This window comes from Salvelinus namaycush, chromosome 4 (assembly GCF_016432855.1).
Source record: "Salvelinus namaycush isolate Seneca chromosome 4, SaNama_1.0, whole genome shotgun sequence".
Lineage (NCBI taxonomy): Eukaryota > Metazoa > Chordata > Actinopteri > Salmoniformes > Salmonidae > Salvelinus > Salvelinus namaycush.
The window spans coordinates 64,829,122-64,961,231 of NC_052310.1; the positions used below are offsets into that span (position 1 = coordinate 64,829,122).

The 132,110-nt window shown below is 45.5% G+C and overlaps 1 protein-coding gene across 1 annotated transcript; it reads left to right on the forward strand.

Moving 5' to 3' along the window:
- Positions 1-42,834: 42,834 nt before the first annotated feature.
- Positions 42,835-119,968, forward strand: LOC120045961 (disks large homolog 5-like). Its single transcript, XM_038990883.1, has 38 exons — positions 42,835-42,883; positions 44,148-44,216; positions 45,617-45,791; positions 46,535-47,887; positions 48,270-48,413; positions 51,038-51,104; positions 51,220-51,336; positions 59,832-59,932; positions 60,135-60,290; positions 64,732-64,930; positions 65,116-65,229; positions 68,831-69,061; positions 79,891-80,075; positions 80,349-80,474; positions 80,775-80,907; positions 81,114-81,241; positions 81,376-81,551; positions 83,399-83,502; positions 84,126-84,218; positions 86,741-87,184; positions 89,421-90,233; positions 90,486-90,606; positions 90,903-91,050; positions 91,245-91,372; positions 91,813-91,899; positions 92,194-92,371; positions 94,934-95,096; positions 107,826-107,959; positions 108,181-108,345; positions 108,629-108,818; positions 109,085-109,233; positions 112,415-112,585; positions 113,149-113,342; positions 114,109-114,252; positions 114,443-114,570; positions 115,227-115,336; positions 117,955-118,064; positions 118,433-119,968. The coding sequence occupies exons 1-38, from the start codon at positions 42,835-42,837 to the stop codon at positions 118,534-118,536; spliced, it is 7,401 nt and encodes a 2,466-aa protein (XP_038846811.1). The 3' UTR covers positions 118,537-119,968.
- Positions 119,969-132,110: the final 12,142 nt, after the last annotated feature.

Sequence of the window (132,110 nt, forward strand, 5' to 3'; positions counted from 1 at the left end):
CCATGTGCATTTCAAGTTTAAATTAATTCTAATTGACAGTAGAAGACTACTATAGCATTCAATAGCAACCCTCACACCCCTTATGTAGGTACTGTATGTTCTGTGACAGTTATGTTCGAGGAATTTACATATTTTCACAAAATTCCAATCAGCTCTGTATGGATTTTCCACGTAAAAAGCTGAAGTAGCTGACTGATTTAGAATAATCAGTAGTATTGTTTTCAAGCTGTTTAAAACGCCACAGGGTCAGTCTATAGGCAGTGTGTACAGTGTGTACAGTGTGTACAGAATTAAGCTCACTCACAGTAGGGCCAGCTCAACGGTGGTCGTCTGTGTATGGTTTACTGCAATGAATGGCATTGTTTGCATCCCAAATGGCACCCTATGCCCTATATAGGGCACTACTTTTGAACAGGGCCCATATATGTTACCAGGGGCGCAACTTTGGATTTACCAAACCATATATATACATATTATTTTATCCAGTCGGATTATCACTCCAAACAGCCTACCCGACTGCTCGGAGGTGTCCGCATGGTCCTAAAGCACACCGTGGCCTCGTTTTGTATCACATTCCAATGATAAAGCTGGGGGGGGGGGGGGGGGGAATGCAATTTCAGAATGTGGGGAGGACATGTCCCACCATCCCCAGTGAAAGTTGGGTGTTACCCATAATAAAGTGTTCGCAAAGGTATTCTGTTATAACCTACATAAAACCTACACTGCATGGCATCATATTTCTATGTCTTATAGCTTAGCATTAGAGGCTATGTTTTATAGTGTTGGGTTAGAAATAGGCCATAGATGTCAGGGTTAGAGGCTGTGTGTTATAGCTTAGTTAGGCCATTGACCCCATCTCTCCTCATCTCGTCTACCTCACTCAATCTCGTTTGTCTCTCAAGACCTTCTCATCTGCATGGCAGATGTGACTTCTGCCTCCAGTTACTGAATCCTTCTTTTAGATGATGTGAGAAGGATTCGACTATGTAGAGCAGAAGCAAAATTATAGTGCAGATGTGTCAACCAGTGGACAATCCAGATAGGAATACGTCCTAAATGGAACCCTATTCCGTATATAGTGCATTAGGGGCTCTGGTCAAAATTATGCATTATACAGGAAATAGTGTGCCTTTTGGGACACAAAGAGGAATACATCTCGTTCAGTATAAACAGAATATTGTAATATTTTATACAAACTGATAGCCTAATAATCGACAGAGTGTTGTGGTTTAGATATAGGTATAAAATACATCAGAGGAAAATGTACCATAAAATACATCAGAGGAAAATGTACCATGAGAAATTATATAATGCAACAGACCTACTGAATATTTTTCACTACAAAGATCCTCCATTCAGCAGAAAATGACAGAAAATAACGGGGATAATTCAATATTGCTATTATTGTATGGGTCTATTTTATCCCAAGTGGTGTCCCTACCAATTCACAGTAATATTTTTCTACCTTTCAATGTAAAGTTTTAAACCAGGTGCGTCTGTGGAAAGCCCCGCCCACTTGGCCATTGCACTAAAATATGATTGGCAGGGGAACTACAGCTGCTGCGCTCGAGTCATGGTGGAGGTTGCGGTTCTGGGCAAAGGCTCTTAAAGAGTTGTACTACTTTTCAGCATGTCGGTCGAACTCGACTTAGAAAGACCGGATTTAATGGGTATACGATGCGGACCACTTCAGACGTAGCCTAATAGTCACGAAAACGGAGGAAAAGTTGGATCTTGAACGCTGTGGTAAAATGTAACCCTTTTTCTTAGCGCACCAGTCAACAGCCCTGGGCAACAAATATGGCTACTTGGGTCTACTCTTCTTTCTATTTGGGATGAAAAGCGACACAATTTGGCTATGCACTACAATCGCGGGACTACGACTCAACTCTTCCAAGAAGTGACCTATCCAGAAAGGGTTACGGCTGAACTGTATAGAGATCTTAAAGTGGTCAGTTGATAAAACGTAGGCAACGCGGTAGTCGTGCAAATAGCAGCGAGTTGAGAGAGATGGAGTCTAAGCACAAAGAGTTGTTAGATAAATGCTACCAGAACTTACTGGAGTCAATAACACATGCAGATCGGGTCGTGGAGGTGTTGTCTCAAACTGGTACCCTCACCCAATCGGAACGTTATGAACTGGGTCACAACTGCTCGTCCAACTCGGAGAAAGTGGTCCTTCTCCTGAAAATCTTGATAAGTAAAGAGAGAGACCATTTCAAAGACCTTTGCGCTGCCCTAGAAAAGACGCACCCTCACCTGAATTCTGCACTTTTAATGAACGGCGTTGGAGACGTAGATCATTCATCTGGTGAGAAATTACAATCCTCAAATCAAATGTCAAAGAATGTCATTATATTCGCATATTGTGAATAGCCTAAATATGGGTCAGAAATCTGTCAAATGCAGTCGTTGAGATGATCAAGACGATCACAAGTTGATGTAAACAACTTGACGTCACTCTGCCCCATGTGTGGTCTCAGTCTTACGTTCATTATGGACATCTGCCATCCACTTTAAGATTTGATCTAGTGTGTGTGTGTGTGTGTGTGTGTGTGTGTGTGTGTGTGTGTGTGTGTGTGTGTGTGTGTGTGTGTGTGTGTGTGTGTGTGTGTGTGTGTGTGTGTGTGTGTTCTCCATTCCAACCTAATTCACTTCTCCAGCTTTGATGATAATAACAATATGACAACATAAAGGATAGCAGGACAAAGAGTGTGGAGGGACTTTGGGTTTCTTTGGGTCAAATTCTATTTTTAGAGAGACGGAGAGAGAGAGACAGACAGTGATTTTACACTCACACATTAACAGCTTTCATAGTAGCATTTTGAGCATACAGTATTCAATAAGAAACCTATAGTCAGAGTCTGAGACCTCAGTCTAATACTGGTAGGTGTAGATGATACCCCAAAATATAGTTATTCCACCCCTTTCTTTAACCTGGGTACCAGTCAGTTTTTGCTCTCTTGTTAAATCCTTATGGCATTGTCATGTTTGACTTGTCAATGAGTATGGTTACATGCACACAATAATGCAATTATTGTCGGTAGTCAGATAGTATAATAATTTGATTCAAACATTTACATGCTTTGCAAGAACAATTTCTCTAATAATCCTGTTTTCATGGATACATGAGGGCACTGATGAATGCAGAAACTTTCCAATCAAAACATTCTACCACAGCGACCATGTTATTTTTGGTAAGCATATTTAATTCTGAGTTTGGACATACTGTATAAAGTTTGTATGTGAAAACTACTTCTTCAGTTGTTAAGAGCTCACTTCACTCTCGGTAAAGAGGGAGGCTCACTTCACTCTCGGTAAAGAGGGAGGCTCACTTCACTCTCGGTAAAGAGGGAGGCTCACTTCACTCTCGGTAAAGAGGGAGGCTCACTTCACTCTCGGTAAAGAGGGAGGCTCACTTCACTCTCGGTAAAGAGGGAGGCTCACTTCACTCTCGGTAAAGAGGGAGGCTCACTTCACTCTCGGTAAAGAGGGAGGCTCACTTCACTCTCGGTAAAGAGGGAGGCTCACTTCACTCTCGGTAAAGAGGGAGGCTCACTCGGCTGGTGCTAGCACATGCGCAGGTCAAATACAATGCTGGAAGGTCGTTTAAGGTGTTTACGTGTCCTAATAATTCTAAAGATTGCTCAGAAAACAGGTGTTTTAATTAGAGGTCGACCGATTATGATTTTTCAATACCGATACCGATTATTGGAGGACCAAAAAAAGCCGATACCGAATAATCGGACGATTTTTATATAATATATATATATATATTTGTAATAATGACAATTACAACAATACTGAATGAACAATGAACACTTATTTTAACTTAATATAATACATAAATAAAATCTATTTAGTCTCAAATAAATAATGAAACATGCTTAATTTGGTTTAAATAATGGAAAAACACAGTGTTGGAGAACAAAGTAAAAGTGTAATATGTGCCATGTAAAAAAGCGTTTAAGTTCCTTGCTCAGAACATGAGAACATATGAAAGCTGGTGGTTCAATATTCCCAGTTCTTCAATATTCCCAGTTAAGAAGTTTTAGGTTGTAGTTATTATAGGAATTATGACACGTTGACTATTTCTCTCTATATCATTTGTATTTCAAATACCTTTGACTATTGGATGTTCTAATAGGCACTAGTATTGCCAGCCTAATCTCAGGAGTTGATAGGCTTGAAGTCATGAACAGCGTGTGAATCAAGCAGTGCTAAGAGCTGCTGGCAAACGCAGTAAAGTTTGAATGAATGCTTACGAGCCTGCTGCCACCTACCACTGCTCAGTCAGACTGCTCTATCAAATATGAAATCATAGACTTAATTATATTATAATAAACACATAAATACGAGCCTTTGGTCATTAATAAGATGAAATCCAGAAACTATAATTTTGAAAACAAAAAGTTTTTTCTTTCAGTGAAATACGGAACCATTCCGTATTTTATCAAACGGGTGGCAACCCTAAGTCTAAATATTTCTGTTACATTGCACAACCTTCAAGGTTATGTCATAATTACGTAAAATTCTGGCAAATGAGTTCGCAACGAGCCAGGCGGCCCAAACTGTTGCATATACCCTGACTCTGCGTGCAATGAACGCAAGAGAAGTGACACAATTTCCCTAGTTAATATTGCTTGCTAACATTATTTTATTTTAACTAAATATGCAGGTTTACATTTTTTACTTCTGTGTATTGATTTTAAGAAAGGCATTGATGTTTATGGTTAGGTACATTCGTGCAACGATTGTGCTTTTTTCGCGAATGCACTTTTATTAAATCATCCCCCGTTTGGCGAAATAGGCTGTGATTCGGGCACCGCATTGATTGTATGCAACGCAGGACAAGCTAGTTAACCTAGTAATATCATCAACCATGTGTAGTTAACTAGTGATTATGTGAAGATTGATTGTTTTTTAATAAGATAAGTTTAATGCTAGCTAGCAATTTACCTTGGCACCTTGCTGCACTCGTGTAACAGGTGGGCAGCCTGACACGCAGTTTCCTCATGGAATGCAATGTAATCGGCCATAATCGGCTCCCAAAAATGCCAATTACCGATTGTTATGAAAACTTGAAATCGGTACTGATTAATCGGCCATGCCGACCTCTGTCGGTGTATGCTTACTTCGATTTTGACCTTACGCCGATTTAAGATATCAAAGTAAGGCTTTTACATGGCCTCCCGAGAGGCGCAGCTGTCTAAGTGCTAGAGGTGTCACTACAGACTCTGGTTCGTTCCCAGGCTGTGTCACAACCGGGAGTCCCATAGGGCGGCGCACTATTGGCCCTTCACTGTCTGGGTTGGGGGAGGGTTTGGCCGGGGGGAGGGGGGGGGGGGGCGTCATTGTAAATAAGAATTTGTTCTTAACTAACTTGCCTAGTTAAATAAAGTTTAAATAACAAAAATATAATCTGCCTACTGCCATAATGAGTTTAATATCAAATTATTACTGTGCATGTAAACATACTCAATGATAGCAATGGGGTTGACAAGAAGACAAACAGATCTGGGACCAGGTTACTACTGCTCCTTATCCACATATTTAATGTGTGCTGCTAAACCGTATCGCTTCCTCCACTGTCTCTGTCCCATACCGAACTCCGAACTAGTGATCCTCTGCTCGCAAACACACGTGACCACCCTCCTGGACAACGTACCAATCGATTGAGCTATACAAAATGATCCAATTGGATAGCTCCATTGGCGACATTTCAAACTAGCTGCGGAGTGAGTTTACTGCACATTCCTAACACTGTTATACCTGCACTATTACTGCACATTCCTAACACTGTTATACCTGTATGATCACTAGGTCTATATATTTACTCTAAAAGAACCACCTACTCTATAACTTTAATCTGCCAATGTTCTTATTGCTTTTGACAGAGTCCAGTGTTTAGTAGCTGTAAGGTTAAGCGGAGAAGATGTTTGTTAGCAGCATATCACCTCACAGCCTCCTGTGCAGCTGCTCTCTTTGTCTATTCTATGACTTATTTACCCCTAACTCACATTCAGAATATGTTTGGGGTAATTTTCGCCCTTTGTGTTCCTGAAAGCATCTGCCCCGTGCCATCATTTCCTTTCAACCTCACATGAAATTAGGCTTTTTCCCCCCACTGCAAAATCCAGAAGCTGGGGAAATTATGTTTGGCATATTTGAGCTGTTATGGTTAATATGCTAATGTTTGCGTCATTAGCAGTCAATGTAGTTCAATCTGCTTCAGCTCAATATTATGATAATTGGGCATCATTTCAAAAGGTGTCAATATAACCTGCCTCTCGAGTAGTTTATTAAAGACGTATAGGCTGCGTTTTACACAGGCAGCCCAATTATTGGCAAAAGTGCTGATGTGATTGGTCAAAAGACCAATTAGTGGAAAAGTATCAGAATTGGGTTGCCTGTGTAAATGTAGCCATATTCATAGCGTTTAACTGCTGCATTTGAAAATACACATTTTTGTGAGGTTGCGGCCTAGCTATCTGTAGTTAATGTGTTATTACACTTCAATGGTGCAAGTCTGTTGTTAAGCGTTGACAGGCTCCATTGAGTTGACCGAAACTCAAGTTTGACTTATTGACTACACCAGCCATGCGCGTGCCTCGTGTTGATTTTGTCCATCCATATCAGACACGATCATGACACGCAGGTGAAAAAATGCAGAAACTATATTAATTTGGGGGCATGTCAAACACACATGAAACATTCATGAACATTTAGCTAGTTCTGTCCTGGGAGATGAACATTGGGTTGTTATTTTACCTGAAACGCATATGATCCTTTGTAGAATTTTGACCATCATACAAAATCATGTTTTTCTCTACTCCAAATATTAACACTAGAAAAGCTGGGCATCTAACAATCCCGTTATGAGCCATTGCATTCTAACAGTCTTAATAAAAACATTTAATATATACACTACCGTTCAAAAGTTTGGGGTCACTTAGAAATGTTCTTGTTTTTGAAAGAAAATCCCAAAAAAATGGTCCATTTAAAATAACAAATTGTCTATAAATGGAGAAAGTTCAGCACTGTTGCTACTCTCCCTAGGAGTGGCCGTCCTGCAAAGATGACTGCATGAGCACAGCGCAGAATGCTCAATGAGGTTAAGAAGAATCTAGAGTGTCAGCTAAAGACTTACATAAATCTCTGGAACATGCTAATATCTCTGTTGACGCGTATATACGATACGTAAAGACTAAACAAGAATGGTGTTTATGGGAGGACACCACGGAAGAAACCACTGCTGTCCAAAAAAACCATTGCTGCACGTCTGAAGTTTGCAAAAGTGCACCTGGATGTTCGACAGCGCTACTGGCAAAATATTCAGCTCTACTGGAAAAATATTCAGCTCTACTGGCAAAATATTCAGCTCTACTGGCAAAATATTCAGCTCTACTGGCAAAATATTCAGCTCTACTGGCAAAATATTCTGTGGACAGATTTTCATCTGTCCACAGAATACAGTGGACTACTACAGTAGAGTTGTTTGGAAGGAACACACAACACTGTGTGGAGAAAAGGCACAGTACGCCAACATCAAAACCTCATCCCAACTGTAAAGTATGGCGGAGGGAGCATCATGGTTTGGGGCTGCTTTGCTGCCTCAGGGCCTGGACAGCTTGCTATCTTTGACGGGAAAATGAATACCCAAGTTTATCAAGACATTTTGCAGGAGAATGTAAGGGTCTCTGTCTGCCAATTGAAGCTCAACGAAAGTTGGGTAATGCAACAGGACAACGACCTAACACACAGAAGTAGATCAACAACAGCATGGCTTCAACAGAAGAAAATACGCCTTCTGGAGTGGCCCAGTCAGAGTCCTGACCTCAACCCGTTTGAGATGCTGTGGCATGACCTCGAAAGCAGTTCACACCAGACATCCCAAGAATATTGCTGAACTGAAACAGTTTTGTAAAGAGGAATGGTCCAAAATTCGTCCTGACCGTTGTGCAGGTCTGATCCGAGACTACACAAAACATTTGGTTGAGGTTATTGCTGCCAAAGGAGGGTCAACCAGCTATTTAATCCAAGGGTTCCCATACTTTTCCCACCCTGCACTGTGAATGTTTATACGCTGTGTTCAATAAAGACATGAAAACGTAGAATTGTTTGTGTGTTATTAGTTTAAGTAGACTGTGTTTGTTTATTGTTGTGACCTAGATGAAGATCAGATAACATTTTATGACCAATTTATGCAGAAATCCAGGTATTTCCAAATGATTAGCTAACACAACGTACCATTGGAACACAGGAGTGATGGTTGCTGATAATGGGCCGTTTCCAGCAACAATAGTCATTTACAACATTAATAATGTCTACACTGTATTTCTGATCAATTTGATGTTATTTTAATGGACAAAAAAGTATTGTTATTTTAAAAACCAAATTCAAAGACATTCTAAGTGACCCCAAACTTTTGAATGGTAGTGTACTATTGCAAAAAGTATAATTTCAAATCAAATCAAAGTTTATTTGTCACGTGCACCGAATACAACAGGTGTAGACCTTAGAGTGAAATGCTTACTTACAGGCTCTAACCAATAGTGCAAAAAAGGTATTAGGTGAACAATAGGTAGGTAAAGAAATAAAACAACAGTAAAAAGAAGGGCTATATACGGTAGCGAGGCTATATACAGACACTGGTTAGTCAGGCTGATTGAGGTAGTATGTACATGTAGATATGGTTAAAGTGACCATGCATATATGATGAACAGAGAGTAGCAGTAGCGTAAAAGAGGGGGTTGGCGGGTGGTGGGTGGGACACAATGCAGATAGCCCGGTTAGCCAATGTGCGGGAGCAGTGGTTGGTCTGCCCAATTGAGGTAGTATGTACATGAATGTATAGTTAAAGTGACTATGCATATATGATTTGGTTCTGTTTATGAAGGTTTTAGGTAGGCCTACCATTAGAATACCAAACCCACCCAAACATTTTCAGTAGTTTGTTACTGTAGGCCAGGGGTCCACAATTACATTCAGCCATGGGCCGATTTCTCCTTAAGCGGATGGTCGGGGGGCCAGAACATAGTTATATAGTGCCTTCAGAAAGTATTCACATCCATTGACTTTTTCCACATTTTGTTATGATCCTGCCTGAAATGGATTCAATTGAGATTTTTTCCCCTGGCCTACACACAATATCCCATAATGTCAAAGTTACAAATTAATAAAAATTAAAAACCTGAAATGTCTTGAGTCTATAAGTATCCAACCCCTTTATGACAAGCCTAAATAAGTTCAGGAGTAACACTTTTCGTAACAGGTCACATAATAAGTTGCATGGACTCACTCTGTATGCAATAATGGTGTTTAACATGATTTTTGAATGACTAACTAATATCTGTACCCCACACACAATTATCTGAAAGGTCCCTTAGTTGAGCAGTGAATTTCAAACACAGATTCAACCACAAAGACCAGGGAAGGAAGTCAATGGTGAGGCCAATGGTGACTTTAAAACAGTTGCCGAGTTTAATTGCTGTGATAGCAGAAAACAACAATACTAACCTAATTGACAGAGTGATAAGAAGGAAGCCTGTACAGAAAAAATATTCCAAAACATGCATCCAGTTTGCAACAAGGCACTAAAGTAATACTGTAAAAAATGTGGCAGAGCGATTTTTCCTGAATACAAAGTGTTTAATACAACACATTACTGAGTACCACTCTTCATATTTTTAAGCATAGTGGTGGCTGCATCATGTTATGGGTATGCTTGTAATCATTAAGGACTGGGGAGTTTTTCAGGAATAAAAATAAATGTAATAAACTAAAAAAATCTGGTTCAGTCTGCTTTCCACTAGACACATGGAGATTAAATCAACTTTCAGCAGGTCAATAACCTAAAACACAAGGCCAAATCTACACTGGTGTTGCTTACCAAGAAGACCGTGGATGTTCCTGAGTGGCCGAGTTAATTTTGACTTAAATCTACCTCTGTGACGATACCTGAAAAATGGTTGTCTAGCAATGATCAACTACCAATTTGACAGAGCTTGAAGAAGTTTGAAAATAATAATCGGCAAATGTTGCCCAGAAAGACTCACAGCTGTAATCGCTGCCAAAGGTGCTTCTACAAAGTATTGACTCAGGTGTGAATGCTAATGTGAATTAGATATTTCTATATTTCTTTTTCAATACATTTGCAAAAATTTCTAAAACATGTTTTCACTTTGTCATTATAGGGTATAGTGTGTAGATGGGTGAGAATCTATCCATTTTGAATTCAGGCTGTAACAAAACAAAATGTGTAATAAGTCAAGGGGTGTGAATACTTTCTGAATGCACTGTAAATAATTTGTACACTGCAAATTGACAGCAAGAACCCAAAACAGATATAGTATTTGAGAAAAACAAAATGATTTCAAACCTTGATTACATTGGGATACGATCGCATATGCCTCTCTATTTATGTGTGGAAATACTTGGGAACAGATTTCCAAAATCCAAATTACTGAGCTAATTTCCTGGTGGTTTTACAGTCTTTTATGTCCAAGAACAACAATTCTAAAAGAAATATACACATTTTGTTTTGCTCAGAAAACTCTGCAAATTTGGCCCGCGGCGCCGCCTATTTGGGAACTCTGCTGCAGGCTATATGTAAAAATTAAAAACCACAAAACGCCACAATGCAAGTGTTATACAACATCGCAAAGAAATTCATTATTTCGTTAAGGCAGGTCTTTAGAAACATTAAAAACACGAATAAATGATATTTCAAACAACATCATATTTTATGTTCTGTTACTAGTCTGTGCTTAGTAGCCCTTGGCTATGCTGCCATAAGTGCTCACATGTAGAACTCATGGTATGTAGCTGCTGTAATATTTGACAAAAAAGTGATATTTTGAAATGGAAACCATGCCTTAATTTTAAGCTGTTTGGAAAATGTATTATCAGGTTTGAAGGTAAGACCCAGATGCAGACTGTGTCGAAGTAACAATGTTTATTACAGCAACAGGGGCAGGCAAACAACAGTTCATGGCAGGCAGGGGTCGATAATCCAGAGTAGTGGGGCAAAGGTACAGGACGGCAGGCAGGCTCAGGGTCAGGTCAGGCAGAGGTCGGTAATCCAGAGGTGGGGCAAAGGTATAGGACGGCAGGCTCAGAGTCAGGACAGGCAAGGGTCAAAACCAGGTAGGCGAGAAAAAAAGAGAGACTGGGGAAAAGCAGGAGCTGAGACAAAACGCTGGTTGACTTGACAAACAAGACAAACTGGCAACAGACAAATAGAGAACACAGGTATAAATACACAGGGGATAATGGGGAAGATGGGTGACACCTGGAGGGGGGTGGAGACAATCACAAAGACCGGTGAAACAGATCAGGGTGTGACATGTATGTGTTTTAGAAACCTTAGAACCTGCTCTTTCCGATAGGTTATGAAGGTTTTTTGTAAGCTCCATTCCCTTCTTTTTCAATTACCCACGGTGCACTGCAGTCTCTTCACAAGTCAATTGATAATATTGTCAAATGAATGTCGTTTTTAGGCTACATCTATTATTGTATGCCTATGTGTGAAATTAGTTTTGATATAGTTTAGGTGTAGTTTCGAAGGGCCAGTGTCAGATGGCAGCCAACTGGTGAAGGAAGGGTTATAAATGCTTATAACAGAAATTCTGTGATATCGAAATTCAGTGTGTTGAAAATATTTATTTAGGAAAAGTCAAGGACGGGAGGACATGACTTTGAAAATGGCAGAGTAATTAATGTTAAATTCATATGACCTCAAAATTATGCACTCAGAGTTTTTGGTTAGTTATTTATCATTAATCTCTTCTCGTTCATCTTTCAAATACCCACGTGGGGTTGTATGCTCCTGAAAACCAATGAGTAGATGGGGAGGCGGGACTTGCAGCGTGTCAAGCGTCTCTAATAGAACCAAGTTCTGTTTTAGCGCCTGACTACACAGACGCTTGTTCACGTGCACAAGCGCTGTGGGTGAAATTATTGAATAACATGTACAGTGCACATTTTGTTACATTACAGCCTTATTCTAAAAAGGATTACATTTATTTCCCCCCCTCATCAATTTACACACCATACCCCATAATGACAAAGCAAAAACAGGTTTTTAGACATTTTTGCAAATGTATATAATATTTTTTAAATCACATTTACATAAGTATTCAGACAGTTTGCTCAATACTTTGTTGTAGTACCTTTGGCAGCGATTACAGCTTTGAGTCTTCTCGGTTATGATGCTACAAGCTTGGCACGTGTATTTGGGGAGTTTCTCCCATTCTTCTCTGCAGATCCTCTCAAGCTCTGTCAGGTTGAATGGGAAGCGTGGCTGCACGGCTATTTTCAGGTCTCACCAGGGATGTTTGATCTGGTTCAAGTCGGAGCTCTGGCTGGGCCACTCCAGGACATTCAAAGACTTAACCCAGGAGTAGCTTTCGGACATCTTGGCTGTGTGCTTAGGTTTGTTGTCCTGTTGGAAGGTGAACCTTTGCCCCAGTCTGAGGTCCTGAGTGCGCTGGAGTAGGTTTTCATCAAGGATCTCTCTGTACTTTGCTTCGTTCATCTTTCCATCCTTTCATCCTGACTAGTCTTCCAGTCCCTGCCGCTGAAAAACATCCCCACAGCATGATGCTGCCACCACCATGCTTCATCGTAGGGATGGTACCACGTGTCCTCCAGACGTGACACTTGGCATTCAGGCCAAATAGTTCAATCTTGGTTTTAATCAGACCAGAGAATCTTGTTTCTCATGCTCTGTTAGTCCAAGCGGGCTGTCGTGTCTTTTACTGAGGAGTGGATTCCGTTTGGCCACCCTACCATAAAGGCTTGATTGGTGGAGTGCTGCAGAGATGGTTGTCCTTCTGGAAAGTTCTCCCATCTCCACAGAGGAACTCTGGAGCTCTGTCAGGGTGACCATTGGGTTCTCAGTCACCTCACTGACCAAGGACATTCTCCTCCGAATGCTCAGTTTAGCTTGGCGGCCAGCCCAAGGAAGCGTCTTGGTGGTTCCAAGACGAGGCCACTGTGTTGTTGGGGACCTTCAATGCTGCAGAAATGTTTTGGTACCCTTGTAACGTAACAAAATGTGGAAAAAGGGAAGGGGTCTGAATACTTTCTGAATGCACTGTATGTGTACATTTATTTTGCAACACTTGGCACACGCAACTTGGCTGGTGTGGTGAGTTGAACCGAACTCAAGTTCTTCAAACATTATGTAGTTGCGGCTAGTGTTAATTAATTCGTTGGCACTTGTCTTTTGTTGAGCATCTGCAAAGGCTCTTTGCATTTCAAATAATAATTTACATTGCATGTTTCTCCTCCACACAGCCATAGTAGCATGCCATAGTTTCCAGTGATTCCTCCTGGTAAGATATCAATCTTATGATATCAATTATGAATTGATATTATGAATTATGAACTGCAAATTTAGTGCAGACATTGTCACTGAATTGTAACAGTATGCCTATGGCTGTTAAAATTGTCTTCTCCTGAGTGGCGCAGCAGTCTAAGGCACTGCATCGCAGTGCTAGAGGTGTCTCTACAGACCCGGGTTCGATCCCAGGCTGAGTCGCAGCCGGCCGCGACCGGGAGACCCATGAGACGGCGCACAATTGGCCCAGCGTCGTCTGAGTTAGGGGAGGGTTTGGCCGGCTGGGATGTTCTTGTCCCATCGCGCTCAAGCGACTCCTTGTGACAGGCCTGGCGCATGCACGCTGACTCGTGTTGACAGTTGTACGTTTTTTTTCGTCCGACACATTGGTGCGGCTGGATTCCGGGCACTGTGTCAAGAAGCAGTGCGGCTCGACCTTCGCCTCTCCCAAGTCCAGGAGTCCGAGTCCAGTACAGGAGTTGCAGCGATGGGACAGGACTGTAAGTACCAATTGGATATCACAAAAATGGGGGTAAAAAGTACCAAAAAAATACAATGACATTGTATTATAACAGTAGGCCTATGGCTGTTAAAATGACATTGTCTCTGAATTGTAACAGTAGGCCAATGGCTGTTGAAATGGCTACTATAAAGTATCTCATCCTCTGCTATGCCGCTGTCTGTCTGAAGCCTTATATTTCATCCATGCACCCATAGGAGCCCATGAGAAACCACACTCAGTGCGTACCAAATGGCACCCCATTTCCTATATAGTGCACTACTTTCGACTACAGTACTATGGGTCCTGGTCGAAATGAGTGCACTGTATAGGGAATAGGGTGCCATTTAGGATGCATTCTCTGTAATCCTACACCACCAGGCTGATGAGCAGTTCACACAGGTCACAATGGGCAGAGGCAGAGAATTAGAGGTAGAGAGGGGGGAGAGCAAGAGAGAGGGGGGAGTAGAGCGAGGGGGAGATTGAGAGAGAGAACGTGTGAGAGACAGAGAGAGCTGGTGTTACAGTGGGTTCTTCCCCACACTACTGGGCAGACAGGTTCCTCCACTCAGTCACTCCTCCACAGGCCTTTCCCGGGACCTGTGCATTACGTGCCAAACGGAACAAAAACAGACTGAAACAGGGAGGGTACACCTGGGTTCCATTGAAAAACATTGAAAAACATTGTGTCCTAATGACCAGGACCCTGTCCTGGCAGTCTTAGTCTAATTTTTGTCATTTGATTAATGAATTAGTCTAGTGATTGTCAAAATGCCGAAAACAGTGGACCATTTTAGTCAACTAAATGCCCTTTTCATTTTGGTCACATTTTAGTCACAGCACATTTTTATTACCTCATTAACCTATCGTAAACATACTGTAAATCACTGACTTTCATGTGCACAAACATACATTCAGTGCCTTCAGAAATGGAAGATGGCGCCATACTAGATGGCTGCGTTTTGCAAGCTCCGACCCAGCTTTGCTATTTTGTGATTCTTTTGTCGTTTACTTTTACCTTATTTTCTCAATGTATCCTCAACCATTTCTTACAACCAACAATAACTTTTGACCATCAGATCGGCAGTTACTTACCTCAATTCCGGCTTCAACTTCGACTTCAACTCATTGGCCCTGGCCTCTTTCTGTAATTCCGACCCAATTTTTGGGCTACCCAAGAGGAAACGCTGACGTTTCCTGGCGACCTCTTCTCTTCACTTTACTGGCCAATGTTCAGTCACTTGATAATAAGATAGATGACCTCCGATCACAGATTTGCTAATAACGGGACTCTCAAAACTGCAATATTCTCTGCTTTTCTGAAACATGGCTCTCGGACAAGATACCCCCATGGCTATCCAACTCGATGGATTCTCCATTCACCGTGCAGACAGGAAAGCGGAGTCGGGAGAAATCCAGGGGGGGGATTTGCCTCTTCATCAACAACAACTGGTGTGCTGACTCGAGCACGGTGGAAGTATTGAACCATTGTTCATTCATCTTAGAATACCTGATGGTCAAATGCCTACCCTTGTGCGGAGGTACAGATTAGTTGAGGTAATTGAGGTAATATGTACAGTACCAGTCAAAAGTTTGGACATCTACTCATTCAAGGGTTTTTCTTTATTTTTTGACTATTTTCTACATTGTAGAATAATAGTGAAGACATCAACACTATGAAATAACACATATGGATTCATGTAGTAACCCAAAAAGTGTGAAACAAATCAAAATATATTTTATTTTTGAGATTCTTCAAAGGAGCCCCCCTTTGCCTTAATGACAGCTTTGCAATTCTCTTGCAACTCTTGCAATTCTCTCAACCAGCTTCGCCTGGAACGCTTTTCCAACAGTCTTGAAGGAGTTCCCACATATGCTGAGCACTTGTTGGCTGCTTTTCCTTCACTCGGCGGTCCAACTCATCCCAAACCATCTCAATTGGGTTGAGATCAGGTGATTGTGGAGGCCAGGTCATCTGATGCAGCACTCCATCACTCTCCGTCTTGGTCAAATAGCCCTTACACAGCCTGGAGGTGTGTTGGGACATTGTCCTGTTGAAAAACAAATGATAGTCCCACTAAGTGCAAACCAGATGCTGGGGTAGCCATGCTGGTTAAGTGTGTCTTGAATTCTAAATAAATCACCAACAGTGTCACCAGTAAATCACCATCACACCTCCTCCTCCATGCTTCACGGTGGGAACCACACATGCGGAGATCATCCATTCACCTACTCTGCGTCTCACAAAGACACGGCAGACCAAAGGACAGATTTCCAATGGTCTAATATCCATTGCTCGTGTTTCTTGGCCCAAGCAAGTCTCTTCTTCTTATTGGTGTCCTTTAGTAGTGGTTTCTTTGCAGCAATTCGACCATGAAAGCCTGATTCACCCAGTCTCCTCTGAACAGTGGATGTTGAGATGTGTCTGTTACTTGAATTTTGTGAAGCATTTATTTGGGCTGCAATTCCTGAGGCTGGTAACTCTAATGAACTTATCCTATGAAGCAGAGGTAACTCTGGGTCTTCCTTTCCTGTGGCGGTCCTGATGAGAGCCAATTTCATAATAGCGCTTGATGGTTTTTGTGACTGGACTTGAAGAAACTTTTTCAAAGTTCTTGACATTTTCCATATTTAATGACTTTCATGTCTTAAAGTAATGATGCACTGTCGTTTCTCTTTGGTTATTTGAGCTGTTCTTGCCATAATATGGACTTGGTATTTTACCAAACAGGGCTATCTTCTGAATACCACCCCTACCTTGAGAGAATGCCAAGAGTGCAAAGCTGTCGTCAAGGCAAAGGGTGGCTACTTTGAAGAATCTCAAATGGCCATGCAGTCGTGGGTGAACAGGGAGTACAGGAGGGGACTAAACATGCACCCCTGAGGGGCCCCCGTTTTGAGGATCAGTGTGGCAGATGTGTTGTTGCCTACCCTTACCACCTGGGGTTGGCCCGTCAGGAAGTCCAGGATCCAGTGGCAGAGGAGGTGTTTAGTCCCAGGGTCCTTTGCCTAGTGATGAGCTTTGAGGGCACTATGGTGTTGAACGCTGAGCTGTAGTCAATGAATAATATTCTCACATAGGTGTTCCTTTTGTCCAGGTGGGAAGGCAGTGTGGAGTGCAATAGAGATTGCATCATCTGTGGATCTTTTGGGGTGGAATGCAAATTGTAGTGGGTATAGGGTTTTTGAGATGATGGTGTTGATATGAGCCATGACCAGCCTTTCAAAGCACTTCATGGCTACAGATGTGAGTGCTATGGGGTGGTAGTCATTTAGTCAGGTTATCTTGGCTTTCTTGGGCACTGTGACTATGGTGGTCTGTATGAAACATGGAGATATTACAGACTCGGTCAGGGAGAGGTTGAAAATGTCAGTGAAGACACTTGCTAGTTGGTCAGCGCATTCTCTGAGTATGTGTCCTGGTAATCCATCTGCCCCTGCGGCCTTGTTATTGTTGACCTGTTTAAAGGTCTTACTCACATCGGCTACGGAGAGTGTGATCACGCAGTCGTCCGGAACAGCTGGTGCTCTCATGTATTGTTCAGTGTTGCCTGCCTCGAAGCGAGCATAAAAGGCATTTAGCTCATCTGGTAGGCTCGCATCACTGGGCAGCTCGAGGCTGGGTTTCTCTTTGTAATCGGTAATGGTTTGCAAGTCCGGCCACATCCGACGGGCGTCAGAGCCGGTGTAGATTCAATCTTAGTCTGTATGGACGCTTGTTTGATGGTTCGTCAGAGGGCATAGCGGGATTTCTTATAATCGTCCGGATTAGTGTCCCGCTCCTAGAAAGCGACAGCTCTAGCATTTTGCTCAGTGCGGATGTTGCCTAACCTATGGCTTCTGGTTGGGATATGTACGTGCAGTCCCTGTGGAGATGACGTTGTCGATGCACTTATTGATGAAGCTGGTGACTGATGTGGTATACTTCTCAATGTCATCGGCTGAATCCCGGAACATATTCCAGTCTGTGCTAGCAAAACACTCCTGTAGCTTAGCATCCACATCATCTGACCACTTCCGTATTGAGCAAGCCACTGGTACTTCATGCGTGATTTAAAAAATATGATATTTTTTATTTTATTTCACCTTTATTTAACCAGGTAGGCTAATTGAATTCATGTGACATGCTGGTAGAAATTTGGTAAAACAGATGTATGTTTTTTCCTACAAAATCCCTGTCCACTAGGAACACCGCTTCTGGGTGAGCATTCTCTTGTTTGCTTATGGCCTTATACAGCTCGTTGATTGCGTGATGATATACGGAAAACCCAGTCAACTGTATATAATCCATGTCCTCTTTCAGCCATGACTCGGAAAAACACAAGATATTATAGTTTTTAATGTCCCGTTGGTAAGATAATATCGAAGGGAGCTCATCCAGTTTATTCTCCAGTGATTGCACATTCGCCAGTAGGAGAGATGGTAAAAGCGGATTATCCACTTGCTGACAAATTCCCACTAAGCACCCAGATCTGCAGCCCCTGTAATGGCGTCTCCTCTTCATGCGCATGACAGCAATTTTGGCCTGGTCCGGGAGGAGTCGTAAATCTTTTGCCTCCGATTCATTAAATAAAAAATATTTGTCCAGTCCGAGGTGAGTAATTGCTGTTCTGATGTCCAGAAGCTGTTTTAGGTCATAAGAGACGGTGGGAGAAACATTATGTACAACAAAAGTTACCAAGAACGCAAAAAAACACACCGAATAGCACAATTGGTTAGGAGCCCGTAAAACGGCAGCCATCCCCTCCGGCGCCATTATCACTCTAAGAAGCGGTAGATCTGTTATATGTGTGTTATTTCTGTTTCCCGTTTAGATTTTTTTTTTGTGCGTCTTTTACTTTAGGTTTTGTACACCAGCTTTAAACAGCTGAATATACAATATTTGTGGTTATGGGAAATATATTTCACAGCGTTTTAGATGGTACAATGATTCTCTACACAATGACTGCTTCGTTTCTTTTCACTTGAACTTAAATTAGGCGAACTATTAGAATTTTTTCGACCAGGAAATGGTGGAGCGATTTCTGCATAGTGCATCTTTAACTGTACAAGGCTATAACCAAGCAGGAAAACATATATCCAGTGGCTGCTTTCCTGGTTGCCAGCGATTTTAATTCTGCGTCTTTAAGGACGTGATGCCCAACTTCCAGCAACACTTCTCCCTCCACTAGGGGCGATCAATTCCTAGACCATTGTTATTCTACCCACAAACAAGCATACTAGGCCGTCCCTCGTCCGCCATTCTGCGAATCAGATCATGACTCCGAAGCTCAAACAGGAATTACCCATGACTCGCTCCGTTATAAATGGTCTCCAGAATCAGAGATTATACTACAGGACTGATATGCTAGCGCTGATTGGAATATCTTTCGGGACTTCGCCGATATCGTCGAAGAGTTAACCACCTCTGTCATTGACTCAAACGAGCAAAAGGACAATATAGGAATAAGGTGGAATCATATTACACAGGCTCTGACGCCCGCCACATGTGGCAGGGGCCACATTTCATTATGGATTACAATGGAAGACCCAGCCGTTGATTGCCCAACCATGCCAATCTACCAGACAAACTCAATGCATTTCATGCTCGCTTTGACAGTAGCAACATCGTGCCAGGTGTGAAGTCCTCCACCGACCCAGAAGATTGGGTGATCTCGCTCTCTGAGCCCGACGTGAATAAATTCTTTAATCAGGTCAATACCCGCAAGGCTATATATTGCCGGTAATTTTCAACCTCTCCTTGTCCCAGTCTGTAATCCTGTAATTTTAAGATGACCACCATCATTCCTGTTCCCAAGAACTCTAAGGATTCATGCCACAATGACTGCCACCCTGTAGCACTCACATCTGTAATCCTTAAGTACTTTGAGAGGCTGGTTAAGGCACACATCAACTACATCATCCCACATCAACTCCAACATTCCAGACACCCTAAACACACTACCATTTTCATACTGCCCCAACAGATCCATAGACGACGCAAACTCAATTGCACTCCACACTGCCCTCACTCACCTAGATAAGAGGAATACCTATGTGAGAATGCTGTGCATTGACTACAGCTCAGCGTTCAACAGCATTGTCCCCTCCAAGCTCATCACCATGCTTAGGACCCTGGGACTGAACACCTCCCTCTTCATCTGGATGCTGGACTTCCTGACGGGCCCGACCCCAGGTGTTGCGGGCCACGCCACGCTGACCCTCAACACGGAGGCCCCACAGGGGTGTGTCCCCACCTTTACTCGCTGTTCACCCATGACAGCGTGGCCACGCACGATTCCAACGCCATCATCATCATCACCTGGCAGTGTGGGGCCGGAACAACAACCTCTCCCTCAACATCAGTAAGACCAAGGAGCTGATTGTGAACTACAGGAAACGGGTGGGGGGAGCACACCCCATCCAGATCGAAGGGGCTGCAGTGGAGCGGGTCGAAGTCGGTGTCCAAATCACTAAGAACTTAAAATGGTCCACAGACACGCTCACAGTCGTGAAGAAGGCAAGCAGTACCTGTGCATCAAGTCTGACACCAACAGGCTCCTGAACAGTTTCTATCCCCATGCCATAACACTTCAAAATAGCTAACAAAATGGCTACACGGACTATCTGAGTTTACCTTATTTTTTGCACACGACGCACACTGTCACTCCAACACACATGCAAAGACTCAGATGAGAGGCAGACCCATAACATGATGCAGCCATCACCATGCTTGAAAATATACAGAGTTGTACTCAGTGATGGGTTGTTGGATTTGCCCCAAACATAACGTTATTTATTTAGTTAATTTATTTGCCAAATATTTTGCAGTTTTACTTTAGTGCCTTATTGCAAACAGGATGCATGTTTTGTAATATTTGTATTCTGTACAGGCTTCTTTCTTTTCACTCTGTCAATTAGGTTAGTATTGTGGAGTAACTACAATGTTGTTAATCTATCCTCAGATTTCTCCCAACACAGCCATTAAACTCTGTACCTGTTTTAAAGTCACCATTGGCCTCATGGTAAAATCAGTGAGCAGTTTCCTTTCTCTCCGGCAACTGAGTTAGGAAGGAGGCCTGTATCGTTGTAGTGACTGGGTGTATTGATACACCATCCAAAGTGTAATAATAACTTCACCATGCTAAAAGGGATATTCAATGTTAGCTTTTTTTTTTTTACCAATCTACCAAATAGGTGCCCTTTGCAAGGCATTGAAAAACCTCCCTTGTCTTTGTGGTTGAATCTGTGTTTGAAATTCACTGCTCAACTGAGGGACCTAACAGATAATAGTGTGTGTTGGGTACAGAGATAAATAGTAATTTAAAAAATAATGTTCAACACTATTATTGCACACAGAGTGAGTCCATGCAACTTATTATGTGACTTGTTAAGCAAATGTTTACTCCAGAACTTATTTAGGCTTTCCATAACTAAGGGGTTGAATACTTATTGACTCAATACATTTCAGCTTTTCATTTTTTTTCTTCAAATTTTTTATTAATTTGTAAAAAAAAAAAAAAAAGATAAACATCATTCCAATTTGGGGTATTGTGTGTAGGCCAGTGACCACAAAATTAAATTTAATCCATTTTAAATTCAATCTGTAACACAACAAAATGTAGAAAAAGTAAAGGTTTGTGAGGACTTTCTGAAGGCCTTGTCCTGCCAACATATCTTTCAGCATAACATCCTATCGCATGATTCTCTTCCCTGCAGCCAAATTGGCAGAAGAACACATTACTCTGCAGCAGATTAAAAATCACACCCCTTGACAATTCTCCAGACTGGTGCCACTAACTTTTTCAGTTGGTGACACAAGCCCATGATTTGGTCACACCAATCTTTCTGCAGTGTCACACAATAGAAAATGATTGTAATCACCTTATGAAGTCATTCACAGTGCTTCAGACTGTGTAATAGACTACTGAGATGGTAGGCTATTCAATAAATACGTTGTTTCATCTAACATGTCTAAGAAGGAATGCATGATTCAATATATTTTGATGTGCAACCTAATCCAGTGATTGTCATCAATTGTGAGTTGACAATGTTATTGTTGTTCTATTATACTGTTAAAATAGGGCTCCATAATTTACTAAATGTTGTTGTTGTTCAATAGAGATTAATTGTCCTACATCTTTATGAGAACTAATATCATAGACACATTTAATTGGAGCTAATTCACCACATGAGGAAGTGAACACTAAATAATAAAACCCACTGCTACTAGTCATGTATTAATCTAACAGGAAATGTAATGTTGTCACGACTTCCGCAGAAGTCGGGTCCTCTCCTTGTTTCTTTGTTCGGGCGGCGCTCGGTGAGCGGCGGCGCCGGTCTTCTAGCCATCGTCGATCCACTTTTCATTTTCCATTTGTTTTGTCTTGTTTTTCCACACACATGGTTTCAATTTCCTCATTTACTTGTTGTGTATTTAACCCTCTGTTCCCCCCATGTCTTTGTGTGGGATTGTTTATTGTAGTGCTTGTGCATGTTCCCCATGAGCGCACAACGGATTATTTTGTGCCCATTTATCTTGTTGTTTTGGATGCCGTTGGTTTTGCTTAATAAATCTCCGGTTATTACCCAGTTCTGCTCTCCTGTGCCTGACTTCTCTGCCGCCAATTACGCACCCCGGTACAAATGTCCTATAAAACACGTTGCAATGGACAATTTCACACGTCATATCTTAAAGCCATATCAAATATCTTGGTTGTAAAATAGTTGCAATTTAGCTTAATATTAATAAAAATATATACCCACAGAAAGCTGAGAACAACAGTAGTTGCTTCCAAAGCTATGTATTTCCCGCATTTTGATTTTGAAATGTTATGCAAGTCTATCATCTACGCATAGTCACTTTAACCATACATTTACTTACATATTACCTCAATTATCCCTACTAACCGGTGCCCCCGTACATTGGCTCCCCGGACTATTTGCGTTGTGTCCCTCAACCCCCCCACCCGCCAACCCCCTCTTTTACACTGCTGCTACTCTCTGTTTATCATCTATGCATAGTCACTTTAACTATACCTACATGTACATATTAATTAGCCCGACTAACCGGTGCCCCCGCACATTGACTCTGCACATTGACTCTGTACCGGTACCACCTGTATATAGCCTCGCTACTGTTATTTTCACTGTCATTTTACTGTTTTCTTTTGTATTTCTTTACTTATCTATTACTTACCTAATACCTATTTTCTGACTCAAAAATTGCACTGTTGGTTAGGGCTTGTAAGTAAGCATTTCGCTGTAATACCTGTTGTATTCGGCGCACGTGACAAGTAAACCTTTTTCTCTCTCTCGGAGCGCACATCAAGTGGCTCCCTCATCACAGCAGCAGGCCCCAGGGAAACAGGCCCAGGGGCTGGGCAGACACTTTCTTTACAGGAATCATGAGGCTAATGCATTTTACTGTTTGACCAATTCATGATTTTAGTAGGCAAAAGATAGGACGTTTTTTGAAACTTTTGAGTGAGGTGATCATGTTCAGCTCACACTGATGCAACCAATTAAAATGTACCTCGCACAGCCAAGTCAAAGGGTCTCGGTCTGGAGCATACTGTAGCTATATTGTAATCAAAGTTGTGTCAGAAGTAGCGGTCTGATAGGTTGCAGCAAACTAACTAGCTAGCATTATCAATCTGTTATTATCAGAACGATGCACTATCAGATGTCTCTTGAGGTTGGTAGTATTTTTCCCTGTCAATTTGTGGGTGCAAACGCTGTCTTCTCCCATAGAAGCGTTGCATTCGCCATGATAAGTAAAGTGGCTCCAAACGTCATGTCGCCCCATTTTCTACCGGGGGCTTGTTCCACTGGGAGAGTAGCCTGGCGAAATAGGTGATGAAATTAACACTGTATAGCCAGGCAAGCAGACAGGCTTTCAATACTGCACTGTCAACACAGCAGCCTTACTGCTCTGTTATGTTGTTTCTATAGACTGAAGTCATGCTGCATCCCACAGGGTGTGAGCTAGATAACCTCATGTTGATCAACACAGGCCGAGAGAGAGAAGGGGGGACAGATTAGAAAATAGACAGAGAGAGAAGGGGGGACAGAGTAGGAAATAGACAGAGAGAAGGGGGGACAGAGTAGGAAATAGACAGAGAGAAGGGGGGACAGAGTAGGAAATAGACAGAGAGAGAAGGGGGGACAGAGTAGGAAATAGACAGAGAGAGAAGGGGGGACAGAGTAGGAAATAGACAGAGAGAGAAGGGGGGACAGAGTAGGAAATAGACAGAGAGAAGGGGGGACAGAGTAGGAAATAGACAGAGAGAAGGGGGGACAGAGTAGGAAATAGACAGAGAGAAGGGGGGACAGAGTAGGAAATAGACAGATAGAGAAGGGGGGACAGAGTAGGAAATAGACAGAGAGAAGGGGGGACAGAGTAGGAAATAGACAGAGAGAAGGGGGGACAGAGTAGGAAATAGACAGAGAGAGAAGGGGGGACAGAGTAGGAAATAGACAGAGAGAGAAGGGGGGACAGAGTAGGAAATAGACAGAGAGAGAAGGGGGGACAGAGTAGGAAATAGACAGAGAGAAGGGGGGACAGAGTAGGAAATAGACAGAGAGAAGGGGGGACAGAGTAGGAAATAGACAGATAGAGAAGGGGGGACAGAGTAGGAAATAGACAGAGAGAAGGGGGGACAGAGTAGGAAATAGACAGAGAGAAGGGGGGGCAGAGTAGGAAATAGACAGAGAGAGAAGGGGGGACAGAGTAGGAAATAGACAGAGAGAAGGGGGGACAGAGTAGGAAATAGACAGAGAGAGAAGGGGGGACAGAGTAGGAAATAGACAGAGAGAGAAGGGGGGACAGAGTAGGAAATAGACAGAGAGAGAAGGGGGGACAGAGTAGGAAATAGACAGAGAGAGAAGGGGGAACCGAGAGAAGAACCACTCTGGATGGATAGCACTTGAGCTGTTAATGTTACCTAAGGGAATATCACAGATTGGGTTGAAAGGCTTAGCAAATAAACTGAAGTCAACAATAGTGATGGCAGTTATGGTAACATGCCTTTGACGGGTGAGAGACGATATGAACTGAGACAACATTAATAAGTATGTTAGACTTGCTACCAGTACTTCATAGATTGAGTTAGCAGCTCTTATCTGTTTGGGGGTTTCGTTCAAGAGCCCGAGGTTGTTTTCTTGTTAATTAACGAGACATGCCATACCTTTTTTTATATGACGGTAGCTGCAGGGCATGGTGCTGGCAGATGCAACCTTTTGTCTGTGCTGAACGCTGTGTCTCTGGTGGATCTCTAAATGACTTTGCTGCAGGATATTAGAGATTGGGGTGTGTGATGTCTTTTTTTCACGTCTGCTTGTATTGTGTGTGTGTGTGTGTGTGTGTGTGTGTGTATGTGTATGGCTTGTCTTCCCTGTGTTCTGTTTCACTTGCTCCAAACACCAGCGAGCAGTGGTGTATTTTCATTTTTCCAGTTGTGCTCACTTTCTTCTACAAGGCAGAATGGAGCAGTGTTTGCTAGGAGAGAATAATGTCTCAGTGACTGTGTGTGTCCCTAATGGCAGCTTATTCCCAATAACTATCACACTAAATAGGGAATAGGTTGCCATTTGGGATGTTGCCAGCTGTCTCTGTCCTTATGCCCTGCATTTCGTCTTACACTCCTTCTTTTATCTTTTCATCTCCTCCATGCCTCCTTCACTCTATCCCAGATCTACCCCTTTAGTGTTAAAATACAAACATTCATTACCAAGTCAACTCTCAGGGGACATCTTGTTCAAATGTTTTGTTATTATTACAAGACTATATTTAGGCTTTTCAAATGAGGGGATAGTGGGCCATTATTTCACATATCCCAAGAGGGCTTTCTATTTTTTGTTGACTTTTATTACTGTAGGATAATGGGTTATTATTAACACATTACATATGGTGGACATATTCAATCTGTCTATATCCCAGTCGTTGTTAAATCTGTCTATATCCCATCCCCTGTTGTCCCCACTTGATCCAAGATGTCAGCCATTTCTTGTCAGCCAAGAAAGGGACAGTCATTTAGTTCAGTTACCATCGCCCCCGTAGCACTCACTTCTGTCATCATGAAGTGCTTTGAGAGGCTAGTTAAGGACCACATCACCTCCACCTAACCCGACAACCTAGATCCACTATACTTTGCATACCGCCCCAACAGATCCATGGAGGACGCAATCTCCATTGCTCTGCACACTGCCCTATCCCAACTGGACAAGATAAATACCTAAGTAAGAATTCTGTTCATCAACTACAGCTCAGCCTTCAACACCAAAGTGGCCTACAAGCTCATCATAAAGCTCAGGGCCCTGGGTCTGAACCCCGCCCTGTGCAACTGGGTCCTGGACATCCTGATGGGCCGACCCAAGTGTTGAAGGTAGGCATCAACACCTCCGCCATGCTGATCCTCAACACGGGGGCCCAACAGGGGTGCGTGCTCAGCCCCCCCCCCCCCGTAGTCTCACGCATGTCTCCAACTCATTCATCAAGTTTGCTGACGACACAACAGTGATAGGCCTGGTTACCAACAATGACAAGACAGCCTACAGGAAGGAGGTGAGAGCTCTGGTGGAGTGGTGCCAGGAAAATAACCTCTCCCTCAAAGTCAACAAAACGAAGGAGCTGATTGTGGATTACAGGAGACGGTAGAGAGAGCCCATCCACATCGACGGGGCCACAGTGGAGAGGGTCAAAAGCCTCAAGTTCCTCGGCATGCACATCACTGAAGACCTGAAATGGTCACTTCACACAGACAGCATGGTGAAGAAGGCACAACAGCACCTCTTCAACCTCAGGAGGCTGAAGAAATTGGGCTTAGCCCCCCTCACAAACTTCCAAAGAGCCCCATTGAGAGCATCCTGTTGGGCTGTTTCACTGCCTGGTACGGCAATTGCACCATTCTCAACTGCAGGGTGAGGGTGGTGTGGTCAGCCCAACGCATCATCGGGGGCCCACTGCCTGCCCTCCAAGATATCTACAGCACCCGGTGTTACAGAAAGGCCAAGAAGATCATCAAAAACCTCAGCCACCCGAGCCACTGCCTGATCACCCCACTACCATCTAGAAGGAGACAGTACCTGTGCATCAAAGTTGGGACTGAGAGACTGGGAAAACAGCTTCTATCTCCAGGCCATCAGACTGTTAAACAGTCACCACTAGCGGGCCTCCATCCAGTACCCTGCCCTGAACTTTAGTCACTGTTACTAGTGCGCTACCACCCGGTACTCTACCCTGCACCTTAGAGACTGCTGCCCTAAGTACACTGCCTTCAGATAGTATTCATACCCTTTCATTTATTCCTGATTTTGTTGTGCTACAGCCTGAAGTCAACATGGATTAAATTGTTTTTTCCCCAAGTGAAAACATGTTTTTAGAATTTGTTTCGCAAATGTATTGAAAATGAAATAGAGAAATATTTCATTTACATAAATATTCACACCCCTGAGTGAATACTTTGTAGAAGCACCTATGACAGAGATTACAGCTGTAAATCTATCTGACAGAGATTACAGCTGTAAATCTATCTGTTAAATAAAGGTAAAAACAAAAAACTAAAAGTCTCGAGCTTTCCACACATGGATTGTACAATATTTGCCCATTATTCTTTTAAAAATGCTTCAAGCTCTGTCAAATTGGTTGTTGATCATTGCTAGACAACCATTTTCATGTCTTGCCATAGATTTTCAAGGAGATTTAAGTCAAAAATGTAACTTGGCCACTTAGGAACATTCACTGTCTTCTTGGTAAACAACTCCAGTGTAGATTTGGCCTTGTGTTTTAGGTTATTGCCTTGCTGAAAGGTTAATTAATCTCCCAGTGTCTGGTGGAAAGCAGACTGAACCAGGTTTTCCTCTAGGATTTTTCCTGTGCTTAGCTCCATCTGTTTCATTTGTATCCTGAAAAACTCCCCAGTCCTTAACGATTACAAGCATACCCATAACATGACACAGCCTCCACTATGCTTGAAAATATGGATCGTGGTACTCAGTTATGTGTTGTATTGGATTTGCCCCAAACATAACACTTTGTATTCAGGACCTAAAGTTAATTGCGTTGCCACAGTTTTTGCAGTATTACTTTAGTGCCTTGTTGCAAACAGGATGTATGTTTTGGAATATTTGTATTCTGTACAGGCTTCCTTGTTTTCACTATATTATTTAGATATATTTTGTGGAGTAACAATGTTGTTGATCCGTCCTCAGTTTTTTCCTATCACAGCCATTAAACTCTGTAACTGTTTTAAAGTCACCGTTGGCCTCATGGTGTGGTTTTCTTCATCTCCGGCAACTGAGTTAGGAAGGACGCCTGTATCTTTGTAGTGACTGGGTGTATTGAAACACCATCCAAAGTGTAATAATAGCTTCACCATGCTAAAAGGGATATTCAATGTCTGCTTTTTAAAAATGTTACCCATCAATCAATAGGTGCCCTTCTTTGCGAGGCATTGGAAAACCTCCCTGGTTTTTGTGGTTGAATCTGTGTATGAAATGTACTGCTCGGCTGAGGGACCTTACATAATTGTATGTGTTGGGTACAGACTTGAGATATTAATTGAAAAATCATGTTCAACACTATTATTGCACACAGAGTCCATGCAGCTTATTATGTGTATTTTTACTCCTGAACTTTAGGCTTGCCACAACAAAGGTGTTGAATAGTTATTGACTCAAGACATTTCAGCTTTTCATTTATTAATTTGTAAACATTTCGAAAAACATAATTCCACTTTGACATGATGGTGTATTGTGTGTAGGCCAGTGACAAAAATCTAGTTTGAATCCATTTTAAATTCAGGCTGTAACACAACAAAATGTGGAAATAATAAAGGGGTGTGAATACTTTCTGAAGGCACTGTACATAGAGTAATTGGTCACTGGTCACTTTAATGAGGTTTACATACTGTTTTACCCACTTTATATGTATATTTTGTATTCTAGTCATGGCTCGTCCTATAAAACTACTGTTGTACACACATTTTCTATTCATATACTGACCATGTCTATACACACCATCATACTCTCTATTGTGTATATATATTTATATTCCGGACTCTGATATTGCTCGTTTTGATATTTCTTAATTTTTTTGTTTTTACTTTTTGGATAATGTGCGTATTGTTTTGTATAGCTAGGTATTATTACTGCACTGTTGGAGTTAGAAACACAAGCATTTGGCTACATCTGTGATAACATCTGCAAATCTGTGCACGCGACCAGCAAACGTTGATTTTATTTAGTACTGCTTTATTAAATTCAGTACAGAAACTTATATTCTTTTGGTTGGGGCGTTTTATCTTAACAATGTTTCTAGTAAATCCTATTTGTCACGTTCTGTCCACCTGAACCAGTGGAGACTCCTCAGAGGAGGAAGGGGAGTACCATGCTACTCAGTGAATTTCAGCAAAATAAAAATAGTGAAACATTAGAAAAGGTCATCCTGGCCTCCCGGGTGGCGCAGTGGTCTAGAGCACTGCATCGCAGTGCTAGCTGCGCCACCAGAGTCTCTGGGTTCGCGTCCAGGCTCTGTCGCAGCCGGCCGCGACCGGGAGGTCCGTGGGGCGACGCACAATTGGCTTAGCGTCGTCCGGGTTAGGGAGGGTTTGGCCGGTAGGGATATCCTTGTCTCATCGCGCTCCAGCGACTCCTGTGGCGGGCCGGGCGCAGTGCGCGCTAACCGAGGGGGGCGGGTGCACGGTGTTTCCTCCGACACATTGGTGCGGCTGGCTTCCGGGTTGGAGGCGCGCTGTGTTAAGAAGCAGTGCGGCTTGGTTGGGTTGTGCTTCGGAGGACGCATGGCTTTCGACCTTCGTCTCTCCCGAGCCCGTACGGGAGTTGTAGCGATGAGACAAGATAGTAATTACTAGCGATTGGATACCACGAAAATTGGGGAGAAAAGGGGATTAAAAAAAAATAATAATAATAATAAATAAATAAAGAAAAGGTCATCCTTTATAGATAAAACTATACTAAATATATTCACTTCACCAAATAATTTATTAAAACACACTGTTTTGCAATGAAGGTCTACAGCAACCTCAGCAGCACTCAGTAGGGTAGCACCATGGGGTGCTAGAATATTTCCGTCCTCCTCTGGTTACATTGACTTCAGTACAAAACCTAGGAGGCTCATGGTTCTCATCCGCCTTCCATAGACTTACACAGTAATTATGACGACTTCCGGAGGATGTCCTCAGCATGAACTGACATCTTGTCCACCCAATCAAAGGATCAGAGATTGAATCTAGTACTGAAAGCATAAGCTACAGCTAGCTAGCACTGCAGTGCATAAAATGTGGTGAGTACTTCACTCAAAGAGAGAGAAAGTCAGTAGTTGAACAGTTTTTAACAAATTCATTTATTCAAAAATTAAGGAGAAGAAGCAGAGAGAGCGAGCTAGCTATATTTAATTGTATTTGTTTTTCACTTTCACTGACTTAGCTAGCTAATGTAGCTAGCTAATTTAGCCTACTCAAACTCCCGGCTCAAACAGAGAGGAATGCTATTTATGTTAGCTAGTTGGCTAAGGCTATCCAACACTGGAACTCTTCCAATTCAAGGTAAGCTTTCAGGTAAGCTTTCGGTTGTATTAATGTATTGCCACCAGGCGAAGGTAAGGCCAGACCGGAAACAGATGAGAAACCGTTTGCTGCCCTAGATCCAGAGGTTTCGGCGCCTTTTTCCCGGGGGGCTTCCGATTCAAGTTTGGAAACGGAGGTACCTGCGCCTTCTGTCTCCCTCTCTGGTGGCTTCTACCTCGGGTTCAGATCCTCAGAACTCCCCCCTCATCGGACCATGAGCCTGTCTAAGTCTCCAGCCCATTCATCAAGCATGATAGATACTACAGCTGGCTCGGGTCCATCGGGCCCCACCGCCCTTCGGTCCTTTAGGGATTTGTGAAACCACTCGAGGCGAAATAATGGCTGGACCTCCTCGGCCATTACACAAGCTGTTGTCATCAGCAGCTCTATGGTGAGAAACATCTCGTTTCCCAGGGCAAAACCCCTGTGCTACCCAGGAGCACGAGTACAGGACATTACAAGGCTGCTTCCGACTGTTCTGAGACAGCTGCCGGGAGCTGACGCTGTCGTAGTCCATGTGGGCTTAAACGACATTAGGAGGACTAGCTTGGAACTGCTGAAAATGTATTTTAAAGAACTGATTCCAAAAAGCGGCCAATTATTTCAGGTCCTGTACCATTGTTGGGCCGTGGGTGTAAAAGATTCAGCAGGCTAGTGACATTACACTCCTGGCCAAAAGATTACTAGCTCTGTTGGAATAACTTTTATAGATAACTTTGACACCTTCTGGAAACAGAAGATAATGGAGTCCATCCAAATCATCGTGGCTCCTGGACTCTGTCCACACATTTCAAGGCGGAGTTGAGACAATGATTTATCAATGATACAAGCCCAGCTCAGATAATCCCTACCACTGTGTCGCTGAATTGTAGTAATGCTGCAGTAAATGTACATCATCCCAGGAGCATTGGAAGTCACAATGTAAGTGACCTAATTTATGTCCTTCTAACTCCCTGAATGCATCTGTCGACCCTACAGCCATTGTATACAGCAATCATGTGCCTATGAACCACAGTATTACTGTTAACACTGGGGCGGTGTGCCCTAGTTGGAAGCACTATCAGCTCAAACATAAATAACATTGTCATGTCTACTTCTGATAAGCCTCCCAGTAAAGCAATAAAAACAATCAAGCATCCCAGAAAAGTGCAAAAAATTGCCCACATTAACATATGTAGCCTAAGAAACAAGGTTCAAGAAATCAATAACTTGCTAGTAACAAATTACATTCATATTCTGACTATCTCTGAAACTGACTTAGATAATACCTTTGATGATACACTGGTAGCAATACATGGATATAACATCTACAGAAAAGACAGAAATGGCAATGGGGGCGGTGTTGCTGCCTATTTCCTGTAAAGCTTAAAGAGGATCTCATGTTAAATACTGTTGAAGTAATATGGCTACAGGTTCACCTGTCTCACCTAAAGCCCATTCTTGTGGGAAGCTGCTACAGACCACCAAGTGGTACCAGTCAGTATCTAGATAATATATGTGAAATGCTTGATATCAACAGAGAGGTATATTTTCTGTGTGACCTTAATATTGACTGGCTTTCATTAAGCTGCCCACTCAAGAAAAAGCTTCAAACTGTGACCAGTGCATGCAACCTGGTTCAGGTAATCAGTTAACTTACCAGGGTATTTACAAACAGCAAAGGAATGAAATCATCAACATGTATTGATCACATCTTTACTAATGCTGCAGAAATCTGCTCTAAAGCAGTATCCAAATCCATTGGATGTAGCGATCACAATATAGTAGCCATATCTAGGAAAACCAAAGTTCCAAAGGCTGTGCCTAATATAGTGTATAATAGGTCATACAATACGTTTTGTAGTGATTCATATGTTGATGATGTAAAGACTATTTTCTGGTCTGTGGTGTGTTATGAGGAGCAACCAGATGCTGCACTTGACACATTTATGAAATTGCTTATTCCAGTTACTAATACACACGCACCCATTAAGAAAATTACAGTCAAAATTGTTAAATCCCAGATGATTGATGAGGAGATGAAAAATGTTATGGTTGAGGCAAAAGGAATGAGGCGAAAGGAATGGCAAATAAGTCTGTCTGCATGACCGATTGGCAAACGTACTGCAAATTGAGAAATCATGTGACAAAACTTTAAAAATATATATAAAATATTCTATGAAATTAAGATAAATTATATAAAGTATGAAAGTAAAAAGCTTTGGAGCACCTTAAATTAAATTTAGGGAAAAAAGGCAAACTCAGCTCCATCGTTCATTGAAACAGATTCATCACAAAACCCACTGATATTGCCTACTTTAATGATTTTTTTAATCGGCAAGATTAGCAATCTTAGGTATGACATGCCAGCAGCAAATGCCGACACTACACATCCAAATATAACTGACCAAATTATAAAAGACAAGCATTGTCATTTTTATTTCTGAAAAGTGAGTGTGGAAGAGGTGAAAAAATTGACAAGTAACCTGGGTCTGACAACCTGGATGCAAAATTACTGAGGATAATAGTGGACGTTATTGTCACTCCTATTTGCCATATCTTCAATTTAAGCCTAGAAGAAAGTGTGTGCCCTCAGACCTGGAGGGAAGCAAAAGTCATTCCGCTACAGAAGAATTCTTTTACTGGCTGAAATAGCCGACCAATCAGCTTGTTACCAACCCTTTGTAAACATTTGGAAAGTGGTGTTTGACCAGATACAATGATATTTTAAAACAAACAAATTGACAACAGACTTCCAGCACGCTTATAGGGAAGGACATTCATCATGCACGACACTTACATCAATGGTCAGATGACGCGGATGCTATGGTACATGACTGTTTTGCTAGCACAGACTGGAATATGTTCCAGGATTCATCCAATGGCATTGAGGAGTATACCACCTCAGTCACCGGCTTCATCAATAAGTACAGTCACTGTCATCCCCACAGTGAACGTACGTACATATCCCAACCAGAAGCCATGGATTACAGGCAACACCCGCATTGAGCTAAAAGCTAGAGCTGCTGATTTCGTGGAGCGGGACACTAATCCAAATCCACTACGCCCTCAGACGAACCATCAAATAGGCAAAGCGTCAATACAGGATTAAGATTGAATCCTACTACACCGGCTCTGACGCTCGTTGGATGTGGCAGTGTTTGAAAACTATTACGGACTACAAAGGGAAACCCAGCTGTGAGCTGCCTAGTGACGCAAGCCTACCAGACGAGTTAAATGCCTTTTATGCTCACTTCGAGGCAAGCAACACTGAAGCATGCATGAGCATCAGCTGTTCCGGATGACTGTGTGATCATGCTCTCCGTAGCCGATGTGAGCCAGACCTTTAAACATGTCAACATTCACAAACCCGCAGGGCCAGACCGATTTAACAGGACGTATACTCAAAGCATGTGAGGACCAATTGGCATGTGTCTTCACAGACATTTTCAACCTCTCCCTGTCCGAGTCTGTAATACATGTTTCAAACATACCACCGTAGTCCCTGTGCCTAAGAAAGCGAAGGTAACATGCCTAAATTACCACGTTGGTTGCCATGCAATGCTTTGAAAGGCTGGTCATGGCTCACATCAACACCATCATCCCGGAAACCCTAGACCCACTCCAATTTGCATACTGCCCCAACAGATCCACAGACGACTCAATCTCAATCGCACCCCACACTGCCCTTTCCCACCTGGACAAAAGGAACACTGTGAGAATGCTGTTCATTGACTACAGCTCAGCGTTCAACACCATAGTACCCAGAAAGCTCATCACTGAGCTAAGGACCCTGGGACTAAACACCTCCCTCTGCAACTGGATCCTGGACTTCCTGACGGGCCGCTCCCAGGTGGTAAGGGTAGGCCGCAACACATCTGCCACGCTGATCCTCAACACTGGGGCCCCTCAGGGGTGCGTGCTTAGTCCCCTCTTGTACGACACAACAGTGGTAGGCCTGATCACGACAACGATGAGACAGCCTATAGGGAGGAGGTCAGAGACCTGGCAGTGTGGTGCCAGGACAACAACCTCTCCCTCAATGTGAGAAAGCCAAAGGAGCTGATTGTGGAGTACAGGAAAAAGCGGGCCGTCAGACCCCAAATAACATCGCCCGGGCTGTAGTGGAGCGGGTTAAGAGGTTCAAGTTCCTTGGTGTCCACATCACCAATGAACTATCATGGTCCAAACACACCGAGACAGTCCTGAAGAGGGCATGACAACACCCTTTCCCCCTCCAGAAGACTGAAAATATTTGGCATGGGGCCCCAGCTGCACCATCGAGAGCATCCTGACCGGTTGCATCACTGCCTGGTATGGCAACTGCTTGGCTACAGAGGGTAGTGCATACGGCCCAGTACATCACCGGGGCCAAGCTTCCTGCCATCCAGGACATATACACTAGGCGGTGTCAGAGGAAGGCCCAAAAAATTGTCAAAGACTCCAGTCACCCAAGTCATAGACTGTTCTCTCTGCTACCGCACGGCAAGCAGTACCAGAGCGCCATGTCTAGGACCCAAAGGCTCCTTAACAGCATCTACCCCCAAGCCATAAGACTGCTGAACAATTAATCAAATGGCCACCAGGACTATTTACATTGACACCCCACCCCTTCCATTTGTTTTTACACTGCTGCTACGCGCTGTCTATTATCTATGCATAGTCACTTTACTCATACCTACATGTACAAATTATCTCGACTAACCTGTACCCTCACACATTGACTCGGTACTGGTACCCCCTGTATATAGCCTCGTTATTGTTATTTTATTGTGTTACTTTTTATAATTTTTTACTTTGGTTTATTTTGTAAATATTTGATTAAGGGCTTGTAAGTAAGCATTTCATGGTAAGGTCTACCTAAACTACTAGCACACAGCTTGGACACCCATGCATACCCACAAGATATGCCACTAGAGAGCTCTTCACAATCAAATCAAATTTCAGACATGGAATGCAACACAATGTGCTTCACAGGAAAAAACAAATAAAAACGAAACTTCTAAAAAGCACCCTAAGGAAAAGTAAAAATATCTGTTTTAAAAATGTCATCAGTTTCGACCCCCTCAGGTTTTTTGGCATCTATTCCAGAGGCTGGGGGCATAGAGGCTTCTTCTCCATGCCTCTTGGTCCTAGGCTTTGGGATAGTTAAAAGGACAGTGCCAGAGGACCTGAGGGACCTACTGGGTACATAACTTAAAAGCATGTCTGACATGTATTGGGGTGCACAATCATGGATTGATTTAAAAACCAATAGAAGAATCTTAAAATGTATTCTAAAAGTAACAGGTAGCCAGTGCAGAGACCGGTGTAATGTGTGCTCTCCGTCTGCTCTTGATCAGTTCCCGTGCAGCATCATTCTGTATGTTTTGCAGTTGACCAATGGCTTTCTTGGTTAGACCAGACAGGAGAGAATTTGTATTTTGTATTTATTATGGATCCCCACTCTTCCTGGGGTCCAGCAAAATTAAGGCAGTTTATACAATTTTAAAACATTACAATATATTCACAGGTTTATGATTTACACACTGTATGCCCTCAGGCACCTACTCCAAGACTACCACATATCTACAGTACAAAATCTGTGTGTGTGTGTGTGTGTGTGTGTGTGTGTGTGTGTGTGTGTGTGTGTGTGTATATATATATATATGTGTCTGTGCCTATGTTTGTGTTGCTTCACAGTCCCTGCTGTTCTATAAAGGTTTTTTTATCTGTTTTTAAAAAATCTAATTTTACTGCTTGCATCAGTTACTTGATGTGGAATAGAGTTCCTTGTAGTCATGGCTCTCTGTAGTACTTTGCGCCTCCCATAGTCTGTTCTGGACTTGGGGACTGTGAAGAGCTCTCTGTGTACATCCAAGGGCCATCCGTGCTGCCCTGTTCTGAGCCAAGTCCTTTTTTTGTGGCTCCTGACCACACGACTGAACAGTAGTCAAGGTGCGACAAATCTAGGGCTTGTAGGACCTGCCTTGTTGATAGTGTTGTTAAAAAGGTAGAGCAGCGCGTTATTATGGACATACTTCTCCCCATCTTAACTACTGTTGTATCAAATATATAGTATTGAGTCATCCGCATACATAGACACTGGCTTTACTCAAAACCAGTGGCATATCATTAGTAAAGATAGAAAAAAGTAATGGGCCTAGACAGCTGCCCAGGGGAATTCCTGATTCTACCTGGATTATGTTGGAGAGGCTTCCATTAAAAAACACCCTCTGTGTTCTGTTAGACAGGTAACTCTTTATCAACAATATAGCAGGGGGTGTAAAGCCATAACACATGCGTTTTTCCAGCAGCAGACTATGATCGATAATGTCAAAAGTATTTGGGCCAGTAAAGGGGTCTTTACAGTAGTCAAGCCTGCTTGTAATAAAAACATGGATGAATCTCTGTATCAGCCTGGGAGAGAAATGGCCGCACCATGGCAATGATGCTACGAGTAGTAAAAAGTTATTTTGGTCATATTCCTAATGTGCGATTCGAAATTGAGTTCAGAATCTAAACTATCACCTAGGTTTTTTACCTGGTGTTTTATCTTTATTGCCTGTGACTTAAAATGTGCGGCCAGATTCTCTCTCTGTGCTTTGGCTCTAACAATAAGTACCTCGGTCTTATCTTGATTTAAGCTGGAGGAAGTTGTGAGCCATCCAAGTATTTAAATCACTAATACAGTCTAATAATTTATCCGTGGAGCTAAAATCCTCTGGTGACACAGAAATATACAGTTGTGTATCGCCTGTGTAGCAGTGAAAATCAATGCTGTGCTTTCTGATAACGCTGCCAAGGGGTAACATACATTCAAAAGTTTGGACACACCTACTCATTCCAGGGTTTTTCTTTATTTTTACTATTTTCTACATTTTAGAATAATAGTGAAGACCTCAAAACTATGAAATAATATGAATGGAATCATGTAGTAACCAAAAAAGTGTTAAACAAATCAAAATATGTTTTATATTTGAGATTCTTCAAAGTAGCCACCCTTTGCCTTGATGATAGCTTTGCACACTCTTCTCATTCTCTGGAGCACTACCAGACACTGTCTCTCAGTCTCTAAAACAGTTTGATGTTGTTGGGACTGGAGCACTACCAGACACTGTCTCTCAGTCTCTAAAACAGTTTGATGTTGTTGGGACTGGAGCACTACCAGACACTGTCTCTCAGTCTCTAAAACAGTTTGATGTTGTTGGGACTGGAGCACTACCAGACACTGTCTCTCAGTCTCTAAAACAGTTTGATGTTGTTGGGACTGGAGCACTACCAGACACTGTCTCTCAGTCTCTAAAACAGTTTGATGTTGTTGGGACTGGAGCACTACCAGACACTGTCTCTCAGTCTCTAAAACAGTTTGATGTTGTTGGGACTGGAGCACTACCAGACACTGTCTCTCAGTCTCTAAAACAGTTTGATGTTGTTGGGACTGGAGCACTACCAGACACTGTCTCTCAGTCTCTAAAACAGTTTGATGTTGTTGGGACTGGAGCACTACCAGACACTGTCTCTCAGTCTCTAAAACAGTTTGATGTTGTTGGGACTGGAGCACTACCAGACACTGTCTCTAAAACAGTTTGATGTTGTTGGGACTGGAGAAAGTTGATGTCATTTTCAAAACAGACTATGGGAGGTGCTCAGTACTACATAGGGTCATGGCTACATGGAACTCTATTCCATATCAGGTAACTGATGCAAGTAGCAGAATCAGATAAAAAAAACGGATAAAAATACACCTTATGGAACTGCGGGGACTGTGAAGACACACACACACACACACACACACACACACACACACACACACACACACACACACAGGCAAAGACACACACTTACACATACACATGATAAGACACGCACTCTACCGTACACATGGATTTTGTATTTTAGGTATGTGGTAGTAGAGTAATGGCCTGAGCGAACACACTTAATGTGTTGTGAAAAGTATTTTGAAATGTAATGTCATGTAATATTGTATATAACTGCCTTAATGTTGCTGGACCCCATGAAGAGTAGCTGCTGCCTTGACAAAATACCAGGGCCAGCCAGTGTAACTGTTAAACTGCTTGCTGTACACTGTACGGTGTGATTGTAGCAGGTTTACTAACACCTTAGTTCTATTAGCTATGTTGACTATGACATTAATATGGTGACAACGATGTAAGCTATGTAGCGGTTATGGTATAAAGGTTTGGCGTGGAAAGTATATATTTTTTTGCCTCGTCACAGACAGCTGTTTTGTGGTGGACTGAAGTCCACACGCGAAGGGAGAAGGTGAGAGGAGGAGAGGGTGTAGATCCGAGAAGGAATTATACAACGAGGAAAGTGATGATGCTGTTTGTATGTGGCTGCTATGAAAATAAACTGTGTGTGCAGGTGAAAAACTTTTCTTGAATGGAAGCAAACAGAATGAAGTGTGGATAAGCCTACCTGAATTTGTTCAATAGAAAATCTCGTTTGCAACTGTTTGGACTAATGATTACACCCTAGATCAGTGAGATGCCGGCAGGATTATGCAAGGCGGTATTGAATGTGTCACTGTTTGTCACCTTGATTACTCCAATTTGTCTCTCTACCTGTGCACCTAGGTTATAAACTTACATTCGTAGACTAGTAGCAACCTCATGATGGGTATAGGGAAAATTCAAGTATCATATAGTAGCCTAAACCTATCGATGTTACATTGAACTGGGTGAATGGAATATGAATGAGTTGTCCAAAATGCTGTAATAGAAATAAGGCCATGCTCATAAATGTTTTAAATAAATCGTCCTCCCTAATCTTAAACAGCACAGACTGCCACTGATCTGAACATTCTATCGCCCGGTTCAGGGAAGAGCACAGCTGCTCTGCTGTGGCAAAGTAATCAACACAAATGAGTTACAAACGAGGTAGGACAGGCGCACACGCACACTCACACACACACAAACTCACACACTCACACTAGCTATCCCAGCTACTGCAGCAGTAAAGTTCCAGATAATGTCACATGGTTTCCAAGAAGCCAGAAAGTGAGTGAGGCGTGGACCTTGCCCATTGTGACACTCTCAGTCTGCGTCTGAAATGGCACCCTATTCCCTATGTAGTGCATTCTTTTGAACAGGGCCTCATGGGCCCTCATGGGCTTTAGCCAAAAGCAGTGTGCACTATAGGGAGTATGGTGCCATTTGGGACGTAGCCTCAGTCTCTGCCCAAACAGACTGATGGGAAACTCAAGCTGTAGAGAACAAAGCGGACTTGATCCATGGGGATGGATGTCTCTGTTCTGTTCTGTTCTGGTCCTCAGGCACATCCCTCTTTTCTTTCACTCTTCTGCTGGCTGGGGGAAAAGGAAGGGGGTGAGACTCCGTACTGTAAGCCTGGGATCTCTCTCTCTCTGTCTCTCTCTGGACTCTCTTTTCGTCTCTCTGTCTCTGTCTCTCTCTCTCTCTCTCTCTCTCTCTCTCTCTCTCTCTCTCTCTCTCTCTCTCTCTCTCTCTCTCTCTCTCTGCTTAGTTTTAATCAAACCACAGTCTCCTATAGCTAGTGGGAATGTTGCCATAGAGGGATTGATATAGTGCTCTTGCTGGGATGTGGGTAAATAGAACCGTTTGTCACCCTGGCTGGCTCTTTTTGACTTGAGTAGTAGGTAGGCCTTACATCATGGCCAGAAGTTCCTAAAAAAAAACTGTTCTATCAGCTGTTCTCTTCCATCCTGGAGCCAAGTAGAAGTTAATGAATGTGCTAAGGCTTTGTGTTGTGCTGGGTGACAGGCCAGGGGGTTATGGATGTTTGTGGCTTTAAAGGGGCAATCTGCAATTGGTATATAATTTTTTTAACTTAAATGAATGATATGAAGTTCTATTATTATTATTATTATTCAACAAAAAAATGTAGGGGGTAGATCAGCTTTAATATTGCAGATTGTGGCTTCTATAAATGTAATTGTCTGCATCAAGTATTCAGACCCCTTGACCTTTTCCACATTTTGTTACGTTACAGCATTCTAAAATTGAATAAATTGTTTTTTCCCTTATCAATCTACACACAATACCCCATAATGACAAAGCAAAAACAGGTTTGTAGAAATGCTTGCAAATGTATAAATATTTAAAAACTGAAATGTCACATTAGCATAAGTATTCAGACCCTTTACTCAGTACTTTGTTGATGCACCTTTGGCAGCGATTACAGCATAGAGTCTGTGTAGAGGCTGTGTGCTTAGTGTCATTGTCCTGTTGGAAGGTGAACCTTCGCCCCAGTCTGAGGTCCTAACCTGCTCCAGAGCGCTTTTCATCAAGAATCTCTCTGTACTTTGCTCCATTCATCTTTCCCTTGATCCTGACTAGTCTCCCAGTCCCTCCTGCTGAAAAACATCCCCACATGTTGGGATGATGCCAGGTTGCCTCCAGACGTGACACTTGGTATTCAGGCCAAAGAGTTCAATCTTGGTTTCATCAGACCAGAGAATCTTGTTTCTCATGGTCTGAGAGTCTTTAGGTGCCTTTTGGCAAACTCCAAGCGGGCTGTCATGTGTCTTTTACCAAGGACGGGCTTCCGTCTGGCCACTCTACCATGAAGGCCTGCTTTGGTGGAGTGCTGCAGAGATGGTTGTCCTTCTGGAAGGTTCTCCCATCTTCAGAGAGGAACTCTGGTGCTCTGTCAGAGTGACCATCGGGTTCTTGGTCACCTCCGTAACCAAGGCCCTTCTCCCCCGATTGCTCAGTTTGGCCGGGCGGCCAGCTCTAGGAAGAGTCTTGGTGGTTCCAAACTTCTTCCGTTTAAGAATGATGGAGACCACTGTGGTCTTGCTGCAGACATTGTTTTGGTACACTTCCCCAGATCTGTGCCTCGACACAATCCTGTCTCGACCTCATGGCTTGGTTTTTGCTCTGACATGCACTGTCAACTGGACCTTATATAGATAGACAAGTATGTGCCTTTCCAAGTCATGTCAAATTAATAGAATTTACCACAGGTGGACTCCAATCAAGTTGTAGAAACATCTCATGGATGATCAATGGAAACAGGATGCACCTGAGCTCAATTTCGAGTCTCATAGTAAAGGGTCTGAATACTTATGTAAATAAAGTATTTCTGTTTTTTACAATGGGGTATTTTGTGTAGATTGCTGAGTAACATTTTTTATTTAATCAATTTTAGAATAAGGCTGTAATGTAACAAAATGTGGGAAAAGTCAAGGGGTCTGAACACTTTCCGACTCCTTGACTTTTTTTGTAAATATATTTATTTTTTAAAGGGGCAATATGTAACTTTTTGGTGACCAAATTCACATAGAAATGGGAGTTAAGGATCTGTCATTTTCATTGAAAGCAAGTTTAAGAAGTGGTATAGCTATTTTATGTGCGCTATCTCTGCTTCCCGTTCTTAAGGTTCGTTTTTGGTCTTTTACTTTTGGTTTTGTACACTAGCTTTAAACAGCTGAAAATACAATATTTCGCTTATGGAGAATATATTTCACAGCAGTTTAGATAGTATAGTGTAGAGAATCATTGTACCATCTTATTTTGTCACATAAACTGAAATTAGGCAAACTATTTGAGTTTCAGAAACCAGGAAATAGCGGAGCGGTTTCTGCATTCCTTCTTTATAATTGGAGTAAACTAAATGGACAACAATACTTCTACTTCCAGCCTATACATAGTATTTACATTCTATGGACACAGTATATTTTACATTGTTTATCTTGTTTTTGTTATTTTTAGTCTAACCCTTCAGATACTCTCAACCCCTCCCATCCATCTCTGAACACCATCCATGCCATATATTTTTCAACCGTGCTGTGATGTTTCACAAAACCTTTGAACCTTTCTATTCTCATAGCTTCTACAGATTTTGCTAAGAGTATTATTCTATTATTGATCGATTGACTTTGACTTTTCAAATCACCCAGCAGTGCTATTTGCAGAGTTAACTCCAGATAAATGTTGCAATTCTTCAGCCATTCCTGAACCTGTGACCAAAAACAAGCAGTACCAAAACAAGTGATCTAATGATTCTGTCTCTTCAATTTTTATTAGTCATATACACATGATGTATGTGGAGTACATAATGCAACGAAATGCTTTCTTGCAAGTTCACCTCAAGACAATGCAACAACAATAGATAAGTAATTAAGTGAATATAATATCATGCATTTAAGTGCAAAAATGTATGCACCAAGAATATAACTTATTAATGCCTCATTAGCTTAGTTAAACTGTCGTACCCCATCAGAACCCAAAATATAAGCATGCTCCATTGTTTGGAAACAATGTCATTGTAAACAAACACTGTATAACCTCCAACCTCCAAGTCCGTGGTCCCACCTTGCATCCATAGCTCTATTCATTTGAGAGTGGTTACATTTCTCCTATCCCTCAGCTGTTTACCCAAACAGTGGTGGGGTGTCCACTTTGTTGTTGTTTGAACTGCAGATTGTCCCTTCAACAGACTTGTGTGTCATCTTGATGTCGATGGCGTATGCTCCAGAAGGAGTAAAGGGCCTAACTAAGGAAGTTGGCTGTAAGACTGAGCGCCTGATGCTGTGAGCAATGTTGGGAAGATTCTCATGGCAGGAATTTCAAGATACTCAAGATACAGGTTTAGATGTGCAGGTAAAATAAGTGATTGTCCCAACAATAAATAGCCTATCAACAACGTGGTGCAAAGGGTTCATGTTCAATCGTCTTCAAAAGCATACATCGGCTTTTGTCACGATTGTTGATAAAATAATGCCTAGAATTTTGTGATTCATTAATAATGAATTGCATCTATAAAGAAATGTTCTCATATTGAAGGAGAAGCTTTAGTTGTAGATGGGAGAGGGTTCTGTTCTGTCTCTGTGTGTGTGTGGAGGTGGCATGAGGAAGCTGACTGCTCTGAGCTGAGTCCCTTTTGGGTCCTTTTCAGCAGCAGCAGTAGCATCTGTTTAGCCTCTCTGTCTATCTGTGTCCCAAATGGCACTTTCTTCCCTTTATAGTGTGCACTACTTCTTCACCAGGGCCTATAGGGCTCTGGTCAAAATAAGTGCACTATATAGGGAACGCATCCCCACCTGGGGACGCATATAGGGGACAGTGTGCACTACTTCTTCACCAGGGCCTATAGGGCTCTGGTCAAAATAAGTGCACTATATAGGGAATAGGGTGCCGTTTGGGACGCATCCCCACCTGTCTCTAGGATAATAAGCCACACACCTCTCTACTGGCTCTTCTGTCAGACGCGACCAAAGCCTGTCGTCTGTCTGTCTGTCTGTCCTCTGTCTGTGTGTTGTTTGCCTGTCGTCTGTCTGTCTCTCATCTGAAGTTGAACCAAAGTCTCTTACTGATCTATGAATAAACCCTTTGAACTCAACCAAGCCTGTGTAGTGTAGTTAGTCACTGAGTAATACACAGCATTGAGGCACAATACTAGTAGGCTATGGTACTATAGATAATAATAATAATACATTTCATTTGTAAAGCACTTTTATCCCACCCAAGGTGCTGATGTAATCAGAGCATGATTAATGAATGTCACTATAAATGTGTGGTGTCAACAGAGTTGGGATTTCACAGACAGCAAAAATACACATTTCCGATTTTTTAAATGTTGAATATCAAACATTTTATTGAATAACAAACACAAAACAGGCAGGCCGGTACAACACACTTCTTACGTACATCAGATTAGTTACAGTTACATGTTTGAATTAGTCAACTTCCAAGACACATTTTTGCTTTGATGAACAGTAAGGATGTATTGTATAAATGGACTGACTTTAATGTCTTTGTGTCCTGTTTGTCAGGGTCCACCTACAGTGTTTTGTCCACCATGCCGTCTGACTCTGAAAGCAGCACTTCCCTCAGTAGCGCAGGTGAGCCTGGATGTGTTTCTATCGTTTGGCAGTAGTAGGGTTGCAAAATTCCCAGGTTTGCCAGAAACTCAAGTTGGAATATTCCTGGAATCAAGCGGAAATAAACAGGAAATCCGGAATCCTCCAACTAGGATTTCTGGAAAAATCCTGTAGTAGTATGAATGTTTGAAGATGAATGTTTCGTTCTTACGGATTAGGAAACTAGGTGAATGTGGTCCAGAGAACTGGCTAACCAACCAGACAGCATGCTATTTCTGACTTTCAGTCAGCACAAACAAGTGATTACACAGATGTGAAAGGATTTACAAAAGCAACCCACCAACCCCCCAGAATGGTTTTCATTGAGCCATTCTCTCTCTGAGGGAGAGAGATAGAGGTTGTGTACCAAATGGCACCCTATTCCCTACATGGTGCACTACATTTTACCAGAGCCCTATGGGGTCTGGTCACAAGTAGTGCACTATATAGGGAATGAGGTGTCATTTGGGTGGAGGCCAGAGGGATTGCCCTGCAGGGCAGAGCTACTGAAAGAGGAGAGGGGCGCAGGACTCTGTTGTGGTGCTTGTTGTTGTCTTCAGTCAGAGGTCCAGAAAGAAAACATATAGAGGTGTTTTGTTTGTCAACACTGCAGCATAGGCCCTTTGATTTAATGAATTGAGGCATGGCTGGAGTGTTGGACTGATTACACTCACAAGTCAACGGTTAAAGGGGCCATCTGGGATTGTTACATCCAAATTAATGGTATATAGCCATTGGTTCTTAAAGACTTCAGCTCCTAACTGCCTCGAGCTTAGTTAAAAACAGTGGCGGGGTGTCCGCTTTGTTATTGTTTAAATCCCAGGTTGCCCCTTTAAACGTAGTCATGAAGACGTCATGTGCCACATTTTGCCCGCTGGTTTGTTGATTATTGTTGTCACATTATTCATAATAACGGTGTGCTACTTTACTTTGGATTGTTTGGCTTATGTATTTCATCAAGTATGACACAAGCATTCTCAATCTCCATTGTTGCCTCAAGAGTCCTCCAAATCGACATCTATGCGCTTGTGGAGATCTGAGAGGATTTGACAGGTGCAGCCTAATATACAATATAGTTATAGCTTCATCTTGCCCTTTGATGGGCTAGGTGGAGGTAGCTTTCACCACACTGCTTATACAAATCAAATCCTCTCAGATCTCCACAAGTGCATAGGGCACGGAGTAGGGTTTAGGGGTCGATTTGGGATTGGGCCTATGTCGGGTAAGGGCCCTTGCCACATGTGGTATGCGGAAAGAGCGATCTCTGTCTCCAGTCTTCTGAGGCCCAATCCCAAATTCACCTGCGTAAACGCCCTATGCACTTCACATCATCTATGTCGGTGTAAGGGCCCTAGCCATCAGTGACAGTCTGACTGTGACAGGTACCACGGGTCAAGCCTCGTCCCCTCCTCCGGCCCATATGGAGAACCGCCACGGTCAGATGAGTGAGAAGATGGAGGCGGTTCTGTTCCAGCTGAGACAGGTGACCCGCGAGAGGGACGAGCTGCGTAAACGCCTGGCCCTGTCCTCGCCCGGCACCACCTTCGATGACTGCAGGTACAGTAGAACTCTTGGTATACTGCAGTTACACTACTCTACACCGGGGATTCCCAAACTGTGGGGTGCCCCCCTAGGGGGGTTGGCTCTACAATTTTGTTGGATGCATTTTCTGTTTGTTTTGGTTGTGTTTCAGATTATTTTGTGCCCAATAGAAATGAATGGTAAATAATGTATTGTGTCATTTTGGAGTCGCTTTTATTGTAAATAAGAATAGAATATGTTTCTAAACACATTAATGTGGATGCTACCATGATTACAGATAGTCCTGAATGAATCGTGAATAATGATGAGTGAGATAGTTAGATGCACAAATACCATACCCCCAAGACATGCTAACCTCTCACCATTATAATAACAGGGGAGGTTAGCATTTTTTGGGGTTGTATGATATTTGTGTGTCGATAACTGATGCAAAATGTTCTCTCCGCCAACAAGAGGGGTGTGAACAGTTTGTGTCATGAACAATGCTTTTGCACGGGATGTTCCCCAATGCTGGAAGGGTGAAGGCCTTAGTGAAGAAGTTAGGGAACCCTTTCCCTACAACCCTCACTATAGACAGAGCATGGCCTTCACCTGGGACCACCTTCGATGGGGGTGGTTTATTCCAATATAATAAGAGACAGAAGCACTATAGCTACTGTAGGTACAGGACTCACTACAGAGCCAGGCGATGTACTTGCCTGACATCACTTAGAACCGTTCTAGACAGACACTCAGCCAACAGATAACACGCTCACCAGGGATGACCACCCTCAGCCAACAGATAACACGCTCACCAGGGATGACCACCCTCAGCCAACAGATAACACGCTCACCAGGGATGACCACCCTCAGCCAACAGATAACACGCTCACCAGGGATGACCACCCTCAGCCAACAGATAACACGCTCACCAGGGATGACCACCCTCAGCCAACAGATAACACGCTCACCAGGGATGACCACCCTCAGCCAACAGATAACACGCTCACCAGGGATGACCACCCTCAGCCAACAGATAACACGCTCACCAGGGATGACCACCCTCAGCCAACAGATAACACGCTCACCAGGGATGACCACCCTCAGCCAACAGATAACACGCTCACCAGGGATGACCACTCTCAGCCAACAGATAACACGCTCACCAGGGATGACCACTCTCAGCCAACAGATAACACGCTCACCAGGGATGACCACCCTCAGCCAACAGATAACACGCTCACCAGGGATGACCACCCTCAGCCAACAGATAACACGCTCACCAGGGATGACCACCCTCAGCCAACAGATAACACGCTCACCAGGGATGACCACCCTCAGCCAACAGATAACACGCTCACCAGGGATGACCACCCTCAGCCAACAGATAACACGCTCACCAGGGATGACCACCCTCAGCCAACAGATAACACGCTCATCAGGGATGACCACCCTCAGCCAACAGATAACACGCTCACCAGGGATGACCACCCTCAGCCAACAGATAACACGCTCACCAGGGATGACCACCCTCAGCCAACAGATAACACGCTCACCAGGGATGACCACCCTCAGCCAAAAGATAACACGCTCACCAGGGATGACCACCCTCAGCCAAAAGATAACACGCTCACCAGGGATGACCACCCTCAGCCAACAGATAACACGCTCACCAGGGATGACCACCCTCAGCCAACAGATAACATGCTCACCAGGGATGACCACTCTCAGCCAACAGATAACATGCTCACCAGGGATGACCACCCTCAGCCAACAGATAACATTCTCACCAGGGATGACCACTCTCAGCCAACAGATAACACGCTCACCAGGGATGACCACCCTCAGCCAACAGATAACACGCTCACCAGGGATGACCACCCTCAGCCAACAGATAACACGCTCACCAGGGATGACCACCCTCAGCCAACAGATAACACGCTCACCAGGGATGACCACCCTAAGCCAACAGATAACACGCTCACCAGGGATGACCACCCTCAGCCAACAGATAACATGCTTACCAGGGATGACCACTCTCAGCCAACAGATAACACGCTCACCAGGGATGACCACCCTCAGCCAACAGATAACATGCTTACCAGGGATGACCACCTCTTTATTCCTCCAAAGTCACTCTACCGCCAGAAGCAGAGAAGTAAAAGCAAAAAAAGGCTACGCTAACTCTGTTAAAACATTAAACAAGAGTATGTATTTTGAATGAAGCTACTCGTCCCTACCTCTCTCATAACCAAACGCTCACACCATAGTGTTCTGCACTTTAATCTGCTCCTGGGGGGCTTGGTTCTGATACGTCACTCTTTTCTGTCATCTCTCGTGTGTGTGTGTGTGTGTGTGTGTGTGTGTGTGTGTGTGTGTGTGTGTGTGTGTGTGTGTGTGTGTGTGTGTGTGTGTGTGTGTGTGTGTGTGTGTGTGTGTGTGTGTGTGTGTGTGTGTGTGTGTGTGTGTGTGTGTGTGTGTGTGTGTGTGTGTGTGTGTGTGTGTGAGAACCAGGCCCAACTCCAAGTCAGGCCAGGACTACGAGCATCTGAAGCTGCAGTGTATGAAGGCCATGGTGGACCTGCAGTCCTTACAGAACCAACACAGCACAACACTGAAGAGATGTGAGGAGGCCGTGAAGAAAGCTGACTTCTACCAGTGAGTGATGTACACACACACACACACACACACACACACACCATTCTGTAATCTACCAGTGAGTGGTACACACACACACACACACACACACACACACACACACACACACACACACACACACACACACACACACACACACACACACACACACACACACACACACACACCCTTTTCTAATCTACCAGTGAGTGGTAGAGTGCAGACCTGGGTTCAAATACTATTTAGAACTATTTCAAATGCCTTGTGCATTCAATTTATCTTGCCTGGAGTGCCAGGTGGTTGGGGTTAGCTCGCAACAGACAAGCTCATTCAAGCCCACCCAAAGTTTTTGACAGTATTTCAGATAGTATTTGAACCCCGGGCCGTAGTGAAGTGCATGGGATTGGTTGGGGTCCATAAATATTTTAGCCTTCTCCCAGCTCATTTATGTTGCGTGCTCTGAATCTCTCTGTTCTAACAATCAGGCGATGGAATGGATGGATGGGCTTTTAACCTGTGTGTGTCCCTCTTATGAGATCTGTGCGTCAGATTGCACAGAACATTTTTTCCCGAGGGGTAAGAGGTCAACCAATCTCGTGTCCCATTCCAAATGGTCCTGCTCAGTTAAACCATCATCCCAATCCTTTGACACCAGGGATTTTAGAAATTAAAGTGAGCAGAGCCACTGCTTTTCTGTCAGAAAGATCAGATCATGACTGTTCTAGCCTGCGTTGTAAATGGCAACTTATTCCCTATTTAGTGTACTACGTTTGACAAGGACCCGTAGGTTGCACTGTGCAGGGAATAGGGTGCCATTTGGGATGCACAGCGTGTCTCTTTTACACTCTCCATTATGATGTGTTGAATCCTGTCTAGTGCAGAATTAGATCCCTTTGTCTGGTGTTTTAATGTTTAACATTGTTTTATGTACTTGATCATTTTCCATTTCATACAGTGTTGGCAGGCTTTTTTAAGCAAAGTGTTCAAGCCACCAGCACTAACTGGAGGTTGAACTGCTAGAATTGAGGATTCTGCACTTGCCTCTTCCATTGACAGTCATGAATATTGGAATGGGTGCTGTCCTCTTGAACGTCAATTTGCCTGACAGTTGTGCTACCCATTCATCATGATCCATTCCAACTCATGGCACAGCAAGCTTAATAGTAATATAGAATTATACTATACAGTCAAAAAAAATAAGTTTTTAAAACCACAGGCTTCTAATGAGTTCAATCACTACATTTTCTCTCTCTTTTGTTATCCTCATAACATATTAACATATTCAATTGGATTCCTTCTTACATTATTTTGGTAAAATTAAATCAACAAATAATTGAAACGACTTGCATTATTTTATTTTGTAAGATATTTTGACACTTTATTGAGACAGTTCTGAAATGACAGAGGAGGTAGAGATAGGTGGGAGAAACAGATTGAAGGGTTGGTGCAGGGAACCCCGGTCTTCGTGGGAGGAGGGGTGACGTGTATCTAAGCCAGGTGACTTACCCCTAGACCACAGACTCTGCACGACTTGCATTCATTTTGATTATGTTGGTTGTTTTTTTGTTGTCAATTACAATTCACCCCAGAATCATTTCTTACAGTGTGGTTGAGTGAGTAAAATTCCAATGAAATGTACCATCTTACTACCCCTAATCTGTCTAAATAAAGCATTGAGAAAATAAATATTCTCCATAGGCCCTTATCATCAATTAATATTTAGGATATAAACCATTTGCATTTCTAAACCATTGAAAGGGAACGGGGATACCTAGTCACCCCAACCCTGTATGAGAAACACAGTTTTATTATTTTGATGCTGCCTTTTACATGCACTTAAACCACCAAAAGAGTTTTCACAACACTCTTAAAAACACCAATTTTCAGATTGAAGAACCACTTTGGGTGTTTCAGAGTACTTCATTTACGTTTTAAAACACATTCTTTGTATTAAAACACTTACATTTGGGTTTACATTTCAACACCAGATCTCAGCTTAGTAACTATTTCTCACAGTTTCATTACACAATCATGGTGTTTTGAGACTTTCTATTTTTACAGTGTACAAACACTGACCTTGTTGATAGCTACTTTATTGAGGAAAAGAAAGGCGTGAGGAGAGGGGGCCGGATGTTCTCTCTGTCTGTCCATTTGTGTGATTTAATGATGTCTGCCATACTGTCTCAATAGTGTGGGGACAACCAACCTAACAGCTGGGGCAGAATGTAAAACAGACAGATGAAGGATTAGCCCCAATGTTTAATCCTCTGTCTCTGCCTCTAGGTCCAGACCATGTTTGTCTTCATCTGTGGCTGCAGCAGGGAAAAAAGTATTTATTTATTTACTAGCAAGTCTGCTTCTGGAGTGGACTTGCCCATTTGGGATAAAAAGCAACTGTCCACAAAGCACTGGTAGATTGTTCCTTTAAAGCTTGAGAAAATGTCTCTTCACCAAACTGCTCACAAGTTTGAAGTTTCACAATTTTGAACACTGGATTGTTAAGCACACCAATGTAGTTTGCTCTGTGTGAATGCTCCTACCTGCTCATTGTAGCACATGAAATACAACACCTATTAAAAACAGAACACATGCCACTACCAGGGTCGATGCACGTTCAAGTTGGTGTATGTTTTGTCTGTGTGCAGCACGCTCCACAGCCGTCTGGCCAGCGAGCAGTCTCCGCTGAAGGAGGAGCTGGATGCTGTGAGGCAGGTAAGTTATCTGTTTTACAAGTATACCTGTACTTTGTTGCAAAACACATTTCCCTATTGGGATACTACCATACTCTATTCGATTCAATCCAATACTATTTCATTCTATTCTGCAGGACAACATCCAGCTGGTCAGAGAACACAACCATGTGAAACAGAGCTGTGAGGAGATGAGGAGACTACATGATGAGGACCAGAGAGAGCTGGGAGACATGAGGCTGCTTCACCAACAGGTATTGGAGTAGAATACACACTCACCCTGACATGCTCAAGGTTTTTGGGTCAGGGTCCTCTCTTTGGGTCCAGGGTCCTCTCTTTGGGTCCAGGGTCCTCTCTTTGGGTCCAGGGTCCTCTCTTTGGGTCCAGGGTCCTCTCTTTGGGTCCAGGGTCCTCTCTTTGGGTCAGGGTCCTCTCTTTGTGTCCAGGGTCCTCTCTTTGGGTCCAGGGTCCTCTCTCTGGGTCCAGGGTCCTCTCTTTGGGTCCAGGGTCCTCTCTTTGGGTCAGGGTCCTCTCTTTGGGTCCAGGGTCCTCTCTTTGGGTCCAGGGTCCTCTCTTTGGGTCAGGGTCCTCTCTTTGGGTCAGGGTCCTCTCTTTGGGTCCAGGGTCCTCTCTTTGGGTCAGGGTCCTCTCTTTGGGTCCAGGGTCCTCTCTTTGGGTCAGAGTCCTCTCTTTGGGTCCAGGGTCCTCTCTTTGGGTCCAGGGTCCTCTCTTTGGGTCCAGGGTCCTCTCTTTGGGTCCAGGGTCCTCTCTTTGGGTCAGGGTCCTCTCTTTGGGTCAGAGTCCTCTCTTTGGGTCCAGTGGGTGGCAGCTAACATAGAAGTTATAGAAGCAGGCCAGTGACCAGAGCGTTGCCAGTTCGAATCCCTGGTTTGACGGGAACTTTGGCGAAACCTTTGCCGTCTATTCTTGCTCTGACTGACGTTTCTTTTGACCTTTCTTGAAATACCTTTTTGGATTCTGACATGTGAGACAGATTCTACATGTTCTGCCCATTTAGGACCATTAGCACGGTCAGACGAGCTCACTCCACTATGTCGTCATAGCGATGAGAAATGCCTTCAAATTAGACACATGACCAAATTATTATAAATGAATAATTTCTTATAATTTTTTATTAAATCAACCATTTAGTTTCTCTCATTGCTGCTCTGGTTGCACCTCAAGTAACGACCTATTCCCTTTATAGTTAACTCTTTTGACCAGTGTCCATAGGGGCCTGAAGGGAATAAGGTGTCATTTGGGACATACACTCTGTAGGATCTATTTTAGCTCTCATTATAGTTTGAACCCTTGGTTCAGATCGTTAAATGTTTGTCAGTCATATCTAACGTGTTCATGGGGAATGCTTTCAATGCCAGTCTGATCAGTAGGTGCCTAATTGGCAAGGTCCCAAATGACACCCTATTCCCTATATAGTGCTCTACTTTTGACCAGGCCCTGGTCCAAAGTAGTGCACTATAAAGGGAATAGGGTGCCATTTGGGGCATAGACATTGTCTACCCAAAGCTGGGATTGCTGATGAGCTCATGTCATTACTAAGTAAACTAGCATCAAACAGCATAGAAATTCACAATCAAATGAGCCTGATGTCAATTCAAATTAGGCTGCCGTTGTGAATTACGTCTGTTAAGGATTTTATGAGCGAGCCAATGCCATGCGGTAGACGTGCAGAAAATGCCTCGTGGAGGTTTTGCCTGATACCCATGTTGAATATACATAATGCAATAATCATACAAATATGTGACAATTTTATCCAAAGCGCTTTATAGTCCAGTCAGTGCATCCGATTTTTGTAGCCTACTGTATGTGACTGTTCATCCTGTGGGATGTTCGTTATTATGACACATTACTTACATTACGTCTATTCATATTATTATCCTTTTCTTTAGTTGAGTCGTTTTAAAGCCATCGCAGTAGAAGTGTAGTGGAGCCGGAGAGGCACATTATAAATGTTCTGCATGGTTTCTCTTCTCTCTGACTGAAAGAGTCTTCATTTAGCCCCAAGACCCTCAACTCTGCTAAATTACTTTTTTTCTTGGCAGTAATTTGACAAATTGTTCCAATGTTGGGTTATTTATTTAACTAGAAAAATGTTGCACCTTTTCCTTTGATCTCTGAGCTCTCAGAGTGAAACAGTTTCGGTGTAACCTTTGTAAATATAGCTATGGAATGCGTCCAAATGGCTCCCTATACAGTGCACTACTTTTGAACATGGCCTATAGTGCACTATATAGGGAATAGGGTGCCATTTGGGATGCTGCATTACTGACTAAAGCACGTCTTGTTTTCTGGTGCTTAGTCTATTTTTACACTATGGAGGAGAGGAGGGCACTTCAGTCTGCTCTGCTTTATTCAGACAGAGTGGTTGTCGACTCAGTCATGTTGAGTCATTATCTGTAGCACTGCCATGTCATCAATGAGACGGCTGTAGAGAGAGTGCTATAGTGTTGTTGTGCTGCAAATAAACTGTACTGTACTGTAATGTATAGTGGAGATAGAGACCACTGTATTCTACTGTTGTATTTCCCAGTGTTCACAGAGGTTAAGTATAATGTAGATGTACTGTAGATGTACTGTAGATACACTGTACTGTAGATGTACTGTACTGCAGATGTACTGTAGATGTACTGTAGATGTACTGTAGATACACTGTACTGTAGATGTACTGTACTGTAGATGTACTGTAGATACACTGTACTGTAGATGTACTGTACTGTAGATGTACTGTAGATACACTGTACTGTAGATGTACTGTACTGCAGATGTACTGTACTGCAGATGTACTGTACTGCAGATGTACTGTACTGTAGATGTACTGTACTGCAGATGTACTATACTGTAGATGTACTGTACTGTAGATGTACTGTAGATACACTGTACTGTAGATGTACTGTACTGTAGATGTACTGTAGATGTACTGTAGATACACTGTACTGTAGATGTACTGTACTGCAGATGTACTGTAGATGTACTGTACTGTAGATGTACTGTAGATGTACTGTAGATACACTGTACTGTAGATGTACTGTAGATACACTGTACTGTAGATGTACTGTACTGCAGATGTACTGTAGATGTACTGTACTGTAGATGTACTGTACTGCAGATGTACTGTAGATGTACTGTACTGTAGATGTACTGTACTGCAGATGTACTGTAGATGTACTGTACTGTAGATGTACTGTACTGCAGATGTACTGTAGATGTACTGTAGATGTACTGTAGATACACTGTACTGTAGATGTACTGTAGATTTACTGTAGATGTACTGTATATATACTGTAGATGTACTGTAGATACACTGTACTGTAAATGTACTGTATATACACTGTACTGTAAATGTACTGTATATACACTGTACTGTAAATGTACTGTATATACACTGTACTGTAGATGTACTGTAGATACAATGTACTGTAGATGTACTGTAGATACACTGTACTGTAGATGTACTGTAGATACACTGTACTGTAGATGTACTGTAGATGTACTGTAGATGCACTGTAGATGTACTGTACATACACTGTACTGTAAATGTACTGTACATGCACTGTACTGTAGATGTACTGTAGATGCACTGTACTGTAGATGCACTGTATATGTACTGTATTGTAGATGTACTGTAGATACACTGTACTGTAGATGTACTGTAGATACACTGTACTGTAGATGTACTGTATATACACTGTACTGTAGATACACTGTACTGTATATGTACTGTAGATACACTGTACTGTATATGTACTGTAAATGTACTGTACTGTAGATGTACTGTAGATACAATGTACTGTAGATGTACTGTAGATGTACTGTAGATGCACTGTACTGTAGATGTACTGTAGATGTACTGTAGATGCACTGTACTGTAGATGCACTGTACTGTAGATGTACTGCAGATGTACTGTAGATACACTGTACTGTAAATGTACTGCAGATGTACTGTAGATACACTGTACTGTAGATTCACTGTACTGTAGATGTACTGCAGATGTACTGTAGATACACTGTACTGTAAATGTACTGCAGATGTACTGTAGATACACTGTACTGTAGATTCACTGTACTGTAGATGTACTGCAGATGTACTGTAGATACACTGTACTGTAGATGTACTGTAGATGTACTGCAGATGTACTGTAGATACACTGTACTGTAGATGTACTGCAGATGTACTGTAGATACACTGTACTTGAGATGTACTGTAGATGGACTGTAGATGGACTGTGGATGTCCTGTAGATACACTGTACTGTAGATGTACTCTAGAAACACTGTACTGTAAATGTACTGTAGATGGACTGTACTCTAGTGTATTGTATAGTGCTGTATCTGTAGATGTACTGTAGTGTATTGTATAGTGCTGTATCTGTAGATGTTCTATAGATAGTGCATTTGGAAAGTATTCAGACCCCTTGACTTTTCCCACATTTTATTACGTTACAGCCTTATTCTAAAATGGATTAAATCTGGGGTTTTTCACTCATCAATCTACACACAATACCCCATAATGACAAAGCAAAAGCAGGTTTTACATTTTTTTTATACAAATGTATAAAAAATAAATAAACTGAAAATACATTTACATAAGTATTCAGAACCTTTACTCAGTACTTTGTTGAAGCACCTTTGGCAGCGATTATAGCCTCGAGTCTTCTTTGGTATGACGCTACAAGCTTGGCACACCTGTATTTGGAGAGTTTCTCCCGTTCTTCTCTGCAGATCCTCTGTCAGGTTGGATGGGGAGCGTCGCTGCACAGCTATTTTCAGGTCTCTCCAAAGATGTTCGATGGGTTGATGTCCGGGCTCTGGCTGGGCCACTCAAGGACATTCAGAGACTTGTCCCGAAGCCACTCCTGCGTTGTTCTGGCTGTGTGCTTATGGTCGTTGTCTTGTTAGAAGGTGAACCTTCGCCCCAGTCTGAGGTCCTGAGCGCTCTGGAGCAGATTTTCATCAAGGATCTCTGTGTACTTTGCTCCGTTCATCTTTCCCTCCCATCCTGACTAGTCTCCCAGTCCCTGCCGCTGAAAAACATCCCCACAGCATGATGCCGCCACCACCATGCTTCACATTAGGGATGGTATTGGCCAGGTGATGAGCGGTGCCTGGTTCCCTCCAAATGTGATGCTTGGCATTTTTTGGTACCCTTCCCCAGATCTGTGCCTCGACACAATCCTGTCTCGGAGCTCTACGGACAATTCCTTCGACCTCATGGCTCATGGCTCATGATATGCACTGACAACTGTGGGACCTTATATAGACAGGTGTGCGCCTTTCCAAATCATGTCAAAACGATTGAATTTACCACAGGTGGACTCCAATCAAGTTGTAAAAACATCTCATGGATGATCAATGGAAACAGGGTGCACCTGAGCTTAATTTCGAGTCTCACAGCAAAGGGTCTGAATACTTACAGTACCAGTCAAAGTTTGGACACACCTACTCATTCAAGGGGTTTTCTTTATTTTTACTATTTTCTACATTGTAGAATAATAGTGAAGACATCAAAACTATGAAATAACACATATGGAATCATGTAGTAACCAATAAAATGTAAATATATTTTGTATTTGAGATTCTTCAAAGTAGCCACCCTTTGCCTTGATGACAGCTTTGCACACTCTTGGCATTATCTCAACCAGCTTCACCAGGCATGCTTTTCCAACAGTCTTGAATGAGTTCCACATATGCTGAGCACTTGTTGGCTGCTTTTCCTTCATTCTGCCGTCCAACTCATCCCAAACCATCTCAATTGGCTTGAGGTCGGCTGATTGTGGAGGCCAGGTTAACTGATGCAGCACTCCATCACTCTCCTTCTTGGTCAAATAGCCCTTACACAGCCTGGAGGTGTGTTTTGGGTCATTGTTCTGTTGAAAAACAAATGATAGTCCCACTAAGCGCAAACCAGATGGGATGGCTTATCGCTGCAGAATGCTGTGGTAGCCATGCTGGTTAAGTGTGCCTTGAATTATAAATAAATCATTGACACTGTCCCCTGCAAAGCACCCCCACACCATCACACATCCTCCTCCATGCTTCACGGTGGGAACCACACATGCGGAGATCATCCGTTCACCTACTCTGCATCTCACAAAGACACTGTGGTTGGAACCAAAAATCTAAAATTTGGACTCATCAGACCAAAGGACAGATTTCCACCGATCTAATATCCATTGCTCATGGTTCTTGGCCCAAGCAAGTCTCTTTTTCTTATTGGTGTCCTTTAATAGTGATTTCTTTGCAGCAATTTGACCATGAAGGCCTGATTCACGAAGGCTCCTCTGAACAGTTGATGTTGAGATGTGTCTGTTACTTGAATTCTGTGAAGCATTTATTTAGGCTGCCATTTCTGAGGCTGGTAACTCTACTGAACTTGTCCTCTGCAGCAGAGGTAACTCTGGGTCTTCCTTTCCTGTGGCTGTCCTCATGAGAGCAAGTTTCATCATAGTGCTTTGATGGTTTTTGCGACTGCACTTGAAGAAACTTTCAAAGTTCTTGACATTTTCTGAATTGACTGACCTTAATGTCTTAAAGTAAAGATGGACTGTCATTTCTCTTTGCTTATTTCTCTTTGCTTATTTGCTTATCCATAATATGGACTTGGTTTTTTACCTAATAGGGCTATCTTCTGTATACCACCCCTACCTTGTCACAATACAACTGATTGGCACAAACACATTAAATTACACAAATTAACTTTTAACAAAGCACACCTGTTAATTGAAATACATTCCAGGTGACTACCTCATGAAGCTGGTTGAGAGAATGCCAAGAGTGTGCAAAGCTGTCATCAAGGCAACGGGTGGCTACTTTTAAGAATCTCAAATATAAAATATATTTAGATTTGTGTAACACTTTTTTGGTTACTACATTATTCCATATGTGTTATTTCATAGTTTTGATGTCTTCACTATTATTCTACAATGTTGAAAATAGTACAAATAAATAAAAACCCTTGAATGAGTAGGTGTGTCCAAGCTTTTGACTGGTACTGTATGTAAAACGCTTTCTCATTATGGGGTATTGTGTGTAGATAGATGAGGATAAAAATAAAAAAAATCTTTAGAATAAGACCATAACGTAAATGTGGAAAAAGAGTGAATATTTACCGAAATCACTGTATATGTATAGATAGATGGCTAGCAGTGGAGGCTGGTGGGAGGACCTATAGGAGGACAGGCTATTTGGAATGGAATACATGGAACAGAGTCAAACGTGGTTTCCATATGTTTGATGTGTTTGTTACTGTTCCATTTATTCCATTCCAGCCATTACAATGAGCCTATCCTCCTATAGCTCCTGCCACCAGCCTCCACTGATAGATTGGGCTCCCGAGTGGCGCAGCCATACCCCTCTCTAACTGTCTTTCAACTACCCATCTCCCTCTCTGTAACTGTCTTTCAACTACCCATCTCCCTCTCTGATACTGTCTTTCAACTATACATACCCCTCTCTGTAACTGTCTTTCAACTACCCATATCCCTCTCTGTAACTGTCTTTCAACTATCCATACCCCTCTCTGTAACTGTCTTTCAACTATCCATACCCCTCTCTGTAACTGTCTTTCAACTACCCATCTTCCTCACTGTAACTGTCTTTCAACTATCCATACCCCTCTCTGTAACTGTCTTTCAACTATCCATACCCCTCTCTGTAACTGTCTTTCAACTACCCATCTCCCTCTCTGTAACTGTCTTTCAACTAACCATCTCCCTCTCTGTAACTGTCTTTCAACTACCCATACCCCTCTCTGATACTGTCTTTCAACTATCCATCTCCCTCTCTGATACTGTCTTTCAACTATCCATACCCCTCTCTGTAACTGTCTTTCAACTATCCATCTCCCTCTCTGATACTGTCTTTCAACTACCCATCTCCCTCTCTGATACTGTCTTTCAACTATACATACCCCTCTCTGTAACTGTCTTTCAACTACCCGTCTCCCTCTCTGTAACTGTCTTTCAACTACCCATCTCCCTCTCTGATACTGTCTTTCAACTATACATACCCCTCTCTGTAACTGTCTTTCAACTACCCGTCTCCCTCTCTGTAACTGTCTTTCAACTACCCGTCTCCCTCTCTGATACTGTCTTTCAACTACCCATCTCCCTCTCTGTAACTGTCTTTCAACTATCCATACCCCTCTCTGTAACTGTCTTTCAACTACCCATCTCCCTCACTGTAACTGTCTTTCAACTATCCATACCCCTCTCTGTAACTGTCTTTCAACTACCCATATCCCTCTCTGTAACTGTCTTTCAACTATACATACCCCTCTCTGTAACTGTCTTTCAACTACCCATCTTCCTCACTGTAACTGTCTTTCAACTACCCATCTCCCTCTCTGTAACTGTCTTTCAACTATCCATACCCCTCTCTGTAACTGTCTTTCAACTACCCATCTCCCTCACTGTAACTGTCTTTCAACTATCCATACCCCTCTCTGTAACTGTCTTTCAACTACCCATCTCCCTCTCTGTAACTGTCTTTCAACTATCCATACCCCTCTCTGTAACTGTCTTTCAACTACCCATCTCCCTCACTGTAACTGTCTTTCAACTACCCATCTCCCTCTCTGTAACTGTCCTATCATAAAACAATACAAAATGTACCAAAACATTTATGTTGTAGTCATTTAGCATAGACTCTTATCCAGAGCAACAACATACAGTCAGTGCATTAAACTTTCAGTATTGACATTTTTTATAAAATAAATGAGCTCTCTGTTCCAGGTGATGAGAGATGGGTCGTCAGAGATCCTCAACAAGCTGTATGACACAGCTATGGACAAGCTAGAGGGCACCAAGAGAGACTACGAGGCTTTGAGGAAGAGGTACAACGACAAGACAACATATATCATTTAATTGTTATATTACTATATTGTACTAGTGACCCTGTGTTGATGAGCACGAATATCGACCTCCCCCCTCCCAAGGGAGCTAGCCTTCTTGGAGCCGTTGATAGCGTGCAGGACTCCAGTCCAGAAGGTTGTGGACGAGCTCACTCTCCCTTCGTGTTTCATTCTATTATTCTAGGTACAATGAGAAGACAGCCAACCACAACACAGACCTGAGCCGTCTGGAGCAGGCAGAGGAGGAGAACAGGAGGCTACAGAAACAGGTGGACATGTTGTTGAAGCAGAGAGACGCTGCTACACACTACCAACAACAGTACTCTACCTCTATGAGGAGGTAAGAGACGTACACACACACACACACACACACACACACACACACACACACACAAGGAGGTCAACTTTAATTGCCTGTCTATATAATAGGGTTGGGTATTATCAGGGACTTCACGATACAATATTATCACGATACTTAGGTGCCGATACGTATTGTTTTATTTTTGTTTACCCTTATTTTACCAGGTAAGTTGGCTGAGAACACATTCTCATTTACAGCAACGACCTGGGAATAGTTACAGGGGAGAGGAGGGGGATGAATGAGCCAATTGGAAGCATGGGATGGTTCGGTGGCCATGATGGTATGAGGGCCAGATTGGGAATTTAGTCAGGACACCAGGGTTAACACCATTACTCTTATGATAAGTGCCATGGGATCTTTAGTGACCACAGAGAGTCAGGACACCTGTTTAACATCCCATCTGAAAGACAGCACCCTACACAGGGCAATGTCCCCAATCACTGCCCTGGGGCATTGGGATATTTTATTTTAGCCCAGAAGAAAGAGTGCCTCCTACTGGCCCTCCAACACAACCTCCAGCTAGCGGTAGCTAATGCTACCTAGCAAAAGTAAATAAATCAAAACTTGGAGTCAATAATATCGTCCAAAATAATTTTATGATATGTAACCATCTGTTTTTTCCCCTCATCACTACTGCATAAGTGTTCATAAGTGTTCATAACTGTTCATAAATCACGCAGAAGTGCTTGAAGTAATTCAATCCAGAGGAGATGAAGGCCTGTGATTGCAGATCTATGCTACTTAGTTTAAGAGTTTCCGTTGTGATGCCGACTGGCCAAGCTTCATCATATGTTGCTTTTCTTATCAGATGTTGCTCTATTACCAAGTTATTTTTACTGTGAGCTATTTTATGTCTTCTCATTCACATAAAAGGGCTGCTGTTTGTTTGTATCGTACTTCATCCCCTTATCTCCACCTCTCCTGTCACTTCAACTATCCTCTTCTAGTTTCACCGCTCTCCCCCCTGTCCTGTTACTGTGTCAGGTTTGACTCCACCTCTCTCCCCCTGTCCTGTTACTGTGTCAGGTTTGACTCCACCTCTCTCCCCCTGTCCTGTTACTGTGTCAGGTTTGACTCCACCTCTCTCCCCCTGTCCTGTTACTGTGTCAGGTTTGACTCCACCTCTCTCCCCCTGTCCTGTTACTGTGTCAGGTTTGACTCCACCTCTCTCCCCCTGTCCTGTTACTGTGTCAGGTTTGACTCCACCTCTCTCCCCCTGTCCTGTTACTGTGTCAGGTTTGACTCCACCTCTCTCCCCCTGTCCTGTTACTGTGTCAGGTTTGACTCCACCTCTCTCCCCCTGTCCTGTTACTGTGTCAGGTTTGACTCCACCTCTCTCCCCCCTGTCCTGTTACTGTGTCAGGTTTGACTCCACCTCTCTCCCCCCTGTCCTGTTACTGTGTCAGGTTTGACTCCACCTCTCTCCCCCTGTCCTGTTACTGTGTCAGGTTTGACTCCACCTCTCTCCCCCTGTCCTGTTACTGTGTCAGGTTTGACTCCACCTCTCTCCCCCCTGTCCTGTTACTGTGTCAGGTTTGACTCCACCTCTCTCCCCCTGTCCTGTTACTGTGTCAGGTTTGACTCCACCTCTCTCCCACCTGTCCTGTTACTGTGTCAGGTTTGACTCCACCTCTCTCCCCCTGTCCTGTTACTGTGTCAGGTTTGACTCCACCTCTCTCCCCCTGTCCTGTTACTGTGTCAGGTTTGACTCCACCTCTCTCCCCCCTGTCCTGTTACTGTGTCAGGTTTGACTCCACCTCTCTCCCCCCTGTCCTGTTACTGTGTCAGGTTTGACTCCACCTCTCTCCCCCCTGTCCTGTTACTGTGTCAGGTTTGACTCCACCTCTCTCCCCCCTGTCCTGTTACTGTGTCAGGTTTGACTCCACCTCTCTCCCCCCTGTCCTGTTACTGTGTCAGGTTTGACTCCACCTCTCTCCCCCCTGTCCTGTTACTGTGTCAGGTTTGACTCCACCTCTCTCCCCCTGTCCTGTTACTGTGTCAGGTTTGACTCCACCTCTCTCCCCCTGTCCTGTTACTGTGTCAGGTTTGACTCCACCTCTCTCCCCCCTGTCCTGTTACTGTGTCAGGTTTGACTCCACCTCTCTCCCCCTGTCCTGTTACTGTGTCAGGTTTGACTCCACCTCTCTCCCCCCTGTCCTGTTACTGTGTCAGGTTTGACTCCACCTCTCTCCCCCTGTCCTGTTACTGTGTCAGGTTTGACTCCACCTCTCTCCCCCTGTCCTGTTACTGTGTCAGGTTTGACTCCACCTCTCTCCCCCTGTCCTGTTACTGTGTCAGGTTTGACTCCACCTCTCTCCCCCCTGTCCTGTTACTGTGTCAGGTTTGACTCCACCTCTCTCCCCCCTGTCCTGTTACTGTGTCAGGTTTGACTCGACCTCTCTCCCCCTGTCCTGTTACTGTGTCAGGTTTGACTCCACCTCTCTCCCCCCTGTCCTGTTACTGTGTCAGGTTTGACTCCACCTCTCTCCCCCTGTCCTGTTACTGTGTCAGGTTTGACTCCACCTCTCTCCCCCCTGTCCTGTTACTGTGTCAGGTTTGACTCCACCTCTCTCCCCCCTGTCCTGTTACTGTGTCAGGTTTGACTCCACCTCTCTCCCCCCTGTCCTGTTACTGTGTCAGGTTTGACTCGACCTCTCTCCCCCTGTCCTGTTACTGTGTCAGGTTTGACTCCACCTCTCTCCCCCTGTCCTGTTACTGTGTCAGGTTTGACTCCACCTCTCCTGTCACTTCAACTATCCTCTTCTAGTTTCACCGCTCTCCCCCCTGTCCTGTTACTGTGTCAGGTTTGACTCCACCTCTCTCCCCCCTGTCCTGTTACTGTGTCAGGTTTGACTCCACCTCTCTCCCCCCTGTCCTGTTACTGTGTCAGGTTTGACTCCACCTCTCTCCCCCTGTCCTGTTACTGTGTCAGGTTTGACTCCACCTCTCTCCCCCTGTCCTGTTACTGTGTCAGGTTTGACTCCACCTCTCTCCCCCCTGTCCTGTTACTGTGTCAGGTTTGACTCCACCTCTCTCCCCCTGTCCTGTTACTGTGTCAGGTTTGACTCCACCTCTCTCCCACCTGTCCTGTTACTGTGTCAGGTTTGACTCCACCTCTCTCCCCCTGTCCTGTTACTGTGTCAGGTTTGACTCCACCTCTCTCCCCCTGTCCTGTTACTGTGTCAGGTTTGACTCCACCTCTCTCCCCCCTGTCCTGTTACTGTGTCAGGTTTGACTCCACCTCTCTCCCCCCTGTCCTGTTACTGTGTCAGGTTTGACTCCACCTCTCTCCCCCCTGTCCTGTTACTGTGTCAGGTTTGACTCCACCTCTCTCCCCCCTGTCCTGTTACTGTGTCAGGTTTGACTCCACCTCTCTCCCCCTGTCCTGTTACTGTGTCAGGTTTGACTCCACCTCTCTCCCCCCTGTCCTGTTACTGTGTCAGGTTTGACTCCACCTCTCTCCCCCCTGTCCTGTTACTGTGTCAGGTTTGACTCCACCTCTCTCCCCCTGTCCTGTTACTGTGTCAGGTTTGACTCCACCTCTCTCCCCCCTGTCCTGTTACTGTGTCAGGTTTGACTCCACCTCTCTCCCCCTGTCCTGTTACTGTGTCAGGTTTGACTCCACCTCTCTCCCCCCTGTCCTGTTACTGTGTCAGGTTTGACTCCACCTCTCTCCCCCTGTCCTGTTACTGTGTCAGGTTTGACTCCACCTCTCTCCCCCTGTCCTGTTACTGTGTCAGGTTTGACTCCACCTCTCTCCCCCTGTCCTGTTACTGTGTCAGGTTTGACTCCACCTCTCTCCCCCCTGTCCTGTTACTGTGTCAGGTTTGACTCCACCTCTCTCCCCCCTGTCCTGTTACTGTGTCAGGTTTGACTCCACCTCTCTCCCCCTGTCCTGTTACTGTGTCAGGTTTGACTCCACCTCTCTCCCCCCTGTCCTGTTACTGTGTCAGGTTTGACTCCACCTCTCTCCCCCTGTCCTGTTACTGTGTCAGGTTTGACTCCACCTCTCTCCCCCCTGTCCTGTTACTGTGTCAGGTTTGACTCCACCTCTCTCCCCCCTGTCCTGTTACTGTGTCAGGTTTGACTCCACCTCTCTCCCCCCTGTCCTGTTACTGTGTCAGGTTTGACTCGACCTCTCTCCCCCTGTCCTGTTACTGTGTCAGGTTTGACTCCACCTCTCTCCCCCCTGTCCTGTTACTGTGTCAGGTTTGACTCCACCTCTCTCCCCCTGTCCTGTTACTGTGTCAGGTTTGACTCGACCTCTCTCCCCCTGTCCTGTTACTGTGTCAGGTTTGACTCGACCTCTCTCCCCCCTGTCCTGTTACTGTGTCAGGTTTGACTCGACCTCTCTCCCCCTGTCCTGTTACTGTGTCAGGTTTGACTCGACCTCTCTCCCCCTGTCCTGTTACTGTGTCAGGTTTGACTCGACCCAGGCGGAGCTGTCGAAGGCTGCAGTGCAGAACAAGGAGCTACAGAGGGAGATGGAGCGGCTGCAGACAGAATCCACACGGCTGAAGACCCAGCAGCTGAAGGCCGTTAAGGACTGTGAGAAGTACAAGGAGGAGAGGGACTCGGTCTTCAATGAGTACAGACTCATCATGAGTGAGAGGGACCAGGTCAGAGAGATATATTTTGACTTGACTAGGTTTATTGGATCGGGATAATGCACATTTCTATTCATTTGCCAGATTTAGCCAGGAGGCTTCTTTCCTTCTGTATAAATACTACATCAAGTATAATTGTAATACTATAATACCACTGTAATGCAGTAAAGTGTATTGTGTGTATTTGTGTGGAGCAGGTGATCACAGAGGTGGACAAGCTCCAGACAGGGCTGGAGGTGGCTGAGGCCAAACTGAAGAACACCTCGTCAGAGAAGAGGATGACCAGCGAAGAGTTGGAGGCACTACGTCAGGTAAGACAATGCCTCAATCTGTACCTCAATCTGTATGTAGTGTTAGCGGAGGTACACACTCAGAAATAAGGGTACGGTTAGGGTACGGTATTGTTCCCTGGGGTACCAAACGATCAATATACTGTATAAATAATGAACTTTCAGAGGTACATGTATGATCTCACATGGTACTGTTCGGTACCTTTTAGGGCACATGTGTGGATAATCTAGTATAATGGTAGATTTTTGTACCCAATACTTTTATGTAAAGGTACAATCATCACACTCTGATTCTCAATGAACGGGGAGGTACATCTCCATTTCCATGGGTACAAACGTATGTCCTGATGGTACTGATCTGTAGCTTTGCTTAGCAGAATTGTTGCCACTTTAAAGGAATTAACGGCTTTGTCACTGTGGTGGTACCCTAGAAAGGCAAATTTGTACCATAATCATTATCAAATCAAATCAAACGTATTTATATAGCCCTTCGTACATCAGCTGATATCTCAAAGTGCTGTACAGAAAACCCAGCCTAAAACCCCAAACAGCAAGCAATGCACGGTGGCTAGGAAAAACTCCCTAGAATGGCCAGAACCTAGGAAGAAACCTAGAGAGGAACCAGGCTATGAGGGGTGGCCAGTCCTCTTCTGGCTGTGCCGGGTGGAGATTATAACAGAACATGGCCAAGATGTTCAAATGTTCATAAATGACCAGCATGGTCAAATAATAATAATCACAGTAGTTGTCGAGGGTGCAGCAAGTCAGCACCTCAGGAGTAAATGTCAGTTGGCTTTTCATAGCCGATCATTAAGAGTATCTCTACCGCTCCTGCGGTCTCTAGAGAGTTGAAAACAGCAGGTCTGGGACAGGTAGCACGTCCGGTGAACAGGTCAGGGTTCCATAGCCGCAGGCAGAACAGTTGAAACTGGAGCAGCAGCACAACCAGGTGGACTGGGGACAGCAAGGAGTCATCATGCCAGGTAGTCCTGAGGCATGGTCCTAGGGCTCAGGTCCTCCGAGAGAGAGAAAGAAAGAGAGAATTAGAGAGAGCATACTTAAATTCACACAGGACACCGGATAAGACAGGAGAAGTACTCCAGATATAACAAACTGACCCTAGCCCCCCGACACATAAACTACTGCAGCATAAATACTGGAGGCTGAGACAGGAGGGGTCAGGAGACACTGTGGCCCCATCCGATGATACCCCCGGAAGGGGAAGGATATAACCCCACCGACTTTGCCAAAGCCAAAGCACATCTTCAACCACCAACTTACCATCCTGAGACAAGGCTGAGTATAGCCCACAAAGATCTCCGCCATGGCACAACCCAAGGGGGGGCGCCAACCCAGACAGGAAGATCACGTCAGTGACTCAACCCACTCAAGTGACGCACCCCTCCTAGGGACGGCATGAAAGAGCACCAGTAAGCCCCTGTCATAGGGTTAGAGGCAGAGAATCCCAGTAGAGAGAGGGGAACCGGCCAGGCAGAGACAGCAAGGGCGGTTCGTTGCTCCAGAGCCTTTCCGTTCACCTTCACACTCCTGGGCCAGACTACACTCAATCATATGACCTACTGAAGAGATGAGTCTTCAGTAAAGACTTAAAAGTTGAGACCGAGTCTGTGTCTCTTACATGGGTAGGCAGACCATTCCATAAAAATGGAGCTCTATAGGAGAAAGCCCTGCCTCCAGCTGTTTGCTTAGAAATTCTAGGGACAATTAGGAGGCCTGCGTCTTGTGACCGTAGCGTTTGTGTAGGTATGTACGGCAGGACCAAATCGGAAAGATAGGTAGGAGCAAGCCCATGTAATGCTTTGTAGGTTAGCAGTAAAACCTTGAAATCAGCCCTTGCCTTAACAGGAAGCCAGTGTAGGGAGACTAGCACTGGAGTAATATGATCACATTTTTTGGTTCTAGTCAGGATTCTAGCAGCCGTATTTAGCACTAACGGAAGTTTATTTAGTGCTTTATCCGGGTTATCATGTTATCATTATCATGTTTCCCAGCATGCTCTACTGCAGGTAGATTTTTAAGAATTGTTTTAATATCTGTATTTTTGCATTTACTTTGATTGACTGATTAATCTTATGCTACATAAAGATAAATAATATACAGTTTTCTCAACTAATCTAATCAGTTAGTTAGATTTATTGCACCCGTTACTGAAATGGTTGTTCCAGTTTAAATGGTTTGGTAGTCTCCTTTATCAAAGTTCCTAACCCTGTCAATCATTCTGAATGCAGATTGCAGGTGAATAAAAATTCCAACTGTTGGCTATCCCATCTCTGGCTTGAGTCCAATAGGAATTACACATCACTTTCCAAGCCAGCATAATGTGAATTACAGGCCTGATGTGGCCAGTAAACCAGGAATTTCAGGCCACTGTAGGGTAAAACTAGGTCTTAAAATAAGGCCTTATGAGATAGTGGGAGGAGCTATAGAAGGATGGGGTAATTGTAGTGGCATGAATGGAACGGTATCAAACACATGTAAACCACATGTTCGACTCCGTTCCATTAATTCCATTCCAGCCATTACAATGAGCCCGTCCTCCTATGGCTCCTCCCACCAGCCTCCACTGACATGTATATATTGTCATAAATTATAACATTCGCCTCAACTCACTTGGTGAAAATGAGGTCCAGAAGAGGAGGGAAGGGAAGGGAGGGAATCTGATTTCATTGGTTCTCAACTTGCGGTTCCGACACTTTATTCACGATAAATGGAGCTAGCCCTGAGTTAGCCTTCCCTGGAGAAGGTTGGTTCTGAACCATTCTTTGCCGTAGAAATGTACCTGGCTAAAATATGAGCCACTTTCATGCTACCGGTTATCCCAAGTCGAACTCAGAGTTGACTAAAGTTACCTCAGTAACTTCTCAAACCAGGTTCGTAGTATACCCCTCTGATCTCAACCCAGCTTATGGGAGATTCTGAAGCAGCGACTGAGACTGCGTTTTCCAACACCATCAACAAAACACCAAATGATGGAATTTCTTTTGTGGAAGAATGGTGTTGCATCCCTCCAATAGAGTTCCAGACATTTGTAGAATCTATGCCAAGGCACATTGAAGCTGTTCTGGTTCGTGGTGGCCCAATACCTTATTAACACACTTCATGTTGGCATTTCCTCTATTATGGCAGTTACTGTACCTTACAGGGTACCACTACAGTGACAAGCAATTGTACCCCTTTCAGAACAAATCTAAATGTCATTTTGTTTGTGTCGGGCCAGGTAAGGCCATGGTTCAATGTACGCAGAATGCGTGGCTGAAATATCCTCTTAGTTGAACTTATGTGTGCTGATTCAGAGTCATGGGTTTCATTTGTTATTTAAAACGATATAGGAAACACATCGATTAGAGAGAATCAATTAGCTGCCATTAAATAGTATGAAACACCTGAATGTATAAGCTAGTTTGCAAGCCTTCCAAGTCTTGCACGTCTGCATCCTATTATAAAAGACAAAGGCCATGGCATGATAGCAAACACCAATAACAAGGTTGACAAATGACCAGGACATCAAGGAACCCCAAGACATGGCTCTTTTTTAGTTTTTGTCATTTTTTTGTTGTCACTTGAAGTTTCTGAGCTAATTGCTCTCTTCTTTGTGCTGAAGGAGCTTGGCTCGGCGCTGATCGACCGAGACAGAGCTATCTGTGAGAAGAACGAGCTGCTGGAGAAGTGCTGCCACGAGGTGAAGGACAAGGCTGAGGCCCAGAAGGAGTTGAGCCAGGCCTGTAAAGACATCCAGACGGTCCGGGAGGAGAGAGACGTGGCCCGCAAGGAGAGGACAGAGGCCATCATACAGAGAGACCAGCTTCTGAGAGAATACTACCAGACTAGACAGGTAACACACACACACCTGAGATCATTACGACACACACACCTTAAACACACCTGTATAAGCAATTGACAAGCAATTGTACCCCTTTCAGAACAAATCTAAATGTCATTTTGTTTGTGTCAGGCCAGGTAAGGCCATGGTTCAATGTGCAGAGAATGCGTGGATTACGTCAAGACCGGGAGGGGTCTGGCGCCGACAGAGACGCCGCCTCACTTCGCGTTCCTAGGAAACTAGGCAGTATTTTGTTTTTTTTAAGTGTTATGTCTTACATTGGTACCCCAGGTAATCTTAGGTTTTATTACATACAGTCGGGAGGAACTACTGAATATAAGAGCAACGTCAACTCACCATCATTACGACCAGGAATATGACTTTCCAGAAGCGGATCCTGTGTTTTGCCTTCCACCCAGAACAATGGATCTGATCCCAGCCGGCGAACCTAAACAACGTCGCCGTGAAAGGGGAAAACGAAGCGGTCTTCTGGTCAGGCTTCGGAGACGGGCACATCGCGCACCACTCCCTAGCATACTACTCGCCAATGTCCAGTCTCTTGACAACAAGGTTGATGAAATCCGAGCAAGGGTAACATTCCAGAGAGACATCAGAGACTGTAACGTTTTTTGCTTCACGGAAACATGGCTCACTCGAGAGACGCTATCGGAGTCGATGCAGCCAGCTGGTTTCTTCAGGCATCGCGCGGACAGAAACAAGCATCTTTCTGGTAAGAAGAGTGGCGGGGGGGTATGCCTTATGATTAACGAGACGTGGTGTGATCATAACAACATACAGGAACTCAAGTCCTTCTGTTCACCTGACTTAGAATTCCTCACAATCAAATGTCGACCGCATTATCTACCAAGGGAATTATAATCACAGCCGATTATAATCACAGCCGTATATATTCCCCCCCAAGCAGACACATCGATGGCCCTGAACAAACTTTATTTGACTCTATGTAAACTGGAAAACACATATCCTGAGGCTGCATTCATTGTAGCTTTTTTAACAAGGCTAATCTGAAAACAAGACTCCCTAAATTCTATCAGCATATCGATTGCGCAACCAGGGCAGGTAAAACCCTGGATCATTGTTATTCTAACTTCCCCGACGCATACAAGGCCCTCCCCTGCCCTCCTTTCGGAAAAGCTGACCACGACTCCATTTTGTTGCTTCCAGCCTATAGACAGAAACTAAAACAAGAAGCTCCCGCGCTCAGGTCTGTTCAACGCTGGTCCGACCAATCTGATTCCACGCTTCAAGACTGCTTCGATCACGTAGATTGGGATATGTTCCACATTGCGTCCAACAACAACATTGACGAATACGCTGATTCGGTGAGCGAGTTCATTAGAAAGTGCATCGGCGATGTCGTACCCACAGCAACTATAAAAACATTCCCAAACCAGAAACCGTGGATTGATGGCAGCATTCGCGCAAAACTGAAAGCGCGAACCACTGCTTTTAACCAGGGCAAGGTGACCGGAAACATGACCGAATACAAACAGTGTAGCTATTCTCTCCGCAAGGCAATCAAACAAGCTAAGCGTCAGTATAGAGACAAAGTAGAGTTGCAATTCAACGGCTCAGACACGAGGTATGTGGCAGGGTCTACAGTCAATCACGGATTACAAAAAGAAAACCAGCCCCGTCGCGGACCAGGATGTCTTGCTCCCAGACAGACTAAATAACCTCTTTGCTCGCTTTGAGGACAATACAGTGCCACTGACACGGCCCGCTACCAAAACCTGCGGACTCTCCTTCACTGCAGCCGACGTGAGTAAAACCTTTAAACGTGTTAACCCTCGCAAGGCTGCAGGCCCAGACGGCATCCCCAGCCGCGTCCTAAGAGCATGCGCAGACCAGCTGGCTGGTGTGTTTACAGACATATTCAATCAATCATTATCCCAGTCTGCTGTTCCCACATGCTTCAAGAGAGCCACCATTGTTCCTGTTCCCAAGAAAGCTAAGGTAACTGAGCTAAACGACTACCGCCCCGTAGCACTCACTTCCGTTATCAAGTGCTTTGAGAGACTAGTCAAGGACCATATCACCTCCACCCTACCTGACACCCTAGACCCACTCCAATTTGCTTACCGCCCCAATAGTTCCACAGACGACGCAATCGCAACCACACTGCACAGTGCCCTAACCCATCTGGACAAGAGGAATACCTATGTGAGAATGCTGTTCATCGACTACAGCTCAGTATTTAACACCATAGTACCCTCCAAACTCGTCATCAAGCTCGAATCCCTGGGTCTCGACCCCGCCCTGTGCAACTGGGTCCTGGACTTCCTGACGGGCCGCCCCCAGGTGGTGAGGGTAGGTAACAACATCTCCACCCCGCTGATCCTCAACACTGGGGCCCCACAAGGGTGCGTTCTGAGCACTCTCCTGTACGCCCTGTTCACCCACGACTGCGTGGCCATGCACGCCTCCAACTCAATCATCAAGTTTGCGGACGACACTACAGTGGTAGGCTTGATTACCAACGACGAGACGGCCTACAGGGAGGAGGTGAGGGCCCTCGGAGTGTGGTGTCAGCAAAATAACCTCACACTCAACGTCAACAAAACAAAGGAGATGATTGTGGACTTCAGGAAACAGCAGAGGGAGCACCCCCCTATCCACATCGAAGGGACCGTAGTGGAGAGGGTAATGGAGAGAGGGTAATGGAGAGGGTAAGTTTCAAGTTCCTCGGCGTACACATCACGGACAAACTGAACACAGACAGCATTGTGAAGAAGGCGCAGCAGCGCCTCTTCAACCTCAGGAGGCTGAAGAAATTCGGCTTGTCACCAAAAGCACTCACAAACTTCTACAAATGCACAATTGAGAGCATCCTGTCGGGCTGTATCACCGCCTGGTACGGCAACTGCTCCGCCCACAACCGTAAGGCTCTCCAGAGGGTAGTGAGGTCTGCACAACGCATCACTGGGGGCAAACTACCTGCCCTCCAGGACACCTACACCACCCGATGTCACAGGAAGGCCATAAAGATCATCAAGGACAACAACCACCCGAGCCACTGCCTGTTCACCCCGCTATCATCCAGAAGGCGAGGTCAGTACAGGTGCATCAAAGCAGGGACCGAGAGACTGAAAAACAGCTTCTATCTCAAGGCCATCAGACTGTTAAACAGCCACCACTAACATTGAGTGGCTGCTGCCAACATACTGACTCAACTCCAGCTCACTTTAATAATGGAAATTGATGGGAATTGATCAAAAATGTATCACTAGCCACTTTAAACAATGCCACTTAATATAATGTATATGTATATACTGTACTCTATATCATCTACTGCATCTTGCCATCTTTATGTAATACATGTATCACTAGCCACTTTAAACTATGCCACTTCTATGTTTACATACCCTACATTACTCATCTCATATGTATATACTGCACTCGATACCATCTACTGCATCTTGCCTATGCCGTTCTGTACCATCACTTATTCATATCTTTATGTACATATTCTTTATCCCTTTACACTTGTGTGTATAAGGTAGTAGTTGTGGAATTGTTAGGTTAGATTACTCGTTGGTTATTACTGCATTGTCAGAACTAGAAGCACAAGCATTTCGCTACACTCACATTAACATCTGCTAACCATGTGTATGTGACCAATAAAATTTGATTTGATTTGATAAGCGAGAACAGCAAGAACTAATACTCACACTGACTTTTTCCTGCTCGCACTGACTTTGCTGAAAGCTACTTTGTTAAGGAAATGTTTTACTTACTATGCCTGAGAAATGTTGTCTCACCCAGCTACTTTAAGATCAATGTACTAACTGTAAGTCGCTCTGAATAAGAGCATCTGCTGACTGACTTAAATGTTATGTAAATGCAAGACCAACTGCTGAAATAGACAGGCCATACAGGCTAGACAGGCCATACAGGCTAGACAGGCCATACAGGCCAGACAGGCCATACAGGCTAGACAGGCCATACAGGCTAGACAGGCCATACAGGCTAGACGGGCCATACAGGCTAGACGGGCCATACAGGCTAGACAGGCCATACAGGCCAGACAGGCCATACAGGCTAGACGGGCCATACAGGCTAGACGGGCCATACAGGCTAGACGGGCCATACAGGCTAGACGGGCCATACAGGCTAGACGGGCCATACAGGCTAGACGGGCCATACAGGCTAGACGGGCCATACAGGCTAGACGGGCCATACAGGCTAGACGGGCCATACAGGCTAGACGGGCCATACAGGCTAGACGGGCCATACAGGCTAGACAGGCCATACAGGCCAGACAGGCCATACAGGCTAGACAGGCCATACAGGCTAGACAGGCCATACAGGCTAGACAGGCCATACAGGCTAGACAGGCCATACAGGCTAGACAGGTCATACAGGCTAGACAGGTCATACAGGCCATACAGGCTAGACAGGTCATACAGGCTAGACAGGTCATACAGGCTAGACAGGCCATATAGGCCATACAGGCCATACAGGCTAGACAGGTCATACCGGCTAGACAGGCCATACAGGCTAGACAGGTCATACAGGCTCGACAGGTCATACAGGCCATACAGGCTAGACAGGTCATACAGGCTAGACAGGCCATATAGGCCATACAGGCTAGACAGGTCATACAGGCTAGACAGGCCATACAGGCTAGACAGGTCATACCGGCTAGACAGGCCATACAGGCTAGACAGGTCATACAGGCTAGACAGGCCATATAGGCCATACAGGCTAGACAGGCCATACAGGCTAGACAGGTCATACAGGCTAGACAGGCCATATAGGCCATACAGGCTAGACAGGTCATACAGGCTAGACAGGTCATACAGGCTAGACAGGCCATACAGGCTAGACAGGTCATACAGGCTAGACAGGCCATATAGGCCATACAGGCTAGACAGGTCATACAGGCTAGACAGGCCATACAGGCTAGACAGGTCATACCGGCTAGACAGGCCATACAGGCTAGACAGGCCATACAGGCTAGGCAGGCCATACAGGCCAGGCAAGCCATACAGGCCATACAGGCCAGGCAGGCCATACAGGCTATACAGGCTATACAGGCCAGGCAGGCCAGGCAGGCCATACAGGCTAGGCAGGCCATACAGGCTAGACAGGATTGATTGGATAATAATAGGGAGACGTGATTGTATACAAATGTAAGCAAGGTTTGAAATTATTATGCATTAGTCAAATATTCTAACAGTTTGGGCTTCTTGCGGTCAACCTACAATCTACAATTTATTTGAAATGATGTTCCGGCCCCCCGACTGTGCGCTTCTCCATGGCTCTTACAACACATTTGTCCCAGCATCATTTCATTTTGTGTCAAGCTTTCTCTCTCTGATTGTCTTTTAGAATTTACTACAGAGGTAGAAGTCAAAAGATCCCTACATTATGAAATTACCAGCAATCGAAGTGGAAATCATGTCTCTGACTTTGACACATAGTGGGTATAAAAGTGCTGCCTGCCGCTATACAAAGCACTTCATTACTGCCCAACAGCCACAGTAAACACAGGAAATGGAACAGGATTGATTTACTCTGGACCATAATTCAATGCCCCAATGCTTCACTACTACTATTGCTCATCATCACTTCCCCAGTATCAGTGTTACACTTTGAATCATGTAGAGAGTCTGAAACATAGGCTGTGTTCCAAATCGCACCCTATTCCATATATATATAAACTCAGCAAAAAAAGAAACGTCCTCTCACTGAGTTTATTTTCAGCAAACTTAACATGTGTAAATATTTGCATGAACAAACAAGATTCAACAACTGAGACATAAACTGAACAAGTTCCACAGACATGTGACTAACAGAAATGGAATAATGTGTCCCTGAACAAAGGGGGGGTAAAAATCAAAAGTAACAGTCAGTATCTGGTGTGGCCACCAGCTGCAAAAAGTACTGCAGTGCATCTCCTCCTCATGGACTGCACCAGATTTGCCAGTTCTTGCTGTGAGATGTTACCCCACTCTTCCACCAAGGCACCTGCAAGTTCCCGGACATTTCTGGGGGGAATGGCCCTAGCCCTCACCCTCCGATCCAACAGGTCCCAGACGTGCTCAATGGGATTGAGATCCAGGCTCTTCACTGGCCATGGCAGAACACTGACATTCCTGTCTTGCAGGAAATCACACACAGAATGAGCAGTATGGCTGGTGGCATTGTCATGCTGGAGGATCATGTCAGGATGAGCCTGCAGGAAGGGTACCACATGAGGGTGGAGGATGTCTTCCCTGTAACGCACAGCGTTGAGATTGCCTGCAATGACAACAAACTCAGTCCGATGATGCTGTGACACACCGCCCCAGACCATGACTGACACTCCACCTCCAAATCGATCCCGCTCCAGAGTACAGGCCTCGGTGTAACGCTCATTCTTTCGACGATAAACGCGAATCCAACCATCACCCCTGGTGAGACAAAACTGTGACTCGTCAGTGAAGAGCACTTTTTGCCAGTCCTGTCTGGTGCAGCGACGGTGGGTTTGTGCCCATAGGCAACCTTGTTGCCGGTGATGTCTGGTGCCCTGCCTTACAACAGGCCTACAAGCCCTCAGTCCAGCCTCTCTCAGCCTATTGTGCACAGTCTGAGCACTGATGGAGGGATTGTGCGTTCCTGGTGTAACTCTGGCAGTTGTTGATGGCATCCTGTACCTGTCCCGCAGGCGTGATGTTCGGATGTACCGATCCTGTGCAGGTGTTGTTACATGTGGTCGCGAGGACGATCAGCTGTCCGTCCTGTCTCCCTGTAGAGCTGTCTTAGGTGTCTCACAGTATGGACATTGCAATTTATTGCCCTGGCCACATCTGCTGTCCTCATGCCTCCTTGCAGCATGCCTAAGGCACGTTCACACAAATGAGCAGGGACCCTGGGTATCTTTCTTTTTGGTGTTTTTCAGAGTCAGTAAAACGGCCTCTTTAGTGTTCTAAGTTTTCATTACTGTGACCTTAATTGCCTACCGTCTGTAAGATGTTAGTGTATTAACGACCATGTTCATTAATGGTTTTTGGTTCATTGAGCATGGGAAACAGTGTTTAAACCCTTTACAATGAAGATCTGTGAAGTTATTTGGATTTTTACGAATTATCTTTGAAAGACAGGGTCCTGAAAAAGGGATATTTATATATTGCTGAGTTTATATATACACTAAATTGACTGTGCCTTTAAACAGCTTGGAAAATTCCAGAAAATGATGTCATGGCTTTAGAAGCTTCTGATAGGCTAATTGACATCATTAAAGTAAATTTAGTAAAACTAAATGGATGCTCTTCAACCGATCGCTGCCCGCACCCGCCCGCCCGCCTTGCATCACTACTCTGGACGGTTCTGACTTAGAATATGTGGACAACTATAAATACCTACAGTTGAAGTCGGAAGTTCACATACACCTTAGCCAAATACATTTAAACACAGTTTTTCACAATTCCTGACATTTAATCCTAGGTAAAATTCCCTGTCTTAGGTCAGTTAGGAAGACCACTTTATTTTAAGAATGTGAAATGTCAGAATAATAGTAGAGAGAATGATTTATTTCAGCTTTTATTTCTTTCATCACATTCCCAGTGGGTCAGACGTTTACATACACTCAATTAGTATTTGGTAGCATTGCCTTTAAATTACGTAACTCGGGTCAAACGTTTCGGGTAGCCTTCCATAAGCTTCCCACAATAGGTTGGGTAAATTGTAGCCCATTCCTCCTGACAGAGCTGGTGTAACTGAGTCAGGTTTGGAGGGCCTCCTTGCTCGCACACGATCTTTCAGTTCTGCCCATACATTTTCTATTTTCTACCTAATATCTACAGTGCATTCGGAAAGTATTCAGACCACTTGACTTTTTCCAGATTTTGTTACGTTACAGCCTTATTCTAAAATTGATTAAATATTTTCTTATCTCATCAATCTACACACAATACCCCATGATGTCAAAACAAAATTTGAAAATTGAAAAAATTGAAATAACACATTTACTTAAGTATTCTGACCCTTTACTCAATACTTTGTTGAAGCACATGTGGCAGCAATTACAGCCTCGAATCTTGTGTATGACGCTTCAAGCTTGGCACACCTGTATTTGGGGAGTTTCTCCAATTCTTCTCTGCAGATTCTCTCAAATTCTGTCAGGTTGTATGGGGAGCGTCACTGCACAGCTATTTTCAGGTCTCTCCAGAGATGTTTGATCGGGTTCAAGTCTGGGCTCTGGCTGGGCATTCAGCCTTGTCCCGAAGCCACTCCTGCGTTGTCTTGGATGTGGGCTTAGGGTCGTTGTCCTGTTGGAAGGTGAACCTTCACCCCAGTCTGAGAACTTGCTCCAGACCGCTCAAGGCTTCATCAAGGATCTCTCTGTACTTTGCTCCATTCATCTTTCCCTCGATCCTGACTAGTCTCCCAGTGCCTGCCGCTGAAAAACATCCCCACAGCATGATGCTGCCACCACCATGCTTCACTGTAGGGATGGTGCCAGGTTTCCTCCAGATGTGACACATGGCATTCAAGCCAAAGAGTTCAATCATCAGACCAGAGAATCTTTAAAAAAAAATGTTATCCCCAATTTCGTGATATCCAATTGGTAGTTACAGTCTTGTCCCATCGTGTCAACTCCCGTATGGAGTCGGACGAGCCGAAGGTCGAGAGCCATGCCTCCTCCAAAACATAACCCTGCCAAGCCACACTGCTTGCTTAACCCGGAAGCTAGCCGCACCAATGTGCTACTCTACCATAAAGGCCTTATTGGTGGAGTGCTGCAGAGATGGTTGTCCTTCTGGAAGGTCCTCCCATCTCCACAGATGAACTCTGGAGCTCTGTCAGAGTGACCATCGGGTTCTTGGCCACCTCCCTGACCAAGGCTCTTCTCCCCCGATTGCTGGGCAGACAGCTCTAGGAAGAGTCTTGGTGGTTTCAAACTTCTTCCTTTTAAGAATGATGGAGGCCACTGTGTTCTTGGGGACCTTCAATGCTGCAGACATTTTTTGGTACCCTTCCCCAGATCTGTACCTCGACACAATCCTGTCTTGGAGCTCTACGGACAATTCCTTTGACCTCATGGCTTGGTTTTTGCTCTGACATGCACTGTCAACTGTGGAACCTTATATAGACAGGTGTGTGCCTTTCCAAATCATGTCCAGTCAATTGAATTTACCACAGGTGGACTCCAATAAAGTTATAGAAACATCTCATGGATGATCAATGGAAACAGGATGCACCTGAGCTCAATTTCGAGTTTCATAGCAAAGGGTCTGTTTTTTATTTTTAATACATTTGCTACCATTTCTATAAACTGTTTTCGCTTTGCCATTATCGGGTATTATGTGTAGATTGATGAGGGGGAAAAAGTAGTTAATCCATTTTAGAATAAGGCTGTAATGTAACAAAATGTGGAGAAAGTCAAGGGGTCTGAATACTTTCCGATTGCACTGTATATAGGGAATAGGGTGCCATTTGGGATGCAGATATACTGTGGTAGAATTGGTGGTGTCTGTCTGTCTGTCTGTTTTTAAAATGGTCCCATTCCTTGCTGCCATCGTGGTGGCTGGCTGGATAATCTATTATGAATCCCCTGCTATGTGGCACCTGCTTGGCGGGGTTACGCTGGGTAAAGGGCACAGCACAGTGAGCACAGCTGGAATGAAAAAAGTACAACCATCCCTGTCTGTCCCACTTCACAGCCAAATCTATAATCTAATCCATAGGATGCACTCAAACAAAATGTTACACAACAAGTCAGTTGGGGTCAATTCCATTTTCAATTCAATCAAATCAGGAAGTTGGAATTGAAATATTAACTCTAAATTCCAGTTTTCCTATGAGGAAACACATTCACCTAATATTTTCAACTGAAAGAACTTGTGTGCTTGAAATATATAGTTTATTAGGTCCACCACCCCGTTCACGAAAATGGTTCGCTCCTACAGACAATGAGTCATGTGGCTGTGGCTTGCTATGTACTGTAAAGCAGGCAGACTGGTATCGAGGCATTCAGATCGAACGTTAGAATGGACAAAACTAGTGATCTGAGTGCGGCAGTGCCAGGCGTGCCGGTTCCAGTATCCCAGAAACGTCCGGCCTCCTGGGCTTTTCACGCACGACAGTGTCTAGGGTTTACCGAGAATTGTACGACAAACAAAAAACCTCCAGTCAGTGGCAGTCCTGTGGGTGAAAACAGCTTGTTGATGAAAGAGGTCGAAGGAGAATGACAAGATTCGTGCAAGCTAACAGTGGTGTGCAGAACGTCATCTCGGAACACACAACTCGTCGGTCCTTGCAGCAGAAGACCACACCGGCTTCCACTCCTATCAGCTAAAAACAAGAAGAAGCGTCTCCAGTGGGCACGCAGTCACCAACACTGGCTGGTGAGGAGTGGAAAAACATTGCCTGGTCCGAGGAATTCTGGTTCCTATTGCGATTTGGCGTAAGCAGCATGAGTACATGGGGCCCCATCTTGCCTGATATCAACGGTACAGGCTGGTGGCAGTGGTGTAATGGTGTGGGGAATGTTTTCCTGGCACATGTTGGGTCCCTTGATACCAATTGAGCAACATTCCAATGCCCTGAAGAATTCAGACTGTTCTGGAGGCAAAGGGGGGTCCGACCCAGTACTAGATAGGTGTACACATAATAAACCTACCACTGAGTGTAGTTCGTCATAAAAACAATATGTCATATAGTTGTGTATTTCCTCGCTCCGGGGTGAAGTTTCTCATAGGTAAAGATCTAGGATAAGCTTCCCCTCCCCCAATCGTATCTTAACCATTAGTGGGGGGGGGGGGGGGTACTAAACTGACCCAAGATCAGCATCTAGGGGCAACTTCAACCTACACCCATTTCCTCCACATCAGAAACAAGACTCGACAACCCTGGACATGGAGCGGGCCAACAAGGAGATAGAGGTGCTGAGGAAACAGTACGAAGCCATGTCTCAGGAGCTGAAGGAGGCGACACAGGAAGCAGAGGTGGCCAAGTGTCGACGCGACTGGGCCTTTCAGGAGAGAGACAAGATAGTGGCAGAGAGAGAGAGTATTCGGTGAGTAGAGAGAGAATAAATAGAGAGAAACATCTTGCATCCCATAGCACGTGGCCCCTAGAACCTGTCAGGAAGCCAACAGGATGATAGCTAAGAAACACACTTTATATCGATATTGAAGACTCAAGGATCAGTGGCCAGTGACGAAAAATTACAAGTGTTGAAAGGCTCGGTCTTAAATTTCCAGAGAAGAGATATTTACAGAAAATGGGACAAGCTTGAAAGGCAATTAATGAATAGATGTAGATGACGTCCTGTGTGTGTGTCTGTCAGAACGTTATGCGACAACCTGAGGAGGGAGAGGGACCGAGCGGTGAGCGACCTGGCAGATGCCTTGAGAAACCTAGATGATACCAGGAAACAGAAAAACGACGCGTCACGAGAACTTAAGGAGCTCAAGTGAGTTATTCATCCCTCCACATCCTCCATCCATCCATTTCTCCATCAATCCACATCAGAATATAAACCTCTGAAAACTATTTACAGTACAGAGGAATAGAACCCTATTATTTAACTTTGCCAGTTCTGTAACTTGATTTGAAGTACTGTATGTTTTGGTGCTCTGACAGTGTTATTTACAACCAGGTTTTATTGCCACCTAGTGGTTGAAATGTGTATCTAACGACTGGCTGTCTGTACATGAACAAATTTGTCTTCAAATGTAAAGGTTGTTTTCAATGTTTCTCTCTCTTTCTACAGAGAAAGGATTGAAGACCAGTTGGAAAAGGAGGCCAGTTTTCGTCAGCTGATGGCTCATAATTCACATGATTCAGCCATCGACACAGACTCTTTGGAGTGGGAGACGGAAGTTGTGGAGTTTGAGAAAAACAGAGTAAGTGTTTAGTGCTCACCAAGCTATTTACCTTGGCCAATTCCACATGCATTACTTTGTGCTATTGCCAAATCGAATTGAACCACAAAGAATGAATACAGTAGTAAAACAGTAGTAATATTCAGACAAGCAAACCGTGGACACATTTTAGATCAGATGTGCCTTTTTAATGAGGAAATAGTAATGCTTTATTTACGTTATTTCAGGAGGACATGGATTTAAAAGCACTTGGTTTTGACGTTGCCGAGGGGATAAATGAGCCATATTTACCAGGAGACTGGGGGATATTTGTGAGTAAGGTGGACAGAGGAGGTATTGCTGAAGGAAGGTTAAGGTAAATCACACTTAATGGCCTTCTTCCTACTTTTGAAAAAAGTATTGTTATTATTAATCATCCACTGTTTACAGTTCTGCTTGGTTGCATCTTCTCTCTACAAAGTAGATTATTGGTTGCTCTTCTCTCTACAGAGTGAATGATTGGCTGTTGAAGATAAACAATGTGAACCTGACCAATAAGGACAGGAAGCAGGTTCTGAAGGCGGTGCTGAGCGGAGAAGGAGTGATCAATATGGTGGTCCGCAGGAGGAAATCTCTGGGAGGACGCTTAATCACTCCTATTGAGATCAACCTCACAGGATACAAAGGTATCACTCATATACAGCAAAACCTCACACAATATATATATTTTTTTAAATGTTTTTTTATTTCACCTTTATTTAACCAGGTAGGCCAGTTGAGAACAAGTTCTCATTTACAACTGCGACGTGGCCAAGATAAAGCAAAGCAGTGCGACAAAAACAACAACACAGAGTTACACGTAAACAAACATACAGTCAATAACACAATAGGAAAATATATGTACAGTGTGTGCAAATGTAGAAGAGTAGGGAGGTAAGGCAATAAATAGGCCATAGAGGTGAAATAATTACAATTTAGCATTAACACTGGAGTGATAGATGTGCAGATGATGTGCAAGTAGAGATACTGGGGTGCAAAAGAGCAAGAGGATAAATAACAATATGGGGATGAGGTAGTTGGGTGTGCTATTTACAGATTGGCTGTGTACAGGTACAGTTCTATATAAGTGCCAAATAAGTCTTCTTTGACTTGTAACCATAGCGGATCCCTTTTTGGTGCTATATAGAACCTTTTTTTGAATGTTCATAAGGTTAAAAATGTAACCTTTATGGTGCTATAAAGAACTATTAAAAAAAGGGCACCAAATAGGATTCTGCTATCATTACAACCATTTTTGATGCCGTATAGAACTCTTTTTAATGGTTCTTTTACAGAACCTTTATCTCAAAGGTTCTACAAAAAACTGTTTGAAGAACAATAGTGGGTTCTTTTTTCTGGTTAGACATATTATATTGTTAAAATTCCAAAGGTTTTATTATTGTGTTAATTGACAAGTTGTATCAGGTGTGCTAGCCCTGGAACAGCTGGAGCTCCCTGAGGAGAGGTTTGAGATCTACTGGTTTAGACATCAGTTCTCAATTGACACAAGGCCATACGTCAGTCTTTCACAAGACACTGTCACTGGGCATTGTCATATTGTAACGATAGTCGTCATATTCCTCCTCCTCAGACGAGGAGAGGAGAGAGGGATCAGAAGACCAATGTGCAGCGAGGTATGTAGACATCATGAATTTATTAGACAAGACGAACACTGAACCGAACTATACTTGATAAATACAAAATAACAAACAGACAACGTAGACTGACCTGAACATGCAAACTACATAAAATGAAGAACGCACGAACAGGAAAGAACGAACGAACGAATGAGACGAGACAGTACCGTGTGGTGCAATAAACACAGACACAGCGACAATCACCCACAAACAAACAGTGAGAACAGCCTACCTTAAATATGGTTCTCAATCAGAGGAACGTCAAACACCTGCCTCTAATTGAGAACCATATCAGGCACATTAAACCCAACATAGAAACACAACACATAGAATGCCCACCCAGCTCACGTCCTGACCAACAAAACAAAGGATTAACACAATAACTAGGGTCAGAACGTGACACATATATAATATGTAATAGCATAACACAACACATTAGATGAACTTGAATCACACTGTCACTCACGGTTTCACCAAAAGGGCTGTGAGTAAACCATGCCCTAAAATATTCTAATGAGCCGCCGCCCCTATATTTGAATTGTCACTAAAAGAGCAAAGAACCCTTTTCTGAACTGCAAAGAATCATTGAAGAGCTCAAAGGGTTATTGGAGTCATTATGGTTCCACATAGAACCATCACTCTTCCCAAAGAACCCTTGAGGAACCCTCTTTTCTTAGTGCGTATCGCCCTGCCCAAGCACTTGACATCCATTTTTGGATGGAATGCAAAATGTGAAACTTCTGTCATTGTATGATCAATATCCAACACTAGATTGATGATGTCGATTGTGATGAGGAGGAGGATAATGAAATGTGTGTGTGCTGAAGACATGACGTTATCCTCCCTGTCTCCTCCAGCCAGTGGTATAGGGCTGGAGTGTGGGGTGTTTGTAGCTGGGGTCACTCCGGGCTCACCAGCAACCAAGGAGGGTTCACTCACAGTCGGAGATAGACTCATCGCTGTACGTATCACATTACACCTGCTTTTATTATGAAAGCTAATATTGTTTTGCTACTAAACCTGGGCCTGTATCCATAAAGTGTATCTGAGTAGTACTGCTTATCTAGGATCAGTTTAGCCTTTTAGATTAAAATGAATGATTAGGTGGGGACCTAATCCTAGATTAGTACTCATACTTCATGAATATATATGATTGTGTTTTTTGTATGATTTAGTTTTTTGTATATCTGTATTTTCTTTGTATTTACTATTTATACAGTACCAGTCAAAAGTTTGGACACACCTACTCGTTTCAGGGTTTTTATTTATTTTTACTATTTTCTACATTGTAGAATAATAGTGAAGACATAAAAACTATGAAATAACACACATCTAGTAACCAAAAAAGTGTTTAACAAATCAAAATATATTTTAGATTTTAAACCTGGGCTTGTATCCTTACCTATTCCCTATATAGTGCACTACTTTTGACCAGAGCTCTAGTCAAAAGTAGTGAAAAGTAGTGCACTACATAGGGAATAGGAGGCCATTTGGGACTTGGGAGTATTTAATTGAAGACCTGCTTGCTTCCCTGCTATAACATTGTTTTGATACGATGTGCTGACCTCATTTTCCCCTCCACAGATAAATGGAATTGCACTAGATAACAAGTCACTGTCTGAGTGTGAAGCTTTACTGCGGAGCTGCAGAGATGCTCTCAGCGTCTCTCTCATCAAGGTGAGTTAAGGCTGTCTGAGTCCCAAATGCCACACTATTCCCTATGTAGTGCATTACTTTTGACCAGGGTTTTGGCCAAAAGTAGGGCACTATATAGGGAATAGGAAGCCATTAGGGACATCTTCATCTACTGGCTTTGTTATCAATGCTGTAGCCAATGGATAGATAGATGTTAGCATGAGCTGTGGAATGAATATCTTGAGCTGGTAATGTGGGCTGAGAAAATGTGAAATATATTATTGTATTGGAACTGGTTGGTTCATATAATTACAAAGTTGATTTAGTCTATTAAGCTGAGGTATTAAGTTATAGTAACCCGTATTGGCATGTACTCTACCTGCCAGTAATGGGAAAGTAATAATCATGAATGTTTCCTCTATTTTTTTTAACAGTTAGTGTCTTCAGAAAGTATTCATGCCCCCTGTTTTTTTCTCACCCATCTACACACAATAGCCCATAATGACAAAGTGTTTTGCATAAGTATTCACACCCCTTTGCTATGACACTCTAAATTGAGCTCAGGTGCATCTATGATCATCCTTGAGATGTCGCTACAACTTGACTGGTCTCCACCTGTGACCAATTCAATTGTTTGGACATGATTTAGAAATAAACACACCTGTATGTATAAGGTCCCACAGTTGACAGTTTATGTCAGAGCAGAAACTATACCATGAAGTCCAAGGAACTGTCTGAAGATCTCTGAGATATATTTGTGATGAGTCATATATCTGGGGAAGGACATAAAACAATTTCTAGAGTGTTGAAAGTTTCCAAGAGGACATAGGTCTCTATCATTGGGAAATGGAAAAAAAGATAGACTCTGCCTAGAGCTGGCCGTCCGACCAAACTGAGCAACCGGGCAAGAAGGACCTTAGTCAGGGAGGTGACCAAGAACCCAAGAACTTCAGAGTTCCTTGGCTGTGATGGGAGAACCTGTCAGAAGGACAACAGTCTCTACAGCAATTCAACAATCTGGATTTTATGGAAGAGTGGCCAGACAGGTGCCACTGCTAAGAAAAAGGCAACATGACAGCACGCCTGGAGTTTTCAGAAAGGCACGTGAAAGTCTGAGTGCATAAGACGAAAGATTCTGTGGTCTGATGAGACACAAATTGTACTCTTTGGCCTGAATGTAAAGCGCTAACACCATCCCTACCGTGAAGCATGGTGGTGGCAGCAGCATGCTATGGGGATGCTTTTCAGCGACAGGGACTGGGAGACTGGTAAGGATAGAAAGAACAATGGAGCCAAATACAGGAAAATCCTTGATGAAAACCTGCTTCAGAGTGAAAACGACCTTGCACTGGGGGGCGAAGATTTACGTTCCAACAGGACAATGACCACAAGCATACAGCCAAAGCGACGCTGAAATGGCTTCTGAACAAGAATGTGAAAGTCCTTGAGTGGCCCAGCCAAAGCCCAGACTTCAATCCTATTGAACCTCTGTGGAAAGACTTGAAGATTGCTGTTCACTGCTGCTCCCCATCTAACTTAACAGAGCTTGAGAAAATCTGCAAGGAAGAATGGGAGAAAATCCCCAAATCCAGATGTGCAGAGCTGATACAGACATACTGTAACGCACTTTAGGCGTAGTGGGTGCGGAGTCAGGCGCAGGAAGCAGAAGGTACAGAACAATGTTTTATTCCGGCACAGAGAAAAATGTTCACGCCAATACCGGGCGCATATACAAGACCGGCCCAAAACCAGGACCCAACCAGTCTGGAGGAAAAACAAAGGGAAACGCACAACCACAAACATGAACAGAGGAAAAATAAGCCCGCACAAAGAGCAGGCGGGCCTTACCGGCTTAAATAGCCCAACTAAAACCTAAACAAGAAACAGGTGTAACCAATAAGACAAAAACCAACAGAAAAGGGAAAAGGGATCGGCGGCAGCTAGTAGACCGGTGACGACGACCGCCGAGCGCCGCCCGAACAGGAAGAGGTGACAAAGCTGTAATCGCCGCTAAAGTTGCTTCTATAAAGTATTGGCTCAGGGGTGTGAATACTTATGTAAATGAAATATTACTGTATGGCATTTTCAATGAATTTGTGAAAATGTATAAAAACATGTTTTCACTTTGTTATTACAAGATAATTAGGTGGGGCTTACATTTGTCCTATTTCACATGTTTTTTTGCAAATCCCACAGAGAGGGGTCAGTGCCAGGGATCAGCCATTATTGATGGCAACCCTGGAGTAATTAGGATTAAGTGCCTTGCTTAAGGGCACATCAACCGGTTTTTCACCTAGTTGGCTCTGGGATTTGAGCCAGCGACCTTTCGGCTACTGGCCCAACGCTCCTAACTACTGGGCTACCTGCCGCCAGAGTTCATTATGGGGTGTTGTGTGTAGATGAGTGAAATCCATTTTGAATTCAGGCTGTAACACAACAAAATGTGGATTAAGTCAAGGGGTATGAATTCTTTCTGAATGCACTGTAAATGTTTCCCGGGTCACACATTTCAGCACTATGAACAACCTGAGTGGAAATGAGTGACCACTTGTTTGCTCCCTCAGAGTTGCTCCGGCCAGAGTATCTTTGAAAACCTGCGAGACGCCTCAGAGAAGACCTCCAACTGCCGCTCGCTCCACTCTTGGCACTCCCGGAACTCCAAGAACAACAACAGCTCTACCCAGACAGATATGTTCTGCCCTGATATTGGCTCCAGTGGTGGAGAGAGACACAACCATCCCAACGAAGACAGGAGTCATAGTGACATTGTAGCAGTAGACAACAACAGTAGAGGTGGCTCCGTCTGCCAGCACAAGCCGTTTTCCAGTAGCTCCATGTACTCCCGCTCTCTGTCCCACAGGGGGAGCTGTCTGCAGCACAGCCCAGTTAGTTCAGGGCCACTGGGGTCCCCAGAGCCCCACCAGGACTACTGCTACAGGAGAGGGGAGTCACACAGCAGGCGACCTCTCACCTTCACCCCTGTGGCCTCCGACTGTATTACCCTGCAGGTTGGTCTTGGAAGGATGGGTGGAGGGAGGGGGAGGAATGGATGGATAGATGGAGGGATGTGGAGGGAGGGGGAGGAATGGATGGATGGTTGGAGGGATGTGGAGGGAGGGGGAGGAATGGATGGATAGATGGAGGGATGTGGAGGGAGGGGGAGGAATGGATGGATGGTTGGAGGGAGGGGGAGGCATGGATGGATGGTTGGAGGGATGTGGAGGGAGGGGGATGAATGGATGGATAGATGGAGGGATGTGGAGGGAGGAGGAGGAATGGATGGATGGTTGGAGGGATGTGGAGGAATGGATGGATAGATGGAGGGAGGGGAGGAATGGATGGATGGTTGGAGGGATGTGGAGGGAGGGGGAGGAATAGATGGATGGTTGGAGGGATGTGGAGGGAGGGGGAGGAATAGATGGATGGTTGGAGGGATGTGGAGGGAGGGGGAGGAATGGATGGATGGTTGGAGGGATGTGGAGGGAGGGGGAGGAATGGATAGATGGTTGGAGGGATGTGGAGGGAGGGGGGGGAATGGATGGATGGTTGGAGGGATGTGGAGGGAGGGGGAGGAATGGATGGATGGTTGGAGGGATGTGGAGGGAGGGGGAGGAATGGATGGATGGTTGGAGGGAGGGGGAGGCAGGGATGGATGGTTGGAGGGATGTGGAGGGAGGGGGAGGAATGGATGGATAGATGGAGGGATGTGGAGGGAGGAGGAGGAATGGATGGATGGTTGGAGGGATGTGGAGGAATGGATGGATAGATGGAGGGAGGGGAGGAATGGATGGATGGTTGGAGGGATGTGGAGGGAGGGGGAGGAATAGATGGATGGTTGGAGGGATGTGGAGGGAGGGGGAGGAATAGATGGATGGTTGGAGGGATGTGGAGGGAGGGGGAGGAATGGATGGATGGTTGGAGGGATGTGGAGGGAGGGGAAGGAATGGATAGATGGTTGGAGGGATGTGGAGGGAGGGGGGGGAATGGATGGATGGTTGGAGGGATGTGGAGGGAGGGGGAGGAATGGATGGATGGTTGGAGGGATGTGGAGGGAGGGGGAGGAATGGATGGATGGTTGGAGGGAGGGGGAGGCATGGATGGATGGTTGGAGGGATGTGGAGGGAGGGGGAGGAATGGATGGATAGATGGAGGGATGTGGAGGGAGGAGGAGGAATGGATGGATGGTTGGAGGGATGTGGAGGAATGGATGGATAGATGGAGGGAGGGGAGGAATGGATGGATGGTTGGAGGGATGTGGAGGGAGGGGGAGGAATAGATGGAGGGATGTGGAGGGAGGGGGAGGAATAGATGGATGGTTGGAGGGATGTGGAGGGAGGGGGAGGAATGGATGGATGGTTGGAGGGATGTGGAGGGAGGGGGAGGAATGGATAGATGGTTGGAGGGATGTGGAGGGAGGGGGGGGAATGGATGGATGGTTGGAGGGATGTGGAGGGAGGGGGAGGAATGGATGGATGGTTGGAGGGAGGGGGAGGCATGGATGGATGGTTGGAGGGATGTGGAGGGAGGGGGAGGAATGGATGGATAGATGGAGGGATGTGGAGGGAGGAGGAGGAATGGATGGATGGTTGGAGGGATGTGGAGGAATGGATGGATAGATGGAGGGAGGGGAGGAATGGATGGATGGTTGGAGGGATGTGGAGGGAGGGGGAGGAATAGATGGATGGTTGGAGGGATGTGTAGGGAGGGGGAGGAATGGATAGATGGTTGGAGGGATGTGGAGGGAGGGGGGGGAATGGATGGATGGTTGGAGGGATGTGGAGGGAGGGGGAGGAATAGATGGATGGTTGGAGGGATGTGGAGGGAGGGGGAGGAATGGATAGATGGTTGGAGGGATGTGGAGGGAGGGGGGGGGGATGGATGGATGGTTGGAGGGATGTGGAGGGAGGGGGAGGAATGGATGGATGGTTGGAGGGATGTGGAGGGAGGGGGAAGAATGGATGGATAGATGGAGGGATGTGGAGGGAGGGGGGGAATGGATGAATGGTTGAAGGGATGTGGAGGGAGGGGGATGAATGGATGGATGGTTGAAGGGATGTGGAGGGAGGGGGAGGAATGGATGGATGGTTGGAGGGATGTGGAGGTAGGGGGAAGAATGGATGCATGTCAAGTAGTTTTTTTCTAAATAGCTCCTGAATGTTATTGTTTTTAATGTGTGCTGTAATGTTGTTATGTGTGTAAGACTGTAACATATCAATTTCCACCCTGGGGTTATATTCTATTTAGAGCACGCTGCTGGACAGAGACAGAGACAGAGGAGGAGACAGAGACAGAGGAGGAGACAGAGGAGGAGAGGAAGGACACACCACTACTCCAGAGAGAGAGAAGCCGAGCGGAGGCACCTGGCCTAAAGTCTTGGTGGGCGCGTCCATCCTCGAGTGTGCCCAGCTCTCCATCTATAAGAAGCCCAATCAGAGGAAGTCCATCTTCGACGCAGACACCTTCAAACGGCCCGAGGCGTCCTCCAAACTGGACAACCTCTCCTTGTCCCAGCTATCAAAACACTCCCCGCAGGACTCTCAGTCTGAGGTGGAGCCAGGGGTGGGGATAGGGCAGACCCCTCCCACCCCGCCTCAGAGGAGCGATTCGTTCAGGTTCAAACACCGCCAGCAGACCAGCTCTGCCTCGGACTCCACCATCACCACAGGGACAGGCACCCCTCCAACCACCCCGGGCCAGGCCCCAGGTGGCCTACCCCTGGTGGGCAAACAACAGGACAGGGGGGGGCTGGAGGGTCGAGACAGAGGCAGAGAGAGAGACAGAGATAGGGAAAGGGACAGAGATGGGGAAAGAGACAGAAAGAGGGACCGAGACAAAGAAAATCGAGACAGAGACAGGGACAGTGAGAAGCAAAATTTCTACATAGACCCTCCTGGAGAGGGGATGCAGCCAATCATCAGCTCCAGGAAGTCATGTGATGAGGATGTAAGCAGGCAGAGGGGGGAGGAGCTGGACAGGGACAGGAGAAGGTACCGTCCCAAATCAGCCCCTGCGTTACGCCGGAACATGACCCCTCTACACATCCACATCCCTATCCAGGTAATTAACATTCCTGATTGATTGATTGGTTGATTTATTGCTTGGTTGATTAATTAATTGAGCCCTGTGGCTGTGTTTAGTCAAACTTTCCAAGTTTCCTTTTGGTACGATGTTGATATTCTTATTGATTTGCCATTACACGCAACAAATATTCACTATGCAATAAACTCCTGTGTTTTCCATACGCTGCATGTAGTGTCAGTGTGTGTTACTAGAGCTGATAGTTCCTGTCCGTCTTTACTGTACGTCCAGAGTTTCTCTAATGACGAGGCGTCTCCAGAGCCGGTGGACTTGGTGCGTTTCTCTCCCATGCGCTCTCATCGTTACAGCATGCCTTTGGTACCACCAGGATACAGCAGCACCATGACTGCACGTAAGTCTCCTGTTACAACTATCTGAACAAGTCATTGTATATTAGATTATCTCATTAAAGATGCATTTTCTTATCTTATTTTATCCACTGTGTTTTAGTACAGGTGTGATTTTGCACCTGATCTATTTCATTTCCTGTTTTCTTAACTCTTACTGGCCCTGATTTCACAGATAGCATCTCTTTTGAATTGTGATGATTGTGGTCATGTCTTTTTTAACCTTATTGCGTATAACATATTAGAGCTGTATAAGAGTGTCTGCTTAATGACTTAAATGTCCTTGTTTTTGGTCATCCAGAGCCCGGACACAGAGGTCTAGCCCCGTGTCCTGCTGTCACCGCTGTGATGAGGAACCCAGTCTATACCGCCTGGAGCCATGACGTTCACACAAACCACAACTGTCCTCCTGCACCCACCTCAGGCAACCACTCACACTCTCACCCCAGGTAGATACCCCTCCTCAATTCCAAGCCAATTCCAGGTATCCCAGGTCTGAATCAGTCCATGATTAGAAGGCAGTAATTAAAACATAAACTTAATGTCAACAATGTTCTTAATGGTCTAGATCTTACAATATAGCTCAACATAGATATGTCATAATTGGCTGCATGAATCTGATGACTGTGTTCTTCTCCTATAGTCCCCAGCACCAAGGTTGTCTGAGCCTGGATTTGAGCCACAAGCGGTCTGGTGACTTAACGTCAGATTCATCGCCCTGTAGCCAGACACCACACAGCACCAACTCCCTGCCCACCAGTACCAGACTGGGTCAGTGAACGAACAAATGAACAAATGAATGAACACATTAATGAACAAATAAAAAAGAAAACACTTTATTGAATCGAAGATAATTAGATTTTTACATTATGAGCACAGCAATCATTTACATTTTAGTCATTTAGCAGACGCTCTTATCCAGAGCCACTTACAGAGGTGAGTGGATACATTTTAAACTCTTTTTTACTGGTCCCCCGTGGGATTCGAACCCACAACCCTGGCGTTACGTGCATCTACCAACTGAGCCACACGGGATCATACATGTAGTGCTTTTACTATCGTTATAATCAGTTTATGGTCTTTCATGGCATGAATGATATTAACATGTTAGATTTTCACTTGTCTTACCCCTCTAAGATAGAGGTTGTTATTAGTGTTAGTCTGTATGTTACTACTGGTAACTCGCCTCCGTCTGTTTATGATCTTGACAGGTTCCTCTGGTAATTTACATTTCCGGCCTGAGCGTATTAAAATCTCCCCTACTCGATACCCACGGTCTGTTGCAGGGTCTGATAGAGGTAGGTTGTTCATGTCTCCTGCTGCTACAAGGTTCCATATTTACACTCCTCTGACAGTATGAGCTTATTGAATTATGAATGTATGTATTGAATAGATTTTCATGAATGTATTTGAAGTGATTCAATCCTTTTTACTGTGCCCATCAACTATGTGGTAACAAAAGTAGCAGTTATGTACCTAGAAAGTACATGGGCAAATGGATTACGACACAGTAATAACCTATGAGTAACTTAGTTTCTCCTCCCTCTCCTTTCTTCCACCATGTCACCCTCCTCTTGCCTTCCCCCCACCAGGGTCCTTGTCCCACTCAGAGTGCAGCTCCCTGTCCCACTCCACTCCTCCCATGTCAACAACCAATCTAGAGACAGCGTCCTTTGCCAGCAGCCAATCACAGAGCTCTATCTCCACCAGCGCCACCCAGCCCAGGATATCAGTCAGCCCTGCTTTAATAGGGGACCGACGGAAGGACAGGTGCAAACATGCACGCACAAACACACAGCGCGAAAGCACACACACAGCCACACATGTGCACGCATGCACACGCTCATCAGCACACTAGAGTCCTACATGGGTCAGTTTTTTGGAGCCACACCTGCCCCGTGCCGGCTACATCAATTCCAAGCCCCACCCAATACCCCACATCAGGACAGATTTTTCTCTGCAACCCGACCCACCCGCATAGCATTGTTCCGAGAGCTGATCCGTGAGCCGCAAAATAATGTACATTTATTTAATTGATTTTATGACTCCAGAGTAGTAGGCTATTATTCCCCTTCCCTGCATTAATTAATTTGTCTGCATGTCTATTCAACATTTGAATAAAAGGAAACCAATATTTTATTTTCTTCATAATGCGATGCAGCACATTGACAAATCAAATCGACTTCTAATTAGCCTTCTTACCTAATGAAGCCTATAGCCGACATGCAAAACAATACCTCTACATTCAATATGTTTTCAGATGATCAAATCGTTTAATTGAAACTTAAATGAACAATTCCCAGAATCTAATATAGCCTACAAAAATACATGCATTTAGTTGCTATACTCAAACTTTCACCTTATTCTTATTTCTCTGGTTACATTAGCCATTTCCAAGTGAGCTAGGCTAGCTAGGCAAAGAAAACTTGTCAATGTATTGTCACGTGTGGTGGCGGGATGGAACATAGCTCTGCACGTGGACAAATTAGAATGTTTCAGCACCACACAGAGACAGTACCTGCTCTATACGCTCTCACTGCGTGGCCGGTAGCCTACTGCCTGCCTCACCACTCACAAAATGGAATTCGCAACACAACAAGCTCCTGGGTTTGTAAAAAATCTATATATTTTGATTTAAGACCTTTCCGACCCGCAATATAATTGTTCTGAACCGCGAGCCGACCCACGGGTTGAAAGAATGTTTTCACTCCACCCGCCAGCTGTTTTTTTTTGCGGGTCACCGCGGGGAACTGTGGGTATCCGACCCGATGCAGGACTCTAACACACACACTCACACACCTGCTTTGAGGTACCATCCCCATCACTTTAACTAGTTACCTGTTGCCTCATTAGTCAATGGAACATGTTGATATACATCCCATCTGTCTCTCTTCTGTTTGTCTTTGTCTCTCGTCTGTCTGTCTGTGAGTTGATGCTGATCGTAGTATTAGTGGTGAAGTAAACATCACTGTCTGGAAGCTGTCCCACGTCGTCCATCTTCTACCAGTTTATCTGTAAACTGTCTTTCCTTCCCCCTTGTCTATCTGGAGCGCTCTCTGAATATTACCTGCCTGACATCCATCCTCTCCTTTCTGTGATTTTCTATTCGCTCCCTTTCCCTTTCTTGCTTTCCCTCCTTTGCCTCGTCACTCTTTTTCCGTTTTACCCTCTTTTTCTTCTCTTCCCTCTCTTCCTCTTTCCCTCTGTTCCTCTCCTCACCCTCTTTCCCTCTCTTCACCCTCTCTGTGTGATTTTCTTCCCTGTCTTTCCCTCTTTCCCTCTCTTTCCCTGTCTTTTCCTTCTCTCTTTCCCTGTCTTTCCTTCTCTTCCCTGTCTTTCCCTGTCTTTCCTTCTCTTCTCTCTTCCCCTGTCTTTCCTTCTCTTCTCTCTTCCCCTGTCTTTCCTTCTCTTCCCTGTCTTTCCCTGTCTTTCCTTCTCTTCTCTTCCCCTGTCTTTCCTTCTCTTTCCCTGTCTTTCCCCCTCTTTCCCTCTCCTCCCTCTCCCATCTGTCTTCCCTCCGTCTCTTCATCTCTGCTCTAGATATCTGTTCTATAACAGATCCTTTCTCCGCCTGCCTCTGGCTGTTAGGCCCAGGTTCTCCTCATTACGGAGCTTGAGGTTTGTTCTACACTAGTCAGGCACGCAGAAATGGGTGCCTCTTGAGTCTTGATTTTTCTAACATTGTTAAAGTACCTGCCTGTTTTATTTGTAATGCTTTAAGTAATATGGCTCAATTGATGACAGGAAGCATATAAGAATAAGTGGAAAAGCAATCAGTGTGCTTAAACACCCTGAATTGTAAATTCTATGTAAATTCCCATGAATTCCAAAAAGTATTTTGTGCCACTTTGAAACTTCCTGGAATTTTGCAACGCTAATCCTTTGCATTTGAGAAGTCCTTAGTGAGATGTTGAGACTATGATATAACATAAGAGAAAATACACATTATATTCCTTTAAAGTGTCTTCAGTGCTATTCACTAGTTCCTTAAAATTGCATGACGATGCTGTTGAATTTTGTCTGATCGCATGATTGTAACATGATCTGGAGCCTGGCTGGAACATCCTTTTTATGCACAGCTTATATCTGTGTTGTAATATGCTTTAACAGAAGGAGGCATTTGCATTCAGGCTAGTCAGTACTTTCCCTTATCATTTTCATTGGCCTTTGATATTTAGTATTATTTCAAAATTGTGCCAAAGTAAAACCACTTCTTGCAGGAGGATGTTTTAACAGGATGGGTTTTGTGTGTGTGTGTGGTGTCATCTACAGTATGACACTAAGTCAGTATTAGGTTTTGTAATGTTCTTCTTTCTGTTGGTCTCCTAAAAGGCCCTATCTGGAGGAGCCCCGTAACGTGACGGTACAGAAGGGGGCAGAACCGCTGGGCATCTCCATAGTGAGTGGGGAGAATGGGGGTGTGTTCGTGTCCAAGGTGACGGCAGGAAGCATTGCACACCAAGCGCGGCTGGAGTACGGGGACCAACTGCTGGAGGTATGTTTTCCTCACCTACTTTTTGGGTCATAGTCCCGTGTAGCTCAGTTAGTAGATCATTGGGCTTGCATGACGCTTGCAATGCCAGGGTTGTTGGTTCAATTCCCACGGGGGACCAGTATGAAAATGTATGCTCTCACTACTGTAAGTGGCTTTGGATAAGAGTGTCTGTGTAACGGAATGACGGCTCTGGACGCTCATGGCTCGCTGACGGCTCTGGCAGATCCTGTCTGGTTGGCGGCTCTGGCAGATCCTGTCTGGTTGGCGGCTCTGGCAGATCCTGTCTGGTTGGCGGCTCTGGCAGATCCTGTCTGGTTGGCGGCTCTGGCAGATCCTGTCTGGTTGGCGGCTCTGGCAGATCCTGTCTGGTTGGCGGCTCTGGCAGATCCTGACTGACGAATGGCTCTAGCGGCTCCTGACTGACTGACGGCTCTGACGGCTCGGGACAGACGGGCGGCTCTAATGGCTCGGGACAGACGGATGGCTCAGACGGCACTGGGCAGACGGATGGCTCAGACGGCACTGGGCAGACGGATGGCTCAGATGGCGCTGGGGAGACGGATGGCTCAGATGACGCTAGGGAGACGGATGGCTCTGGCCGGATGAGGCGCACTGTAGGCCTGGTGCGTGGTGCCGGAACTGGAGGCACCGGGCTAAGGACACGCACCTTCAGGCTAGTGCGGGGAGCAGGGACAGGGCACACTGATCTCTCGAAGCGCACTATAGGCGTGGTACCGGCACTGGTGGTACCGGGCTAAGGGCACGCACCTCAGGGCGAGTGCGGGGAGAAGGAACAGTGCGTACAGGGCTCTGGAGACGCACAGGTGGCTTAGTGCGTGGTGCCGGAACTGGAGGCACTGGGCTGGGGCGGGGAGGTGGCGCCGGAAATACCGGACCGTGCAGGCGTACTGGCTCCCTTGAGCATTGAGCCTGCCCAACCTTACCTGGTTGAATGCTCCCCGTTGCCCGACCAGTGCGGGGAGGTGGAATAACCCGCACCGGGCTATGTAGGCGAACCGGGGACACCATGCGTAAGGCTGGTGCCATGTAAGCCGGCCCGAGGAGACGTACTGGTGGCCAGATATGTAGGACCGGCTTCATGACATCCGGCTCAACGCTCAATCTAGCCCTACCAGTGCGGGGAGGTGGAATAACCCGCACCGGGCTATGAACACGTACAGGAGACACCGTGCGCTCTACTGCGTAACACGGTGTCTGCCCGTACTCCCGCTCTCCACGGTTAGCCTGGGAAGTGGGCGCAGGTCTCCTACCTGCCCTTGGCCCACTACCTCTTAGCCCCCCCCCCCCCCCAATAAATTTTTGGGTAGTACTCACGGGCTTTTCGGGCTTCCGTGCTAGACGCGTCCCCTCATAACGCCGGTTCCTCTCTCCGGTTTCCTCCGCTCTCCGAGCTGCCTCCAGCTGTTCCCATGGGCGGCGATTCACTCCAACTTTAGCCCATGGTCCTTTTCCTTCCATGATTTCCTCCCAAGACCAGAAATCCTGCTTCGTGCGCTGTCTCTCTCTCCCGTTACACCGCTGCTTGATCGTTTGTTGGTGGGTGGTTCTGTAACGGAATTCCTCCTCCTCTTCATACGAAGAGGAGGAGTAGTGATTCGACCAAAATGCAGCGTGGTTATGTGACATAATGATTTATTAAACAAGACGAAGACGAAACGAAATACACTTGATAAACTACAAAACAAATAAACGATGTAGACAGACCTGGACACGAACTTACATATAACGTGAAGAACGCATGAACAGGAAACAGACTACATACAAAACGAACGAACAAACAAAACCGAAACAGTCCCGTGTGGCGTAACATTCAGACACTGACACAGGAGACAACCACCCACAAACAAACAATGTGACACCACCTACCTTAATATGATTCTCAATCAGAGGAGATGAAAACCACCTGCCTCTAATTGAGAACCATATCAGGTACCCATTAAACCAACATAGAAACACAAAACATAGACTGCCCACCCAAACTCACGTCCTGACCAACTAACACATACAAAACTAACAGAAAACAGGTCAGGAACGTGACATAACCCCCCCCTTAAGGTGCGAACTCCGGGCGCACCAGCACAAAGTCTAGGGGAGGGTCTGGGTGGGCATCTGACCACGGTGGTGGCTCAGGCTCTGGGCGAGGTCCCCACCCCACCATAGTCAATCCCAGCTTACGTCTCCCCCTTAGAATGACCAACCTCATTTTACACCCACTTACTTTTAATGGTAACCTTAATATAAGGGGCAGCACCGGGACAAGGGGCAGCACCGGGATAAGGTAGCTCAGGACAGAGATATAGCACAGGACAGAGAGGTAGGTCAGGATAGAGAGGTAGCTCAGGATAGAGGGGCAACTCCGGACTGAAGGGCAGCTCCGGACAGAGAGACAGCTCTGGACTGAGGGGCAGTTCTGGATAAATGGCCGCTCTGGGCTGAGGGGCAGCTCATGACTGGCTGACGGCTCTGGACGCTCATGGCTGGCTGACGGCTCTGGACGCTCATGGCTGGCTGACGGCTCTGGACGCTCATGGCTGGCTGACGGCTCTGGACGCTCATGGCTGGCTGACGGCTCTGGACGCTCATGGCTGGCTGACGGCTCTGGACGCTCATGGCTGGCTGACGGCTCTGGACGCTCATGGCTCGCTGACGGCTCTGGCAGATCCTGTCTGGTTGGCGGCTCTGGCAGATCCTGTCTGGTTGGCGGCTCTGGCAGATCCTGTCTGGTTGGCGGCTCTGGCAGATCCTGACTGACGAATGGCTCTAGCGGCTCCTGACTGACTAACGGCTCTGACGGCTCGGGACAGACGGGCGGCTCTAATGGCTCGGGACAGACGGATGGCTCAGACGGCACTGGGCAGACGGATGGCTCAGACGGCACTGGGCAGACGGATGGCTCAGATGGCGCTGGGGAGACGGATGGCTCAGATGACGCTAGGGAGACGGATGGCTCTGGCCGGATGAGGCGCACTGTAGGCCTGGTGCGTGGTGCCGGAACTGGAGGCACCGGGCTAAGGACACGCACCTTCAGGCTAGTGCGGGGAGCAGGGACAGGGCACACTGACCTCTCGAAGCGCACTATAGGCCTGGTGCGTGGTACCGGCACTGGTGGTACCGGGCTAAGGGCACGCACCTCAGGGCGAGTGCGGGGAGAAGGAACAGTGCGTACAGGGCTCTGGAGACGCACAGGTGGCTTAGTGCGTGGTGCCGGAACTGGAGGCACTGGGCTGGGGCGGGGAGGTGGCGCCGGAAATACCGGACCGTGCAGGCGTACTGGCTCCCTTGAGCATTGAGCCTGCCCAACCTTACCTGGTTGAATGCTCCCCGTTGCCCGACCAGTGCGGGGAGGTGGAATAACCCGCACCGGGCTATGTAGGCGAACCGGGGACACCATGCGTAAGGCTGGTGCCATGTAAGCCGGCCCGAGGAGACGTACTGGTGGCCAGATATGTAGGACCGGCTTCATGACATCCGGCTCAACGCTCAATCTAGCCCTACCAGTGCGGGGAGGTGGAATAACCCGCACCGGGCTATGAACACGTACAGGAGACACCGTGCGCTCTACTGCGTAACACGGTGTCTGCCCGTACTCCCGCTCTCCACGGTTAGCCTGGGAAGTGGGCGCAGGTCTCCTACCTGCCCTTGGCCCACTACCTCTTAGCCCCCCCCCCAAGAAATTTTTGGGTAGTACTCAGGGGCTTTTCGGGCTTCCGTGCTAGACGCGTCCCCTCATAACGCCGGTTCCTCTCTCCGGTTTCCTCCGCTCTCCGAGCTGCCTCCAGCTGTTCCCATGGGCGGCGATTCACTCCAACTTTAGCCCATGGTCCTTTTCCTTCCATGATTTCCTCCCAAGACCAGAAATCCTGCTTCGTGCGCTGTCTCTCTCTCCCGTTACACCGCTGCTTGATCGTTTGTTGGTGGGTGGTTCTGTAACGGAATTCCTCCTCCTCTTCATACGAAGAGGAGGAGTTGTGATTCGACCAAAATGCAGCGTGGTTATGTGACATAATGATTTATTAAACAAGACGAAGACGAAACGAAATACACTTGATAAACTACAAAACAAATAAACGATGTAGACAGACCTGGACACGAACTTACATATAACGTGAAGAACGCATGAACAGGAAACAGACTACATACAAAACGAACGAACAAACAAAACCGAAACAGTCCCGTGTGGCGTAACATTCAGACACTGACACAGGAGACAACCACCCACAAACAAACAATGTGACACCACCTACCTTAATATGATTCTCAATCAGAGGAGATGAAAACCACCTGCCTCTAATTGAGAACCATATCAGGTACCCATTAAACCAACATAGAAACACAAAACATAGACTGCCCACCCAAACTCACGTCCTGACCAACTAACACATACAAAACTAACAGAAAACAGGTCAGGAACGTGACATAACCCCCCCCTTAAGGTGCGAACTCCGGGCGCACCAGCACAAAGTCTAGGGGAGGGTCTGGGTGGGCATCTGACCACGGTGGTGGCTCAGGCTCTGGGCGAGGTCCCCACCCCACCATAGTCAATCCCAGCTTACGTCTCCCCCTTAGAATGACCAACCTCATTTTACACCCACTTACTTTTAATGGTAACCTTAATATAAGGGGCAGCACCGGGACAAGGGGCAGCACCGGGATAAGGTAGCTCAGGACAGAGATATAGCACAGGACAGAGAGGTAGGTCAGGATAGAGAGGTAGCTCAGGATAGAGGGGCAACTCCGGACTGAAGGGCAGCTCCGGACAGAGAGACAGCTCTGGACTGAGGGGCAGTTCTGGATAAATGGCCGCTCTGGGCTGAGGGGCAGCTCATGACTGGCTGACGGCTCTGGACGCTCATGGCTGGCTGACGGCTCTGGACGCTCATGGCTGGCTGACGGCTCTGGACGCTCATGGCTGGCTGACGGCTCTGGACGCTCATGGCTGGCTGACGGCTCTGGACGCTCATGGCTGGCTGACGGCTCTGGACGCTCATGGCTGGCTGACGGCTCTGGACGCTCATGGCTCGCTGACGGCTCTGGCAGATCCTGTCTGGTTGGCGGCTCTGGCAGATCCTGTCTGGTTGGCGGCTCTGGCAGATCCTGTCTGGTTGGCGGCTCTGGCAGATCCTGACTGACGAATGGCTCTAGCGGCTCCTGACTGACTAACGGCTCTGACGGCTCGGGACAGACGGGCGGCTCTAATGGCTCGGGACAGACGGATGGCTCAGACGGCACTGGGCAGACGGATGGCTCAGACGGCACTGGGCAGACGGATGGCTCAGATGGCGCTGGGGAGACGGATGGCTCAGATGACGCTAGGGAGACGGATGGCTCTGGCCGGATGAGGCGCACTGTAGGCCTGGTGCGTGGTGCCGGAACTGGAGGCACCGGGCTAAGGACACGCACCTTCAGGCTAGTGCGGGGAGCAGGGACAGGGCACACTGACCTCTCGAAGCGCACTATAGGCCTGGTGCGTGGTACCGGCACTGGTGGTACCGGGCTAAGGGCACGCACCTCAGGGCGAGTGCGGGGAGAAGGAACAGTGCGTACAGGGCTCTGGAGACGCACAGGTGGCTTAGTGCGTGGTGCCGGAACTGGAGGCACTGGGCTGGGGCGGGGAGGTGGCGCCGGAAATACCGGACCGTGCAGGCGTACTGGCTCCCTTGAGCATTGAGCCTGCCCAACCTTACCTGGTTGAATGCTCCCCGTTGCCCGACCAGTGCGGGGAGGTGGAATAACCCGCACCGGGCTATGTAGGCGAACCGGGGACACCATGCGTAAGGCTGGTGCCATGTAAGCCGGCCCGAGGAGACGTACTGGTGGCCAGATATGTAGGACCGGCTTCATGACATCCGGCTCAACGCTCAATCTAGCCCTACCAGTGCGGGGAGGTGGAATAACCCGCACCGGGCTATGAACACGTACAGGAGACACCGTGCGCTCTACTGCGTAACACGGTGTCTGCCCGTACTCCCGCTCTCCACGGTTAGCCTGGGAAGTGGGCGCAGGTCTCCTACCTGCCCTTGGCCCACTACCTCTTAGCCCCCCCCCCAAGAAATTTTTGGGTAGTACTCAGGGGCTTTTCGGGCTTCCGTGCTAGACGCGTCCCCTCATAACGCCGGTTCCTCTCTCCGGTTTCCTCCGCTCTCCGAGCTGCCTCCAGCTGTTCCCATGGGCGGCGATTCACTCCAACTTTAGCCCATGGTCCTTTTCCTTCCATGATTTCCTCCCAAGACCAGAAATCCTGCTTCGTGCGCTGTCTCTCTCTCCCGTTACACCGCTGCTTGATCGTTTGTTGGTGGGTGGTTCTGTAACGGAATTCCTCCTCCTCTTCATACGAAGAGGAGGAGTTGTGATTCGACCAAAATGCAGCGTGGTTATGTGACATAATGATTTATTAAACAAGACGAAGACGAAACGAAATACACTTGATAAACTACAAAACAAATAAACGATGTAGACAGACCTGGACACGAACTTACATATAACGTGAAGAACGCATGAACAGGAAACAGACTACATACAAAACGAACGAACAAACAAAACCGAAACAGTCCCGTGTGGCGTAACATTCAGACACTGACACAGGAGACAACCACCCACAAACAAACAATGTGACACCACCTACCTTAATATGATTCTCAATCAGAGGAGATGAAAACCACCTGCCTCTAATTGAGAACCATATCAGGTACCCATTAAACCAACATAGAAACACAAAACATAGACTGCCCACCCAAACTCACGTCCTGACCAACTAACACATACAAAACTAACAGAAAACAGGTCAGGAACGTGACATAACCCCCCCCTTAAGGTGCGAACTCCGGGCGCACCAGCACAAAGTCTAGGGGAGGGTCTGGGTGGGCATCTGACCACGGTGGTGGCTCAGGCTCTGGGCGAGGTCCCCACCCCACCATAGTCAATCCCAGCTTACGTCTCCCCCTTAGAATGACCAACCTCATTTTACACCCACTTACTTTTAATGGTAACCTTAATATAAGGGGCAGCACCGGGACAAGGGGCAGCACCGGGATAAGGTAGCTCAGGACAGAGATATAGCACAGGACAGAGAGGTAGGTCAGGATAGAGAGGTAGCTCAGGATAGAGGGGCAACTCCGGACTGAAGGGCAGCTCCGGACAGAGAGACAGCTCTGGACTGAGGGGCAGTTCTGGATAAATGGCCGCTCTGGGCTGAGGGGCAGCTCATGACTGGCTGACGGCTCTGGACGCTCATGGCTGGCTGACGGCTCTGGACGCTCATGGCTGGCTGACGGCTCTGGACGCTCATGGCTGGCTGACGGCTCTGGACGCTCATGGCTGGCTGACGGCTCTGGACGCTCATGGCTGGCTGACGGCTCTGGACGCTCATGGCTGGCTGACGGCTCTGGACGCTCATGGCTCGCTGACGGCTCTGGCAGATCCTGTCTGGTTGGCGGCTCTGGCAGATCCTGTCTGGTTGGCGGCTCTGGCAGATCCTGTCTGGTTGGCGGCTCTGGCAGATCCTGACTGACGAATGGCTCTAGCGGCTCCTGACTGACTAACGGCTCTGACGGCTCGGGACAGACGGGCGGCTCTAATGGCTCGGGACAGACGGATGGCTCAGACGGCACTGGGCAGACGGATGGCTCAGACGGCACTGGGCAGACGGATGGCTCAGATGGCGCTGGGGAGACGGATGGCTCAGATGACGCTAGGGAGACGGATGGCTCTGGCCGGATGAGGCGCACTGTAGGCCTGGTGCGTGGTGCCGGAACTGGAGGCACCGGGCTAAGGACACGCACCTTCAGGCTAGTGCGGGGAGCAGGGACAGGGCACACTGACCTCTCGAAGCGCACTATAGGCCTGGTGCGTGGTACCGGCACTGGTGGTACCGGGCTAAGGGCACGCACCTCAGGGCGAGTGCGGGGAGAAGGAACAGTGCGTACAGGGCTCTGGAGACGCACAGGTGGCTTAGTGCGTGGTGCCGGAACTGGAGGCACTGGGCTGGGGCGGGGAGGTGGCGCCGGAAATACCGGACCGTGCAGGCGTACTGGCTCCCTTGAGCATTGAGCCTGCCCAACCTTACCTGGTTGAATGCTCCCCGTTGCCCGACCAGTGCGGGGAGGTGGAATAACCCGCACCGGGCTATGTAGGCGAACCGGGGACACCATGCGTAAGGCTGGTGCCATGTAAGCCGGCCCGAGGAGACGTACTGGTGGCCAGATATGTAGGACCGGCTTCATGACATCCGGCTCAACGCTCAATCTAGCCCTACCAGTGCGGGGAGGTGGAATAACCCGCACCGGGCTATGAACACGTACAGGAGACACCGTGCGCTCTACTGCGTAACACGGTGTCTGCCCGTACTCCCGCTCTCCACGGTTAGCCTGGGAAGTGGGCGCAGGTCTCCTACCTGCCCTTGGCCCACTACCTCTTAGCCCCCCCCCCAAGAAATTTTTGGGTAGTACTCAGGGGCTTTTCGGGCTTCCGTGCTAGACGCGTCCCCTCATAACGCCGGTTCCTCTCTCCGGTTTCCTCCGCTCTCCGAGCTGCCTCCAGCTGTTCCCATGGGCGGCGATTCACTCCAACTTTAGCCCATGGTCCTTTTCCTTCCATGATTTCCTCCCAAGACCAGAAATCCTGCTTCGTGCGCTGTCTCTCTCTCCCGTTACACCGCTGCTTGATCGTTTGTTGGTGGGTGGTTCTGTAACGGCATTCCTCCTCCTCTTCATACGAAGAGGAGGAGTAGTGATTCGACCAAAATGCAGCGTGGTTATGTGACATAATGATTTATTAAACAAGACGAAGACGAAACGAAATACACTTGATAAACTACAAAACAAATAAACGATGTAGACAGACCTGGACACGAACTTACATATAACATGAAGAACGCATGAACAGGAAACGGACTACATACAAAACGAACGAACAAACAAAACCGAAACAGTCCCGTGTGGCGTAACATTCAGACACTGACACAGGAGACAACCACCCACAAACAAACAATGTGACACCACCTATCAGAGGAGATGAAAACCACCTGCCTCTAATTGAGAACCATATCAGGTACCCATTAAACCAACATAGAAACACAAAACATAGACTGCCCACCCAAACTCACGTCCTGACCAACTAACACATACAAAACTAACAGAAAACAGGTCAGGAACGTGACATAACCCCCCCCTTAAGGTGCGAACTCCGGGCGCACCAGCACAAAGTCTAGGGGAGGGTCTGGGTGGGCATCTGACCACGGTGGTGGCTCAGGCTCTGGGCGAGGTCCCCACCCCACCATAGTCAATCCCAGCTTACGTCTCCCCCTTAGAATGACCAACCTCATTTTACACCCACTTACTTTTAATGGTAACCTTAATATAAGGGGCAGCACCGGGACAAGGGGCAGCACCGGGATAAGGTAGCTCAGGACAGAGATATAGCACAGGACAGAGAGGTAGGTCAGGATAGAGAGGTAGCTCAGGATAGAGGGGCAACTCCGGACTGAAGGGCAGCTCCGGACAGAGAGACAGCTCTGGACTGAGGGGCAGTTCTGGATAAATGGCCGCTCTGGGCTGAGGGGCAGCTCATGACTGGCTGACGGCTCTGGACGCTCATGGCTGGCTGACGGCTCTGGACGCTCATGGCTGGCTGACGGCTCTGGACGCTCATGGCTGGCTGACGGCTCTGGACGCTCATGGCTGGCTGACGGCTCTGGACGCTCATGGCTGGCTGACGGCTCTGGACGCTCATGGCTGGCTGACGGCTCTGGACGCTCATGGCTGGCTGACGGCTCTGGACGCTCATGGCTGGCTGACGGCTCTGGCAGATCCTGTCTGGTTGGCGGCTCTGGCAGATCCTGTCTGGTTGGCGGCTCTGGCAGATCCTGTCTGGTTGGCGGCTCTGGCAGATCCTGTCTGGTTGGCGGCTCTGGCAGATCCTGTCTGGTTGGCGGCTCTGGCAGATCCTGACTGACGAATGGCTCTAGCGGCTCCTGACTGACTAACGGCTCTGACGGCTCGGGACAGACGGGCGGCTCTAATGGCTCGGGACAGACGGATGGCTCAGACGGCACTGGGCAGACGGATGGCTCAGACGGCACTGGGCAGACGGATGGCTCAGATGACGCTAGGGAGACGGATGGCTCTGGCCGGATGAGGCGCACTGTAGGCCTGGTGCGTGGTGCCGGAACTGGAGGCACCGGGCTAAGGACACGCACCTTCAGGCTAGTGCGGGGAGCAGGGACAGGGCACACTGACCTCTCGAAGCGCACTATAGGCCTGGTGCGTGGTACCGGCACTGGTGGTACCGGGCTAAGGGCACGCACCTCAGGGCGAGTGCGGGGAGAAGGAACAGTGCGTACAGGGCTCTGGAGACGCACAGGTGGCTTAGTGCGTGGTGCCGGAACTGGAGGCACTGGGCTGGGGCGGGGAGGTGGCGCCGGAAATACCGGACCGTGCAGGCGTACTGGCTCCCTTGAGCATTGAGCCTGCCCAACCTTACCTGGTTGAATGCTCCCCATTGCCCGACCAGTGCGGGGAGGTGGAATAACCCGCACCGGGCTATGTAGGCGAACCGGGGACACCATGCGTAAGGCTGGTGCCATGTAAGCCGGCCCGAGGAGACGTACTGGTGGCCAGATATGTAGGACCGGCTTCATGACATCCGGCTCAACGCTCAATCTAGCCCTACCAGTGCGGGGAGGTGGAATAACCCGCACCGGGCTATGAACACGTACAGGAGACACCGTGCGCTCTACTGCGTAACACGGTGTCTGCCCGTACTCCCGCTCTCCACGGTTAGCCTGGGAAGTGGGCGCAGGTCTCCTACCTGCCCTTGGCCCACTACCTCTTAGCCCCCCCCCAAGAAATTTTTGGGTAGTACTCACGGGCTTTTCGGGCTTCCGTGCTAGACGCGTCCCCTCATAACGCCGGTTCCTCTCTCCGGTTTCCTCCGCTCTCCGAGCTGCCTCCAGCTGTTCCCATGGGCGGCGATTCACTCCAACTTTAGCCCATGGTCCTTTTCCTTCCATGATTTCCTCCCAAGACCAGAAATCCTGCTTCGTGCGCTGTCTCTCTCTCCCGTTACACCGCTGCTTGATCGTTTGTTGGTGGGTGGTTCTGTAACGGAATTCCTCCTCCTCTTCATACGAAGAGGAGGAGTAGTGATTCGACCAAAATGCAGCGTGGTTATGTGACATAATGATTTATTAAACAAGACGAAGACGAAACGAAATACACTTGATAAACTACAAAACAAATAAACGATGTAGACAGACCTGGACACGAACTTACATATAACACGAAGAACGCATGAACAGGAAACAGACTACATACAAAACGAACGAACAAACAAAACCGAAACAGTCCCGTGTGGCGTAACATTCAGACACTGACACAGGAGACAACCACCCACAAACAAACAATGTGACACCACCTACCTTAATATGATTCTCAATCAGAGGAGATGAAAACCACCTGCCTCTAATTGAGAACCATATCAGGTACCCATTAAACCAACATAGAAACACAAAACATAGACTGCCCACCCAAACTCACGTCCTGACCAACTAACACATACAAAACTAACAGAAAACAGGTCAGGAACGTGACAGTCTGCTAAATGACTAAAATGTAAGAAAGCCATGGTGGTAACCATCATGTGCTATTTTTGCATTGTAATTTCATAAAATGTCCAAAATATATCTGCAGTAATAATGAAATGATAGGGTTTCACAATGTTAAAAAAAAAAAATAATGTTTTTGGTCCGACACAAAATTGCATAACGATGGTTCAGTCTTCCTATTGGTCAACAAAAGCCGGACCAGCTCTTGTTGTTAAATTGGCAGGCTGCACCCCCCCACCCACCACGCTATTCCTTCAGCGTCACTCAGAGGGGTGGTTATCATCCCACAAGCAGAATCATCAATGGCAGAAATCGCCCTGCCATTACCTGGTTGTTCGAATTCTATAATGTTTGCCTAATTTCAGTTTATGTGACAAAACAAGCAATTCATTGTGTACAGCATCATTGTACCATTTAAATCGCTGTGAAATATATGTTTTAATTTTGTATTGTCACCTGCAGCGGTGGCATTTCGCTACACCTGCGACCGATACATTTGATTTAAAATATGTTGTTTTACAGGGTCAGCCATAGCAGTACGGCGCCCCTGGAGCAAATAAGGGTGAAGTGCCTTGCTCAAGGGCACATCTAAAGATCTTTCAACTTGTCAGCTCTGGTATTCAAACCAGCAACCTTTCGGTTACTGGCACAACGCTCTAACCACTTGGCTACCCAAATATTTTTTAAATAATGAAAAATATAGTATTTTCAGCTGTTTAAAGTTGGTGGATCATACTGTAAGTAAAGGACTCAAGCGCGAGTGGTTTCCACTAGATTCCACAGCCACAAAGTCTCCACCTTGTTGTGGGGAAACGGGATGTGGGGGAGGGGGCAGAGTTGTTTATTTTCAGCCTAAGTGTTCACCTAGCTTCCACATGGCTGAGACATACTACATGTAGCACCTTTAACTCAAAAAACATGTTTAAATGCCATTTACCCACATTCTCGATCTTAATCTTACTCTCTTTCTCTCACCCTCTTTCTCTCACCTTTCCCTCTGTCTCTCTCTCTCTCTCTGTCTCTTTTCTTCTGTCTCTCTCTCTCATCCCTCTCGCTCATCCCTCCCTCCCTCCCTCACTCACTCAAACTGTTGTTGTTCTTTCTTTCAGTTTAATGGGATCAACTTGCGGAACGCCAACGAGCAGCAGGCGAGGCTTGTGATTGGTCAGCAGTGTGACACCATCACCATCCTGGCTCAGTACAACCCACACATGTTCCAGCTGGGAAACCACTCTCGCTCCAGGTAAGGGCACTCACAATCACACACACACACAATCACACACACACACAATCTCACACACACACACACACACACACACACACACACACACACACACACACACACACACACACACACACACACACACACACACACACACACACACACACACACACACACAGAGAGCTGGGAAACGTCTCTCGCTCCAGGTAATAGGAGACTGATTTTAATGACATTCTCTTCAGTTCTCGTATGGAGTCCATCAGTGGTCAGCCAACCCCCCAGCTCAGCGGAGCCACCACTCCAGACAATCACTCCGTCATCGACACCTTGAGTGAGCAAGACGAAGGGACCATGACACCACCTTCTAAACAGACCACCCCAGCCACCAGCCCTCACAGCTCCTTCAGGTACAGGATAACTCAGGTGGTCATAATACTGTGGAAATAAATCAAATAAACAACAGCTGTAGCATTCTGTTCCTTGGTGTTAGTTATTAATATGTATGGAACAAAGCATGGACAAATTATTAAGTGGAAAGTGGTCATCGGGGTTTAAGTCAATTCCATTCATATTCAGTCAATGCAGGAAGTTGGAATTTGAGTTACGTTCCTGAATTGACCGAATTTAAATTATGGTATTTGGGTTGCCAGATAGACTCTGACTATGGGAGGCATATCCGTCTCTGTCCAGGTTATCTTCTCCAGGTGCAGGCTCTCGCAGGGCCCCAGAGGTAAGGCTGGTGCGGCTGAAGAAGCCCCAGGGAGAGCTGGGGGTGCAGCTCTGTGGAGGGAACCTGTATGGTATATATGTAGAGAGTCTGGAGGACGACAGCCCTGCCAAGTGTCCCGACGGACTGGTGCCTGGAGACCAAATACTGGAGGTACAGTATACAGCCGTATAGTATTGTATGGTGTAGTATAGAGGTAACCTGTATGGTACATACGTAGAGAGTTTGACAGGTATACATACAGACTTCCTGGGCTGTGTGTAGCACTGAAGTAGAGGCGGGGTCACTCCAACACATACCTTTTTTCTTGCTAGCTACCTATTCCATTTTTTTATGTACAGTTAATTTGAACTATTCAGTGATTCACAAACATTTTGTATTATTACTTTGCTCAATATTGAATGAATGTTTTTCAACAGTACAATGGTGTCAACATGAAGAATAAGACTGCGGAAGAGGCTTACCTGGAGATGTTGAAACCGGCTGAAACGGTCATGTTTAAAGTCCAACATCGTCTGGATGAGCTCGCCATGCTCAAAGACTCACCAGGAGATGGTTTTTATATCAGGTACTAAAACTATGTTGTCACTCGGAAATGTTTTCATATCAGATTGCTGCACATATTTCTTTTTGAAACATCAGTCAACATCTTACTACCGTAATCCCCTTCACGTATGGAGTCGCATCGGGCCTGTAGTCAACATCTTATTACTGTAATCCCCTTCACGTATGGAGTCACATCGGGCCTGTAGTCAACATCTTATTACTGTAATCCCCTTCACGTATGGAGTCGCATCGGGCCTGTAGTCAACCTCTTATTACTGTAATCCCCTTCACGTATGGAGTCACATCGGGCCTGTAGTCAACCTCTTATTACTGTAATCCCCTTCACGTATGGAGTCACATCGGGCCTGTAGTCAACATCTTATTACTGTAATCCCCTTCACATATTGGACTCATATCGGGCCTGTAGTCAACATCTTATTACTGTAATCCCCTTCTCATATCGGGCCTGTAGTCAACATCTTATTACTGTAATCCCCTTCACGTATGGAGTCACATCGGGCCTGTAGTCAACATCTTATTACTGTAATCCCCTTCACGTATGGAGTCGCATCGGGCCTGTAGTCAACATCTTATTACTGTAATCCCCTTCACGTATGGAGTCACATCGGGCCTGTAGTCAACATCTTATTACTGTAATCCCCTTCACGTATGGAGTCACATCGGGCCTGTAGTCAACATCTTACTACCGTAATCCCCTTCACGTATGGAGTCGCATCGGGCCTGTAGTCAACCTCTTATTACTGTAATCCCCTTCACGTATGGAGTCACATCGGGCCTGTAGTCAACCTCTTATTACTGTAATCCCCTTCACGTATGGAGTCACATCGGGCCTGTAGTCAACATCTTATTACTGTAATCCCCTTCACATATTGGACTCATATCGGGCCTGTAGTCAACATCTTATTACTGTAATCCCCTTCTCATATCGGGCCTGTAGTCAACATCTTATTACTGTAATCCCCTTCACATATTGGACTCATATCGGGCCTGTAGTCAACATTTTATTACTGTAATCCCCTTCACGTATGGAGTCACATCGGGCCTGTAGTCAACATCTTATTACTGTAATCCCCTTCACGTATGGAGTCACATCGGGCCTGTAGTCAACATTTTATTACTGTAATCCCCTTCACGTATGGAGTCACATCGGGCCTGTAGTCAACATCTTATTACTGTAATCCCCTTCACGTATGGAGTCGCATCAGGCCTGTAGTCAACATCTTATTACTGTAATCCCCTTCACATATTGGACTCATATCGGGCCTGTAGTCAACATCTTATTACTGTAATCCCCTTCACATATTGGACTCATATCGGGCCTGTAGTCAACATCTTATTACTGTAAGCCCCTTCACGTATGGAGTCACATCGGGCCTGTAGTCAACATTTTACTACTGTAATTCCCTTCACGTATGGAGTCACATCGGGCCTGTAGTCAACCTCTTACTACTGTAATCCCCTTCACGTATGGAGTCACATCGGGCCTGTAGTCAATATCTTATTACTGTAATCCCCTTCACGTATGGAGTCACATCGAGCCTGTAGTCAACATTTTACTACTGTAATCCCCTTCACGTATGGAGTCACATCGGGCCTGTAGTCAACATCTTATTACTGTAATCCCCTTCACGTATGGAGTTACATCGGGCCTGTAGTCAACATTTTACTACTGTAATCCCCTTCACATATTGGACTCATATCGGGCCTGTAGTCAACATTTTATTACTGTAATCCCCTTCACGTATGGAGTCACATCGGGCCTGTAGTCAACCTCTTACTACTGTAATCCCCTTCACGTATGGAGTCACATCGGGCCTGTAGTCAACCTCTTACTACTGTAATCCCCTTCACGTATGGAGTCACATCGGGCCTGTAGTCAACATCTTATTACTGTAATCCCCTTCACATATTGGACTCATATCGGGCCTGTAGTCAACATCTTATTACTGTAATCCCCTTCACGTATGGAGTCACATCGGGCCTGTAGTCAACATCTTATTACTGTAATCCCCTTCACGTATGGAGTCACATCGGGCCTGTAGTCAACATTTTATTACTGTAATCCCCTTCACGTATGGAGTCACATCGGGCCTGTAGTCAACATCTTATTACTGTAATCCCCTTCACGTATGGAGTCGCATCGGGCCTGTAGTCAACATCTTACTACTGTAATCCCCTTCACGTATGGAGTCGCATCAGGCCTGTAGTCAACATCTTATTACTGTATCCCCTTCACATATTGGACTCATATCGGGCCTGTAGTCAACATCTTATTACTGTAATCCCCTTCACATATTGGACTCATATCGGGCCTGTAGTCAACATCTTATTACTGTAAGCCCCTTCACGTATGGAGTCACATCGGGCCTGTAGTCAACATTTTACTACTTTAATTCCCTTCACGTATGGAGTCACATCGGGCCTGTAGTCAACCTCTTACTACTGTAATCCCCTTCACGTATGGAGTCACATCGGGCCTGTAGTCAATATCTTATTACTGTAATCCCCTTCACGTATGGAGTCACATCGAGCCTGTAGTCAACATTTTACTACTGTAATCCCCTTCACGTATGGAGTCACATCGGGCCTGTAGTCAACATCTTATTACTGTAATCCCCTTCACGTATGGAGTTACATCGGGCCTGTAGTCAACATTTTACTACTGTAATCCCCTTCACATATTGGACTCATATCGGGCCTGTAGTCAACCTCTTACTACTGTAATCCCCTTCACGTATGGAGTCACATCGGGCCTGTAGTCAACCTCTTACTACTGTAATCCCCTTCACGTATGGAGTCACATCGGGCCTGTAGTCAACATCTTATTACTGTAATCCCCTTCACATATTGGACTCATATCGGGCCTGTAGTCAACATCTTATTACTGTAATCCCCTTCACATATTGGACTCATATCGGGCCTGTAGTCAACATCTTATTACTGTAATCCCCTTCACATATTGGACTCATATCGGGCCTGTAGTCAACATTTTACTACTGTAATCCCCTTCACGTATGGACTCACATCGGGCCTGTAGTCAACATCCACCAGGTGCAAATAAACTGTACCTGGTTTTTACATGTCCATATACTTCAACTCTACAATATCACTGCGTCCCCCTGAAAATGATCTTTACATTTTCTAAATAAACGTCAACCCATCTGTGTTCCTTCTCCTTTCAGAGCATTTTATGAGCGAGTAGCAGAGATGGAGCTGGAGCTGAGTTTCAAGAAGGATGACATCCTGTACATTGAAGACACGCTACCAAAGGGCAACTTTGGCTTCTGGATGGCGTGGCAGTTAGATGAGAGCGCACGCAAGCTGGCACGAGGGCAGGTCCCCAGCAAATACATGTAAGTCATACTATACCTGCCGTAAATAAACTTTAGGTAACAGTTATGTTGAGTCTGTTGAAATGTTGATACACAGAGATATTTAATGATTGCATTTGGTATTTGATGTGTGTGTTTCTGCAGGGCTCATTTGTAAAAGAGACCTGGGTCTCAATATGACTCCCTGTTCAAATAAAGGTTAAAAAACACATGATAAGCCTTATTAAAATACTTTATTAATGCTTATACATGCGTATAACACGTTTAAAAAGCATTATAAACTGGGTGGTTCAAGGCCTGAATTCTGATTGGCTGACAGCCATGGTATATCAGACCGTATACCACTGGTACGACAAAACATTTATTTTTAATGCTCTAATATGTTGGTAACCAGTTTATAATAGCAATAAGGCACCTCATGTATTGCCAATATACCACGGTTAAGGGCTGTGTCCAGGCACTCCGCGTTGCGTCATGCTTAAGAACAGCCCTTAGCCATGGTATATTGGCCATATACCACACCTTCATGGGCCTTATTGCTTCATTCAAACCCGTTGTACTGTGTATTCCCCTGTGTTTTTCAGAATGGACCAGGAGTTCTACAGGAGACACAGCATGCCTGATATGAAGGATGAGAGCGGTACCTCCAGTAAGACCCTCTCGGCTGCCGCTCGCAGGTCCTTCTTCCGCAGAAAACAGAAACACAAACGCTCTGGGTCTAAAGACGGGAAGGACCTAGTGGACGCCATCAGCACTGACTCACTGCCCATCATGGAGGGTGAGGAAGGACCATTCACACCTTGCTGTACTGTAAATGATAACCGTGGAACATGTAGATTCTTGATTTATCTCATGTATGTGTGACTCAGTTAGTGACAGGGCTCTACAGTGCGACCATTTCACCCGCATGTGCGCCTAAATATGTTGCCGTGCAACCTGGAGTTTTAATTTAGTAGCACCAGTGCACGAGGTGAAAAATCACCCAGAGGATAATTGTTGCAATGATTACTTCACTGTACCGCAGCCCCTGAGCACCATGGAGAATACACTGAGCGCAGATTCATGACTGTCATGTTTGGACCATTACAACAAAGAAAACGGCTTGATACCTCAAATATTTCTCATTGTGCTCCTACTTTTCTTTGTGTGCTCCTACATTTTGTTCAACTTAGGCGCACACTCTCTGCTTGTAAAAAATAAATGAAAGGTCAGCGTAGAGCCCTGGGTAAGAGCACGGCTCTAGCAACACAGAGGTTGCCGGGTCCATTCCAACACGGTTCACATTCCCATAATGTATGCACTTTCTTTGTACTGTAAGTTGCTTTGGATAAAAGTGCCTCAAGTGGCATATGCTATTATTCATGTAGGTGCAAAGCTAGTTTTCCACTGCAGTGTTCATGATCTCTGTTGTGTGTGTCCAGGAGGTGGAGTGATCCATTCCCAGACCTGTGCTGGTTCTGGGGTTAGGGTTAGGGTATCATGTACATATACACTGTAGTTTTACATAATTCTGCTGACGGTTCTGTGTGTTGTCTATCTATCAGATGGTGTGAGCCTGGCCTACCAGAGGGTCCAGAAGGTAGAGTGTTCCAGCCCCAGACCAGTGCTGGTTCTGGGGCCCCTAGTGGAGGCTAACAAGGACATGCTGGTGAAGGAGGCCCCCGGGAGGTTCTGTCGGTGCCTACCTGGTGGGCAGTTATATTGTGATAATGCTATGTCATGTTATAACAGTGCTATGTCATGTTATGATAATGCTATGTCATGTTATGACAGGATTGTAAACCACTCAAATAAGTAAATTGATTGTCAATTATCATGTGTTATTTTATACAGACTCATGAAATACTAAAATGTGATTATTTTTGTCTGTCCATTCAGAGGTGATGAAGGCATCTCAGCAGGCGATAGAACGAGGGGTGAAGGACTGCGTCTTCATCGACTTCAAACGAAGGAGCGGCCATTTTGATGTCACAACTGTTGCTTCCATCAAGGAAATCACAGAGAAGGTATATTTAGTTTATTTATTATTATTTATTTACAGTTTAGTCTTATTGAGATAAAAACATATTTAGGAAAGAAACCAGTTCAGCATATTTTGTACATAGACAGGACTAGTAAATATCTGGATTAATACATGGCAGCTGCCATCCCATATCGTGACAGTGTGTATGTGTCACGATGGTTGAAAAGATGAGACCAAGGCGAAGCGTGCATAGAGTTCCACATCATTTTAATAAAGAGAAACTCACTAAACAAAACAATAAAGAACAAACGAAACGTGAAGCTACTGGAGTGCACAAAGGTAACTTACTGTAGACAAGATCCCACAACTAACAATGGGGAAAATGGCTACCTAAAAATGATCCCCAATCAGAGACAATGATAAACAGCTGCCTCTGATTGGGAACCATATCAGGCCATCATAGAAATGTAACCCACCCAAGTCACCATCACGCCCCAACCAACACAGAGAAAAACAGCTTACTATGGTCAGGGCGTGACAGTATGTTATGTACAGTGTGACAGAACCTAACAAAATGGCTGTTAGATTTTGTCAGTTGATCTAATGATATGTCATTTTGGAAACATTATTTGCTGTGCTGTCATTCATTTCTCATGCAAACCCAACTGGTTAGATTCTGTTGTTGTTTCTATTTTGAAGGATTGTCACTGTTTACTTGACATTGCACCCCACGCCATCGAACGGCTTCACAGCGTTCACATCTACCCAATCGTCATTTTCATTCGCTACAAAAATGCAAAGCAGATAAAGTGAGTACTAGCCCCCATTCTACTATAAATACTTATTTTTGTGTGCTGTATTTTGAGACAATGATCTAACACCACTGCTATCAGAGTCATCTGGCCAAGCTATCACAGCTGCTTTCCCTCATGGAGTTCCTCTATTGAAATGTGAAAGCTCATGGATCTCCTTTAGTCTTCTTTAAACAACTTTTTTTTTAAACCAATAACAATGCTATCAATCAATCAAGTGTATTTATAAAGCCCTTTTTACATCAGAACTTGTTACAAAGTGACTTCCGCCGAAGTCGGTCCCTCTCCTTGTTTGGGCGGCGGTCGACGTCACCAGCCTTCTAGCCATCGCCGATCCACTTTTCATTTTCCTTTTGTTTTGTCTTTGTTTTACACACCTGGTTTCAATTCCTCAATTACATGTTCATTATTTAACCCTCTGTTTTCCCCATGGTTTTTGTGCGTGTTTGTTTTATGTATTTCGGTCCTATTGTGTGGGCTTGGTATTACTACATGTATTTGGTAATTTTGAGTAAAGTTACTTTTATTACTCATCTCTGCTGTCCTGCGCCTGACTCCTCTGCACCAGCTACACCCAGACCTTTTACATATACGGTAACTCTGCCTACACCACAAACAGCAAGCAGCAGCACATTACCTCATCTACTGCCACTTTCCAATATCCCTGCTGTTTTCATGGTTGACTTACAGTAGTCTATTAAGTTTCATTGTCTTTCAGTCTAGGTGCACTTTCATTACTATAACATTACAGAAATGATCTCCGATTCATTCCTATCACAGACACGTTCCAAAACAAATTAATCAAAGTGATCAAAATGTAATTAATCAGAAACGGTCCTAGCCGACACTCCTCTTGAGATAATTGTGATTCATTAGAGAAGATCTCTGGTTGGTATTTTCATTTGTAATCGGAGGGGAAGATTAAGTCTGCTGAACACACAGACATGCACACGCTCACACACAGACACAAACGCAGGCACAGACACGCCAGGGATCAACCCTGACTTTTTTTACAAGGAGCACGTGTGCCTAAGTTGAAAAATGTAGGCGCAAAGACATTTAGGGGCACAATGAAAAATATTTGAGGTAATAAAGAAAAATAAAGAAGAATCCTTCATTTTTTTAGGCGCACTGGTACTCCTAATTTAAAATTCCAGGTCGCACAGCAAAATATTTAGGTGCATATACAAATAAAATGGTCGCACTGTAGAGCCCTGTAGGCACTCACACACTGTCTCACACATACTCGCACACATTCACAGAGACTAGTGCAGTGCGGCAGTGGACATGGAGAGGATCTGATTGAACTAAGCCTTCTCTGTCATCAACTGAGTGCCAGCTGTCCCTGGGATGGGAGGGGAGGAGAGGCTGAGCCCTATAGCTCTGTGGTGGGCTGTGGGGGCGTCTAGCTGAGCTATCCCTGTGACTGAGAGGCTGAGCCCTATAGCTCTGTGGTGGGCTGCGGGGGCATCTAGCTGAGCTATCCCTGTGACTGAGAGGCTGAGCCCTATAGATCTGTGGTGGGCTGCGGGGGCGTCTAGCTGAGCTATCCCTGTGACTGAGAGGCTGAGCCCTATAGATCTGTGGTGGGCTGCGGGGGCGTCTAGCTGAGCTATCCCTGTGACTGAGAGGCTGAGCCCTATAGCTCTGTGGTGGGCTGTGGGGGCGTCTAGCTGAGCTATCCCTGTGACTGAGAGGCTGAGCCCTATAGCTCTGTGGTGGGCTGTGGGGGCGTCTAGCTGAGCTATCCCTGTGACTGAGAGGCTGAGCCCTATAGCTCTGTGGTGGGCTGCGGGGGCATCTAGCTGAGCTATCCCTGTGACTGAGAGGCTGAGCCCTATAGATCTGTGGTGGGCTGCGGGGGCGTCTAGCTGAGCTATCCCTGTGACTGAGAGGCTGAGCCCTATAGATCTGTGGTGGGCTGCGGCGGCGTCTAGCTGAGCTATCCCTGTGACTGAGAGGTTGAAAGCTGGGCCTGTCTCTTCCAGCTTTGAGCTTTGTACTGGGGGCTGCTCGTCTCTGTCTCTGAGAGAGAGCGAGAGAGGCTGGAGGCTGGGCCTTACAGTACACTCTCAGCTATTTGGCTAAGCCCTTGCTGCTCTTCGCTCACTCCACACTACCAGCAACCAGCAGAGACCAATCATCTCATATAAACACGAGAATAGTATGTATATGGCAGATGCCTTTGAGAGAGAGAGAACCAAACCATGAACCACTCCCTGACTTTCTATCCTTTGGATGGCGTCATATAGTCAATATGTAGACTGTAGGCCAGGCAGGGAAAGGAAAACAGCAGGTCAGGTCAGGAGCAGACGGGTCACAGACAAGAGAGGCTCATTAACCCAGTTGCCACCCAGTGTGCCTTTGACTGTACTTACTGCTCAGTTCGTACAGCGCTATTACTCATCAACACTGCAATTGTAGTGAAGAGCAGAGAGTCTTTCTTTTTTGTTGTTGCTGTCATGTTGATTGGCTTCTATGCACTTAATTGGGGGTAATTTTGTTGCCATGCCACCACAGTCTCTGTGTGATATCAACTGTGTGCCATGTCACCTCTTTTTTAATGAACTGAAATATTTGATATTTAATATGATTTTGTTCTTTCCTTCATTCAGAGAACAGAAGGATCCTCTATACTTGCGGGATAAAGTCTCACAGAAACATTCCAAGGAGCAGTTTGAGATGGCACAGAAAACGGAACAGGAGTACAGCAAGGTCTTTACAGGTTAGTATTATGTTAATATCATATAATAACATTCAGTTTGTTGCTATGTGAGAAGGCCTGTCATATGTACCTACAGTCTGGAGTCAGACTCCAGGCCTCGTATTCATAAATTATATCAGAGTAGGAGTGGTGACCAAGATCAGCCTGTTAGATCATAATGAGTGAAGTTACATAGACAGAACCGGACCAGATCATCTACTCTGAGACAGAACCGGACCAGATCATCTACTCTGAGACAGAACCGGACCAGATCATCTACTCTGAGACAGAACCGGACCAGATCATCTACTCTGAGACAGAACCGGACCAGATCATCTACTCTGAGACAGTAATGGCCCAGATTTGAAAACAGTTTTTTTGTGTTGCAGGTATCGTCCAAGGAGGAAGCCTGTCCTACATTTGCACTCAGATCATGACTATAGTGGACCAAGAACAAAGTAAAGTCATATGGATTCCTGACGGAGCTTTCTAGAAGGTTTCTAAGTGCTTCTATCTATGTAACACTTCAACCCTTAACAAGGAAGGTTGGGTATGATACACTTATCCACGGCTAAATGTTAAAAACTAGTCAACAATATCACATCACTGTTGTTATAATAATCAACTGTGAGGATGCATCCCAAATAGCACCCTATTCCCTATGTAGTGCACTATATATAGGGAATAGGGTGCTATTTGGGATGCACCCTCTGATACACTCTCAACATAATAACACTTATCTGAAAGATGAAGATTCATATAGCACTGATTTGTCTCACCCCACAAATAGAAGTAATACTCCCACTATAATGGTGATGTCATAGTGATGCTGTATACTTCAGACAGGCCTAGAGATTCGTTTACACTAGTATTTAATATTGTAATGCTTTTTTACTTGAATGTTTTTCCCTTAACTCCACTATGACACTCCTTGACTCTTCCTGTTCCTATGGTTCTCAATCATATGTCAGAATAGAAGTTGATGCATGGAATAGAAGAAAAAAAACATTTTAGACTTGTCTCAGACCTGTTTGTGCTGTAGTTATCATGATGTCACAACGGATCTGGGATCAGTCTAGAAGACCATGTAATAACCATGATGAACTATAGTTATGGCAACAGGCTCAACATGGGTGCAGCAAGTTTTTCTTAACAGAATGGAATGGACCACTGTGTTCTCATCTTTATGTATGTTTTCTTTGTCATTTAAATTCTCTAATCCCAATCTAATAATGTTGGTTATGAACCTTCCTTTATAGCCTACAAATGTAGCAGTTAGTGAACAGAAATGATTGTGTATGTTGTATTTTTTTCCCTCTGTTTTTTGTCATATAATTTACATATTTAAAGACAAAAATGTATGACAAATTTGCATGAATCTTTTTTTTCCCCAAGTTGATGTAAATGACAGACGTTTGTTTTACAACCCACTTACTGTTCTCAATGCAAAATTGCAGATTATATATGTTTCCTTCTGTATGTTGTGCCAAACTAAACAGATTTGTTTTGCACCATTTATCCTTCAACCTAGTAATGCTTGAACACTAAGGAATTCAATAATACTTTACCGTAGGTACGATAGTTTCACCATGAGAAAATGTATGTGTTGTAGAGTTGTTCGAATGTTCCTAACATTTCCTAACGGGCATCTTTCTATTACCCGAAATGTAGAATTTAAAAAAGGGATATTTTATTTCTGTTCTAGGGGTTTGAATGCACCAAACTAAAAGAGGATGAATTCATACATTTCAGCATTATGATGAACTGGTAAATTACTTTCTTTTTTTTAAATCTATAATATTTCATCTTCTCATGTTGGTTGAAACACTAAAGTAGACTATAGATATAACTTCACTTCTCAATGAAATTATATTATATTATTTGTATCAAATGTTAAGAAAAATAAATACATGTGGGGAACGTTGTCCAAGTCCAATTGATTTGTTTTAATTGTAATTTACATTTACATTGTAAGCATTACAAGCCCTTAACCAACAGTGCAGTTCAAGAAGAAGAAGATATTTACCAAGTAGGCTAAAATAAAAAGTAACACAATAAGAATAACAATAACGAGGCTATATACAGGGGGAACCGGTACCGAGTCAGTGTGCAGGGGTACAGGCTAGTTGAGGTAATCTGAACATGTAGGTGGGGGCAAAGTGACTATGCATAGGTAACAAACAAACAGCGAGTAGCAGCAGTGTACAAAAGGGAGGGGGTGGGTCAATGTAAATTGTCTGGTGGCAATTTTATGAATTGTTCAGCAGTCTTATGGCTTGGGGATAGAAGCTGTTGAGGAGCCTTTTGGTCCTAGACTTGGCGCTTCGGTACCGCTTGCCGTGCGGTAGCAGAGAAAACAATCCATAACTTGGGTGACTGGAATCTCTGACAACTTTATGGGCTTTCCTCTGATACCGCCTATTATATAGGTCTTGGATGGCAGGAAGCGTGGCCCCAGTGATGTACTGGGCCATTCGCACTACCATCTGTAGCGCCTTACGGTCAGATACCATACCAGGCGGTGATGCAACCGGTCAGGATGCTCTCGATGGTGCAGCTGTAGATGCTCTCGATGGTGCAGCTGCTCTCGATGGTGCAGCTGTTTGAGGATCTGGGGACACATGCCAAATCTTTTCAGTCTCCTGAGGGGGAAAAGGTTTTGTCGTTCCCTCTTCACGGCTGTCTTGGTATGTTTGGACCATGATAGTTCGCTGTTGATGTGGACATCAAGGAACTTGAAACTCTCGACACACTCTACTACAGCCTCGTCGATGTTAATGGGGGCCTGTTCGGCCCGCCTTTTCCTTTAGCCCACGATCAGCTCCTTTGTCTTGCTCACATTGAGGGAGAGGTTGTTGTCCTGGCACCACACTGCCAGTTCTCTGACCTCCTCACTATAGGCCGTCTCATCGTTGTCGGTGATCAGGCCTACCACTGTTGTGTCGTCAGCAAACTTAATGATGGTGTTGGAGTCGTGTTTGGCCGACACAGTCGTGGGTGAACAAGGAATACAGGGGGGGACTAAGTACACACCTCTGAGGGGCCCGAGTGTTAAGGATCAGCGCGGCAGACGTGTTGTTGCCTACTTTACCACCTGGGGGGCGGCCCGTCAGGAAGTCCAGGATCCAGTTGCAGAGAGAGGTGTTTAGTCCCAGAGTCCTAGCTTAGTGATGAGCTTCGTGGGCACTATGGTGTTGAATGCTGAGCTGTAGTCAATGAACAGCATGGCGCTGAAGAACATGGCTGATGTTTTACATTCTCCCAACCAGTTGTGCTATTTTGTTATTTTTTTTGCGTTTTGTGTAACTTATTTTTTTACTTATTGTGTACATAATGTTGCTGCTACCGTCTCTTATGACCGAAAATAACTTCTGGACATCAGAAAAGCGATTACTCACTGTGGACTGGAAGAAACATTTTCTTTTAACGAGTGCAACGAGAAGGATATCCTGCTTTCACTGGAACAGGCCCAGATCCATGCCTTTTGCATGAAGAAAGGACGCCGGAAAAGGGACTGCAGATTGGGCATCCTTCTGAGAATCCAGAGGCGAGCGAGTAAACTCCCACTGCCTTCCTTTCTTCTTGCTAACGTGCAATCATTGGAAAATAAAATTGATGACCTACGATTACAATTATGCTATCAAAAGGACATTAAAAACTGTAACATCTTATGTTTCACCGAGACGTGGCTGAACGAAGATACAGACAATATAGAGCTAGTGGGATTTTCCATGCACCGGCAGAACAGAGACGCTACCTCTGGTAAGACGAGGGGTGGGGGTGTATCTTTTTGTCATTAACAGCTGGTGTGCAATGTCTAATATTAAAGAAGTCTCGAGGTATTGCTCGCCTGAGGTAGAGTACCTTATGATAAGCTCACCCCAGATGATTCTCATCTGTATTATTGGTAGCCGTCTATTTACCACCACAAACTAAGCTGGCACTAAGACCGCTCTCAACCAACTCTATAAGGCCGTAAGCAAAGAAGAAAATGCTCACCCAGAAGCGGCGCTCTTAGTGGCCGGGGACTTTAATGCAGGCAAACTTAAATCAGTTTTACAACATTTTTACCAGCATGTCACGTGCAACCAGGGAAAAAATCCTAGACATGTACTCAAAGCATGCGCGGACCAACTGTCAAGTGTCTTCACTGACATTTTCAACCTCTCCCTGACCGAGTCTGTAATACCTACATGTTTCAAGCAGAACACCATAGTCCTTGTGCCCAAGGAAGCGAAAGTAATCTGCCTAAATGATTACCACCGCGTGGCACTCACGTCGGTAGCCATGAAGGGCTTTGAAAGGCTGGTCATGGCTCACATCAACAGCATCCACCCGGCCACCCTAGACCCACTCCAATTAACATATTCCAGCAGCATACCACCCTGCATCCCACTGCTGGCTTGCTTCTGAAGCTAAGCAGGGTTGGTCCTGGATGGGAGACCAGATGCTGCTGGAAGTGGTGTTGGAGGGCCAGAAGGAGGCACTCTTTCCTCAGGTCTAAGAAAATATCCCAATACCCCAGGGCAGTGATTGGGGATGCTGCTCTGTGTAGGGTGCTGTTTTTCGGATGGGAAGTTAAGCAGGTGTCCTGACTCTCTGAGGTCATTAAAAGATCCCATGGCACTTATCATAAGATTAGGGGTGTTAACCCTGGTGTCCTGGCTAAAATCCCAATCGGGCACTCATACCATCATGGTCACCTAATAATCCCCAGTTTACAATTGGCTTGTTCATCCCCCTCCTCTCCCCTGTAACTATTCCCCAGGTCGTTGCTGTAAATGAGAATGTGTTCTCAGTCATCTTACCTGGTTAAATAACAATAAAATGAATATATAAAATACTGCCAAAACAGATCCACAGATGATGCAATCTGAATTGCACTCCACACTGCCCTTTCTCACCTGGACAAAATGAATATCTAGCAGTAGCATAGCCAGAAATGATATTCACTCTCATTGGTGGCCAATAATAACTGACTGAAATGAGAGTGAATGTCATTTGATTTCATCTGAATGTCATTCCAGTGCACTGCAAGCTATTAATTCTATCTGATGGTGTTTGCATGTTTAGGTAAAAATACATATAATGTCCCCTTTGGAACACTGACAAGTAGAGAGCATTCCATGTTTTTTTGGTATTTTTTTTATGCTCAATCTGATTGGATGGGCCTTGGGCTTGGTGATAGCACAGTGATGATCAATGAATTGATTGTTTTTGAAAACATTCCAAATACACTTGAGCTATGCAATGCAATTGTTGGTCATAGTTGAAAAGTCATTACTAATTGATTGTTTCAATACTGATCCTGATATGGTAGCCGTGCTTCTACACCTGCATTGCTTGCTGTTTGGGGTTTTAGGCTGGGTTTCTGTACAGCACTTCGAGATATTAGCTGATGTACAAAGGGCTATATAAAATAAACTTGATTGATTGATTGATAGTTCCTCTGAATAGCCATTCCATTATCAGTCCATGATGTACCAACTTTACAATGAAGATAACAAAGAGACAATGGATATGTAGGTCAAACAGGATGTTGTGTGTGTTAGCTAGTTTTTTCAGAATGCCGTCCCACGGTCTTGATTGAATGGATTTTAAGTAAAAACCTACAAGTGCCAAGCTGGACGTGAATCAGACTATCCCGCAGGTGAAAAAGCTGGATGTGGAGGTCCTGGGCTGGCGTGGTTACAGAAGGTCTGCAGTTGTGAGGCCGCAGACCTCATGGAATGAGATTCGAAATTGCTATGCGATTCGAAATTGAGCTCAGGTGCATCCTGTTTCCATTGATCATCCTTGTGAAGTTTCTACCACTTGATTGGAGCCCACCTGTGGTAAAAGCCTACTTTTTGAAGTGATTTGTTTGATTATCAGATTAAAATATCATCACACAACACCCATGATATGTGAAACTGAGCCTGTGCAGACCGCTAAAACAACAGTAAACGCAATAAAATATGTACATGCCACAGTATCCCATCTTCGATCAGTTCAGTCTCTCCCCCACTACAGGGCTTAGAGCTGGTAGTGTACTGTAAGGCCCAGCCTCTCCCCCGCTACAGGGCTTAGAGCTGGTAGTGTACTGTAAGGCCCAGCCTCTCCCTTGCTACAGGGCTTAGAGCTGGTAGTGTACTGTAAGGCCCAACCTCTCCCCCGCTACAGTGCTTAGAGCTGGTAGTGTACTGTAAGGCCCAGTCTCTCCCCCGCTACAGGGCTTAGAGCTGGTAGTGTACTGTAAGGCCCAGCCTCTCCCCCGCTACAGGGCTTAGAGCTGGTAGTGTACTGTAAAGCCCAGTCTCTCCCTTGCTACAGGACTTAGCGCTGGTAGTGTACTGTAAGGCCCAGTCTCTCCCTTGCTACAGGACTTAGAGCTGGTAGTGTACTGTAAGGCCCAGCCTCCCCCTCGCTACAGGGCTTAGAGCTGGTAGTGTACTGTAAGGCCCAGTCTCTCCCCCGCTACAGGGCTTAGAGCTGGTAGTGTACTGTAAAGCCCAGTCTCTCCCTTGCTACAGGACTTAGAGCTGGTAGTGTACTGTAAGGCCCAGTCTCTCCTTCGCTACAGGGCTTAGAGCTGGTAGTGTACTGTAAGGCCCAGCCTCTCCCTTGCTACAGGGCTTAGAGCTGGTAGTGTACTGTAAGGCCCAGCCTCTCCCTTGCTACAGGGCTTAGAGCTGGTAGTGTACTGTAAGGCCCAGTCTCTCCCTTGCTACAGGGCTTAGAGCTGGTAGTGTACTGTAAGGCCCAGTCTCTCCCCCGCTACAGGGCTTAGAGCTGGTAGTGAACTGTAAGGCTCAGTCTCTCCTTCGCTACGGGGCTTAGAGCTGGGCTGGTAGTGTACTGTAAGGCCCAGCCTCCCCCTCGCTACAGGGCTCAGTGCTGGTAGTGTACTGTAAGGCCCAGCCTCCCCCTCGCTACAGGGCTCAGTGCTGGTAGTGTACTGTAAGGCCCAGCCTCCCCCTCGCTACAGGGCTCAGTGCTGGTAGTGTGTCACACCCTGATCTGTTTCACCTGTCCTTGTGATTGTCTCCACCCCCCTCCAGGTGTCGCCCATCTTCCCCATTATCCCCTGTGTATTTATACCCGTGTTCTCTGTTTGTCTGTTGCCAGTTTGTCTTGTTTGTCGAGTCAACCAGCGTTTTTATTCTCAGCTCCTGCTTTTTCCAGTCTCTCTTTTTCTCGCACTCCTGGTTTTGACCCTTGCCTGTCCTGCCCCTGAGTCTGCCTGCCGACCTGTACCTTTGCCCCACCTCTGGATTGTTGACCTCTGCCTATCCTGACCCTGAGCCTGCCTGCCATCTGGTACCGTTGCCCCACCTCTGGTTTACTGACCCTGCCTGCCTTGACCTGTCTATTGCCTGCCCCTGTTGGAATATTAAACCATTGTCAATTCGACGTGTCTGCATCTGGGTCTTACCTTGACTCCTGATAGTAGTGTACTGTAAGGCCCAGTCTCTCCTTCGCTACAGGGCTTAGAGCTGGTAGTGAACTGTAAGGCCCAGTCTCTCCTTCGCTACAGGGCTTAGAGCTGGTAGTGTACTGTAAGGCCCAGTCTCTCTTTCGCTACAGGGCATAGAGCTGGTAGTGTACTGTAAGGCCCAGTCTCTCCTTCGCTACAGGGCTTAGAGCTGGTAGTGTACTGTAAGGCCCAGTCTCTCCTTCGCTACAGGGCTTAGAGCTGGTAGTGTACTGTAAGGCCCAGTCTCTCCTTCGCTACAAGGCTAGAGCTGGTAGTGTACTGTAAGGCCCAGTCTCTCCTTCGCTACAGGGCTTAGAGCTGGTAGTGTACTGTAAGGCCCAGTCTCTCCTTCGCTACAGGGCTTAGAGCTGGTAGTGTACTGTAAGGCCCAGTCTCTCCCTTGCTACAGGGCTTAGAGCTGGTAGTGTACTGTAAGGCCCAGTCTCTCCCCCGCTACAGGGCTTAGAGCTGGTAGTGAACTGTAAGGCTCAGTCTCTCCTTCGCTACGGGGCTTAGAGCTGGGCTGGTAGTGTACTGTAAGGCCCAGCCTCCCCCTCGCTACAGGGCTCAGTGCTGGTAGTGTACTGTAAGGCCCAGCCTCCCCCTCGCTACAGGGCTCAGTGCTGGTAGTGTACTGTAAGGCCCAGCCTCCCCCTCGCTACAGGGCTCAGTGCTGGTAGTGTACTGTAAGGCCCAGCCTCCCCCTCGCTACAGGGCTCAGTGCTGGTAGTGTGTCACACCCTGATCTGTTTCACCTGTCCTTGTGATTGTCTCCACCCCCCTCCAGGTGTCGCCCATCTTCCCCATTATCCCCTGTGTATTTATACCCGTGTTCTCTGTTTGGCTGTTGCCAGTTTGTCTTGTTTGTCGAGTCAACCAGCGTTTTTATTCTCAGCTCCTGCTTTTTCCAGTCTCTCTTTTTCTCGCACTCCTGGTTTTGACCCTTGCCTGTCCTGCCCCTGAGTCTGCCTGCCGACCTGTACCTTTGCCCCACCTCTGGATTGTTGACCTCTGCCTATCCTGACCCTGAGCCTGCCTGCCATCTGGTACCGTTGCCCCACCTCTGGTTTACTGACCCTGCCTGCCTTGACCTGTCTATTGCCTGCCCCTGTTGGAATATTAAACCATTGTCAATTCGACGTGTCTGCATCTGGGTCTTACCTTGACTCCTGATAGTAGTGTACTGTAAGGCCCAGTCTCTCCTTCGCTACAGGGCTTAGAGCTGGTAGTGAACTGTAAGGCCCAGTCTCTCCTTCGCTACAGGGCTTAGAGCTGGTAGTGTACTGTAAGGCCCAGTCTCTCTTTCGCTACAGGGCATAGAGCTGGTAGTGTACTGTAAGGCCCAGTCTCTCCTTCGCTACAGGGCTTAGAGCTGGTAGTGTACTGTAAGGCCCAGTCTCTCCTTCGCTACAGGGCTTAGAGCTGGTAGTGTACTGTAAGGCCCAGTCTCTCCTTCGCTACAAGGCTAGAGCTGGTAGTGTACTGTAAGGCCCAGTCTCTCCTTCGCTACAGGGCTTAGAGCTGGTAGTGTACTGTAAGGCCCAGTCTCTCCTTCGCTACAGGGCTTAGAGCTGGTAGTGTACTGTAAGGCCCAGTCTCTCCTTCGCTACAGGGCTTAGAGCTGGTAGTGTACTGTAAGGCCCAGCCTCGAGCCTCTCCCCTCCCAGGGACAGCTGGCACTCAGCTGATGACAGAGAAGGCTTAGCTTCAGTCAGATCCTCTCAATGTTCACTGCTGCCACTGCATCAGTGTGTGTGAGAGAGACAGAGAGTGTGTGTGTGAGCATGTGCGTGTGTGTGTGTGTGGGTCCATCAGAGAGAGGGAGCGTGTGTGTGTGTACACGCGTCCATAGAGAACCACAGTGCTTGTTTCAGCAGATGTAATCTTTCCTCCAATTACAAAGGAAAATGTCAACCAGAGATCTTCAGTGATTCACAATTATGCTGCCTGCACTAGCCAACGCAGGTGGAGTAGAGAATTGTCGGCTAGGCCCGTTTTAAATTAATTATATTTTAACCACTTTGATTAATCAGATTTGGAACGTGTCCATGATGTGAATGAATCTGAGATAATCAAGTTGTGGATAATTTAATAACTCATTTTATAGAAATGGAAGTGCACCTAGACTGTCACAGAAAGACAATTAGACATGTAGACAATAATAGACTACTGTTAGTCAACTGTGAAAACAGCAGGGATATTGGAAAGTGGCAGTAGATGAGGTAATGGTAGGAGTTTTTCCAACCTAGCCAATACGCTTCTGCTTGGCCGTTGTGATGTAGGCTGAGGTACTGTTAAGCACTTTGTGACAACTGCTGATTGTAAAAATAGCTTTATAAATACAGTTGATTGATGGCATTGTTATTGGTAACTGGGGTGTTCTTTAGGGGGACTAAAGTAGATTCATGACAATAGGGAATTCCATGAGGCAAAATACATTACAATACCCCATAATATCAAAGTGGAATTATGTTTTTAGACATTTTAGAAATTAATAAAAATGTAAAGCTGAAATGTCTAAAGTCAATAAGTATTCAACCCCTTTGTTATGGCAAGCCTCAATAAGTTCAGGAATAAACATTTGCTTAACAAGTCACATAATAAGTTGCATGGACTCACTCTGTTTGCAATTATAGTGTTTAACATTATTTTTAAATGACTACCTTATCTTTGTACCCCACACATGTAAGGTCCCTCAGTGGAGCAATGAATTTCAAACACAGATTCAACCACAAAGACCAGGGAGGTTTTCCAATGCCTCGCAAAGAAGGACACCTATTGGTTGATGGGTAAAAATAAAAAAGCAGACATTGAATATCCCTTTTAGCATGGTGAAGTTATTAATTACACTTTGGATGGTGTATCAATAAACCTAGTCACTACAAAAATACAGGCGTCATTCCTAACTCAGTTGTCGGAGAGGAAGAAAACCGCTTAGGGATTTCACCATAAGGCCAATGGTGACTTTAAAACAGGTACAGTGTTTAATGTCTATTATAGGATAAAACTAAGGATGGATCAACAACATTGTAGTTACTCCACAATACTAACCTAAATGACAGAGTGAAAAGGAAGCCTGTACAGAATAAAAAATATTCCAAAACATGCATCCTTTTTGCAATAAAGCACAAAAGTTAAACTGCAAAAAATGTGGCAAAGAAATTACCTTTATGTCCTAAATACAAAACGTTATGTTTGGTGAATATCCAACACAACACTGAGTACCACTTTTCATGTTTTCAAGGTGTGTTGGTGGCTGCATCATGTTATGGGTATGCTTGTTATCTGCAACAACTAGGGAGTGTTTTTTTAATAAAAAGAAATGGAATAGAGTTACGCACAGGGAAAATCCTATAGGAAAACCTGGTTCAGTCTTCTTTCCAACAGACACTGGGAGATGAATTCACCTTTCAGCCAGACAATAACCTAAAACACAATGCCAAATATACATGGAATGCTGCTGAGTGGCTTAGTTACAGTTTTGGCTTAAAAATCTATGGCAGGACTTGAAAATGTCTGTCTAGCTGTAACGTTCGTCGTCTGAAGATGAGGAATCATCGGACCAAAGCACAGCGTGGTAAGTGTTCATGTTAATTTATTAAAACAGAAGACTAAACAAAATAACAAAGAGAATGAAATGAAACAGTCCTGTCTGGTACAGACACAAAGACAGAAAACAACTACCCACAAAACCAAAATGGGAAATGGCAACCTAAATAGGATCCCCAATCAGAGACAACGATAAACAGCTGTCTCTGATTGGGAACCAATTCAGGCCACCATAAACCTACATTCCCCTAGACAATACAAAATCCCCATAAATAAACAAAAAAAACCTAGACAAGACAAAAACCCCTAGACAATACAAAAACTAAACAAACCACCCTTGTCACACCCTGACCTAACCAAATAAAAAAGAAAACAAATATAACTAAAGTCAGGGCGTGACACTAGCAATGATCAGCAATTACACTTGTAAGCAAAGTCATGGTGCAGTTGGCTAGCTAATGCCGTGTTCAAAACAACTGGGAACTTAGAAATCTCTGACTTCCGACCTCAGTGAGTCCAATGTTGAATGTTTATGCTTTTAAGCTTGGAAAATTGACCCCCTTAAATCCAGACCTGGACCAAATCAAATCAAATTGTATTTGTCACATGCACCGAATACAACAGGTGTCGACCTTACAGTGAAATGCTTACTTACAAGCCCTAAACCAATGATGCAGTTTTAATAAAATACCTAAAAAATAAAAAGTTTAAAAAAGTAAGAGATAAGAAAAACAAATGATTAAAGAGCAGCAGGAAATAACAATAGCTGGGCTATATACAGGGGGTACCGAGTCAATGTGTCAATGTTCGGGGGCACCGATGTCGAGGTATTTGAGATAATTATGTACATGCAGGTAGGGTTGTCAAAGTTATAATAACAGAGAGTAGCAGCAGCGTAGTGGGCTAGCCATTTCATTAGCTGTTCAGGAGTCTTATGGCTTGGGAGTAGAAGCTGTTTAGAAGCCTCTTGGACCTAGACTTGGCGCTCCGGTACCGCTTGCCATGCCGTAGCAGAGAGAACAGTCTATGACTAAGGTGGCTGGAGTCTTTGACCATTTTTAGGGCCTTCCTCTGACACCGCCTGGTATAGAGGTCCTGGATGGCAGGAAGATTGGCCCCGGTGATGTGCTGGGCCGTACGCACTACCCTCTGTAGTGCCTTGCGGTTGGAGTCTGAGCAGTTGCCATACCAGGCAGTGATGCAACCCGTCAGGATGGTCTCGATGGTGCAGCTGTACAATCTTTTGAGGATCTGAGGACCCATGCCAAATCTTTTCAGTCTCCTGAGGGGGAATAGGTTTTGTCGTGCCCTCTTCACGACTGTCTTGGTGTGCTTGGACCATATTAGTTTGTTGTTGATGTGGACGCCAAGGAACTTGAAGCTCTCAACCTGCACCATGTCGATGAAAATGGGGGTGTGCTCGGTCCTCTTTTTCCTGTAGTCCACAATCATCTCCTTTGTCTTATTATGTTGAGGGAGAGGTTGTTGTCCTTGCACCACATGGTCAGGTCTCTGACCTCCTCCCTATAGGCTGTCTCATTGTTGTCGGTGATCAGGCCTACCACTGCTGTGTCATCAGCAAACATAATGATGGTGTTGGAGTTGTGCCTGGCAGTGCAGTCATGAGTGAACAGGGAGTACAGGATGGGACTGAGCACGCATCCCTGAGGGGCCCCAGTGTTGAGGATCAGCGTGTCGGATGTGTTGTTACCTACCCCTAACACCTGGGGACGGCCCGTCAGGAAGTCTAGGATCCAGTTGCAGAGGGAGCTGTTTAGTCCCAGAGTCCTTAGCTTAGTGATGAGCTTTGAGTGCACTATGGTGTTGAACGCTGAGCTGTAGTCAATGAATAGCATTCTCACATAGATGTTCCTTTTGTCCAGGTGGGAAAGGGCAGTGTGGAGTGCAATAGAGATTGCGTCATCTATGGATCTGTTGGTGCGATATGCAAACGTATGATCTCTGTAATTGCAAACAAAGGTTTCTGTACCAAATATTACATTTTTAAGTAATTAATTAGCATTTTATTGCATGACATAAGTATTTGATACATCAGAAAAGCAGAACTTATTATTTGGTACAGAAACCTGTGTTTGCAATTACAGAGATCATACGTTTCCTGTAGTTCTTGACCAGATTTGCACACACTGCAGCAGGGATTTTGGCCCACTCCTCCATACAGACCTTCTCCAGATCCTTCAGGTTCGGGGCTGTTGCTGGGCAATACGGACTTTCAGCTCCCTCCAAAGATTTTCTATTGGGTTCAGGTCTGGAGACTGGCTAGGCCACTCCAGGACCTTGAGATGCTTCTTACGGAGCCACTCCTTAGTTGCCCTGGCTGTGTGTTTCGGGTCGTTGTCATGCTGGAAGACCCAGCCACGACCCATCTTCAATGCTCTTACTGAGGGAAGGAGGTTGTTGGCCAAGATCTCGCGATACATGGCCCCATCCATCCTCCCCTCAATAAGGTGCAGTCGTCCTGTCCCCTTTGCAGAAAAGCATCCCCAAAGAATTATGTTTCCACCTCCATGCTTCACGGTTGGGATGGTGTTCTTGGGGTTGTACTCATCCTTCTTCTTCCTCCAAACACGGCGAGTGGAGTTTAGACCAAAAAGCTCTATTTTTGTCTCATCAGACCACATGACCTTCTCCCATTCCTCCTCTGGATCATCCAGATGGTCATTGGCAAACTTCAGACGGGCCTGGACATGCGCTGGCTTGAGCAGGGGGACCTTGCGTGCGCTGCAGGATTTTAATCCATGACGGCGTAGTGTGTTACTAATGGTTTTCTTTGAGACTGTGGTCCCAGCTCTCTTCAGGTCATTGACCAGGTCCTGCCGTGTAGTTCTGGGCTGATCCCTCACCTTCCTCATGATCAATGATGCCCCACGAGGTGAGATCTTGCATGGAGCCCCAGACCAAGGGTGATTGACCGTCATCTTGAACTTCTTCCATTTTCTAATATTTGCGCCAACAGTTGTTGCCTTCTCACCAAGCTGCTTGCCTATTGTCCTGTAGCCCATCCCAGCCTTGTGCAGGTCTACAATTTTATCCCTGATGTC

Coding starts and splice junctions, on each gene's coding strand:
- LOC120045961 (XM_038990883.1), top strand. CDS start 42,835: ATGGCGTATGCTCCAGAAGGAGTAAAGGGCCTAACTAAGGAAGTTGGC. Junction 60,291..64,731: donor TACTCTACCTCTATGAGGAG/GTAAGAGACGTA, acceptor TTACTGTGTCAG/GTTTGACTCGACCCAGGCGG. Junction 91,051..91,244: donor CACTCACACTCTCACCCCAG/GTAGATACCCCT, acceptor CTTCTCCTATAG/TCCCCAGCACCAAGGTTGTC.